The sequence below is a fragment of the Eptesicus fuscus genome, chromosome 7, assembly GCF_027574615.1.
Source record: "Eptesicus fuscus isolate TK198812 chromosome 7, DD_ASM_mEF_20220401, whole genome shotgun sequence".
NCBI lineage: Eukaryota > Metazoa > Chordata > Mammalia > Chiroptera > Vespertilionidae > Eptesicus > Eptesicus fuscus.
In genome coordinates, this window is record NC_072479.1 from 80,792,224 (window position 1) to 80,936,402 (window position 144,179).

Below are 144,179 nucleotides of genomic sequence, written 5' to 3' on the forward strand. Positions count from 1 at the left end.
GGCTGACATTTATACCAAAAAGAAACACAATTTGGCCCTCCCAACGTTCTAAGTTGAGAACAGGGATGATGTTGCAGTCAGCTTTATACCACCCCATGGCCTGGAAGAGTTCCTTGTATAGATTAAATGTCCAAGCAGCATTGCTTGAATTGAGAGCAGAGAGAAAATGTAATAGTTTTCCATGAAAATTCTGCTGTAAAGCAGACAGGTTGTTTGTGGTTTTTGGTTTTTTATTTCTGAGTGCTTTCCTATCCAGGTCAGGAAACACTGAGAAATTGAATTTAAATTTGAACGATGCTTGGTAAATATGGAATCAGAGAAATGAAAATTGCATGGCCTAAAGAGATGATATTTTCATCAAGCTATAAAGCCAATGAGTCATTCCTCTCCACTGAAGAACTGTGTTTGACAATTTAATCATATATATATATATATATATATATATATATATATATATATGTGTGTGTGTGTGTGTGTGTGTGTGTGTGTGTGTGTGTGTGTGTGTTTCCTACTCAACTTACCCTCTTTCTTTTGAGTGCATTTTCCCCTGGAAAAACATTCATTCTTACCCTACTTTTTTTCCTGGGTTCCATAAGAACCCAGCTGTTTGCATTTATTATCACCAAGCTCACCATTTTTATCTAATCATCATTGCTTTCTGATCATCTCTGGGACATTCCCCCAACTAACTTGTTGATTTTTGAACATCAACTTTAATATCTTTCTTCCCTCGCCTATCTGCTGACATTTCCAGGAACTTCAATATCTGATTCAATTTGATACATGATCACCACAGGTAAGGCAATGGGCTAAGCGCTGGGTGAACATAAGCATGGGTAATATATGGTTCTGGATTTCATTAGCATCAGTGTCACATGGAGGAGCCTGGTAGGCTGCATTAGAGCCACAGCGTGGGGTGGTCATGTTTGTGGGCTCATGCCCTGCCCTGACATTTCCTAACTGTGTGATCTCGAGCATCACATCTCCTCACCTATGGAATAAGAATGTTAGTAACAGCTGCTACTTGGTGGGGCTATCGTGAGAGTTAAATGAGTTAATATGGCTACATTTCTTGGAACACTCTCTGGCAAGTAAACTAATAAAAACAATGTGCTTTCGTCTCTCTTGTTGCTTCCTTCTCTGGGTGCTGGTCTGGAGGCTGCAAGGGGATTTTTTTCCAGACATTCCACAGGTCCCTTCTCCCAGTCCTTATACTCCTGCCTGGCTTGCTAATCTGTTGCCAGGGAAATCAGTGGGCGCAATTTCCCCGACATTAGTGGAAGTGGGGTTCTTGGGACACCACTGGAATGAGCCCTTCTGGGGGCCCCTACGGGAGAATGAATGTTTTTTATTGGCATGGATTAATATTTCTCGGGTTGCAAAGTCCCATGCCCCTTAACCCAGTCCTGAAAAAGATGCAGCTGGGGTCCCAGTGGAGCCAAAACTAGGGTCAGTGTCCAAAGTGTCCATTCCATGATGGAGCTGAGTCTGGCAGAGCATCTGGCTAGATTTAGTCCATCAGTCCAGTGTGTGGTCCCACATGGCTGTGAGCCACATGACTGAATGCAGGGGAGCATATGCCCTGCAACAGGAGAGCCAGGAGCCTGGCACCAAGAGAGAAAGCCAAGAGCGAGCACTCCTTTGTCCAGGAGTTTAAACATTCAGGTTTTACACCTTTGCCGTGGCCATGCCTATTCTGGCCATTGACTTGTTCTCAGTTGTGACTGACAGATAAGCACCTTCCCATGTGACCCAGACCTTACTGGGCATGCATCTATCGTTCATTCCCTTCCCCCAGCTATCTGCAGGGAATAGACCTGGAGAATGTTAACTGCAGCTTCTTGGCAAAGCTGTATCAATGGCATGTCTATATTATTTAGTCTTCCCTTTACTCCTTTCCTGTTAAATAATAACCAGATTATTACAATGGTAACAACATCATGTACTGCTTTCTCAACTGTTTAATTCTCCATATTTACTTTACCTATAGGCACACAGATACCTTGTATATCATCGTCATGTGGGTGGCCTTCTTTGTTACCTCATTTTCTGATGTCAAAGAGATATGGATGGGCAATAATACCTCCTTATGTGCATTCACTAAACAAATATTTATTGAGTGCCTACTCCAAGCCAGGCTCTTTTAACATTGAAGATACAAAGATAAATAATGTAAGAATAAGGTATCTGGCCTCATGAAGGTCTTATAGAATAGAGAGGCTTGTGCAGATGAAATAATAAAGAAACAAGATAATTACCAAAAAAAATGTGATATAAGAGCTATGAACCCTGGCCAGTTTGGCTCAGTGGATAGAGCGTCGGCCTGCAGATTGAAGGGTCCCAGGTTCGATTCCAGTCAAAGTTACATGCCTGGCTTGATCCGCAGTAGGGGGCATGCAGGAGGCAGCCAATCAATGATTCTCTCTCACCAGTGATGTTTCTATCTCTCTCTCCCTCTCTCTCCCTCTCTGAAATCAATAAAAATATTTTTTTAAAAAGAGCTATGAAGAAAATGAAAGGCATGTTGTGATGGCAAATTACAGTAGGGAGATCACTTATGAACATAAATTTCTGACACATCATTAGCTGGAAGAGAGCATTCCAGGCCAATGAGAGTAATAAAAAGGCCCCTGAAAGAAAACAACCAAAAAAGAAGCAAAAGGCTTGATGTTTTGAGAAAGAGGATGAAGTCTTGTGGCTGTTGTAAAGTGAGGTTGAAGACTGCCAAGAATCTACTAATGGGAGGCTTTGGATGCCATGGTTAGAAGTTTTAATTTCACTCTAATCAAAACAGAAATAAAAAGAATGGTTCTAAATATGGTGTCTGTGTTGAAAAGAGAAAATTTTAGGGGGGAAAAATGAAACTTGGAGTCCCATTGTCAAGATCATGTCACTGTCAAGAGGTGGGCAATTTAAGGTGTTTTAGAGATATGGCGGACAGTACACCTTCCAAGAGTGAGCACCATAACACTGAGAGGCTGCTTTCTCAGTGAGCCAAGAAGTGAGGCGAGTAGATGAGATTTCCACAGAAGTGAAGGAGTGGGACAATTGGTACCAACCTGTTTATTTCAATTATGAAGTAAATAAATTGAGAGAGAAAAATTAGATCCCACATCTAAATTTACTTGCAAATGACTATACATTATCGAGAATGCCTTTTCCAGGCAGAATTATAAGGGAGGTAATGTTTGTGTTTGGCATCACAATCCACACTTTAAAAACACTATTAAAAATTTTTGAGTGCTTACATAAACCAAGTGTTCTTTATTTTCTCATTTAATTCAAATAACAGCTCTATCAGCATTTACTATGATTGTGCTTATTTTTACACATGCAGTGAAATCGAATCTCAGTGAGGTAACTTTCCCAAGGTGAGAGAACCAGAGAACAGGTAGCTAGGATCAAACACAGGTGCCTGACACGAGAGCATGAGTTCTTAACTACTAAATAGAACCACCGTGTTCCTCCATTGATGGCACTTCCCAAATCTCTCTCTTCTCTCTTCCTCTCTCTTCTCTCTTCCTCTCTCTCTCTCTCTCTCTCTCTCTCTCTTTCTCTCTCTCTCTCTCTCAATAAAAATAAAAACCTTCTGTCAGGGAGAATCTATTACCTTGTCTCTCCAAACCCACTAATGACTTACACAATTTTGATAAATTACACCTTTCATTTCAATAGTAGAACCACTAATTGTGAAAATCAAGCTTGAGCAAGGCAGTAGAAGAGATACTTCCTGAGACAGAGCTGCTTTAGTGGCACCTCTGGTAGCACATCAGATCCAGCCCTGTGGATAAATGAGACCTTAGCCAAGAAAGGATAAATGATAGATGATTTGGACGAAGTAAATGACAGTAGTGTAAAAATGTTTTAGGACAAGGGACATTCAAATAAATGCTATTGGATGATTTATTTTCCAAAAGGTGTTATATTCACTGCTGAAACACACCTACATGTCTGCTAGAAATGTGGCCATAAAAAAAAAAATCTATGTGTATAAAAAATTTACACTGTAGCAAGCTGACCTCAACCTTTTATTTACTAAAGCCACCATCTTAGCGCCAAGAACACATTTCCAACTTCCTCTGACTTCAACACCTGGATGTCCCTCAGCTACCTTAAGTAAAATGTATTCAAAATTCAGCTCATTACCTTCTCTCTAAACTTTTAATATTTTAAATCTCAGTGAATGCATCATTTCAGCAGTTGCCAATGCTATAAACTTCCACGTTTCCATAATTGCTTTCCTTACCCTCAGCTCTCCAATTCTAATCCAAGGCAATAGCAAATACATACATTTCTTCCCTTAATTATATCACACATCTCCCACTCTTTTTTTTTTCTTTTTAATCCTCACCAGAGGATATTTTTTCCATTGATTTTTAAGGAGGGTGGAAGAGAGAGGGAAAGACAGAGAAAAACATCAATGTGAGAGAAGCACATCAATTGGTTGCCTCCTACATGAGCCCTGACCAGGGCCTGGGCCAAAAAGGATCCTGGAACCTTGCAAGGTATGTGCCCTTGACCAGAATCGAACCTGGAACCCTTTGGTCCGTAGGCCAACTCTCTATCCACTGAGCAGAACCAGCTAGGGCTCCACCACACTTTACCATCTGCAATGTGGCTCATGTAGTTCAGGTCTTCAACATGCCATAAGTGTATTATCTTAGCCCAGGTTCTCTAAAAATCAGAGTTAAAGCAAAGCAAGAGTGAGGGGAAAGGAAAAGTGGGGCAGACAAGAAGAAACATGCAGGCAGAAGAAGTCAGTTCCTCTTCTGTGTTTCCCAATAACCTTGCACAAAAAACCTAGACCTTGAAAGACCCAAGTCAACGTGACATCTATTCAGAAAATGCAGCTGTGATATAATGGAAAGAACACAGTATCAGAGTGTTTCAGTTGGAATCTGTATTAGTTTGCCAGGGCTGCAATAATGTAGTGCCATCAAATGGGTGGCTTGAAAGACATAAATTTACTGTCTCACAATTCTGGAAGCTAGAAGTCCAAAATCAAGATGTTGGTTCCTTCTCAATACTGTGATGTAGAATATATGCCATACCTCTCCCCTCGCTTCTGGGGGTGGGGGGGGGTTTGCTATAATCTTTGGAATTTTATAGTTTACTAGAGGTCCAGTGCACAAAATCCATGCATGGGGGCAGGGGGGGGGAGGAAGGGGTTGTCCCTCAGCCCGGCCTGCACCCTCTCACAATCTGGGACTGCTGGCTCCTAACTGCTCAACTGTCTGTCTGCCTGATTGCCCTTAACGGCTTCTGCCTGCCAGCCTGATTGATGCCTAACTGCTCCCCTGCCAGCCTGATCATCCCCAACTGCCCTCCCCTGCAGGCCTGGTCACCCCCAACTGCCCTCCCCTACTAGCCTGGTCACCCCCAAGTGCCCTCTCCTGCCAGCCTGATTTCACCTCCAAAAGACCTCCCCTGCCAGCCTGATCTCACCCCAACTGCCCTCCCTGCATGCCTGGTCACCCCCAACTGCCCTCCCCTGCCAACCTGGTCACTCCCAAATGCTGCAGGCCTGGTCCCCCCCAACTGCCCTCCCCTGCAGGCCTGGTCGCACCCAACTGCCTTCCTTGCTGGCCTGATGGCCTCCACTGCTCTCCCCTGCCAGCCATCTTATGGTGGCCATCTTGTGGTGGCCATCTTGTGATGATGTCACATGTGACGCCACCTAGGCTTTTATTATATAAGATAGAAATATCACCCTGAACTCTACTTTTATCTTCACATGGCATTTTCCATGTATGGGTGTCTGTCTCCCAATTCCCTATTTTAATAAGAATGCCAGTCATATTGGATTATGAGCCCATCAATTTAGCTCATCTCAACTCATGACATCTGCAATGACCTTATAATTCCAAATAAGGTCATTGCATCTATTGTCCATTCCCTTCTGAAGTTGCTGAAAGTTAGGACTAATGGCCATGAATTTGCTGTGGGAGTGGAGGTACATTTCAACCCATAATCCCAAAATCCCAGTGACTTTGGGAATGTCTCATAAATTTTCTGGGCCCCATTCTTCTTATCAGGAAAACAGTAATAATGATACAGATATAGGCCTAGTTTAACTGAAGATCAATAGTAACATTGTAAAGCTTTTAGATGAAATAGCAGAGAAAGACAAGAGATCAAAACAAAAGGAATTTTGTCTATTAGATAAGATAATCTGCATCTGAACAACTCACTATTTTAGAGTAGGATTTGGGGTTATAAGGTCGGCCAGCAAATAGAATAGAGCAAGAGTATGAAATATATGAAGAGTATAGAGTAATTAGCTTTTAATTCCCAAGGTGTTTTTCTTTAATTAGTGAAGGGAGAAAGAGCAAAAGTTAGAGCACAAAGGATAGAAAAAGCTAGAGCAAAATCTAGAGCATATTACATGATATTTTTAGGACTCTATTTCCACATTGGAAAAGATGCTCACTCTCCTACTTATAGGTATGAGAAAAGCACCCTGAGCAGAAACATGTTAGCAAAGGTAGATTAGCACCACTTAGAATGTATGGGCTGTGTGTTTCAAACTCATGTTGCCTTTCACTTTTTTCATACTTATTTTTCCTTTTACAAGTACTGAATTCAAATTTTCTACCTATATCCATAGATATTCTGCTCCATTCCTAAATACATTTCTTGTATTCATCCATCGAAACTGTTGGAAAAATTGTACATTGGAATCCCCAACAAAGGCACTTTGCATTATTCACAAGGTTTTAAATAGGTTGTCCTATATAACAAAAGCCCAGTGACCAAATGGTAAAATGACCAGAACAACCAGTCAACCAGTCGCTATGACGTGCACTGACCACCAGGGGGCAGACACTCAATGCAGGAGCTTCCCCCTGGTGGTCAGTGTGCTCCCACAGTGTGCTCCTGCAGCGAGAGCAGCTGCTCAGGGGGCAGGTCCACAACTGCTCAGCTGACCAGAATGAGTGGCACTCCCACAGCGGGCTGATCCCTCCAGGCCATGCCCCCCAGCAGTGCACAAATCCATGCACCGGGCCTCTCATTATACCACAATTAAGGAGGATATAATGATTTTGCATAGGTACAGCTATTAATGCTTTTAACAGAGACTTCCTAATCTTAATACCTTCAAACACAACACACCACACACACACATACAGAAACACATACACACACACAACAGAAAAAGAAAGAGGAAGATTCTTCAATCAGTCCTGCAGCAGGGAAAAACCCAACATCTCTCCTACATTTCACTTCTGCCTTGGATTTTCAAGTTTCTCACTATCAACTCCATCAAGCATTTAATTTTGGTTTTGATCACTGTTATTTATGGTCTTACATTACGCTAGTTGCTGTAAGAGTAGTGGAGGGGGACAAAAGTTGAATAAAATAAGAATCCCTTATAACTAAGAAGGTTAAAAACATATATATACATAAATAATTATAAGACATATATGTACATAAATAGTTATGACATGTATGTATATAAATAATTATAAGACATGTATGTACACAAGTAATTATAAGACACTATAGAGAGAAATAAGTGACAGTGTGTACTGAGGTGAGAAAGGAATCCTACCGTGGATGGGGGTAAAAGAGAACCAGGAAGAGCCTCCTAGAGGAGCAATATTAGAAAAGGGCTTTTAACAACGAGCAGCATTTTTTCCAAAAGACACAGTAACAATAAAGGAATCAAGCTTGACTAAACTTGATTATATTTGTGGAGCAGGGAAACGAAGTTACATGGTTAAAACATACCAAAATGCTATTTTTGTAGGTTGAAATTGTATGTTGGAGCCAACTTGTAGTAGATCTCAAATGTCAAAATAAGAAATCTGCGTAGATGCAGATAACAGACTGATGATTGCCAGATGGGAGGGGGCTGGAGGCTGGGTGAAAGAGGTGAAGGTATTGAACAGTACAAATTCATAGGTACAAAATAGTCGTGGGGATGTAAAGTACATCATAGGGAATGTAATCAATGATATTGTGATTGCTATGTATGGTACCAGGTGGGTGCTGGAAATATCAGGGGGATCACTTTGTAAAATACATGAGTCTAACCACTATGCTGAACACCTGACACTAATACAAATTATATTGAATGTCAACTGCAATTGAAAAATAAAATTAAAAAAGGAATAATGCAAAAATAAAATAAGGAGTCTGAGACACCTTTGAGAGGAGCGCACAAATGTGCTATATTTTGAAGAAGATTTACTTAATAATTATGAGTCCAGGCTGGAAACAGAAAGAGCCATTGGGAAGCTCTTGAAAAACTGGATCCCAACCAAGTCCCCAAAGCTCCACTAGACTTCAGGCCATTCAATAAATATATCCTCCGTCCTGCTTCCTACCTCCTGTATGTTTCTATTTATTCAACATCCTTGACCAGTTCCTTTGATCTCACCTGATAACCCTGTCTGGTCATAGGATTCTTGCTTCCCCATCTGGATAGGCAAAGCCCAGCTCAGCAGGGCAATGAGGTCAGTCAGGCTAACCTTGTAAGAACAGCTTTAGGGTGCTTACTCCATTTTACTGTAATAATTGTTAGCATGTCTCCCTCTGTCCCATCTGACCGCGCCTTCTGAAAGGCAGTCAGAATGCTTTGTCTATGTGCCTCGGGCATCGCAGGACACCTGGCACTCCCTAGTGCTTCATAAATATTAGTTCAGTGAGTAAAATTCTCACCATATCAACTCAGGGGGAAAAAGCAACAGAACAACAACAAAACATTGGTTGTTGTGTAAAAACTTTCCCTGACCTCCTACTCCACATTCGGAACAGCATGCAGTTACTGAGCCTATGGCCCATGTTTTGTGGAAAACTCCCAATCTAAGATAGTTTATACTTATCTCAAATACATTTAAAAATCCAGTCCATATGATACTATTTCATAGAGCCATATTTAATGCATTTTAAAAATTTTCTATGTGGCTTGCCATGCACAATTCTGGTCACATGTAGGTGCTCAATAAATATGTTTATTGATTTTTAGATAAGCATTTCAGAAATACTAATTACCAGTCACTCAGAACCACTTTACAATATGAATGCAACATGTCGTCATTGGACATCTACTATGTGTGATACTCTATTAGGTACCAAGAAAGCCTTGGAGGTCTGCGAAGCTGTCAGAATCCCAAAAGAAGTTCCAATTGCTGCAGCCTACTCACACCACCAGCCAAATAAAACTTGAAAATTGACCTGATGAGGTGATCTAAAAGTCTCTTTAGGCTCATAATTTTACAAGGCTCATTATACAATTTCACATTAGAGTTTTCAGCTCTTTACATCAAAAATTAATAGACCAAAAACAAACTAAGAATATAAGCAATATTTAGACCACTGTTGGAAGACTCATCCTCCTCTCAGCTAACTGACTGAACCAGAAAGTCTAATTAGTGCTACAATCACTTCATACTGGAAAGCATTCACTGTACTTTTAAAACAATCTAATGTTAATCAACATTGTACATTAAACCTAGCTCATGTCCATTAGCAAGGAAATCATTTTTAATAGAAGGAATTCAGTTTTAATGTTTTGTAATGGGCCATTTATTAGTATACAAGAGGGTCAGAAGAACTAATTAGAGACTATTTGAGCAAGTGTAAGTAATATGGTTTTCCCAGGTTGCCAATTGGGATTCCAAATCCCAGAACAGAATACTTAGATGCAGATATAGTATCAGCTTTTATATGCCTGTGGGATTACTTGAGTGCCCCAAAGCTTAATTTAAATGCCAGGTTGTGAAAATTTGCTTCAGTAAAGCAAGTTTAAGTCACATTCGTCCTTTTGATTTTTATGAGATCTGAACAGGTAAAAGCCTGCTTAGTTTTTTTAAAAATTAGCTCCATGGCATTCTTTTTTCATTTTATGTACTTCAGTGTAAACATTAAAAAGAAAAACCTTTTCTCTTTCTCACATGGTCCAGCATTCATGACAGTAATTATCTGAATTGCTTACTTCCTGCTATCTTCCTGCCTGCGTATAAGACACTTTACCAAAACTTCCCCAATGTGAGACCTTCCTAACGGTTTCTTTTTTCAGCAGTTGTGAGGAAAGCTGTCGGAGGAGAGGGAGTAATTTTGGAATTTGATAGCAAGGCCCCTGAGGATATGAAAACTCACTCAAAATGCATTGTACAACTGCCTTAGGCAAGTAAGGTATACCCAAGCTATGAACATCTGGCTTGCAACTACTATTTACATAATGAACTCATTCTTTTCCACCCTCAGTATTTACCTCAGAATCCTCTGCTCTCTCCCTCGGGGAGTGCTCCAGAATTCAGTTAGCCATCCTGAGCCAATGGCGGCCAGCTGGTAGCCAATGGGGCCTTCACTGCCTTGCTTTGCTCTTCAAGATCAGGCACATGCCTTGCTCCTCATGTTTATTTTATGACTTGTACTTTCATTGTTTCCACCTAAGAGTGTTTTTGTCTTTTTCTGAATGTGATCTTTATTCTTTAATCAACAACAAAACTTTTTTTCTTCTTTCTAAAAATAATTATTTACCAGTTACCCCTTTACCGCATCTTTAATTTTGACCTGAAATTATAACCCATATAAAGTACAAAGGTATCCATGGGGTGGGAGACTCCGCGCTTGCTGACCTCTGAGTCCGTCAAGAATCTCAACGCCCCGGAAGCGGCCAGGTGCGCATCCTCGGCGACCGGCCACCGATGCAGACCCAAGGGCCGACGCAGCGACGCCAGACTGGCCCACCGCCATGCACCGGGTGCACCGGAGCTTCGCCGAGCCGCCGCCCGACGAGTTCTGCAGCAGCCATACTGGAGCTCCGGAAGGATGGCCAGGGGAATTGCTGAGGGGGGATTGACCGGCAGGAATTGGGATCGGGAAGACGGGGCCCCGCTGAGACCCGGGTGCGGGCGGGGTTGCGCGCCTCTGGGCTCGGGTGTGGTCACACGCCTCTAGGTATAAGTGAGGCCTCACGTCCCTGGGTCTAGCTGAGGCCACATGCCCCTGGGTCCAGGTGAGGCCGGACTCCGGGTCCGGGTGAGGCCAAGTGCCCCTGGACCCGGATGACGCTGGATCCCGTACCCGGGCGAGGCCAAGCACCCATGGGTCTGGGAGAGCCCACACACCCCTGGGTCCAGGCGAGACCATGTGTCCCTGGATCCGGGTGAGGCCGCGTGCACCTAGGCCCGGGTGAGCCCAAGTGGCCCTGGGCCTGGGAGAGGCCAAGCGTCCCTGGGTCCGGGTGAGACCATGTGTCCCTGGATCCGGGTGAGGCCTCGGGCACCTAGGCCCGGGTGAGCCCACGTGGCCCTGGGTCTGGGAGAGGCCAAGCGTCCCTGGGTCCGGGTGAGACCATGTGTCCCTGGATCCGGGAGAGGCCTTGTGCACCTAGGCCCGGGTGAGCCCAAGTGGCCCTGGATCTGGGAGAGGCCAAGCATCCCTGGGTCCGGGTGAGACAATGTGTCCCAGGATCCGGGTGAGGCCTCGTGCACCTAGGCCCGGGTGAGCCCAAGTGGCCCTGGGTCTGGGAGAGGCCAAGCGTCCCTGGGTCCGGGTGAGACCATGCGTCCCTGGATCTGGGTGAGGCCTCGTGCACCTAGGCCCGGGTGAGCCCAAGTGGCCCTGGGTCTGGGAGTGGCCAAACGTTCCTGGGTCTGGGTGAGACCATGTGTCCCTGGATCCAGGTGAGGCCTCGTGCACCTAGGCCCGGGTGAGCCCAAGTGGCCCTGGGTCGGGGAGAGGCCAAGCGTCCCTGGGTCCGGGTGAGACCATGTGTCCCTGGATCCGGGTGAGGCCTCGTGCACCTAGGCCCGGGTGAGCCCAAGTGGCCCTGGGTCTGGGAGAGGCCAAGCGTCCCTGGGTCCGGGTGAGACCATGTGTCCCTGGATCCGGGTGAGGCCTCGTGCACCTAGGCCCGGGTGAGCCCAAGTGGCCCTGGGTCTGGGAGAGGCCAAGCATCCCTGGGTCCGGGTGAGACCATGTGTCCCAGGATCCGGGTGAGGCCTCGTGCACCTAGGCCCGGGTGAGCCCAAGTGGCCCTGGGTCTGGGAGAGGCCAAGCGTCCCTGGGTCCGGGTGAGACCATGCGTCCCTGGATCCGGATGAGGCCTCGTGCACCTAGGCCCGGGTGAGCCCAAGTGGCCCTGGGTCTGGGAGAGGCCAAGCGTCCCTGGGTCCGGGTGAGACCATGCGTCCCTGGATCCGGATGAGGCCTCGTGCACCTAGGCCCGGGTGAGCCCAAGTGGCCCTGGGTCTGGGAGTGGCCAAACGTTCCTGGGTCTGGGTGAGACCATGTGTCCCTGGATCCGGGTGAGGCCTCGTGAACCTAGGCCCGGGTGAGGCCACGTGCCCCTGGGTCTGGGAGAAGCCAAGCGTCCCTGGGTCCGGGTGAGACCATGCGTCCCTGGATCCGGATGAGGCCTCGTGCACCTAGGCCCGGGTGAGCCCAAGTGGCCCTGGGTCTGGGAGAGGCCAAGCGTCCCTGGGTCCGGGAGAGACCATGTGTCCCTGGATCCAGGTGAGGCCTTGTGCAACTAAGCCCGGGTGAGGCCACGTGCCCCTGGGTCTGGGAGAGGCCAAGCGTCCCTGGGTACGGGTGAAGCCAGATCCTGGGTCCGGGTGAGGCCGTGCGCCCCTGGATCCATCCGGGTGAGGCTGGGTCCCAGGCCCGGGTGAGACCACGCGCCCCTTGGGTATGGGTGAGGCCACGTGCCCCTTAGTCCAGGTGACGCCGTGCCCCTGGGTTCGGCCGAGACCAAACCAGAGGGAGTCGGACCTCCATTACCACCATTTGTCCACCATCCAGAGCTGAGGGGTCAGTGCTGACATGTACACATAAGGAACTACTGGACATCGAAATTGGGTCTCAAAAGAACTGTTGGTCCAGGGGGAAGCTCGCTACAGATTGATTCATTTGCCTGTCAGCATAAATATTATTGCTCGTCTCACATTCAGTTCTTATTAGTATATATCTAGTGACATTTGATCTCGTTCATCTAGAGGAAATGATGAACAACATAGACTGAGGAACAAGAACAGAACCAGAAGCAAGGAGGCATCGATCGGACTATCGGGCCTCAGAGGGAGGATAGGGGAGGGGAGGGGGAGGGTGGGGGGAGGGGGAGAGTTCAACCAAAGGACCTGTATGCATGCATATAAGCCTATCCAACGGTTAAGTTCAACTGGGGATTGGGGCTGGGGTGGGGTGTGGGGTGGTATGGGAATGGGGGGATGAGGACAAATATGTGACACCTTAATCAATAAAGAAATTTAAAAAAAAAATAAATAAATAAAAAAAAATAAAGCACAAAAGTATCAAAGTCAGGCTTATGATAAACTAATACACACACAAAAAAAAATGTGTTTAAGTAAATGTAAAAAAATAAATAAAACAAATGAACTAGATCCCAAAATTTCCCCTAGATTAATCCATAAAAAAACAATGACATCTACAAATATAATATAACAACATAGTGATCTCATTCTGAAGGTGAGATGGAATAGCAAAGAAAGACTACCCAAGGTAATCTTCCATAAGAACAAGGGAGGATAGGACATTAGTCCTATCTGACACTGACATTTTTATTAATGCTATAATAGGACAATGTGGCATTCACATGGGGTTATATAAACAGAGTAATGGAAAAGATATGATCCTAAAATAATCTCACACTAATAGTATGGACTAGGAATTAGAGATCAGTTAGGTGAGAAGAGGGGAGATAATAGTTATACAATCAGTGGTACTGGGAGAATTGGTTATCTATAAGGTAATCAATTAAGTTAGTTTATAACCCACAAAATATTAAAAAATCAGTTACTACTATAGATTTAAGACATTTGGAAAAGGTAAAAATATAGAAATTATAAAATAAAATACAGAGTATCTTTGCAACCTGAGAGAGCAGAGAATTTCTTAAACGATAAAACCTGCACTCCATAAAGTAAAAGATGGGTATATCACCATATTAAAACTAAAATCTTGCATTCATCAAAAGACATAAGGATTTAAAAAGACAAATCACAGAGTGGGAGGTTTTTGTTATACATGTTTTTATATGCAGAATCAATACGAAAAAGACAATGCGATAGAAAAATGAGAAAAATGTGAATGGGCATTTCACAACAAAAGCAACACTAGCCCTAAGCATGTGAAAAGATGCCTACCCTCACTGGTAATCAGAAAAATGTAAATTAAAACCACAGTGAGAAATAAATAATTAATTATTGAAAATTTAAATTATTAAAAAATTCAATCAAAAGCAAGGTAAGAGTGTCTAACACACTGCTGGTAATGATTTAAATTGTTACAGCCATTTGCAAAAAAGTTTATCCTGACAATGCTGAGGAAAACTAAGCATAAACACATCCTATGATTCAGCAGTTCCATTCCTAACCACATATGCTATAATCTAAATGTTGTATCCCCCCAAATTTATATGTTGAAACCTAAACCCCATGATATTAGGAAATGGGGCCTTTATGAGGTAATTAGATCAGGAGGGTAGAGTGATTAGTGCCTTTTATCTAAAAGCAGAATCTTAAAAAAATCTTTATTTAAAAATGGAATCTAACAAAAAAAACCTGAACAAAACAAAACACTCATAGATACAAAGCACAAATGAATGGTTGCCAGACAGGAGGGGGTTGGAGGGACAGGTAAAAAAGGCAAAGAGAAATAAAGAGGTACAAACTTCAAGTTATGAAATAAATAAGCCATGGGGATGTAATGTACAGCACAAGAAATATAGTCAATATTGTAATAGCTCTGTATGGTGACAGATGGTTACTAGACATTATGGTGATCACATCATAAGGTATAAAAATGTCGAATCATTATGTTGTCCATGGACATGGACAACAGTATGGTGGTCGTGGAAGAGGGGAGGTAAAAGAGGGCATAGAGGGGATAAATGGTGATGAAAAAATAAATAAAATAGGATATATGCAACTTAAATGCTAGGACAACAAAAAAACTTCGGGAAAAACAAATTAGAGAGTAAAAAAAGTTTGGATTATTTTCACTAAATCATAAGTTAGCTTGAAACAATCTAGAAATTTTGTTACCACTAGCTTTTTTACAACTAATCTACTCAATACTATACTCCACATAGCAGTTCATCCTCTCCTGGGTTTCCTATAGGATTTTGACCAAGTCGGTTTCCTGTAGGCTTAGGTAAGACTAGCAAGAAATCCATCCTGTGGTGAGAGGCTGGAATCCTCTTGCTTGATCCCCATACCACACCCACATCCTAAATCCAAGGATTCCATTGATCTTATTAATTAGGCAATAAAGGAGGATATACAGTAAAACAAAACAAAATACAAAAACTTTGACCTAAAAAATTAGGCTGGAGGATCATAAAAGCTTGGGAGACAGGATCAAGTCAAAGGGCATAATGCTTCTTTCACTTTTTGCTCAATATTCTTTCTCACCCTCAACACACACACACACGCGCACACAAACACACACACACACACACACACACATTTTGCTTGCTCTAAGAACTTAAGGAATATTATTAAACAATTCATTGTAAATGACAGGGGAAAACATCTTCCAGAATGTATGAAATAACTTTTTATGAAACATTTACATGCTGTTGACACAAACAAGCAAGACTGAGATGCCCCAAATAATATTCCAGGATAGAAAGATACACTGAAAAAAAGTTTAAAGGGCTTTATAGATCAAGAGGGAGTTATTAAGGGGATGTGACTGATCACTAAGTGGATAATAATATTAGCAATGGCAGTAAAATCTTGAATTAAATGAAACCTTCTATTTAATGTCAGTTGTAATGATTTATTAATAATTAAATATAAAGTGTACCTTGATTTCCTATCTCTATAAAATGCATGTTAAATTCATCCCAGATGTTCATCTACATTTTCCAATACACCCTCACTGATTCGTGTGGTAGAAAAGTCTTCTTAGCAAAAGGGACAGGAGAAAGAAATAAAAAATTTTATTGAGTGCCTGCCATGTCCCAAGGCATATTACATTCATTATTTCATTTAATCCCCACAACAATCATGTAAGTATTACACTATTAATCCTAATTTATAAATCAAAATTAGGTATTTAGAAAAGCAAATAACTTTTTTAATGTTTCACAGGTAGAACATGAGAGAATCAGTATTTGAATATAAGTCCATCTGGCTTTAAATACCAGCAAGCTTTCTTTCCCTTGTGTTAAATTCCTCCCTAATAAATGTAGTTTGTAACTGTGAAGCGTTAGCAGGGGGGAAATTTCCTGTATGTCCATAATCTAATTTCCAGTATTATCTTAATGGAGAAAATGGACATCAAGCCTCATAGCAAAGCCTGCTATTAGTGAAAGCCTTCCTTGGAATACCATTCCCTTTAGTTAGTTAGGCAACATGGCTTTGCCTCCTACTACTAGGTCATGCACAGCCTAAACCTTTCAGTAAAATGCTGCTGATTGCAAGTGACTTCCGAATCCAAACAAGCGTTTTAGGTCTATTTAATAGATCAATACAATAATTCACTCGGGGGGCCCCTGAAATCATTTGTTTGGACCTGATGTCTATGTAGTCAGATTGAGATATATACTTTAGCATGTGCAGGGAATTAACACAAGTAAATTGCATGGAAAGATGTTAGACCAATTTAGATTGTGTGAAGGAGGTAGTATTTAACTCATTTCCAAGTGACTGGGATTAAATAGGTCACTATAAAGGCAATGCCTTCAAGGAGTATCACAAAGGAAAATAAACCAAAAGTCCAAAGGATAGACTATGTCAAGTGTAGATGCTTCAAAATTCAACTGAGCAGAGGCTAGAATATACACCGATGATGAACTTATTGATGGGAGGGGGTGGAGCAAACAAAGAAAACTTGATATAAATTAAAGGTTTTTTTTCTTCTTTTGTTTTAATCACTTGTATTTGACAGTGAAAACTCTCCCAAGGGAAATGTTGCTTGATTCACTTAAACTCAGTGGACACAACAGCAGAGGGGAACAATTTTGCCTTAACTCCCCAGAAGAACAGGGTATATGTGGTAGTAATAATAAGTTCCCATCTCTAATTTTGATGACATGAAAACCAGTGTTTATATGCTTATTTGATCTAGTGTTGGATTGGATTCTAGCAGCAACATTTCAGACCAACTGAGGTCTGTTGATTATGTGTGCTGGGACATCACCAAAAAACCATTACAATAGTCTGAAGGGAGTAAAATAAACGTTTTTAACATGGATCCTTCCATCAAGAACAGAGAAATGGCTATAGGAGGAAAATTTCATTACAACTGAGGTGTGACTCATTTGTCAGGTATGGAGTAAAAGATGATTCTCCATAAGAGAAACTTTTAAAAAGAGATTTGAAGTCCTTTGCTGACCAATGAATGACTTGAATGTGCCCATCAATGTATGCTGATAACAGTAAAGTCATATAACCATTCATTAACTCAGTCATTTAACAAAACAGTTGTTTTATAACCAAGCACTTTGCCAGATGTTGTCAATGTGAAGAAAAATAAGACTCCACCCACATGTGCAGGATTGAAGGACAAACTGGGGGAAAGAGATGTAAGTAGACAATTATATTTAACTAGAGGCCCATTAAAGGAAGATTCCTGCAAGAATAGGGCTTCCTGAGGCGGTCTCCGCTGCCCCGCCTGCTTCCCTCCCTTCTCCGCTGCCCCGTTTGCTTGCTTTTCCACAGCTTTGCTCCCTTCTGCAGCGCTTGGCTTCCTTCTACACTGTCTTCAGTCTTCGCTCTGTGCCTGGATATGCAAATTAACCACCATCTTGGTTGGGTTAATTTGCATACTCGCTCCTGATTGGCTGGTGGGCGTGGTTGGTGGGCATAGCAGAGGTATGGTCAATTTGCATGTTTCTCTTTTATTAGATAGGATTCCTTGAAGCACGGTGTTATAGAAGCATGGACAAAGAACACATCACTGGCCATGGACTAAAGCCTGGAGACATCTTCCTACAGGATAGGAAACCCGAAATAAATCTTGAAATATGAGTAAAACTTAGCCAGCTAGAAATGATGGTATTCATGAAATAAGAGGCAGCACAGGCCAAAGGAAAAAACCTAAGGCCAGAATTGTGTTAAGAACCACAAGTAGTTCAGTGCTAAAGCGGAGGAGTACTGAAGAATGAAAAACAGAGGCCAGATTAGGGGAGCAATGGGAGTCTCCTCAAGGAGCAAGGGCTTCATTCTGAAGAGTGACATGGCAAACAGAGGACTATGGCAGATGAATAGAGAAGCAATTGGAATGTCACCAAAGTGGAGACTGGGTAATCAGTAGGAAATCTCTTACAATAATTATGGCAAGGGATAATGAGGGACTGAATAAGGAACACAAAGGATAGAAAGGAGAAGACAATCTGAAAAATATCTGAAGATAAAAATGGAACAGCCTGATAAATGATTGGATGTGGAGGATATTGAGAGAGAAGGAAAATCCAAAACCTCCCAAGTTTAAATGGAAATGGGGAAGGGGGGTAATGAAAGATAATAACACTGACCCATGGGTCTAGGAAATAAGCTAAAAGAAACCATGTTAAAGACATGTAGAGAGACAGAGAGACTATCTGAGTAATCCTGGTAAATCACACCATTTCCTGAACAAATGTCCTCATTTTTACTTGGAGTACTTGGTATGAGGCCATCTAATATCATACCCATGTCTATTATATTTGTTTTCTGGGGGGTGTTGGGTTTTTTTGTTTTGTTTTGTTTTGTTTTGTTTTGTTTTACTGTATAATATGTATCTGTATGCTACATATAAAAGTGCCTAAGCAGTTTTGATTGATTGAATTTGAATCTAAATCTGCTTGTGTTTACTGTGCTATGCCTTCTTTATGTCAGATGCCAAGCTGGTTTTATAATGCTCTTCTAGGCACAGCATTTCCTTCTCTTCTCTTTATTTTTCTATCAGTGTCTCCAATGGACTGAGGCACAACTGAAAGTTTCCATTCAATCTGATATTCCTGCAGCACAATTCTGATATGAATCAGCATTTTCATTACATAAATCTCAATTTTCAGCTCAAGCTACAAGTATATAAGGCATTATATTTCCTGCCATTTCGAATCTCTGACTCATTCAGAGTTGACCTGTAAGTATGGGTTAGGAAATGATAAAAATCAAAACATAATTTTGGTAGCTATTTGGACAGATGGAACATCAACATGGCCTTTCTATTCTGATTTTTACTACTCTGCCAGGACATGTACATTTTTTTATTCATTTAGCAAGTATTCATTGGACACTATTTTGAAGCCTTTAAATGTTTCTGTGGGAAGAAAAAAACAGTAAGAATTTCTGCTATTATGGAATTTAATTCAACTACAGAGCAATGTTCAATTAAATGTGTGTATGGAAAGGGGTTTATATGTGTAAATGGATAGATAGCTGATGATAGATAGATAGATAGATAGATAGATAGATAGATAGATAGATAGATTATAGATTGATGATAGGCAATGAACTTGGCCAGAGTTAGGGATACTGGACTGAGAAGTTTCGTGGCATGTAGCACTTACAGGATTAAAACCAGGAAACTCTTATGAAAAACAGGGCAAGTTGGTCAGTCTAGAGCAGGGGTCCTCAAACTTTTTAAACAGGGGGCCAGTTCACTGTCCCTCAGACCGTTGGAGGGCTGGACTATAGTTTAAAAAAAACTATGAACAAATTCCTATGCACACTGCACGTATCTTATTTTGAAGTAAAAAAACAAAACGGCAAAAACACCCACATGTGGCCTATGGGCCGTAGTTTGAGGACGCCTGGTCTAGAGTATGAAGCAGGAATACAGTAAACAATTTTAAAGAGGAAGCTCAGTAACCTAATTGAGAAGATGGTGTCTAAGTAGAATCTTAAAGGAGGTGAAGAAGTTGGACATGAGTATATCAGGGGAAAGCATTTGAGACAGAGGAAAGAGCGTAGGAAATGGCTCTATAATAGGGGCATGTTTGGTGTGTATATGGACATAGTGAAAATATATATTAGTCAGACTGCCTATAAGGCAGCAAAATTAAAAGAGTAAGGTTTAAATCAGAAGAGCTGTATTTAAATCCAGGATCTCCTACTTCTTAATACTCTGATATTGGACCTCTCTAAACTCTCTAGGGGAATAATTATACATTATTAGAAATATAAAAATAGTAGTTTTAAATAGTGAATGGATAAAATTATATTTGTGCTGAATCAACAAACCCAAAGAACTTGGACCCAAAATTCATTGTAGCTGTTCTTTAATATCCTTTGAGTGATTTAGACTTTGCCAATATAAATAAACCCATCATGAAACCAATCAATGTAATTTTTCTTCTGCATATTTCTGTCTTTTGCCTTAACAATAAAATATGGGTGTGGGAATCCTAATACATTCAATAAATATTTGGTATGACCATAATAACCCCAATCTTTATCTGTACCAAGACTAAGTAAACATTTCTCTCTCTCTCTCTCTCTCTCTCTCTCTCTCTCTCTCTCTCTCTCTCTCTCACACACACACACACACACACACACACAGAAAGAAAAGAAAAACAAAACCAGAAACTTCCATTTTCTTATCATTTTACTTATTGTTGACAGTTTATCTGGATAATTCAGTGAAAAGATTCTAGCAGAGAAGGTTTTTATATAAATTAATTAGAACTATTGTTTCAGCAAACCATGCAATTAAATTTCATATTCATTCTGCACATCGTGAAAAGTTTTTACCTGTTCAGCTAGAGTGAATACTTCAATAAAAACAGACTTACAGAGCTCCAAATCTTTTCTCCCTGGTCATTTTCTGCTCAAGGATATATTTTGGCCTAACATGCACCAAATCACAACAGAAGTCCCTTTCTTTTCATTTTCACTACTTCCTAAGCAATTCCTCCAAGGACTTCCTCAGAGTTATCTGCAGATGGGAAAGGCAATTCACAATGCAATAAAATTTATAGCTCATAAAATTATGAATAAGCCAAACGTTAAAAAAGAAAAGTTAAACTAGGTTTAAAATGATTTTTATAATATCAACCACATGAATTGACACAGAAAATGAATTGCAAATGTAAGGGAATGCAACAACTAAATGCTCTGTGCTCTCTGGGTGTTAAATGGAGACTGTCAGCACAGCACAAAAAGATGAAGGAAATAATCATCGATTTCTCTCAGTAGAGGTGGCCGACATAAGGCACAAAGTAGACTTTTTTTAAAGCAGATTAACTGGGTTTGATTATAAGGACAAAAGCCAAAATAAAAGGAGGTGTTTGGAAATTAGATGATGCAACGAAGTGAGTGGTAATTAGCTAGTTTATTAATATCAATAACAGAAAGAGAGCAAAGGGGAGGCTAGAAAGTATAAGCATGGTCATCTGGGCAGCTTCACACTCCCCAGGGAACCACCAGTCCACTCCCTGCAGATCCCTCAGGAAAGGGATCAAACCAAGGAGGAGAGAAGCATGTATGCAGTGAAGTTGGGGAGGGGGTGGCCCAGGAATGGTGTTTACCTGTCAGTCTAGCCTGGGGAACAATAGATTGGCCAGGGAATGAACCCCAATGCAGAACCATGAAATCTTGGAGAGTTAAAATCCCCAAGAGCCCCCTCTCTCTTGCTTGCCCTTGCTCATTTGCTTTCTCTTGCTCTGTGACCCGCCGTCACCCATGTATTCACATGTTCTCCCTTCATAGCTACGTGGCTTTAAGCAGCCACAGGGCCCAAGGCTGTGAGGACCCCACGTACAATGGACTGCAGCTGGGAACACAAGCTAAGCTAGCCAGATGCTGGACTGGACTGCACTTTAATATGGAACAGAAATTCTGGGCATTAGCCTTAAATCTGCTCCTGCTGAAGACATGGTTGGACTTTTCCCACGGCAGGAAGGACAGAGATGGGACCTTGGAGGGGAACCCCCTTAATTTTATATCATTAATAAAGCTTCCCACAAAACCCCATCCTCTTGTGGGCGCCTCAGGAAATTTTTTTCCTTAAGGCACTGCAAGACCTCCGCTTCCACCGATAACAAACCCAAATCATTAGTGTGATTATTTTGTTAAAAAGAATAAAAATACAAGACAATAATAATTAAACAATCCAAACATTACTTTCTCTCAGTAGTAATTCTTTCTCAAAAGAAATAATAGAAGTCTTAGCAATATTAGAATAATCTCCATTTTCCATTTCATTTACCTAATTACCATGGACAACTTAGTGACAACTTCAGAATTGATGGAAACAGACATTACAAATATCCAATTCAGAATTGCTGAATCCCCACAGATTTGTGTCCTTGGTGATCTTTTCTTACCATACACACTTTTCCTAGATGACCTCATCTATTCTACTTGCTCTAATGATTATACACTGATGATCCCCAAATCAATATTATAATGGCTCATATTCTTGTGCCCCTGCCCAAATTCTATCAATGTTTGTATGTGTCCTGGTAACTTTAACTATATGCCTAAATTCAAGCTAAATACCTGACTCCATCTTAGTTAAAGGCCACTCAAATGTGTGTAAGGACCTGGGGAAGGAGGGATTAGGTCACCTTTTATACATCCCCCTGAGGCCAGTATCCCTGCACTATTCCAATCAGCATATATAGGTATCAATACCTATGACATGTCTATGGAGTTTATATTTTTCTGTCCATTTCAAGTATCACTTCTTTCAAGTCCATTCCCAGCCTTCCACCTACTTTGCTCTATATTACTGAAAGCCGACCTCTGAAAAATTGTCTCTAAAACTCCCTTGCCAATTGGCTTTTACTTAAATTTGATCAACGAGCGATGGGGGAGAAGGGGAGGACATGTGGGAAACTGGAGGCCAAGAAGGGGGAAGGTCAGGCTATTCCCAGTCACACAGGGACCCCAAAACTCCATGTTTTTCAAGCTGCCAGGTTTTGTTCAAAATGTTTATTAATATCTTGTTTGTTTATTATCAAATCACAAAGGTACATTTTATTTCTTACATAACTTGACATTTGACTAGTCAGTTCTTCCTGTATCTCCCAGGAAATCCTACCCTCGCTGTCACTCCCATTTTCTTTCCACATTTCCACATACACAATCTTTTTTATTTTTTGTCTTAAATATTGAAATCCTCCCAGATGCCTTGTTTTTCCTTTGTTTTATTCTCCCTACATCCTTGAATGGCTTCAACAACTCTTTCATCTCGCATCAGTAAACAAATGAGTTCATCTATAGCTCTGGTCCAGGTTGGTCTCCTCAACTTCAGATATGAATATTCTGAGCATTTCTTTGTGTATGTTCCACAGGCTGCTCAAAATCAAAACTTACTTCATTATCTCCTTCACCCCTATCTAGTCTCCAACGGCAAACCCCCTCCACCAACCTGTGTCTCAAGGAACTGTGAAATTTCTCCAGCTAGAAATCTGGCATCAAGATAGATTTCTTCTACCCCATCACAAATATTTAGATCAGTCAGAAACTTTTGTAAATGTTCCCTCTTGAATGCCTCACTAATCTGTACCCTGTTTCCTATTCCCATTAAAACACCTGTAAACAGACTCTCATCACCTTATTCCTAGCCAGTTTCTATGGCCCCCTGTCCATTCTTCCCATTGCTTCTAGAAAAATGGTTCTCATTGCTCTTCGAATTCTTTTTTTTATTTTGTTTATTTTGAATATAATTCTTCCTTCATCAATCCATGGAATACTTTTGCTGACTTTCTACTGAGTTCAGAATAAAATCTAAACTTTTTATCTTAACACAAGACTCTCCACAATTTCGCCCCATTTAACTCCTCTCACCACTCTTTCTCTTTATATTCGTTCTAGTACTAACAAAATATCTGCAGTTCTCAAGCTCTCTTCACTTTCACATATCACTGCCTGTGGTTCACTTATCCCTCTTCCCAGAATGCACCTCCATTCCTTCTTGGCCTGGAAAACCCTTTGCTCCTCATCAAGTTTTCACTCAGCCATTACCTCCTCCAGAAAGTCTTTTCTGTACCATCTCATTAAGGTGCACTTCATCTCTCATTAAGGTGCACTTCATCTGTTGGCCCAGAGTGGCCTGTGGGTACTTCTATGAGAACTGTCACTGTTCTCTAATTATATTTTTATTTTGGTCTCTACTATCACACTGAGTTCCTTGAAATCTTAGGTCCTTCTTACTTATTACAATTTTCTAGCACAGAACAAATAAATATTTCTTGAATGAAAGAGGTAATCTCATCATAGTTATATGTATAAATATGGCATATCTAAAATACGTAATATACTTATTGGAGAAAAAGGAAAGTTAAAGATCAGATCTTATTCACCATTGAATCCTGAGCATCTGTGTCTGGCATACAAAAGGTGTTCAATAAATGTTGAATTTTTATTGTTCCTAAGTTGGATTAAGTTTATTTGGTGCATGAGTTCATTGGAAAATCATGCCAATCCTCTGTTCTCTTGTCCTATGCCAAACCTTTAAGTAAATTAGTCTCTGTTATTTAAGAACATATATTGGGCAGAATACTATGAAAAGCTTAAAGAGTCTGGTCTTTGTTCTCTTGAAATTTTATAATCTAAATATATACTTAGATACATACGTACGTTTAATATCAGAGTCCATCATATGGATGAGACAGGCGGGGTCTTACTAGGCTTATAAAATAGTTTACCACTTGCCCTACCTGCCATGAATTCAGAGATAACATTGTTCCCATTAGATAATGCTGTTTTACAATACAAAAACTTTTCTAAAATCCAAGTCAAGAGCTAGGAAATGAGTCAGAAAGAGACATCTCATCCTGAGATAACTCACTCTAATTTCCTCATTAGTGAAAACGACATCATCATAAAGAATATCTGCCAACAATCTGATATAAAAATGTACATGCATCATGAAAAATAATTGCTGTTCAATTACTACTGAATTACAAAGCCGTCGTACAGGTGCAATAATGCAAGAACCTTGAAAGTATGAAAAACTGCTTAGCTTAGGTAATTACATGTGTTTGAATAACGTCCCCAGAATAAAATTTGCAGAGTTTGAAGAAACAATGAAATCAGAACCAATGTGCTATTTATAACCATATTTTAAATTTTTTTTTTATTTTTCCTCCTGCATAAATTTTTAAAGACCAGGGATAATTTTTTAACTCAGGGGTCCAGGCAGGGAGAATAATACAGTAGCTCTCCCTCTGTTTTCTACCTTTTCCAGATCCACAGGGACAGTACTACACAGATAGAAATCTAACTATAAACATGGTAATTGCAACTTTTAAAATACTTACATCTTACTTGTGCCCTCTACATAGTTTATATATACGAAAAGCAAAACATATAGGAAGACAATTCTATTACTACTGTGAAAATGATATATTTCTTGTAAATTTCCAGGTCTTTAGAAAGGAAAATTAGAATCAGAAAACTAGAAAGGGCCTTAAACATCGCTTAACCAAAATACGTATTCACTGCATAAGATGGCTGAGGTCCTAATGAGTTAAGTTCATTGTACAAATTTGTGGCAATAGTAGAAGACCTGAGTCTAAAAGCATTTTCTGAAATATTTGGATTTGATTAAGCATAAGTTCTATTGGTCCTTTCTAATTTTCAATATCTAATTTTCAAGATACTCAAACTTAAAAGCTCTAAGGCAGATTTTTCCTCAACTACAATGCTATAGAAATAAAATTGGACGGCAGCAAAGGGGCATAAATTTTATTGTAAGACAAGCTATTAGCTAAGTTAGCTTAGACCCAGTCACCTCAACTCTCAGATCTTCCATTGTAAACAGGGTTTGTATAAAATGCCTTCTTTCAGATCTAAGATTGTATCATTTTGAAATTAAGGGACAGGTGCCTTCTACTTCTGTATCCATCATATCCAGCCCTCTCTTCCCCTACAGAAAGATGCCTTTCTTAAGGAAGCCACTATTCCTTGTCCCTAAACTGGTCAAGATCATATTCTAAGGAAATGATTGGTTTAAAAATGTGGGCTTCAATATTCATCAATGTTTTAAGTTTTAAGACCATTACTATAGAGGTTAATTACTTATTCCTACATATCTTCTCTAAAATTGGTGCAGGCAAACACCAAATATTAAATGAATGACAAGGAAATAATTTTACCTTCACATTAACATAACATATGGTCCAAATGCTTACATTTTTCTTTTCTGGAAATATAATCTAGTGTTAAAGTCACAGCCAAATTGTTTAGTTTACTCTACGAAATATAAAAAGGAAGTGACTTGAAGTTCAAAATGGAATCAGGTTAGTATTTAGTAATTAATTTCAAAACAACTAAAACAGTTATTTTCTTGTTTTAATGAAAACTAACTTTTTCTCCAAAATGTCTACTATTGTCCTATCGTGTATGTTTAGCATTGGCTGTAGTCTCCTATAGCCTTTTCTGGGTGCTTTGCATAGGAATGGCATAGTGTCCCCATAATTTCTCATGAAATTCTAATGGTATTCAGTAGAAGTTATTAAATAGTAATGTTCTAAAGCTGCTTTTGCCTTGAAAATGTTTAACATTGTCACACAAAGTGTCATTGGAGGTTATGCTTCACCTCCACTCAAAGCAAGAAGTAACTCTTCCCACACACACAAGAAAGGGAATTTGATTCCTCTCTTTCATCACCTATGGGATATGTCACAGGTGTCTCAAACTCAATCTGTCAAACAGTAGAGTCATCTTACTTTACCCCAAATCTGTCCCTTTGTACGTAATATCACCACTGTCCACTGTGATGTCTATGCTAGAAACATCATCCTTGATGTCCTCTTCCTCATGCCACACATCCATTTAGTCCTAAAAATCCTGCCTCCAATTTTCTTCCAAATCTTGGTACTTCCTTTTTTAAATTCCTTTTTGTGTAGTTTGCTACGCTAGGTGATGGTGGTAGTAAAACAAGTAGCTAATGATTATTGTCTTGTCAATACCTCTTAGCTGTTGCTCATACTTCTGATCTTGAGTAGGAAAAAAAAATGATTTGTTATGAAAGACTTTAATCCTCTATACCCTGCCTTTTTGTAGAATTCAATTTAGTTAGACAGGTCAGGTTATAAAAAGAGGAATGACTTCAACAACCAATCAAAATTCTGTCTTATGGAGCCATTTGTGATCTGGCTTTTTCTTTGCTTTTCAGCTTCCTCACTAATTTCTTCTCATATCCCTGAAGCCCCCTGGTGCAGGCCTTCTGAATCTGCTACCTTGAACTAGTAAAAACAACTTCTTTACGTCCTCCAAGAGTAACATGTTCTGTATTTTAGAGAGCATGCTCTCAAGTGGAGTCTCTGTGTCCAAAAACAATATGAACTTTTCAATTTAAAAAAAAAGTCTGAAATTTATATTGTAATTTGACATTACGTTTTAAGACACCTAAAACCCTTCCCACACTTTAACCCAGTAAAATTGTTTCTGATAAACTAGCCTAAAAGATATAGTGTGGGAATAGGAGTAGCTTTATGTACATATATTCATCCCAGTATTGTTGATAAAGGTGCTTTTTCTTTGAAATGTGGGTTCATGGTCAAAAGTTAAAGAAAGACTGATTATAACTGATCTGAGACAAATGCTACCAAAAGTGGAAGAATAGTTAAGTGAATGATGTATCTATTAATGCAACCATAAAAATTCATGTTTACAAAGAGATCATAATGGCATGTTAAAGTGCTTACAACATAACCTACAAGAGCAGTGGAAAATGTATTATACACCAATTGTATAAAATTATATAATTTAAAACCTACTAAGAAAAAAAGGGAAAAGCATGAAAACAAATGCTCCAAGCCCTGGCCAGTGTTGTTCAGTGGTTACAGCATTGGCCAGACCACCAAGGGTCTCTGATTTGATTCCCAGTCAAGGGTATGTCCCTGGGTTGCAGGATCGATTCCTGGCCCATGTCATGGCATGTGCAGGAGGCAACCGATCGATGTATCTCTCTCACATTGACATTTCTCTCCCTTCCTCTCTCTCTCTTCCCCCACCATCCCTGCTTTCCACTCTTTCTAAAATCAATAGGAAAATATCCTTGGGTGAGGATTAACACACACACACACACACACACACACACACACACACACACACACACAAATGCTCCAAAATGTTCACTATTTGTTTTTTTCTTTTATATCTATCTTTAGATATTTTCCAAATTGCATCTTATGTACATACGTTGCTTCTAAAATGGAAGAAAAACATCACTTTATTCAGGGAGGTCAGGGGGGTGGAGGAGAGGAACAGAAAATAAGCCTGGGGGTGGGGAGAGTTGCAGAAAACTGAAGGATGCTAAGTCCCCACTCAAGGTCTCAAGCTTCCTGATAAAGATGATGACATTCAAGATTCTGCCAAGTGCTCTCAAGTGGAGTTGGTATTTGTCCTTTAATCTCACTCTGAGCTTGGTATTGAGAAAAAAAACAATAAAAAACTGGTGTTTCCCTATCGCTTCAACTCTACTCCGCAAATGCTGTTTCTCTCCCTAACTTGACCACCCCAAAACCACAGATTCCCACCACCTGTGGCCTGTTCTTGGGCAAGGCTACACAGAGGAGCCAAAGAATTCACACATAACCATCACTGGGCCCTGGGAGGGGCAGCACAATCTAGATTGTGAAATAACATTCCAGGAATCCCTTGTCAGCTGCTGGCTAAACATAGCCAGTGGCTGCAGTAAAACCGTCTCTTGCACCTGGGGCAACATAAACTATCACTTAGGGTTCCTTGTAAGCCACAGAAACCAAATGTGGCTAACTTAATCAAATCCAAGTTGATTGGAAATTGAGTCCTTTAGAGGAGGAAAAACGAATCCTGCCTCTTGGAGAGTAAGAACCAAGGCGCACTGCATTCTCCCCCAGAGCCTCATGGGCAAATCCCTTCCTGGGTGCTGCCATCGAATGACTCAGCTTCCACCAGGGCCCGTATTAAGTGCTCCACTCATGATTAAAATTCCTGGGGAGAAAAAGTGAAAGGATTGCTTTAACCATGTGCTAATCTCCTTGGCTAGAAGAAAAGAGATGCCCCAATTAACAGTAATTCGGGATCTCATGTAATAGATGGAAATCAGTCCCAAAGGTAGGATGACCACATGTTGGGATTTGCCCTAGACAGTCCCAATTTATAAATGTTTTTCAGGAATAACTATAAATAGTCTCCTTTTTACTCGCAAACGTGTCCAAGTTTGGGTAATAAATTGCATTATCACTCTACACAAAGGAAAAAAGAGGGCATTGTTACCAAAGACGGGGAAGTGATGCTGAGCAGATGAAAATAGCTACCATTACAATGAGACTATTAGCAGGGGTCAAAACAAAGTGTTTTGCTCCCAATCTCTCAGGTCAAAAGATAAGAATCAGAGTCAAAAGCCCTTACCAGTCTTTTGCTTTTGACTCCCACGTGAAAATAACATTTCCAGCCTCACTCCCTATGTGTTGAATTATTATGACTTTGACCCAATAGTTGCATTGCCTTGTCTTTGTATGTCCTTGCAGCTAAACCCCTGAATGTTAAAAGTGTTCTCTCTTACCGCTGCTTTTTTAGCTTAATTGGTGCCCTCCTGCTTTCCAAAATAGAATGCTAACATCCATTCACCCAGCTGGAGGGTCAGGGTGATCCCAGATCCAATATTCCCCAAAGCATGTACAGGATGGTTGCTGCCCCCCTGCTGCTGACGAGTAATAGGGAGTCAAATAGCGCCTTTTGATTCTGATTTCCTCCGAGAAGCTGCTCTACAAGCATGGGGTCAACTTAAAGGAAGAGGGATTTTGTGTAATATTTTCTCCTTTCATTCGTGCACTTAAATTACTTTCTTGCAAACTCTGCTTGTTACCTAAATGTACTAGCACTTCTGTTACCTAATTAGCTTTCTTATCAGAACCCCAACCAAAAATAACAAGAAATGTAATAACGATAAGGTATCCTGCCCCCTCAAAACAGATTTCCTTGCGCGCTTTATCTCTCAGTACTGTTCTGGCTTGTTTAATTAAAGTATCAGAAATTATTAGACTGAAATTATTTCTTGATCTAGTGCTCAAATTCTCCTGGAAAAAAAAAAATCGGCTTCTTCTGCTTCGGTATTTAAACCTTTATCAGTGTGAGGCAGATGAGTTTCCCACACACGCAACCAGATTCAGGCAATTCGATATAATTTGGGAGGAAGAGCCTAATTTAGCCTCTGAGTAATTAAACAAACACATTTGATTGGGGTACCATAGGCCACCATGAACATCAGAGACTCACGGTTCCTCTCCTTTGTGCCTGGGTCATCAAAATGAACAACATTCGCGTGCAAAAAGTCCTATGAAACCTTAGCATGGAGTTGTGACATTCAAAGCCAAGATCTTATTTATTTTTTCATTAGCGAGGTAGGGGTAAAAAAAATATCCAAGTTCAAGCCACTAACATTAGTCGTATGCAAGGAGGGTAGTCATGTCTGTTGTATACTTTAAAATGACTGAGGAGAAAGTACTCTTAAACCATAGCATTGAGAAGGAGAAAAATATAAGACAGATTGGTTACTCCTCTTCATCACACTGTGTGGGGAAAATTCGGGTTGGAATCTGTTGGCTCCTGGTGGAGCTGTGCGAGAGGTTCACGTTCTTCGAAGTCGTCTGCAACATGATCCCTTTCTGCACTGTCAAGCTTGGCTACCGCAGTCACCAGGCAGCCATTCTGAACTTGTGTTTTGTCGGAGCTTCAATCCTTAGCCCTGTGTTTGCGGGGTGGTTTGCTGATGTCTGTCTAGGAAGAAACAAACTGGTCTATGTTTGCTTATTTCTACATTTTCTAGGTGAGTGTCCTCTTTCTGACTGGGTTGTTTTGCAACTTAATTGCGTGGATTGTCATTAGAATTTATAGTTTATATTATTTCTGCCTTGCTCTTAGGGTAAAATGTGATCAGGGAAGTAAGAATGTTGTTTCGATTTATTTCATTTTCGGTATTATTTGAGGTATGCTAGTAAGTGTGTGTGTGTTGGAGGATGTTTTGATACCTATATCATTGCACTGGTTATGCCTTATAACAATTATCTCTTTACATTTCTGTCTTTTGTGCTCCTTAGAATGCCTCCTTTCCCCTGTCCTATCCCAAATCCAAATTCATGACAAATGCTATGTGAAACATGTAGTTCATTTACTCCACAACTAAAATAAAATGTGCTATAAAGGTTTCTGAAGTTCATGTAGAGTAATTGAGAAATGTTTTCATCAAGTGGTGGTCTTTTAATTAGTCACACAGTAATTAAGATTGCATATGAAGATGTTTTTTTCTATATATGGCTGTATGCTAAAAAAAAATGAATGAATTCAAACACTACCCTGTGCCTCTTTACACAGAGAGAAATAAATATATCTGAAGTTTGGGAGTAAGGTGATTGTGAGAAATGTTTGGGAAATATCCAGATTGTTTGAGGTCTAGAGAGCAAGTTGATAGTGTAGAATTTTAGGCTGAAAAGTTCAAGTTGTCCTTCTAGACAACAAAGACTCACTGATGATATGATGAAAACATTGGGGAAATGCTTTTCTTCAATAAGAGGTAGGCACAACCACAATGAGAGGTTAAATAGAGAGATAGAGGGAGACCAGAAAAATCTCAGGATGATGGTGTAAGAAATAGAGATGTATTAATTCAGGAGAGAACATGAAAAAAAACACACATAAAAACTAGGCAACTAAATTATGACATAAATATGATGGAGGAATACAAATCAGCTCCAAGTTTCTGAGCTGAGGAACTTAGAACATGTATGCTGTTCACCAATATGAAGAAGTGCAGCAGAAATGCAGATTTGGGGCACAGTGGGTGAGATGAATGAGGAAGGGATGGGTATCAGACAAGCAACATATCACACAATTTCAGGCAGGTGGTAAATGATCACTCACTGAATCAATTAGAGTGTGATACAAACATATAAGCTTATTTTTTTTAAGTATTTTTAATTGATTTCAGAGAGGAAGGGAGAGGAAGAGATAGAAACATCAATGATGAGAATCATTGATCAACTGCCTCCTGCATGCTCCCCAGTGGGGATCGAGCCCACAACCCGGGCATGTGCCCTTGACTGGAATCAAACCTGGGACCCTTCAGTCCATAGGGCGATGCTCTATCCACTGAGCCAAACTGTCTAGGGCCATATAAGTTTCTTTACTGTTTCCGTCTGTGAAATCAAAACTAAGCCACTGCATGGCAAATATTCATTCAACATTCAACAAATATTTCTCACTATCATCAATACTCTGTCCCAGGCACTGTTCTAGAATCTACAAATGCAACAGAGAAGAAAGCCCAAGTTGACTTTCTGGTGCAGGAAGTGAGAAAACAAGTAAACTTAAACTATGACAGGTGTTAATGAGTGTCATGATGAAAACTATGCCAGGTAAGGGGACAGGATGGACTAGACAGTCACAACGTTCGCTGTTCTGTATCAGGGAATGTTTTCTGATAAGGAGACATTTAAGCAAGGGCCTGAATGATTTGCTCTTAACCTGGTAACAGGCCATAGCAGTAGCACTTGGTAACTACCTAACATGGTAATTTCTATTAGTCTAAATTCCTGTGCAAATCATCAGACTAGGACTGAGCTTCAAGCTTTGTAATTTGGCAAACAAAACACTTAAATCAAACTCCATGTCCATTCATTTTACTAAAAAGTATTTCCTTTTTTAAAAATTAAATCTTTTGTTGAAAGTATTACATATGACCTCTTTTTTCCCCCATTGACCCCTTCTAGCCCGCCCCCAGGCCTTCACCACCCTATTGCCTGTGTCCATGTGGCATACAGATATGCATGTAAGTTCTTTGTTTGTGTCCCCCACTCACGGCTGCCATCAATTTCCAACCCGTCAATGAGTATCAGAGGTTCTATTAAAAATGTGTCTTCGGTCTGAATTGCTAAAACCTGAGCTCAGAAAGGCAGCTTTCTCTTACTTCACCATCACTTCTCACCTCTCTGTGCAGCAGTGAGTCCCCCTCCCTCCCTCCCCCCACACTGCATGAGGAATGAGAGAAAGAAGGGCATTAAAAGGAAAAATAGAAGCAGAAAAGGAAAAGAGGCTATGCGCTCCTCTAACTACAGTGTTATTCTTAAAATGCTTTACTTAGCAGGCTTCTGAGATGTCTGAGATCACCACTTCTTTTATCACTCTATTGATTAAGAACAAATAAACCTTGGTAGCAGTGGGTTTTTTTCTGGGGGTGAGATTACAGGCATCTTTAATTTCTTACAGGATATATTCCTGAATTACTTTGATTTTGTTAAAATGGGCATGATTTGCTTATACATTCTGAGAAAAACAATAGTTCAAGTTTAAGGGGGGAAAACGAGGACTCTAAGACTAGTTAAAATACATATTGAAGGACAGTTTCACATTTAGAAAAATCCTGCTGTCTCCAAAATGGCAATGGTTAACAGATATCTTAATACTTTCAGAGGAAAAACCTTACTTATGATGTGATTTGGTGGTTCAGTTGGTTTATGACATATTTATTCTCCTTTCCGCCCCATCCACAGGCACTGCTTTGTTGTCTGTGGTCGCCTTTCCTTTGGAAGATTTCTATGTAGGTGGTCACCATATGACCAACCACATACCAAAACAGGAGCAGAGCAGGCTCTTTTACATCGCTCTGCTGGCCCTCTGCCTCGGCTCGGGAGGAGTAAGAGCCATCGTTTGTCCACTGGGCGCTTGCAGCCTCCAGGAGCCTGGATCACAGGAACGAGTGTCTTTTTGTAACTGGTAGGTAGCACTGGTTGGGAGGGAAACAAGGTTTATGGCATTCCTCTCTCTTTTGGGATTTCTCGTTGTTTGTTCTCTGGTGCCCTTCTGAGGGTAGTAGCCCAGTCTTCATCATTGATTGGGCTAGGGCAGTGGTCAGCAAACTCATTAGTCCACAGAGCCAAATATCAACAGTACAACGATTGAAATTTCTTTTGAGAGCCAAATTTTTTAAACTTAAACTTCTTCTAACTCCACTTCTTCAAAATAGACTCGCCCAGGCCGTGGTATTTTGTGGAAGAGCCACACTCAAGGGGCCAAAGAGACGCATGTGGCTCGTGAGCCGCAGTTTGCCGACCACGGCTCTAGGGGATTCACAATGTGACGATACCCCTGACAATGATTCAGGCTCTAACGACAGGAACATATGAGTCGGGTACAGAGCAACACAACTTCCCAGCACCTTCTGGAAGCACATTGATACATTTACCCTCAAGTAAGCAAGTGTGAAATGGCTTGCCACAGTGCAGAGAATGTGGCTTTGGAGCCAAGCAGGCCTAGAGGGAAGTCTCACCTCTGTTTGACACAACTGCCTGACCTCAGTCAAGTCATTTATTCTTTATTAACTTCAGTGTAATCATTCCTAAAGAGATATAATAATGCCTCTTCTTGGCTTTTATTAGAGGTAATAATGTATATACTGCCGGCAGAGAACCTGGCACATAGTAGGTGATGAATAAGCAGTAGCTATTATTATGACTTACTAGAGGCCTGGTGCATGAAAATTCATGAACTGGAGGGGTGTCCCTCAACTCAGCCTGCCCCCTCAGGGGTGGGAGGCGACCTGGTGATCAGGGGAAGGCGATGCCCCCATCACACCTCTGCTGCTGCCACTGCTGGCAGCACGAGCCTTGGCTGGCCTTGGGCAGCTGGGCAGCTACCATCTGAGGCTTGCCTACACCTTGGGCTGGCCCTGGGCGGCTGGGGGGCTGAGGGCGGGTCCAACCGCACCACGCACCTGCCACCCCCCGAGCGGGAAACTCCGGTGGGGCTGAGGGGACTCCACCATCTTGTGGCTATGGGCGCCACCATTTCTGTCATGGTATGATGGTCAATTTGCATATTCCCTCTTTATTAGATAGGATTACATTAGATTGGACTAATCTAGCAAGGATTATACATTCAGAGGGCAAAACAGAGAGAATATGAAAAGGATAGAAGTATTGAACAATATTTATTTATTTATTTATTTATTTATTTATTTATTTATTAAGGGAGAGGGAGAGAGAGAGAAACATGGATGAGAAACATCAATTGGTTGCCCCCTGCACATCCCTATCGGGAATCCCAGCAACCTTTTGGTGCACAGGAGGATACCCAACCGAGCTACACTGGCCAGGGCTTGTATAATTTTTTAAAACATCAACCAGTATCTCTGCTTTGCATCCACTTCACCCCCATTATCTGAAAGAGTTTGTATTCCTTGACAACGAAACCATGTTTCTGTGGGTCTTGGCCTCTTTCAATGAGTTCTTATACAGTTTTATGTGGTTTTGAGGAACAAATTTTTATTATCAAATATTAATTCAAAAAAATGGAAATTTTTATCTTAAGGTAGATTATTTCAGCATTTCATAGAGAATTTTGTTGTATTTTTTATTATTCGTCAGTGGATATCAAACAGATCTGAGTTACATTAAGTCTTTTGTTCACACTTTTCTGTGAAATGGGTTGCCAACATTTTTCTAAAATGGTCTGTCTTTCCAACGTTAACAATGAATAATGTTAGCAATAGATAAAGCAATGCCCAGAGAGCATCAGACAAAATATTTTCAGGAAATTTATATTAAAATCATTAAATGAAAAAATGTTAGCTAGGTACATGTAGTTATCCAAGGTAGTTTGTGTTCGTTCTCTCTCTCTCTCTCTCTCTCTCTCTCTCTCTCTCTCTCTCTCTCTCTCCCTTCTCAATTATATTAATATTACAAAGCACTCAGGCTTATTTTGGATTAAGTCCAAATGTCAGAGAATGATGAAGTTTCACCCAAGGTGGAAGGAACTCTTCACTTCTTTATAGCAAATTCTGCCTCCTTGACCTGCCCAAAGGTGAAAGAAAAATCTTTTTTTTTTTAATTCTATTCAGAAGTTTTAATCCTTAATTAGCAACATCATTTTGATTAAATAAGACTCTGGAGGATGAAGACTGGCAAGCAATCGGTTGTTCTGGAAGATAGCTCTGGAGAATATATTGTGCTGTGGTCTTAGTCATTGAGTTGTGTTTAATCAAAGTGACATTTCCCCGTGTTGATTACAAAGGAGACATTATATGAATGAAATATTTCCTCTGGGAGCTGGAGGGGACTCCCAGTAGGTTTGTGCTTTAGGACTTTGCAAAGGGGGATGCGGAATTGGGTAAAAATGAATTTCTGCAGCTGTGAGGAGCAGGCCAAATTTAGGATGAAGTCACTTTGATTTGGTTACCTATTATTTCCTAATTTCATTAAAATCATTAAAAGAGCCATTAGGTATTTTTAAAACCTAAGTTAAAGCACCTAAAAATGTGTATAAAGAATCAGGGTGTAATTCATTAATGTGTAAAAGAATTATTTGAATAATAAGCTCCTTAAAGGCTAAATCTGGTTGCTTTAAAAAAAATTCTTTTTCAGTTTAAACACTAACTAAAGAAATTTTTAGGAACAGCTGCTTGTTGCAGTTTATAGAAATGAATGTTAACTGTTCCTGTACATACTGCAGGGACTGGTGACAAAACCGACAGAGACCCCCATTGAGCAGCCACACAGCTGGCATGATCCTGGCTAGGTCACTTTGGAGTTTTCATGGTTTTCAGCAAGTTCCTTACCCTCTCAGAGACCCAGGTCTCTCATCCACAAAATGGGAATACCTTGGAGGGCCATTTATATATTTACAGCTTATATATAAAGTTTCCTAGCACATTATAGGTATTCAAATCAGGACATCTATTACTATTATTACTAAATGACAAGTAAGTTATCGGCTAAAATCATTGTCTAAATTTTGAAAAAGAGGGAACCCATTTAAGAGGAAGCTATCTTTCAAATGGGCAGCCCATTCACTTATAATCTATTTCTCCAAGTGAAAAAATGCCTCCAGAAATTAAAAGTCTGGTTAATATAACGAATGTCAGTAGTCTTTAAAAAACAACATACCTTGCCGAAACCGGTTTGGCTCAATGGATAGAGCGTCGGTCTGCGGACTGAAAGGTCCCAGGTTCGATTCCGGTCAAGGGCATGTACATTGGCTGCGGGCACATCCCTGGTAGGGGGTGTGCAGGAGGCAGCTGGTCGATGATTCTCTCTCATCGATGTTTCTAGCTCTCTATTTCTCTCCCTTCCTCTCTGTGAAAAATCAATAAAATATATTTAAAAAAATAAAAATAAAAATAAAAAACAACATACCGCTGGAATCTATAACTACTTGAAGGCCACATCCAGTTCTGTTTTCAGCACAGATGTCAGATGTTCATAGTTACAAGACCTTTAATGAGATGTGTTATTGTATCTGCACCACCTAAAGCTTCCCAATGATCATGTTAAGTGGTGCAGACTGGAAGTTTCAGGCGTTGAAAGTACCGCTTCCAAGTAGAGCTGCCAAATGTAGGTGAGTAAAACCACTCCCAGCCAACATTACCATCTGGTACTAGATCTTCCTCAACTGTGTACCTCATTGAAAGAATGAAACAAACCTCCATAAAGTCAAGAAGCATAATGATCTGCCAACATCCTTGCACCATTATCCAGAGCAGAACTTGGCTCTTTCAGCATTTTCCAAAATCTGAGGTGTACAATTAAGAGTCACCACACGGAGACCACCTAGGTAAATACACTTGCACAGAATCCTTTTTTTTAATTGAATCTATTGGGGTGACATTGGTTGATAAAATTATATAGGTTTCAGGTGTACAATTGTATGATACATCATCTGTATGTTGTATTGTGTGTTCACCGCCCCAAGTCAAGTCTCCTTCCATCACCATTTATCCCTTTTGCCCTCTCCTACCTCCTACCACCCCCTTTCCCTCTGGTAATCACTATAGTGTACTGTTATCTGTCTAGGAGGGTTTTTTGTTTGCTTGTTTGTTTGTTTGTTTGTTGCTTAATCCCGTCACCCTTTTCACCCATCCCCCAACTCCCTCCCCTCTGGAAGCTGTCAGTTTGTTCTCTGTGTCTATGAGTCTGTTTTTATTTTGTTTGGCAGAATCTTTTCTAGAAACAAAAGAAGGTGGATAATTAAGTCTGTTCATGACCATCATTTTTTTTAATTAAATCTTTACTGTTGAAAGTATTATATATGTCACCTTTTCCCCCTCATTGACCCCTTCTAGCTGGCCCCCATCCCCTGCCCCAGGCTTTTTTGTCTATGTCCATGGGTTATGCATATATGCATACAAGTTCTTTTGTTGATCTCTTCCCACCCACCTCCACCTTCCGAGAGTCCACAGTCTGTTTCGTGCTTCTATGTCTCTGGGCATGATCATTATTTTTTAATTCTACTACAATTAACCTCAAACGTTACCTCCCCATTTCTCTACTTACTTTACCTGATAACTTACATCACGTCTGCGTAACATAGTCTATTGGTAACATAGTCTAGTTACCAGAGTGAATTATATATGATTTAAAGGGCCAAATAGATTATTGATAAAGTTCTTGAAAAAGTCCAGAAAGTTTGAATACTAGTGCTCAAATTGACCCTACATGATATCTGTCTCCTATTAAAATGTTCTGATTTTAAATACTTACTTACTCAAATGTAATATATTTTATCTTAGGAAAACACTAGAGGCAAAATTTTATTATCCACAGCATTTTTCCAGAAGCTGTGTTAATATTCACTTGAATGTTGTTTGACAGCCTCACCCACAACCTCATAAATCAGAATTTTTGGGGAGCATCGCTAAGGAATGTACATTTTCAGCAAGTGCTTTAGGATTTTGAAAATAGTTCCAGAGACATAAGGAACTGGGACTCCAAAAGTAGTCTAGTAATACCTTTAAAAAGAAATGGAACTAAGCCATGATTGAACATACCTAATGTGTGCCAGACTTCTTTGTAAATTTTGACAATTCATAGTTATTTTTCACATTTCAAAATCTGCCTGATTGAGAAATTCTACATAATCCTTGAGGAAAAAAAACCCACAAAAATATGAATCTGCATACATTTTGCAATAGTAAGTTATTATTTATAATGTACACTTCAGCCAACAAAATCAAAGAAGTTCATGGAATAATCCTGCAGACTCATTAATACTTAGAATATCCTCTGAGTTGCATAATGAGGAGTAACCTATAAATAGCTTTAAAAAATTACTAGACCTTCCAAAAGTCTATTTGCGTGGGCTCTAGCCAAGTTTAACAAATGCTTCTCACTCACCCTAATAACAAAAGGCACCTCCTTCTTTACCTCTACCAACATTGTAAGCTCTCAGGAAAAACACCCAGAATTTCTCTCCAACATTTAACTGTGGAAACCAAAGAATATTGACGGGGGGAGGATTACAATTCCTTATATTTCTTATTGCTCCTGCTGCCTCCTGCTTTTCTTAAGCTCTGCTTGGTAGCTTTTAAGTTTGGTAGATGCATGAGTAGGGACTTATGTTCATCAGAAAACATGAGGTGGCTCAACGGTCTTGAACTAAGAAATGAGAAAATGATATATATAAACAACTGTTAACATGAGTATGTTGGCATCCTATCCTATGTTCATTGTAGCATTATTTACAATAGCCAAGATCTGGAAACAGCGCAAGTGGCCACTGGAAGATGAGTGTATAAAAAAAACTGTGGTACATTTACACAATGGACTACTTGCTCAGCTGTTTAAAAAAAAAAAAAAGAAAGAAAGAAAGAAAGGAAATCAGCTGTTCCAACAGCATGGATGGACCTGCAGATTATTATGCTAAGTGAAATAAGCCAGACAGAGAAAGATAAATACCATATGATCTTACTGAAATGTGGAATCTAATGAAAAAAAATAGAACCAGAGGCATGGATACATGGAACAGACTGGCAGCTATCAGAGAGGAGGAGGGTTGTGGGGCTGGATGAAAGAAGGTAAAGGGATTAAGCAAAAAATCATACATGCATAGCCCATGGATACAGACAATAGTGTGGTTTTAGCCGGAGGGGAAGAGGGTGGGAGGATAAAGTGGAAGTGGGCAAAGGGGGCAAAAAGGGGACAGAAAGAGACTTTGCCTGGGGCTATAGGGGTACAATGCAGTGTGCAGATGATGTTTTGTTGCATTGTACACGTGAAACCTATATGGTTTTGTGAACAAATGTCACCCCAATAAATTTAATTTTTAAAAATTCAAAAGAAAATAGTACAATAAATAATAATGCAAGAATTTAAAAAGAGAGAGAGAATGAGAGCATTAAAAGAGTAAGAGAGGCAGTGAGAGCAGGAGGAAGAGAATGTAGCATTCCCTCAAATTTCTTAATTAGAAATACATATTTTACTTTAATCTTGCTGTGTATTCACCAAAATCAATGATCTTCCTGTATTAAACTGCCATTTCTTTAACAGCATTGTTGAAACAATGTATAGATAAAAAGTAAGAACTGTACAATTTCCATTTTATCCTTCTTTCTCCAAACTCATGGCTGCCAGAGTATTCTTTGAAACATTTCAATGGGCCAATGGTTATGCTAAAAGAAGCAATGATTGACAACAGCCATTCGCCATGAAATCAGCACCCAAGTGTTTCACTGACTCTTCTAAACAGTTCAACTTGATCCCTTTGAAGAGCTGTAAATCCCCTGATGAATTATCTAAATACTCTTCACTGCAGAATAAAATATTCACTCTGAACTCTTTACATTGTCCACTAACGCTATAACAATCTGAATGTTTGATACTTCTCAGGTTAGGAAAGAACATTTTAAACCATTTCTCCTAAAATCACTTAAAGTCAGTCTAAAGCACATCAAAATTGTTCAGCCTAAGAACAATTGAGTGAGTTTTAAAAATTATTACTAAACAAATTCAGGTAAATATTTAAAATAAAGAATCTCAAAATATTTTTGCTACTTTTACATTAACAATGTTTTTCCCCTTATTTGTATTCAACACCATAAAATCACGAAGACAAAAAAAAAAATTACCACTTATATATACTCTGAGTTATTTGCAGTTTCCAGTCTGTATTTAAAAGTAGACTAAAGAAACATATTTTTACTGCTGCTTTCAATTTTCCTTAATCACTGGTATTTGTTTTGCTTTAGTGCTTTGCTCTCTGGCTTTCTGTGTGAAAGGTGCTTTATATATTCAATTTGCTAGTGAACTATGAGATGAAAGGAGTCTTAATGGTGAATTTGAAAACTGTGGATTTTTATTTCTTTACAATTGATATATATACAATTTCAGCCTTAATTATCTATGGCTTGTCCTGTTCATGGATCAACAAAGGCATATATAAAACATGCCTATACTAGGTAATTCTTTCAGAATATTATACAATCAAATAGGTTGGGTGGCATTTGTTCAAACACATTTAGTACTTTATGTGAAATCTCTTTCTATACATAGATATTCAGCCTATAATTCTTTGGTTTCTGACTACCTTTCACAAGATTTAAGTCTTGCAATAATTGTAATTTTCCTTGACCCTCTTTAGAGAATTCAGCTTACATCACCATGTGGTGTACTGAAGAGACACACAGTGTCCTCTTGGATTTTCTCAGCAATACTTAACATTAAAAAAAAAGAATTTTGTAAAGATTGAAAGAAATATAGCATTGCTTTCAGCTCCAGCTTCTCTCCGTTGCTACAGTCACAACTCAAATGTGCAGCTTGCAACAGCATGAAAGGATGACCCGAGGCTGAGCCTAGGGACTCTATCCAGTTGTCCTAGAAAATTCTCACTTTGTACCTCACTTACATTGTGATGTTTCTATTAGTGAATTACAGCAAGTCAGTTTCCTCAGCATGGCCATGTTTGATATGTAATTACTTTCCTAGATCAATTATTAAAGATTTGGATTTGTTAATGTTGTCATTTGTTTGAATTTTTATCAGAGATGCCATGTTATTCACCAATTAGTTATTTATTATCCATTTATTGTGGAACTAGCCCTGTGCTGGGTCCCAGGAAGACATGGATATAAAGAATAAGGTGTTGCTGTCAGGATGCTCACTGATCTAGAAGTGAGAACACCAAAGTGAAAAGTGGACAGTGCATGTTTGCTTTAGAACGTCAGAAAAAAAGAAGTAGAATATTCACGAGAAAAATGAATGAAGAAAAGGACATTTGATATGGGACTTTGAAAGTGAGACAGGGCAAGTAAAAGAACATGAAAAGTCACAGGGATGGAAATGAGCAAGCATGTTTATAGGATAGGGAGGAGACTAGCCTAATTGGACACATCCTTCCAAATAGATATCACATATCTACCTACTCTCCCTTTCCTTTGCTACCACTCTGGTCCAGTTCACACTTAGCTCTCATCCAGATGATTACAATAGCTACAATTGGTCTCCTTACCAAGCCCTATCTGCAATTCAGCTGACACAATAATCCTTTTTTTTTCATCTGAAATCAGATCATTTCAGCCCCCTGCTAAATTCCCTTCAAATGGATCCCCAATGCACTAGAAATAAAATCCAAACATCTTACCACAAACTTCAAGGACCTAAAAGGTGTGGACCACAGTTAACTTCTTCGTCTTCTTTTCTAACTCTGTTCCTGTCACTATGCTCTAAATTAACTGCTCTTTTTATTCCTGAAATCAAGATTGGAGAAAATGAACAGCAACTACATTTGCTTTATACTTATACAGCTACTGTCTGTGTTCTTCATTGAATCTTCACAAAAATTCTGTGCATAAGGTATAATCCCTATATTTTAAAGAGAAAGACCCAGAATTCTAGAGAGACTCAGATCACAGATAATGTGATTGTCAGAGTTGTAATTCAAACTCAAGTCTACTGACAACCATTCCAAAGAGAAAGGACAATATTTATAATTAATGCTATATAAAACATGTTAAGAGTCATGAGTGAAAGGTAATTTGAATGTTAAACCCTGGATTAATGAGGAAATGGTGGTGTCACAAAATCTGTAACTTGAAAGACCTGGAAAGAAGTATAAGAAAGACCGAGCCCAGGTAGCCTCTCCTTAGAGGCTACATAGAAGAGGTGGCTTCTACTCATGGCTCTGCAATAACGCAGCTGTGAGAATTGGGATGAATCAGTCTCCAATGCTCAGATTTCTTCTCTGAAGAAGAGGGGCCTTGAGTTAAGCAAGGATTTCCTAGACACAACACCAAAAGCATGATCTGTAAGAGAATTTGACTTGATTAAAATTAAGAATTTGTCCTCTTCAAAGACACTGTTAAGAAAATAAAAAGACAAAATACAGGCTGAAAGAAATACTTGTAAACCACATGTTTGATAAAGGACATATCCAGGTTGTATGAAGAACTCTCAAAACTCAGTAAGTTGCCATCGCTGCCGCAGCTGCAGGAGGGGGCATGTCCACGAGTCCAGCCAAGAAAGTGAAGATGGCCACCAAATGGTGCCCGAGTGTGACCACCAGGTTCCTGTTGCCTGTGAATCATGTCCCTGTGGTTACATATTTATTAGCAGAAAACTTTTAAATGCAAAGCACCCAGAGAAATCACCACCTTCCACAGAAAACAAGCTTGAGGCCAAGAGGAGGCCTCGCACAGAGAGCTCAGAGAGAGAAGATGCATCCAACAGGAAATAAGGACTTAGAAAAAAGAAAGAGGTCTCAGAGTAACAGCCATTTGTTGTATCGTAAATCAGTGAGTTAGATATGAGACACCTTAATGAGCCAATTAATTAGGAGTCTTTATTCTTGCGGGCACAGAGGCAGGTGTTTCCCAAATCTCTGAGCAAACACATACAGGAAGTTTCCCGTATTTATACCTACCAAGCTTCTTTGTCTGCAGATTTCACAAAGAGCTCTGTGTAGGTTATTGTTACAGACAGTTTGTAACCTTGAATACATAATGAGTCAACACTTGTCATAAGAATATTGGAATTATTATCAGTATTAGTATTAGCCTGTTACATTAGATGGCTAGCTTACAAGATCAGACAGCTAAGTTTTTATCTTTTTCAATTATTCAAACTAAGATAGTTATCCTATATAATAAAGAGGTAATATGCAAATTGACCATCACTCCAACACACAAGATGGCCGCCCCCATATGGTCAAAAATGGCCACCCCCTCCATCCGGGTGAGGCTGGGTCCCAGGCCCGGGTGAGACCACGCGCCCCTTGGGTATGGGTGAGGCCACGTGCCCTTTAGTCCGGGTGACGCCGTGCCCCTGGGTTCGGCCGAGACCAAACCTGAGGGAGTCGGACCTCCATTACCACCATTTGTCCACCATCCAGAGCTGAGGGGTCAGTGCTGACATGTACACATAAGGAACTACTGGACATTGAAATTGGGTCTCAAAAGAACTGTTGGTCCAGGGGGAAGCTCGCTACAGATTGATTCATTTGCCTGTCAGCATAACTATTATTGCTCGTCTCACATTCAGTTCTTATTAGTATATATCTAGTGACATATGATCTCGCTCATCTAGGGGAAATGATGAACAACATAGACTGAGGAACAAGAACAGAACCAGAAGCAAGGAGGCATCGATCGGACTATCGGGCCTCAGAGGGAGGATAGGGGAGGGGAGGGGGAGGGTGGGGGGAGGGGGAGAGTTCAACCAAAGGACCTGTATGCATGCATATAAGCCTATCCAACGGTTAAGTTCAACAGGGGATTGGGGCATGCGTGGGGAGAGGGGTGGGATGGGAATGGGGGGATGAGGACAAATATGTGACACCTTAATCAATAAAGAAATTAAAAAAAAAAAAAAAGTGGCCACCCCCATGTGGACACATGATGGCTGCCACAAGATGGCCAGCAGGGGAGGGCAGTTGTGGGCTATCAGGCCAGCAGGGGAGGGTAGTTGGGAGGGACCAGGCCTTCAGGGGGAGGAAGTTGGGGGGGACCAGGCCTACAGGGGAGAGCAGTTAGGGGCAACCAGGCCAGCAGGGGAGGGCAGTTAGGGGCAACCAGGCCTGCAGGGCAGGGCAGTTGGGAGAGACCAGGATGGCAGGGGAGGGCAGTTGTGGGGACCAAGCCTGCAGGGGAGGGCAGTTGGGGTTGACCAGGCCTGCAGGGGAGGGAAGTTGGGGGCAAATAGGCCAGCAGGGTAGGGCAGTTAGGGGTGACCAGGCAAGCAGGGGAGGGCAGTTGGGGGTGACCAGGTTGGCAGGGGAGGGCAGTTAGGGGTGACCAGGCTGGCAAGGGAGGGCAGTTAGGGGTGACCAGGCCAGCTGGGAAGGGCAGTTAGGGGCAATCAGGCCGGCAGGGAAGCAGTTAGGTGTCAATCAGGCTGGCAGGAAGAAGCAGTTAGGGGCTATCAGGCAGGCAGGCAGGCAGGCAGGCGAGCGGTTGGGAGCCAGCAGTCCTAGATTGTGAGAGGGATGTCCAACTGCCTGTTTAGGCCCGATCCCGGAGGGGTCTTAGATTGGAGAGGGTGTTGGCTGGGCTGAGGGACACCCCACTCCAGTGCATGAATTTCGTGCACTGGGCCTCTAGTTTTACAGAATAAGAGACTATCTTAAAATAATAGAGTAGTTCAAACAGCAGTTTCAAACAGCAGTTTTCCAAAGGAGGAATTACTATGCTTCACATTCAGATCATAGCAGGCGAGGAAGAGGAAGACCTAGAAGTGCATCTGCCAGAAAACACGAGGAAGAAAGAGAATGTGTAGACACTTTCTTTGGGATTGCATCAGCAAGGTCTCAAACAGCTGTGGACTCTCGGGAGCATTCTGAGGCATCAGGAAGGGCTGGTGATGGCTTCCTCTGTCACTGCACCTGTGCCATGCTTGGGAGCAAAGCTGTGGGCTGGGGCTGTTCTGGGGTTTCCTTGGTTCCCAAGGAGTATTGTCAGTGTTTTGTGTTTGGGGTATAATAAGTGTATTTACAAAAAAAAAAAGAAAGAAAAAAGCTGGATGACTGTTCAAAGTTAAAGGGGTAGGGACAGGAGCAAAAGTATGAAAAATAGGGAAATAAAATGCTTGATAATTTTCAGGTTTGCCACCAGAGGTGCAATATTTTAAATACTTTGAGAAAGAATGACTTTTAAAAATATATATTTCAGATTTTCATCACTAATGGATTGCATATATATAGTTCATTTACTTTTAACAATTGGCAGTTGGTATTTTATTGAATGGGGAATTAATATAAATTGTAAATTTTGTCTTAAATTTATTTTTTTCTTGGCCTTTATTTTTATGACTTAAGGTATGAGTTATATTTTGGGAGATACTTTCAAGACAGTTTGGAAGTTTGGGTGCTATATTAAGAAAAACATTTAAGGCTATCTGATACTTCAGATATAAACACCTTGTTTTCCTGAATGTAATTTATTTATTGGTTATAAAAAAAACCCACTTTTCTGCTCTTGAGATGGTGCTTGTTAACCTAAACATTAAATATATTTATTACATGAAAAAAACAACTCAATAATAAGAAAATAACCCATTTTTTAAAATGGACAAATTATTTGAATGAAAACTTTACCAAAGAAGATATACAGATGGCCAATTAACACATAAAAAGATGCTCAATATCACCAGTTATTAGGGAAATAAAACCACTCATCTATTAAAATAACTAAAATAAAGATTGACCATATCATGTGTTGCCCAATATATGGAGGTATTAGAACTCTGATATATTGGTGGTGGTGATATAAATATGTTACAGCTACTTGAAAATCATTTGGAAATTTTTTAAATATTAAATATACATCTAGCATTATCACCCTGCTATTCCACTCTTATATTTTACCCAAGAGAAATGATGGTCCATGTCTATACAGACACTTGTACATGAATGTTCAAAACATCATTATTTGTAATTAGCCATGAGCCAGGGAAAGTGTCTATCAACAGATAAATGGATAACTAAAATGTGGTATATTTATATAAAGGAATACTCCTTGGGAATAAAAAGGAACCAACTACTGATAAACATAACAACATAGAAGAATCTCCAAATAATTATGCCAAGTGAAAGGATCCAGATACAGAATATCTATTTGATCATTCCACTTACAAAAAAAAAAAAAATCTATCAATTGAAAACAAATCTGTAGCAACAGAAGAAAAGATCAGTAGTTCCTAGACTCGGGGGGAGAGTGGTAGTAGGTAAGGATTACAAAGGAACATAAGGAAATTTTGGGGAGTGATAGATATGTTCATTCTCTTGAATGTAGTGATCATTTCATGGGTGCATACATTTTCAAAACTTATCAAATTGTACACTTTAAACACATGCAGTCTATTGTATGTCAGTTATATCAATAAAGTCATTTTTAAAAAACAAGTAAGTAGAAAGCAACGGTAATAAAGACAATATAGTATTGGCATAAGGATAGATTAGTGGAACAGAATTGAGAATCAGAACATAGCATCATATTTATGTGGTCAATTGATTTTCAACAAAGGTGACAAAAAATTCAATGGGAAAAGATCATCTTTTCAATAAATTGTATTAGAATAATTATATATCATATACAAAAAAATTACCCATAACACCCTACTGAAAAATTAATTCAAAGTGTTTTACTGATCTTACATAAGTTCTAAAACCACAAAACTACTAAAGAAAGAAAGAAAAGAAAATCTTGTTGACAATACCTGCCCTATTTCAGCTGAGCACTATGGAAAAACTGCCCTCTCACCTCCGCTGGCCCCATAGTATCAACAGAAAACAGGAATCTGATATTTCTCTCTCTCTCTCTCTCTCTCTCTCTCTCTCTCTCTCTCTCTCTCTCTCTCTCTTTCACACACACACACACACACACACACACACACGCACATGCACACGAGCAGAAGCAGGCAGGGGCACTCTGATTCCCAGCCTGGGGGTGTTAGAGAGGCTTTGAGAGGAACTGATCTTCTATCCCCTGCCCAGCAGAAATTGGCAGTGCTCCAATTCATCCTCCTGGGTAGTGCCAGCTGGGCACAGCAGGGAGCCAAGCCTCCATCCTAAGCCAGCTAGAGAAATGAGGTAGGATAAGGAGTCTGGTCTTTAATTAATTAACAACCTCGTTCGGCATCCTCATTTCCTCTCTCCTTCAATTAGATGTAAGAATGCCATAGGATGACTCCCAATGGGTCATACTCTTGACAGACCCATCCCTCTGAATGGGGGAATAACCTGTAATCTGACTCCACTCAATAGAATATGACAATGACCAGATAACACCCTATGATTACGTTATGTTATACTAGAGACCCGGTACATGAAATTTATGCACTGGAGGGTTCCCTCAGCCAGACCTGTGCACCCTCGCAGTCCGGGACCCCTCAGGGGATGTCCACCTGCTGGGAATCGGGCCTAAGCCAACAGTCGGACATCCCTCACGCAGTCCGGGATCCCTCACTCCTTACCGCCTGCTTGCTCGCTGCTCCTTAGTGCTTAGCTCGCTGCGTCTGCCCCCTGGCGGGGAGGGACCACGGCAGGGCTCCAGGGCATGTCCAGCCCATCTCACTCAGTCCCAATCGGCAGGACCCCAGCAGCAAGCTAACCTACCAGTCGGAGCGTCTGCCCCTTGGTGGTCAGTGCACGTCATAGCGAGAGGTTTAGCGGCCTTAGCATATCATTAGCATATTACGCTTTGATTGGTTGAACAGATGACCAGATGACCAAACACTTAGCATATTAGGCTTTTATTATATAGGATGGCAAAGTGAAGGGATTTTGCAATGAAATTAAGGTCTACTCAGTTACTTTTGAGATTATCAATGGGGAGATAGTCTTGGTACCTCAGTGGACCTGGTCTAATCAGGTAAGCCCTTTAAATTTTAGTGATAATGTAAGTGCTCTAAAACTTAGGTATATTAGTGTTTGGACAACTAAAACATTTATAATAGCTCATCAAACTATATATATAAATAGGTAAATTTTATTATATTTAATTTTACCTTAATAATTTTTAAGTTAATATTAAGGGCCCCTCTGCAATGAGATTCTAAGGGCAGGATTTAGACCCAATGAAAGGTTGAGAGATAGATGATTTCCCCAAACTTGCAAATCCTATTCGCAAGGAGGAGACACTAAAAGTTTTATTCAAATGACACACATTCCTTTGATTTAATGCATGGTACGAACATAACCTGAAGATTCCTGTGTTATCCCAGGAATAAATAAGAAGATTCAACTCTTTAACCATGTAACTTTCCAGGTTCATTGGGTGTATGCAGGTGTCTACGGCTTCTTTAGCTCCACAACACAGTTGAGAAGTTGCTGCAGAGACCATATGACCCTCAACGCCTAAGCTATTTATGTCAGGCCCTGTACTGAAAATACCTGTCAACTTCTAATTAGATAAAAGAGAATACACTTTCTACACATCTTCTAAATAGAAATGAAACAAAGATAATGAAACTATAAGACAGCTGATAACTATAAATTTATTTAGAAATCCAATAATATTTGGAAAATGTACTTGAGCTAACATGCCACAATTTTATAGCTTACATTTATATAAAAGCATTAAAATAAGCAGTTGTTATCTGAAGTAACTCAATGGCATTTTTATTTTTGTCTGTCTGTGTACCTCAGGTTTTATTGGATCATGAACCTAAATGCGACTGTTGTCTTTCTGGGAATATCTTACATTCAGTACTCAGGGGCTTGGGTCCTGGTTTTACTTATTCCCTTTATGTCTACACTTATGGCTCTGATAACTCTTCATATTATGCATTGTAACCTGATTTATCAGCCAGAAAAATGTAAGTAAATCACATTTTACATTAACTTTCTGGTTTTTATGGTTTTCTTGACATATCTCCTTCCTCCTTGATTCCCTGTAACTTCTCTTTCAATAGAATTTGTAGATTCCGCTAGATATTACACTTGGGAGCAACAGAGTCTGCAACAATATCAATAATCTCTATCTTCATTTAGTTTTCCCTTGTTAAATGGTTTTAATAATGGAATGTTTTAAACATAAACAAAAGTAGAAAAAATAATATATGAATCCCATCTATCCAGTTTTGAGCTTTAGCAATTACCAACTTATCTTTACTCACGTTTTTCTCATCCCTCCTGGCAATTTTCAAGCAAAAAAATATATATATCACAACAACAACAACAACAAATATATATATATATATATATATATACATATATATATATATTATAGAATTTAACTTATGTATGAGTGTATATAACGTACATGTTATATATTTTATTTTTAAAAAATAATCAAAATGTCATTATCACACACGATAAAAAAATTTCTAATATTTATTTAATTGAGCATTTATTAATGACACTAGTGGCCTGATGCACAAAATTCGTGCACGGAGGGGGGTTCCCTCAGCCCAGCCTGCACCCTCTAGAATCGGACATCCCTCTCGCAATCTGGGACCTCTGGCTCCTAACCACTCACCTGCCTGCCTGCCTGATCACCCCTAACATCTCTGCCTGCCTGCCTGATCGCCCCTAACTACCCTCCCCTGCCGGCCTGATCTTGCCCCCAACTGCTCTCCGCAGCCGGACTGATCTCGCCCCCAACTGCCTCTGCCTGCCTGATCACCCCTAACTGCCCTCCCTTGCTGGCCTGGTTGCCCCCAACTACCCTCATCTGCCGGCTTGCTATCACCCCCAACGGCCCTCCCCTGCCAGCCTGATCTTACCCCCAATGGCCCTCCCCTGCCGACCTGATCTCGACCCCCAACTGCCCTTCCCTGCCAGCCTGATCGCCCCTAACTGCCTCTGCCTGCCTGGTCTTGCCCCCAACTGCCCTCCTCGGCTAGCAAATTTGGTTCTGATTGGTCGGTTTCTATGCCAGTCAGCATCAAAAGCTCTGCCTCCTAGGCAGCCATTGGCTCCCCACAATTGACCCAGATTTGGTTCTGATTGGTCAGTTTCTATGCCAGTCAGCGTCTCTGGGCCTATCAATGGGGCCTGATCAGATAGGCACGGCTGATCAGCAGCCTCGGTGGATGTCTGGAGAAAAATGGAGGCATAGCTGCTGGCCCAGCCTGGAAAGAAAGAGAGAGGCAAGTGCTGATCAATAGCTGCCATACAGGCTATGGATCAGACCCTGCTTCTCTCTTCAGGCCTCTCTCCAGGCCTGATTTGCAGCCCCCTCAGCTGTCAGTTCTGGGTCACTGTGCCTGAAGCTGCAGCAGTCAGTGCTGGGTCGCCATGGCAACCCAGCGCTGACTGCATGACTGACTTCCAGTTGGTCAAGCCTCCAGTCATGACGGACCCAGGGTTTTTATATATTAGGATGAAATGCCTGGTCACTGTAAAGTGTCCTTAATTGTTCCCATTTTAAAATTTGTTTTGTTTTATACTTTATTCAAATCAAATGCAAATAAGGCTCAGATAGCCTAAATGGTAGATATGTCTCTTCAACCACATATATTCCCCCAAAGCATGGGACTACTTACTAGTACAACCAACCCTACCACATCTTCGCCCCTGTCTTTTCAAAAAAAATTGTTTAAGAAATCTGAACATTTAATACAGTATTTCCCTTAGTCTAGATTTTGCTGATTACATTCAACAGGTTTTTCTCCTCCTCATTTCCCATAAGTTATCTGATAGACCTAGACACTTAATCAGATTCAGATATTTCTTTTGGCAAAATTCCTTCATAGATGGTGTTATGATTGAACTCCAATCAAGAGGCAGAATGTCTGATTATCTCTGTTTTCTCAGGACCAGCACCTATTGGTGATTTTTACCCAAATCAACCACTGCATAGGGAGTTGCAAGGTGGTGATATTTTATATTTCTTTGCTTTTATTACCTGAAACTAGAGGCCTGGTGCACGAAATTCATGCATGGGGGGTGTGTCCCTCAGCCCAGCCTGGACCCTATCCAATCTGGGACCACTCGAAGGATGTCCGACTGCCCGTTTAGGCCATGGCAACCCAGCACTGACTGCTGCGGCTGCAGGTGCAGTGACCCAGTAGGATCGGGCCTAAACAGGCAGTCAGACATTCCTCTCACAATCCAGGACTGCTGACTCCCAACTGCTCGCCTGCCTGCCTTCCTGATCGCCCCTAACCACTTCTGCCTGCCAGCCTGATCACCCCATAACCACTCCCCTGCCAGCCTGGTTAATGACTAACTACTCCCCTGCCAGCCCAACTGCCCCCAACTGCCCTCCCCTGCTAGCCTAGTCACCCCTAACTGCCCTCCCCTGCCAGCCTCATCACCCCTAACTGCTCTCCCCTGCTCATCTGGTCCCCCGCAACTGCCCTCCCCTGTAGGCTTGATTGCCCACAACTGCCCTCCCTTGCAGGCCTGGTATCTCCCAACTGCCCTCCCCTGCTGGCCATCTTGTGGCAGCCATCTTGTGTCCACATGGGGGCCGCCATCTTTGACCACATGGGGGAAGCCATCTTGTGTGTTGTAGTGACAGTCAATTTGCATATTACTCTTTTATTAGATAGGATAATGTTTCAACAACTACTTACTTATACAGATATACAGTTTATATAAGAAAAAGAGACATCTATTTCCTTCCCTCTGTTTTTAGATTTTCAAGTTCATGAGTTGATCTTCAATATTTTCCAAAGGTAACCTATTAGTTGCCTTTTAAAAAATATATTATTGTTCATTCATGGGCATAAAATTTTTAATGTTTTTCAATCTACTACAATTATTGATGGTCAAATTGTTCCATAGTTAGGCAGTGAGGTCCCCTTCATGTTGGTGCCTGAGTCCTTCAGACAAACCTCAGGTGTTTTTTGTTTTTGTTTTTTCATATGTTTTTATTGATTTGAGAGAGAGAGAGAGGAAGGAAGGGAGAGGGAGAGAGAGAAAACATCAATCAGCTGCCTCCTGCAAGCCCCCTACTGGGATCAAGCCCACAACCCGGGCATGTGCACCAACTAGGGATTTAACTTGCAACCTCTCGGTGCATGAACTGAGCCACACTGGCCAAGGCAAGCCCCTGTTGTCTTTGACTGCTCCCATGCTTCCTTGTGTAAGATAGAATAGGATCATCATTTCCTTCCCTGAACTTTAAATCTACTCTTTCTCCAAAAAAAACCCTGTGTTTCTTTTCCTATATAATGCTATCTAGAGACTACAGTCTTGGCAATAGGGATGCTCATTGCTACTTAGTCTGTCACAGTTTCTAGGTCTTTCAGTGCACAAAGCTAGAAAATGTTCTTTTTTCCCATTTCTTTCTAAGAGAATAACCATTTGGATTATACTAATGCCCTAGTCAAAAGCAGTGCTATGGGATTATTACCTAACCTTATCAAACTTAGATCTTTTTCTACTTCTTCTCATGCCCTAATCCCAGTTCTCAATAACAGCAATATATTTGCATCTTGGCTTTATCTCAAAAGACACATTCAACAGTCTTAGACTAACACTACCACCAGCAACATGATTGTTTGAAAAGAGTTTCAAGATTTTTCTTGCAGGTTTTATTTCTTTATGGTATAACCCATAAGAATGTTCACTAAAATGATTATGTTTTAAAGTCATTTGGTATAGTTCCTTTCTATCTTGTTAAACCACTAACTTTATATACAATTAAGTGCATTTGTTCCATTTTTCTTTATACTTTTAGGTGTGTGTTTTTTATTTTAATTTTGTTTCTAATTATGTAAAATTTATGTCCGAAACAAGGTCTATATATTTCTATATTCTCTCCTATTGCTTTAGGTGTCAATTTACATATTTTTAAAGCATTATCATTCCTTTTTTAATGAAAGAAAACACTAAAATGTTATATGTGTGTATATGTGTCTCTATGTATATGTATTGCCTCCTTCTTATATAAGCAGTAGCACATTATTCACCCTTTTTCTCACCTTCATTTTTCATTTAATATAACCTAGGGGTTGCTTTATAACTATATATAAAAATATTCCCCATTTGTTTGTATCGCTGCATAGTATTCCATTGTGTGGTAAACCATTGCCTATTTTACCAGTCTTATATTGATACACATTTGGGTTGTTTCTCTACTTTTGCTGCTAAGTAGGTTCTAAGGAATAACTTGAAGTATACCTCCCTTTGCATGTTTCCCAGATGTCTTTAGGATAGATTCCTACAAATAGGATTACTAAATCAAAAAGTAAACCCATAGGTGACTTTGCTGTATATTGCCGAATTCCCTTCTAAAAACATACCATGCTGTATGTTTTCACCAAAATGTATGAGAATGCCTGTTTCCCCATAGTCTTTCCAACATGGTACACTGTCACTTTTCATTTTTGCCAATTTGAGGGTGGGAAATGGTATTTCACTGAAGTATCATTTCTTATCTTCTTTTAGTTTTCCCTCGTTAAATAGTTGACATCTCTCTTATTATGAGAAAAGTTGAACATCTTTTCATTGCTGTAGAGTAATTTGAATTTTTTTTACTGAACTATATATCTAGTACCATTTTTACTTCACATATCTAGTGCCGTTTTCCTATGGGGTTGTGGAATTTTTCATTTAATTTTTAGAAAACTTTTATATATTAAAAATGTTAACCCCCTGTATACAATAGTCGCAAATATTATATTCCATTTGTCATAAATCTTTTAACTTTGCTTCTTCTGTTATCATCCATAGAAAAGACTTATTAAGTTTGTTTATTTGCTTTGCTTTTGAGGGGCATTCATGTTTATAATTAAACTAGAGGCCCAGTGCACAAATTTGTGCACTGGTGGGGTCCCTCGGGCTGGCCAGCGATCAAGGCCTATCAGGGGGCTGGCCAGCTGGGGGGAGAAACCCCGAGAGATTGGCCGGCCACCCCCCCAATCAGGGCTTATGGGGGGCCAACCGGGAGGGGGGAAGGACTGTGGGAGGTTGGCCAGCCAGTCGGGGGGCGGTGCCGTGGGAGGTTGGCTGGCTGTGGAAGGTTGGCTGTGAGAGCACACTGACCACCAGGGGCCAGCTTCTGCATTGAGCATCTGCCCCCCCAGTGGTCAGTGCACATCATAGCAACTGGTCAACCAGTCGTTCCAATCATTTGGTTGCAAGGTTCGCTTAGGCTTTTATATATATATAGATTTATCAATCTTCTCCTTCATTGCTTCTAGAGTTTGAACCATGGTGAAAAGTTTTCCTCACTCCCAGATGATAAAGGAATTCATTCACATTTTCTTGTGGTGCTCATATTATTTTTTTAACTTCTACAACTCTGACGCATTTGGAAATTATATTAGAACTAGAGGCCCGATGCACAAAGATTCGTGCAAGAATAGGCCTTCCTTCCCCTGGCTGCCAGCACTGCCTTTGCTCCGGCCCAGAGCCGCCTTTCCGCCTTCGCTCCAGCCCAGAGCCACCTTCCACCTCTCACCTTGTCGCGTCAATTTGCGTATTCCCTCCTTATTGGCTGTGGGTGCTGCCACCATCTTTGTCACGAAGTTATGGTCAATTTGCATATTCCATCTTTATTATATAGGATAGGTTTTAAGTGAATTTATCTTTTTTCCATATGACTATAAATTTATCAAACTGATTTACTAAAAGTCTATATTTTCCCCACTCATTTGAGATATCACCTTCACTGTATACTGCCATTTACATTTCTAGAGTTTCTATTCTGTTCCCTTCCTTGATCTATTTATCTATCTTGTTTAACAATGACCTTAATTAAACATATTTTACTTTTGGTAGTACTTTTACTACTACCACTGTCTCTATTACTGATCTACACAATACCACTAGTAACAAGGCATTCATTTGTATTTTTAAAAATTAAGTGCCTTCATCAATGTCACTTCATTTTCACTATATACCTGTGAGGTAGGTAGGAAGAGCAGTCTATCTTTTTACAGGTGAAACTTTATATAATTTGCCTCTGCTACTGTAGCACCTACATATCTTTATCATATCACATTATACTGAAATGACCTATTTATGAATACAATTAGAAATTCCTATGTCTTACATGCTTAGAATATGGTAAATGCTCAATCAGTGCTTGTTATTGTTAAACTGAGTGTAGAGACAGATGCATAATTTATTAAATGATTTACCCAAGGCCTCCCAAAATGGCTAAAAGGGAACCAAAACCCAGGCCTTACTTTTGCTATATATTGCACTCATTTTATTACAGCACATACTGAAGCATGAAGCATAGAAAACAGCATCCACAGAAGCCTCTGACCCTGTCTCTCAGAGGTCCATGGTCTGTGGATCACAGCTAAGCAGTACATGCCCTCCTGGTAGTCTGTGCAATGGGTTCAACAAGCCAAAAGGTGTCTGAGAGATCTTCTCTGTCAGCCCCAAATAACAGAAAAGAGGAAAATTAAAGTGTGAGCTTTTATCGAAAAACCACTCTGACATTTGCTGGAGTATATAATCTATACTAATAAAAGGGTAATATGCTAATTAGACCGGGAGACCTTCTGGATGTCCTTCCAGACAAAGCCATGGTGGCGGGGCCGAGGCAGAGGCAGTTAGGGGCAATCAGGCCAGGAGGGGAGGGCAGTTGGGGGTGATCAGGCTGGTGGGGGGGGGCAGTTGGGGGCAAGCAGGCCGGCAGGGGGGGTCAGTTGGGGGCGAGCAGGCCGGCAAGGGGGGGCAGTTGGGGATGAGCAGGCCAGCATGCATAGTGGTTAGGGGTGATCAGGCAGGCTGGCAGGTGAGCCGTTAGGAGCCAGTGGTCCCAGATTGTGACAGACATCCCCCAAGGGGTCCCAGATTGGAGAGAGTACAGGCTGGGCTGAGGGACATCCCCCTCACGTGCATGAATTTCGTGTACCGGGCCACTAGTTATCAAATAATTCTCTTTGTGTTTGTGTGTGTGTGCATGCTATATATGTATATAATGTGTAGATTCAAAATTTCTAAGTAACTATTTAGTATACATCCATTTGCTTTTCAATCTCATGTTTGAAAAAATATTCATCTAAATAAAGAAATAAAATTATTCAAGTTATACAGATATATGTCATTAATTGCCAGCCTATTGTGATTCACATGTTAAATTTTTTAACATGCAATAAAGTAAGCTTGCTTTGGACATTGACCAAAAAATTTATTAGCTGCTAATAAAAGTGTAACAGGAAATGTTTGTCACTGGTTTACTATACACAATACTCTATAAAGTGAATATTTTGTAGTTTTTTTCATTTTGTTTTGTGTTGCCAAGTTATAAGATCACCCAACTCTGATGAAGTAAAACTCTTCCCTCTCGCAAAGTATATAATCTTTATTTTGGCTTCTTCCTCTCTGATGACTAAATTGGAAATTCCTCAAAGCTGTAATTCAAAGCCATAGGTGACCTTAAAGAAATGATTTTTTATATGCTACCTTTTATTTTAAGGTAACTTTTCAAATGTGGACCATGCATTCCATTATGTTTAGCTGTCAAGCACGGCCTTCATTTGCATTTCTTCCCACTGCTATAATTTTGAGAACTGGCAGGTGACCAAAGAAGAAAAAATGTGCATCTACCATCTAGAGTGCAATGTAGGCTTTTTTATTATAATTAAGTAGCATAGATATTCATGATTAGATGAAGGTCAGAGGAGCAGAACATCAGAGCCAAGGACTTGAAGGTACAAAGAATAGAAAAATTGCTTTCTAAAGTTTTTTTTTTTAATAGTAATGGTGACAATCTTTAAGTTTTGCAATAAAACACTTTAAATAGCTCATCTGTTTTATTTTAAAATGTGCACGGCTGGTGTGCTTGCACATTTAAACTGGAGCTTGAAGTCTCAGTTGCATTTTCATTCCTTTTTTTTTTTCACCTTCCCATTTCTGCTCCTGGTGCAGAAAAGCAATTTGGGAATTATAATGACAATGGATTTTTTTTAAAGGCTGAGTCTACATGACACCCAAAATTATTTGTACTGAGGCATGAGTTTTCTATTAAGTCTAATGGATTAATCCAAGGAGGCAGTGTGATGTGTAGATGGAGATGTTTTCAACTCCTAATTTTCAGTGGTAACTCTGCGATTTGATAAGACAGGAAGATTACTGTACAGTTTCTTTGCTTTCCCACTCTAGCTTATTGGCTCTCTTTCAGTCCAGCTGTACAATTTAGGTTTATTACTTCTCCAGCCCTCTGACTTACAATGCACATTGTTTACTCTTCCTCCACCTCCTTGGCTAAGTTTTCTCCTCCTAATTGATGCAGAGCCCCAGGATTCATTCCAGGGACCCTGGCTCTTCTCTTCCCACCCTCTTTCCTTAAGTAACCTCTAGTCCCATAGTTTTTAATGCCAACTATACACCAAGCGCTCAGTTTCATATAGGCCTCTCTTCTTACCTTGAAACTCATGTACCTGACTTCCTATTCAACTTTTTTTTTTTTAATCCTCACCCAAGGATATTTTTTCCATTGATTTTTAGAGAGAGTGGGAGGGGGAGGGAGACACAGAGAGAAACACTATGTGAAAGAGACACATCGATTGGTTGCCTCCGGTATGCCCCGGACCAAGGCCAAGAGTCTGCAACCAAGGTATGTGCCCTTGACTTGAATCAAACCTAGGACCCTTCAGTCCACAGGCCAATGCTCTGTCCACTGAGCCAAACCAGCTAGGGCCCTATTCAACATTTTGACTTGGTTATCTAAATCTCAAAGTTAACCTGACCAAAACTCAACTCTTGATTCTTCTAACTTCAAATTTACTCCTTTCTTATCTTTTCCATCTCAGTGTAAGTCACCAACACCCAGTTGTTCAGGATAAAAAAAGTAGCCATCCTCAATTTTCTCATTTCTTCAACTGCTTTTCACATCAGAAAATGCTACTGATTGTTCAAAAGCACTTCTTATCCTGTTCGCTTCTCTTCATTGCAACTACTATGTCCAAGTTATCATTACCTTTTGTCTATCTCCTAGCTTCCTCTCTGATTCCTAAAATCCATTATCCAACCAGAGTTTCAGAGTAAATTTTTAAAAAATATACATCTTTACTCTGCATAAAACATCTTAATGGTCTCCCATAACACTAAGGATAAAATCCAAGCTCCTTGCCCTGACCCCTGACCAACTATTGGACCGCATCTCCTCCTAATCTTTTTCTCACTAACTGAGCTACTGCCTCATTGGTCTTAACTGTTCCTGAACTTCTCCCAGGTCATGACATGCCTGGTATATGCTTTCTGCAAGGGTCTTCACTTACTTCCCATCTATTCCATCCTCAGTTCAAATTTCAACTTTTAAAGTCTCCTCTACACCAAACCCTACAATGGGTCTCTAACTTATCTATTTTCTTTTTATCATTGGGTTTGTCTAATATTTTCTTGCTTGCTTACTGTCACCCCCAGTAAAACTTAGATCTTGCTTACTGCTATATTTTTAAGGCCTAGAAAAGTCCCTGGCACACAGTAGGTACTTAATAAGCATATTAAATGAATAAATAAGTGCATTCACATTTGTTTGGCATCAATTATGAGCACTCACAGTGCTGGCTCAAATTTTAGACCTCATTCATGCTTAATCATTTCTTGTTCTTAACCATTTTGTTTTTTATTGCTTCATATCACCACATCAGATATAATTTTACTTATTTAAATAAATTCCTTTTTCAAAGTGTGTATTCAGTTGAAGACAGTGCTACTCAAAGCCTGATCCATGGAGCAGTGCTGATCAATAAACTGTTTATTGCAACAAAATAAATACAGACAATGAAAGAAAAGATGTAGAAGTATTTATGAGAAGTTGCATTTTATGTCTGCTGAATCTAATAATAAAAATATAAGGACTTATATTTGGAATGTCTTTGCTTCTTATTTTATTCTTTTGGTAGTTCACTTTTATTGTATTTCACAGATGCATTGACCATAATAGTTAAGAATTTTTTTTTAAATCTTAGCTTTTAACACAGCTAGTTTAAGATGTACTATTCTAAGCTATCTCTCTTTATAAATAATATATAGCAATATTTAACTGTTTAATACAATTATAGGTATCAATTTATCTTGCATAAGAGCAGATCCAAATTTACTTTGCAACAGATATATTTGTTTATACATAAAAAATGAAGAGTTTAAAACAAATATTTGATAAAGTCCTTAAATTTGAAATATAGAAAGAAAAATATCTTCAGAAATAGTCTTTCATTCTGCAAATAGTTATCATTTAATAATAAAGCCTGTTTGAAAGTATAGAGTAAGTTGAATTGATGCCAGTAATAACCCTGGCATGAATTCTATCTATCTACCCAGCCCTGTTTTGCAAGAGTTGAGCAGAGAACAGGTTGATAAGAAATGAAGACAAAATCATAAGGAAATGTCAGGAAGGTAAGCCTCCTAGCCCAGACCTGTTCAAATTTGGTGTCTAGTCTGCTCATCAAGACATTCTCAGTTCTCATCCTACTAAAATCTTAAGTAAACTAATTGAAGTAGCTAGGAAAGTCTCATAAGAGAGCAATTCTTCCTGCAGTAATAAAGAGATATCCCTATTACTTTTTTCCTAAGAGATACAAACCTTGGCCACTTATAGGTGCTTCTGTCCCTTTGACCTTCTCAGTCCCTGGGCCTTTTATTTGTGTCTGGAAATAGTGACTAAAAAGAGATAATAGTGACTGCACATATGAGCCCATCTCGCATCAGCAATTACCCAACATACTTCCACTTGACCTCTCAACACACTTCACAGAGGCCACCAAAGAGCCACTGCTGTAATAATTCTTGGTCACTAATAATTTGGACTGGATTTGATTCAGTGACTAAGAGGTAAAAGGCTCCATATTCAATTACCAGGCCCCAGCTTCCACAATTAATCAAAGGCTGACATAATAGATCTATTACAACTCTGAAAGAAAAGACCAGGTCAAATCAATATAATCATTCTAACCATAAAAAGAAATATTAATATTCTTTATTCAAATATAAAATTCAAAACTCTATGGTATTTAAATGAACTTGGTTAGAATGCATTTCATCGAGAATTTTATTCTAGGAAACTTGAACATAATCAAAATGACAACCACACTCTACTTTGAGTTTTTATAGCAGCCTTCTTTGGAGAAACTCAGACATTTTCACATCTACTTTACCATTTACCCTGAAACTAAGGTTTGGTGTCTAATGTAATTTGTGGAAGGATATATCTGGTCAAAGGGGTTCTGTAAAAAAATTGTAATGATCATCATAACACAACTGAATAGCAGTGGTCTTTTATCTGTCCTGTATCAAGAAATCCTAAGAGAGTCAAAGAAAAGGTGGAATATGAATCATAAAAGAAGCAACAATGCTGTTGCAAATCATTAGCAGTAAGGGACTGCAAACATCTAAAGCATTACAATGCTTCTACTACTAAAGCGACAGACATATAAACTCAGAGGAAACTACTGGAAAAGTCAAAAACCCACTAATCCAATCTGAACTTTTAGTGACACTATCAACATGTAATAAAGTCATCTGAAGAGTTCAAAGTTTAACCTTATGTCTGAAATTTAAGGATAAAGTCAAAGCAGAGAACACATTTCCCTTCATCTCCATGTCAAAATAAGAAACCACCTTCTACATGACAAGTAATGTGAAGATTATTTATATAACACTTTGTATTAAAAAATTGTACCAGTTCTTTGTGTTAAGACTGTAAAAGAAAGTTCAGGTTGTCTTATCCATTAATGAGTTAGAGACTTCTGAGAGATTCTAAAAATTTTACTTTGGTGTTTTTTTGTTCTCCTTTCTTCCCCTTTTCAATATGTTCCCATTGATCTTACCTTTTTCATGTTTTACATCAGCTGTCAAGTACCACCTTGGGCCGGTCACCAAAATGCCAGAACCCTTGTCAGAGCTTGTTTCTTTGAATTCAACCCCTTGGGTGCTAAAGCCTTCTCAATCACTTTACTGTCCTTCATCCATACAATTGTCATCTTTCTGATTGACATCTTGGGAAATGAAAGAACAATTCCTTTACTAATACATACTGTCTCCAATTATGTGCAGGTTGCTCCCTCCTGACAACCTTTGGGGTGTTTGTTAATGCACTGAAAACATGCTGTCTGCGATATTGCCATCTTCGTGGAAATTTGACGAGCTGGTTAGAACATGCTAAGGAAAAGAATGGTGGCAGCTACAGTGAGCTCCACGTGGAAGAGACAAAATGTTTCCTCAACCTTCTCCCTCTCATCATTTTTCAGCTTCTTTACAAAATGTGCATTATGCAGGTAAGGAAGGGTAATTAGTACTACCCACAAGAACAATAAAATAATGGCATATTAACAAATAAACACTTGTTTTCATCCCAGCAAACATTTCCCATACATTTCATCAGGCAGTTAAACTGTAAATGCTTCTAATTATTACAGGCTCTAATTTCAAGAGCTAAGTGGGGGCAGGTAGAGGCATACCTGAGGAGAATCTTGTTATGTTTCTACCATAGAACTATAATCATCTGGTGGTAGGTGCAGACAATACTTCAGAGTGCATAAGAGCAGCAAATAAAAATATGAGCCCTATGAGCAATTACCCAACCTCCCTTTAGCCAAAGGTTTTGCCTTCCTCCCTCATTAAGCCTTTAAAAACTGCTACAACAAGTAGCTAAATTGACTGATTTGAGTACCACCCCCACTGTACTCTTAAGTGTAAGTACTAATAAGCAAGTGATTCTCTCCCTACCCACTCGCAGTACCTGATGAATTAGTCAGTCCCTATGCTGTGGAGCAATCAGAGGAAAAACACTAAATCCAAAGTATCTTTTATAAATGTATGCTATTTAAACAATTTTTGATGTAATAATGCTCAAAGGTTAACACACTTGTGAAGAAATATTATGATTTCTTAATATAGTCTCATATATCAAATGATTACAAAAATCCTTGAAGAAATTTGGGACTGTCTTTGTTGCTAACTCCCAACTTGGAATTTAGATGGCTACTGAGTGAGTTGTATTGATATATCATAGAGCTGAGAAGAAATTTAGAGATTAACTTACTCAACCACTTCATTTGTTGAAAAGGAAACTGAGGCTCAGAAAAATTGATTTTGGAGGGACACAGCCATTCTTGGAACACAGCCATTCTTGTTTGTTTGTTATACTGTGTTCTACTTATAAAAACAGCACAATTGAGTAATTGAAATCGAATCCGTATGTGGATATAATTTCTATCTGATCCTTTACAGACACGTTTGGTGACCCTTACTCTAAACACGCATGAAAGCCAGGCTGACTGAGTAGATTCAAACTTCCTCCTGACTCCACAATAGTAGTTGGCACAAAAAACCAATAATATTATCCATATATATGATAATCAATAGCATTAAAACAATTTAGAATGAAAAAAATTAATGAGCACAAAATCACTAAGTGATTTATAGCTGGCCTTGACTTTTCTATACAAGTAACACAAATTACTGATTCTTTATCTTCATAATGTAGTGACACCTGATATTTCTTTTGACTGAGCCTTCTCTGAAAAATGTCATATATTTTTTAATTTGACACAAATTACAATAAATTCTGATAAACTAATTTGTAAGCATCTCACCAAATCTAGGGGCCCATTTTATTGCAAAGAACCAAAATGAATACTTATTGACAACCTATGTGTCATAGCTTCTTAAAGATGACTTCACAGTATCTAATTTAATCCCCACAGCAAGCCTACATAGCTCATACTGTCATCCTAAATCTGAGGCTCAAGAGACATTAAATGACTTGTAACTTGCTCGAGGTCACCATACTAGTATGTGGCATAGCGCCCATTCCAACACAGAGCTGATATCAACTCCCACACTCTGCTATTACCCACAATGCCTTTCTTGCAGCTGGGTTAAAAATACAGACTATATAGGTTCCACATTATATACAGTAATGTTTGTCAGAAACTTCAAAGAAAATAGTTAGAAAGTACTCAAGAGACGCAAAGCAAACTTCCATTGGGATAGGCTGGAATTAGATTTTTGCTTCCAGAAGAAATAATCACCAGTATAAAGATCATCAAAGAACCAAGAATAAAACATCATAGAATTTCACATTTTAAATTTAGTAGCCATTATTAACCTTCAGTTCCAAGACATACATTAAAAAATATGTTGATATGAAGGCCAATAATGTTGCCATTTGACATTCCTTGGCCATTCAAAGGTGAAAATAAATCTCTATTGATAGCAATTATTTCTGAATACTTGGAGGCTTGTCTGAAGTAAAAGTATTTAAAATTTTAAAAGGGGATGATTTCAGAACTTGAGGCAGAAGCAAAATGATTTCAAGCTTTTAAGACACTGGAGCCTTTTCTTAGATTAGGCAATATATTAATATTGCTTCACTAAAGATTAATAGTACATTTGCCACATTATTAAGTTAACAGGTTTCTATGTCTGTGATTCATGCTGATAATAACTTTATTCCTATTAACAATAATTCTCACTTGAAATCAGTAACAGAAACTTCCAGGTTGTGCTGGGAGCCTTTCAGTCTTATAGTGGTTCTGCTGCCAGCACGTTTTAAAAAATATATACATCATTCATTTCCCTCTGATTGAGCAATATGTGCCTAATAAGTTTATTGAACTAGCTAATGTTCCCTTCACCTTTGCTATCTGTACCCAAGCAAAACAATCCTTGTTTACAACCCCATGGGTCAAATTAAAGATTGGAAGATAAATTATCACCAGGACAGCCCTAACTGGTTTGGCTCAGTGGATAGAGCAACAGCCTGAAGACTGAAGGGTCCCAGGTTCGGTTCCGGTCAAGGGCATGTACCTTGGTTGCGGGCACATCCCCAGTAGGGGGTGTGCAAGAGGCGGCTGATCGATGTTTCTTTCTCATTGATGTTTCTAACTCTCTATCCCTCTCCCCTCCTCTCTGTAAAACATCAATATAAAATATTTTTTAAAATAAATAAATAAATTATCACCAGGACATATTTTATATATAAAAAAAAAATCTCATTGAAAATGTGGTCCATTCCTACATAGTAATAGGCTCATTGTACAATTGGTGGGTTAACAGCTGTACTGACTTATGACTGATTCTATACCCTCTCAAATTGCACAATTAATGATAGAGAAAAAGCTAGTGAAGGTTTCAAATGGGAAGTTATCTTCTGGATGTTTGAGCAAGGCTGCCCTCCCTGGATGGTGGAGAGACAGGAATCTTGAGGTAGTTCCCACACTATTAAGAAAAATTGGAGAATCCACTCCTCAAGAGCAAGACTCGTATTGACTTTTCCTCCAAGCCACTTAGTAGCTTTGTGTGCTACTGAGAATTAAAGAAATTCTCTGCTCCTAATGATAATGATAAAGATTTGATTATTTCAACAAAGCTCATAAACTAGAAAAATGTAGAGGGGCCCCCTTTTCCATGACAATGTGCTTTAGTTCTGATGTTATAGCCTAACAACAGGTTTGGAATATGAGAGGTTCCAAGTTAGGCTTAGAGTTTTAGTTAGTATTTGAGTTATTTTAAAAATGAAGACATTCTAACTCAACTTTGAGGACTTGGAGTGAGGCAGAGCATTTCTTTTTTCTTTCTTTCTTTCTTTTTTTTCCCCTTATCCACTGCTTTTTCATGTAGTTCCCTTTCTGGTTCTCTAGTGCCACATATTGATTTAAAAGGAGAGGAGAGCCCTAGCCCATTTGGCTCAGTGGATAGAGTGTTGGCCTATGGACTGAAGGGTCCTGGGTTTGATTCTGGTCAAGGGAAGGTATCTCTGTTGCAAGCTCTATCACCGGCCCTGGTTGGGGCATGTGCAGGAGGCAACCAATCGATGTGTCTCTCCCTATTCCATCCCCGTTCCTTGCACTCTCTCCAAAAATCAATGGGAAAATATCCTCAGGTGAGGACTAAAAAAAGAAACAAAGAAAGGAAGAAATGTTCTGGAACTCACCAAGAGAAATATATATATTAGAGGCCCAGTGCATGAAATTCATGCACTGGAGGGGGGTGTCCCTCAGCCCACCCTGCACCCTCTCCAATCTGGGACCCCTCAGGGGATGTCTGACTGCCAGTTTAGGCCCAATCCCACAGGACCTAAACTGGCAGTCAGACATCCCTCTCACAATCTGGGACTGCTGGCTCCCAACCAGTCACCTGCTTGCCTGCCTGATTGACCCTAACTGCTTCTGCCTGCCAGCCTGATCACACCCTAACCACTCCCCTTCCAGCCTGATCAACACCTAACTGCTCCCCTGCCAGCCCAATTGCCCCCAATTGCCCTCCCCTCTGGCCTGGTCACCCCCAATTGCCCTCCCCTGCTGGCCTGGTCCCCCCCCAACTGCCCTCCCCTGCAGGCCTGGTCGCCGCCAACTGCCCTCCTGTGCCAGCCCAGTTGCCCCTAACTTCCCTCCCCTGCAGGCCCAGTCACCCCCAACTGCCCTCCCCTGCCCTCCTGGTCACCCCCAACTGCGCTCCCCTGCAGGCCTCGTCCCCCCCAACTGCCCTCCCCTGCAGGCCTGGTCCCCCCCAACTGCCCTCCCCTGCTGGCCTAGTTGCCCCTAACTGCCCTCCCCTGCTGGCCTGATCACCCCTAACTGCCCTCCCCTGCCAGCCATCTTGTGGTGGCCATCTTGTGACCACATGGGGGAGGCCATCTTTGACCACATGGGGGTGACCATTTTTGTGCGAGGATGTGATAGTCAATTTGCATATTACCTCTTTATTATATAGGATATATATAACTAAGAGAACCAAATAAAAAAGGAATTTAAAAAATTTTTAAAGGAGAGTAGAGCCACAAGTATGTCTTCTTTTTCTCATTTTGCTTGGCTCATGTTAGAAATGAGGCCAATCCACAAACACAGCCTCTAACAAGTTATGTGGTTCACCATGGGCCCTTCTTCTTGAGAAAAAGGTCATTCTACTAAACTGCTATTAAAGGGTCTATTCTAACCCCAAGCTTTTCTCATCAGAGTGAAAACAAAACACTTAATACTTTCTACTGGTTTTTGCTTTATTGTTCAAAGAAAAGCTATATGTAAAACTGAAGTTATTTGATTTCTTGTATCATCCTAAACACAAAAGTGGGGCCATTTTTACTTTTCATAGGAAAATTAAGAAGATAGACTAGATGACAAAAGATTCCTTCATAAAGAATCAGTAGTATTGTCAGTAGACTACACGGAGCTCTTACTGCCCTTTGGTGGCTCATAATTGGGACCGTGAAGACCTAGGGAACATTCAGATCATCTGTCACAGACAAGGCACCTGCTGCAGGATTCTTTCTCCAAAGTTAAACCACTGTGTTAATGCTTGACTCCTTTGCCCTCTCAACTATAGATTCCTTCAGGATATTATCTGCAGACCATGAATTCCAACCTGAATTTGGATGGATTTCTTCTGCCAATTGCAATCATGAATGTCACCAGCATCCTGCCACTATTAATTCTGGCTCCTTGTATGGAATATTTCGGCACCTGCCTATTTCCCTCTAAGAGAGATGGGCCATTTCTGTTGGCATGCATTTGTAAGTACAATTTACAAGTAAATTATTTGCAACTTTTTAAAATAAAAATACACTCTGCTGAGATCTAAGCTGGAGATACGCTCTACAAGGAAAGTCTGATTTTGACAAATTGGGTAGAAGGTGAATTTGAGAGTGATAGCAGGTAATCTCTATGCAGACATCAGTGTCTGCCCCATTTTCCTCTCATTCTTTTATGCCTTCTCAGTAGACACACCTGATAGAAAGACATGGTAAAACTTCCAGTACCACCAAATGGCCTATCCTTCTTCAAGTAAAGTAGTCCTCACTCCTAAGTCAATGTTGAGTATGTTCTTAAAAATTAACTTAAGTAATGAACCTAAAGAGTTAACTTCTGAACCAGTAGCAAAATTTATGAAATATTAGTACATTAATTCACAGCTTCAGTATAGTACTTTTTCAAATAGTAAGGTATATAGCAATAATTTTCCAACATCAACATTTTTTCTGGCTTTATTGAGATATAACTGACATATAATATTGTGTAAGTCTAAGGTGTATGATGTGATGATTTGGTACACATATTTCAAAATGTTTACCCACAGTAGGGTTAGTTAACACATCCTTTGCCTCATATAATTACCATTTTGTTGCGTTATGATGCTTAAGAACATTAAAACTCTACTTGTGTTTTTTTAAGTAAAAAAAAAAACATTTAGGACACCCTAGCTGGTTTGGCTCAGTGGATAGAGTGTCAGCCTGTGGACTGAAGGGTCCTGGGTTTGATTTCGGTCAAGGGCACTTACCTCGGTTGCAGGTTCCTCCCCAGCCTGGGCCCTGATCGGGACTCATGCAGAAGGCAATCAATCAATCAATGTGTTTCTCTTACATCAGTATTTCTTTCTGTCTTTCCCTCTCTCTTCCACTCTCTCTAAAAATCAATGGAAAAATACCCTCATAAAAGGATTAAAAAAACATTTGGGATGTTATACTTAGGACACAATCAGTGGACCATAAGACATATTTTTTTCTGATTGAAATAGGAGAGAAGATCCTGAAGCCCATTCTGATCACACTCTCTTCTCCCTCGCTGTGTTCCCTGGGCACTGACATGGGCAAGAAGACAGGTCCTGGTACAGTAAAACCAGGATCAATCTAAGAATCAGAGATCTGGATCTCAGCCCTTGCTCTGTCTGTTACTGGGTGACTTTGAAAAGCCACCTAACCTTTTTTGTCTTCTGATTCACTTATTATTGGCAATGAGGGGCACACCCTAGATAAACCCTCTATTCTGTAAGACTTTTGAAATCACTCAGGATGACATCAGTGCCTGGAACACAGTCCTGACACATTGTGAAAACGCTACAAATGTTAGCTAGTATTGAGTCATCATTTGCAATTGTTTGGTAGGCATAAACAGAAAGCAAAGGGATGTGGAAACTCTTAAGAAATATCATATAATGGTAATCTAATGTCTTATTGTCTACTTGAGAAATAATTCCCTTGAAATAGTTAGGGCCAGGAGTTTTAAGGGCTCCTTTCTCTTTGTTAATCTGTTCTTATTCTTAATTCCTCCTTTTCAGAGATCTGTGGAGACTATGCAATCTTCTAGTAACCCATTTTTATATTTTTTGCTGGTTCTCTGTTTATAGAAGTTACATTTTAGTGTGCTTCCTGTTACTTAACAATACCAACAAGATTACTCCAGATCACATCACAGAGTAGATATATTTTTGGAAAGAACTCAAAGTGACTAACCTCACCTTAGTTTATCTTATTTTGTTGTCTTCAGTTATAGAAGCCTTTAGTACATAACCTTTTCTGAATTATTTCCTAAGCCAAACCCTGGCATTATCTGTTGTAACAGGAATAGGCAAACTATAAATATTAATAGGTTTTGGCAAACCTTAAATCTTAAAAAGTGTTTTTTGTGTGTATGACAATGTAGAAATCCCCAAACCTGTATTTAGTGAATGCCCAGCATTATTTGAAGATACAAAAGAAAAGTAAGATATTGTACATACCCTCAGCAAGCACGCTATTAAAAAAGAATGAATGCAGGACAACATGGAGGTAAATGCATATTGCAAAATGGCAAAGCGTTTGCAGTCTTATACAGTACCATGAAAATCCAGTCTGAACTTCTAATTTTGCTTAATTACAAAAGAAGAGTATTATGCTGAGCAAAATAAGCCAGTCAGAGAAAAATAAGTATCACATGATCTCACTCATATGTGGAATTGAATGAACCAAATAAACTGATGATTAAACATAGACCCAGAATCATAGAAGCATGAACAGACTATTGAACCTCAGAGGGAAGAGGGGAGGGTAGTTGGGAAGAGATCAACCAATGAACTTATATGCATATATGCACAACCCGTGGACATAGACAATGGGGTGGTGAGGGCCTGGGGGCGGGGGGGGGGGCGGTTTGGAGGGAGAGGGAGAACTGAGCGGGCTGGAAGTGGTTAATGGGGGAAAAGGAGGACCTATGTAATACTTTCAACAATAAAGATATAAAAAATAAACAAAAACAAAAAAAGAATATCTTAAATTGGGCTACTTTAGGAAAAATATGCTTCACAACATGGCTGAAAGAACTACATTAAAAATCCTTCCTGAGAATAAGAAATCTGAAATTCACTTTAAACATAAGCAACTTTCTCTTGGACAATTCTCCAGTCTTACATAGTGGAAATCATGTTTGTTCTCAAAGAAAGATAGAATATTTTTCTAGATAGAGGGAATATGATATCTGACAGAGTTACCTGATATACTGTTTGATGTTAATGAATTAACATTGCCCTTCAAGATTGGTAACAGAGTTGTTGGGCAGTAAAAAGAAATAACTCGACTCATTTGAAAAACCTGAGCCAAGTTCCACTAAGTACAGAATACTGAATTCTGTTGTTTCTGAACCGGACTTCATTCATTTGTTCACTTACATGCTTATTCATTTCTTTGCATAATATTTTGCTATGGGAATATAAAAAAGTATGATGATATTTGTCTTTAAACCAGGTGTTTAAGTTTTCCATATTCTGCTTATGATTATGATTATAAAAGCTGATGCTTCATCAGGACAAATAAGCACAAACCTATGGCACTTTATGATCATAATTTACGTAACTGAATTATTCTAATATTAAAATTTCTTGTCAGTTTGAAGTCAAGTACCTTAAAAATGTGAGTGATATATGTGTATAAATTATGAATAAACAAATATTTATTAGTTCTTAATTTGAAACTAGACACTTTCATATATGGATCCCACTTAAACTCATGATAAACCAGCATGTGATAGGTCAAGGATCTCAAAGATAATGTGTCATTTGAATTCACTTATTCTAATTCTCAAGCCATTGCCTCATCATCATCATCATCATTATTATTATTATTATTATTATTATTATTATTATTATTATTCCAATTCCTAGTTATGCATAGCTGTTAGGTTATACAAGTTAAATTATCAGTGTTAATTTTGCATCCTTACTGTTATTTTCAAATAAGGCTCTTAAGTGAATGAAAAAATTATTTTGTTACCACAAAGGAAAGTTACTCGTTAGACCCCCATTCCCTTCCACATTCAGTCATTCTCTTCCCAGGACTGTCATGTGTAATAAGGCAGATGGTGCAGACAATGCCAATGCCTAGTGTTTGATGTGGATAATCACAGCCCAGGACAAGAGTGAGGAATGGGGAAATCTCAGTCAGTTGGTCAAACTAAAAATTTAATAAGGAAAAAAATAAACTTACCTTTGTAAAGTCTATCTTATAAGCAATGCAATGAAAGAGGGGTTTCTGACTCAATATATGACATTCATGAGTTTATCACTTAAAGAAATCAAGAAGGATATCACAGTACTAACTATTTAAAAAAATCTCCAAAACTTCCAGAACTGTGAAAGACAAAGGCTTGATATGCTCAGAGTGTTTCATCAAGACTATTTTTCCTAACATTACATACAAGGGGATTTATCTATTTAAAAGTCAACCGTAATTTGCCAAAAATTTAGAACCAGTGATATCATTGTGATTTATCTGTATGTTAATTGGACATACTTCATTTAGCCTTTTTTAGTTCAAAAATGTTTGCATCATGAGTATTTCCTTTGTTTAGCATTAATTAAAATCCTGCAGTATGTGGCATTTAGTAGTTAGTGCTGACACACACAAGTATTAATCTGACTAAAATTAGCCTAATTAAGATTGTTATTAAGCCTTACAAAAAGCAGAAGTGTACAGCACAGTGGGTAGCAATTATCTTGGCTTTTAAATGACATTTAGATTGAAATGTGGATGAAGTACATTGAAATATCTGCCAGACCTTCCTCTTTAAAATAAAAACTTGAAAATTTAAATTCTAACTCAAAGTCTGTATGATGTAGGCAGAGCCAAGGTGTTGGTCGGTTTTTACATAACGGTAACTTCTACCAGTTCTAATAATTGGTTGAGTTACAAAATCTTGTGGGGGGAGGTTTGGTTGGAACCAAGGTGCTTGATAAATTAAAAATCGAGTCAGGGATCCAATCACCTTCACCAAAAATAGGATTACTTCGCCAAAACTACTTTTCCTCTACTATAATTTCAGAACTGATCGTTTTTCCCCAGAAATACCATAGTGTATACCCATTGCAAATATCTGATAGAAGGAAATTTGTGAACACTAAAAAAAAAGGAATGTGTAAATATCTAGTCTGAATAACTCATTTGCTTAATAAAAACATATTAATGTTCTTATTTTTAAAGTTGACAGCAAGATTGGAATTATATTTGAGGTGAAGTAGACCATCTAGTATACCATCTGAGGCAATAATTAATGGCTTTATAGGTGCATGTATGTATCTAATGAGTTACCGGTTCCTTTCTCAGAAATTAAAACACAAACTGCAGTTGAATCTCCTGAAATGAGTTCCAGTAATCTAAAGAGAAACAAAAGACAGAACACAGATAGCTTAATTCAAACAAAGAAATACATCACTAATCGGAGAAACAACAAAAGTAAAAAATACATGCCAACCTAACGGTGAGAAATGTCTTCCACAAAGGTGTCTCTATGAGAGTAGTTTTTGGATTACCAGTATGTTTTCAGATGAGCAAATTTCCCATTCTGGGAACTTGCCAAAATCATGGATCTAAGGACAATTTCTCAAGAACTCAATAGAATTTCACACTTACAGTTATGTTACGTATCAGAGACTCATGCATCAGACTACCCATAAAACACCCATAGTTTTCTCAGTGAGTAAATTTAGCCAATAACTGAAGAATCTTAACATTTCTATTTTTCAGTGTGGGATTTTGCTTCAGAACAAAATGGTAAGTGCAACCTTAATGTTTGAATAAATTCTGACTTTCTTTTATTTCATTGTGGTCTAATTTGACAAATTATTACATGGTGGGGTAATAGAATAAACTTTAAGAGCTTCAATACTCTTATGGATTTGTCTACAATCACGTAGCCAATATTAAAATATACATTATTTATCTGAGTATAATATCTCCTTTGGAACCATGTGCTTTATCTTGTAAATACAGGCCCGCTAGAGGTTTAAAATGTGTACATTCTGATAAACTGCACTCTGCTTTGGACGAGTTATGATCTCATAGAAGTTAAGAATAAAAATGGAGTGGATTAAATTTAGGTTGGAATCAAACTTTGTTTTGAATTTCAAAAAAAGTCATTTTTCACTGGCACCAGAGTGCAGTAGCAAATAAAAAGCAAATGTAGTTATCTAGATCCTTCAGGTAAAATATGCTTTGCCTGAAAACGTCTGGATAAATAAGTTAAATATTTGTGCTTCACTTGAAATTGTCTGGAGAACTATCTTTCATTGGATTTTGCTAGATCAGTTCTCAGAGTGCTCCATGCTGGAGTAGTACTTCTCAGACTGTAATGTGTATAGGAATCTCCTAGGGATTTTGTTTAAATGCAGATCTGATTCAGTCCTCCTCGGGTGCAGCTTGAAAGTCTGCATAGCTAACAAGCTCCCAGGTGATCCTTATGCTACTGGTCAGGGACTATCCTTTGTATCAAAGACAGTAGAGAGAAGCCAAAAGATTGTTCTCTCACATTTCATACCCATGTAAAGGCAGCCATGACCCAGGTAAAAATGCCACAATTTCTCATGAGGTCGGAGCTAAAATTCAGGAGTAGGCAGCAAAAGCTGATGACTTAACCTCTGCACTCATGGGCCAAATCTGGCCCACCACTTGCTTTTGTACTGCCTGCAAGCTAAGAATTGTTTTAACAGATGAACAATTGCAATTGATTTGACAATAAGAAAAAATAACTTTGAGCACCAATTAAATAAAATTACATCACTCCCTAAAAGAATTATTTTGAATTCCATTTTTTAAAAATGTAGAAATGTATTCTATTTCTTGTCACGTAAGTATCTACATAGCTTTAAAATTTGCCTTTGTCCCACAGAAACTAAAATGTTTATTACTGGCCTTTTACAGCAAATAATAGCTGATCTCTTGTCTAAACTATTGCTTCTAATGCTACATAGAACATGTGATAACAAAACAAAAAAAAAGTGGGGGAGAGGGGTAAGTACACATGATGTTTGTTTTTGTTTTTAAATATATTTTATTGATTTCAGAGAGGAGGGGAGAGGGAGAGAAGACAGAAACATCAATGATGAGAAAAAACATTGATTGGCTGAGATCAAGCCCTCAACCCAGGCATGTGCCCTAACCAGGAATCAAACCATGACCTCCTGGTTCATAGGTCAACACTCAACCACTGAGCCACGCCACTCAGGCTAGACATGATGTTTTTTATCTAGATTACCCTAAATTAGTTAGAATAAGGGGTATTATAGCAGATTCTCATAGAATTCAAATTCTAAAATAAAAAAGCAAAGAAAGTTTGAAAAGTTATTGCTAAGCAGCTCAATGCTTTCTTCAAAGTTCATATGATTATCATGGACAATATGATTTGTTGTAATTTGAGCAACTTAATTTTTATGTAATACCAAAACATACCTGTATTACCGTATTTTCCAGCGTATAAGACGACTTTTTAACCCAGGAAAATCTTCTATACGCCCAGTCATCTTATACACCGGAAAATACGGTAGTCTTCTAGGGCTGCCATAATAAGATACCATAAATTAGGTGGCTTAAACAACAGAAATGTATTTCTCACAATTCTGGATGGTAAAAGTCCAAGATCAAGGTATAGGCAGGTTTGCTTTTCCCTGAGGGAGGCCTCTCTTCCTTGACTTGCAGGTGGCCACCTTCTTATTGTGTTCTTCATGTGGCCTTTCCTCTGTGCATGCACAGACCTTGTGTCTTTTCTTATTCTTTTAAGGATACCAGTCATACTAAAGTTGGGCCCCATTCCTGTGACCTCATTTAACCTTAATTATCTCTTTAAAGGACCCATCTCCAAAGTCACCTTGGAGATCAGCATTTCAACATATGAATTTTGAGGGAATACAATTGGGTCCAAAGAAGCATACATATGTATAAAATCACCTGTAATATTGGGTTACATATTATAATGGATTGGCAGCATTTTTCCCCCTCACTGATATATAAAAACATGTTTCTTCTGTTAGTTGGATACATCTTAGATTGAGGGAAACATGGTAGCTTAGAAAACAAATAATGCTGAAAGCTTTCTAACAAGAAGTAACAGTCTCCAGCCCCAGCTTTCTCCACCACCCATAGTTGCTGTTAGCAAATCATTTTTAAATATTTAGGTGTTGTTTGTCTAAGTTAAGAAATAATATAATTATAAGTATATTTTTATTTAAGTCAGTAATTAGTTATATACATATAACTTATGGCAAAACCAAAGAATGTGATTTGCTTTTCTCATATAAAATTTTATTTTCTGTACTTAAAAAGTATCTGAGTTTTCATTTTTTATTTATTTAAAAATTGTTTTCCTTAAATGTTCAAACTGCTTCACCAGTTGTATCATACCATCACTAGCTTTTCCCCAGTGCTAACACAAATAGGGTAATGTCCCAAGGCTCCTTTTTCTCTGGAGATCTTCTTGCAGACTCCCATGCCTTTGTTCTCTGCATGGTGTTCTCTGTCTCAACTACAGCCCTCTAATCAGGTGTATGATGCTCTCCTATTAGATCTCTAATTTACCCCTCCTTCTCTATTATAATTTACTAGAGGCCTGGTGCATAAAAATTCATGCACTGGAGGAGGGGGTTCCCTCAGCCCAGCCTGCCCTCTCTCACAGTCTGGGAGCCCTCAGGGGTGGGAGGCGACCGGGCGATCAGGGGAAGGTGATGCCCCCATCACACCTCTGCTGCTGCCACTGCCAGCAGTGCAAGCCTCAGCCGGCCCTAGTTACCTGAGCCTCAGGCAGCCCTGGGCAGCTGGGCAGCCGCCATCTGAGGCTTGCCTGTGCCTTGGGCCGGCCTTGGGCGGCTGGGGGGCTGAGGGGACTGGGTGCCGCCATCATGTGGCTGTGGGCGCTGCCATCTTTGAGGGCAGGGCAGTCAATTAGCATATTCTCTCCTTATTGGCTGTGGGCCCCACAATCTTTGTGGTGGAGTGAGGGTCAATTAGCATATTCTCACCTTATTAGATAGGATATTTTAGCAACTTCCTAAGGAAGAGTACACAGGAAGTATATTTTCCAAGAACTTGTATGATTGAAAAGTCTTCTTTTCATCCTTGCACTTAATTAATTGGGGTACATAGAATTCTAGGTTGAAAGTCATTTTTCTTCGGAATTTTAAAATTATTGCTCTAATGTCATCCAGGAACTTGAGGAGCCCAATGCCCTTCTGATGCTCATTCCTGTGTTTATGACCTCTTTTCCTAACTGGAGCCCTCTTCTCTCTATGATGCTCTAAATGTCATGTTATTGTGCCATGGTGAAGGATTAGGTACCAGGAACAGTAGCAGAGAAGAGAAAGTAGCAAGTAATTAGAGTAAAGTAAAAAGAGCTGGCAAGATCATACAGGTCATGTTAAGGATTTTGGATTTCATCCTAACTGTATGGAAACCCTTAGGAAAAATTTAAGCAGAAGAGTAATATTGAATTTGTATTTACATAAGATCACCCTGACTGTTAGGTGTGTAACAGGTTGTAGATGGGCAAGAGTGGAAACAGGAAGACCAGAATTTAATATGTTGTTGCAGATAGTATTGTTTAAAAAATATGATTCGGATTAGAATGATGGCAATAGCTATGGAGAGAAGCAAGTTAATTTACAATAAATTTTGGAAATAAAATCTAGAAAATTTAATAATATATTTGAAGATAGGGCAAAAGAAAGGGAACCCCAGATTTCTGCCTTGAGTACCTAAAGGTACTGGAGGAGGTGATGCAGAAGAGTGAAGGAGAAAAAGTAGGGGAAAAGATCCATTTGTGTATACTCCTCTTTGAAACCTTCCCTTAGACATTCTCTATCTGTAATTTTACTTCTTTTTTTTTCTTGCCGCCACATGCAAATATTTTTTAAAATATATTTTTATTACTTTCAGAAAGGAAGGGAGAGAGAGAGAAAACATCAATGATGAGAGATAATCATTGATTGGCTGCCTCCTGCATGCCCCCCAGTGGAGATCAAGCCCACATCTAGGAATGTGTCCTGACTGGGTATTGAACAGTGACCTCCTGGTTTATAAGTCAACACTAACCACTAAGCACAGTCGGGCTAAATGCAAATATTTTTTAAGGCATTGCTTAGGTGTTCTTTTCTCTCCTTCCTCAATCATTTTTCAGCTTCACCTGACCCTAAATTCCAACTTTATGTAGATGATTCATTTATCTTTCTCTCTTGACTCAACCAATCTTCTGACCTATGATTCACATTTTCAATTGTTTTCTGAGCACTGCTCTCTAGATTACCCTTTTGTAGCTCTAACTCAACTTTAAACCAAATTCATTTTCTCCATGTCTACTGTGGGTCTTATTTGTATTGTTGTCACTTCCATCTTCCCAAACACCTGGACTTATAGTCAACATTGATATCTGCTGCTTCCTTGTTCCTTGCTTCAGATGCTATGGTTTTATCAGTGGAATCTTGTGTTTGTACTCTCTATATTTTCTGGAAGTAAATGTCCTGATTGTAATTCAAGCCCCCATTGTACTTTACCAAGATTATTTTTAACATCCTAACTATCTTTCAAACTCCAGTATCTTTCCCATCCTATCAACCAGCACATGGCCTTTAGAGTAATAATTTCAAATGACAATTTTAATCTTTTCACTTGTGTCTAATATCTTCAATGATTCCATCATCAAAGTAATTTCAAAATTCCTAAAAAGTATATTAAATGCCTCTTATGATCTGACCCTAAATTATGTTCTCCTCTGATTCCCAACAACTTGAGTTTCTCACTATTTTGAAAATTTGATATTCACAACTTTTGCTTGTGCGATTTGTGCTGCCTTCACCTCTTCCTATTGAAACTCTTCTTCCTTTAAAGCATAAAATGATTCCTCTCACTTTTCCATGTAGAAATGACTTCTTCCTCTTATATTCCCTAACAGAACAAAAGTCTGCAATGACTGAAAATAGATATTGCTCATCTTATATCCCCCAACTGTACCTAATGTAATGCCTTGCATATAGCAACAACAGAGCAAATATTAAATTGAATTGACCTATTAGCTCTCTTTCTGATGAGTCTGTAATGTGCCAAGTAATCTAGAAAAATGCAATTATGTGATGAAGTTGGGCTTAAAGGTAGATCATATTGAAATTCATGTTTTTTATATGAGCTATTTACAAAACCAAAATCTCTACTTCATTATGAATGGGCCTTTATGAAACAATTTAAAATAATAATAAATAAATAATCCCTCAAATTTTCTAACTTATTCATATTTCCTCCCTTTTTTATGCCTTCTATTGCTTGGGAACTCAGTAAAGAACAGACTATTATTGATACATTTAAATGCTGAGACATAATAAAAAAAAATTACCTACCAGTTTCTCTATCAAGCAAAACAAACACTAGGGTTGATTTTTCTGAATTGAGAATTTTGTCTTATCTGAAATTTTATGCAAGTTAGCAAGATGTGACTATCTCTAAATTTAAACGAAATTCTATTGAGCTAAATTTTGCCTATGCTTTAATAATGGGATTAAGTCCAGTTATATGAATGATAAATTGAGAAATGGAATGGTTGCAATAGACATAAACTGTAACAAAACTATAACAAAATCTCTACTCATTTTCAATCAAAATTTCCTAGACAATTCCTTAAAAGTAAAAGAGAAAACTGTTTCCATTTATACACTTTACCTAGTTAATTCACCTTTAATATTTTTTCCCTAATCAGAAGTTTCTAGTCTTTAATTCTCTAATAGCTGCTTTACTTTCTCTGCAGATTAGAGAAATATCAGAAAACTGAAGACTGATAATGCTTACAGATTATTTCAAAACCATTTTAAAAATAACTCTTAAAAAGTTATGAGATCATTTTATTTTAAATGCACCCCAAATCACTTTTTATTTCTATATAGCTAAAATAGCTATCAAAAGTGACATCTCTTACCTGAGGATAAAAGTTTAAAACTATTGCTTTAGCTTTAATAATAATTGCTACTAATTGCTACCAGGAACTATTATAATAATACCAGTACATTATCTATTATCTTATTTAAATAGCCCAGTTGCTGAGTTGGTTAGAGCATCATCCCAATACACCAAGGTTCCCAGTTCCATCCCCAGTCAGAGTACATACAAGAAACAAACAATGGATGCATAAATAAATGGAACAACAAATCTCTCTCTCTCTCTCTCTCTCTCTCTCTCTCTCTCTCTCTCTCTCTCTCTTCCTCTCCCTCCCTCCCTCCCCCTTCCTCTCTCTCTAAAAATCAATAAATAGAATATATATATATATATATATATATATATGGCTAATATGCAAGTTGTCCCCTCGGGAGTTTGACCGGGAGACCGGTAGTTCGATCACCACTATGACATGCGCTGACCACCAGGGGACCAGGAGGGTGGTGCAGAATGAAGGAAGGCCCCAGCTGGCAGCCAGAAGGCCCAGATTAACCCTGATCGCCGGCCAGGCCTAGGGACCCTACCCGTGCACAAATTTTGTTCACTGGGCCTCTAGTTTAATAAATAAATAAATCTCATAGCCTCCCTATAAGTAATCATCATTAACCCTATCTTAGAGCTGAAGAAAGTGATAATGAGGTTAAATAACTTTCCTGAGGCCATATGACCAGTAAGTCAGGAAATAGGGAGGCAATGCAGCCACAGCCTACTGGAGCCTCAGCAACGGACAGTCAGACAGCACAGTTAGCCGGCACCTGAATGTTTTCAGGAGAAAAAAAAAATGTTGAGGAAATATTCCCCAGAGTTAATGTGTGAGAAATGCTATGGCCACTTACTAGTACACGGGCTCTTTCTTTAATATTTTTTTCTTTTGCATTCCTCTCCTTCAGTGGCTGGACAGCTTTCTGCTGCATTGTCTGTGATGGTAGCTGGCTTCTTTGAAATACACAGGAAACGCTTCCCTCCAGTGGAGCAGCTTCGTTCAGGCAAAATCCTCGCTGTTTCCTCCATGCCCTGTTTCCACCTGGTTCTTCAGTACGTTTTACTTGGAGTGGCTGAAACACTGGTCAACCCAGCCTGTGAGTAACAAGTTTATCATGTCATGTTAGGATACACTGAGTTTCTACACAGAACACATCACTCAAGTAGCTGGCAATCTAGTCACTGCCTGGAAATTTCCCATGTTTCAGAAGAAGCTTATTTATCCCCCTCTTTTTTTAATGTTTAATTTCTCTTCCTTCATCTATCACACACAGAACAATTATTAATTCTATCTGAATGTAAATGAAATGAAAGACTTTTCTAAACTCATTCAAAGCAGTAACCATTTGGTCAGATGCGTGAAAGTAGAAAAAAACTTTGCTAAAACTTAGAAGAAAATCCCAATGCACTCAGATGAAAACTCTTCTACCTTCCCTCTTCTCATCTCCCTCCCTCTCACTCAGAGATAAATTCACATGTATACTCCCTCCAAAAATGACATTTACAATGTAGTTTGAGAGCCTATGCAAATGAAATGAAAATTAGGCAATTTTCCAGATAACTCAATGTCTTTAAACTAAATTGTAATCACTAGCATTTCATAAGACAGGTTCAAAATAACCTTATTAAATATCCAGGTTTTCTGGATTGTCTAGATTGCTGTTATTAACTAAACTAGTCACTTTAAATTCATTAAAATATTTCAGTGACTTCTTAAAATACAGTAGTGTGTGTGTGTCTGTGTACATTTATCAGTGTAATCTATTGTCTTATGTTCTATCTTCCTTATACTGCCTTGAAGTGGGAACTCTGTAACTCAAGCCCAATTATACTTCACCAAGCTTATTTTTATAACTTCCTATATTTCTCATTTTAATATCTCTCACATTCTATCTACTCAATACACAACCTTTAGAGTAATCATCCTAAATGGCAATTCTAATCATTTCATTGTATCTAAAATTTCAATTACTCTATTATCTTCAGAATTATTTTTAAACTAGAGGCCCAGTGCACAAAATTCGTGCATGGTGGGGGGGTCCCTCAGCCCGGCCTGCACCCTCTCCAATCCAGGACCCCTTGGGGAATGTCCAACTACCGGACATCCTTCTCGCAATCCAGGACCACTGGCTCCTAACCACTCTACCTGCCTGCCTGATGTCCCTAACTGCTCCCCTGCCTGCCTGATTGCTTCTAACTGCCTCTGCCTGCCTGACTTACTGCCCCTAACCGCCTCTGCCTGCCTGCCTGATCACCCCTGACCACCTCTGCCTGCCTGCCTGATCACCCCTGACCACCTCTGCCTGCCTGCCTGATTGCTCCTAACCGCCTCTGCCTGCCTGCCTGATATCCCTAACTGCTCCCCCCTGCCAACCTGATTGCCCCTAATCGCCACCGTGGCTTTGTCCTGAAGGACGTCCGGAAGGACATCCAGAAGACATCCGGTCTATCCAGTCTAATTAGCACATTACCCTTTTATTAGTATAGATTTCTTAACTATATATGTTTAATAAAGATATTTATAATAATAAAAGCATAATATGCTAATTAGACCAGATGACCTACCAGATGAAGCCGGGGCTGTGAGGGAAGCCTGGGTCCTGGGTGCCAGAGGGACGCCGGTGCCAGTCGCAGGAGAAAGAAAGGTCTACTCTTGCATGAATTTCGTGCATCGGGCCTCATATATATATATATATACTCTCTCACATGTCGGGCTGAGGGACACCCCCCCATGCACGAATTTTGTGTACATACATATATATACACCAAAGCATTTCATTGCAAAAAGTCAAAATAAAATCAAGTTTGTATAATTATAGTCATATTTTTGTGTGAGACTTCTTTTACTATATAATTTTAAAATTATCTCATTGTATATATTTTGCATGAATAAATTATTTTATGAGATTCTAAGATTTTGATATCATTGGACACTATGAGGAATACAAAAAAAAAAGTATAAAGAAGCCACCACACAAGTGTTTGTGACTTCCCTGATGTTGTTTACAGAAAACTGTTGGAACTAGTCAGCCTAAATTTTTCAGTCTAGATAGGAAGAAAGGTAATGAATAAAGGTGATGACTGAATACAGTCAGGAAATTTTCCGATAATGCAGCAACACCAGTTCAAAACACAAAGGTAGATTATGTGGTATAAATCACTTAGCTCACCCTCCCTGATTTACCTGTCAGGAAACTAAAGTCCAACTAATTCAATTGACTTATCCACTATAGAGGTAACGGGGTAGGGACCACAAGACTTTGTTTGGCCTGGCCGGTGTGGCGCAGCAGTTGAGCATTGACCTATGAGCAAAAGGTCAAGGTTCAATTCTGGGTCAGGGCACCAGGTTTCAGACTCAATCCCCAGTGGGGGGCATGAAGGAGGCAGCCAATCAATGATTCTCTCTCATCATAGATGTTTCTATCTCTCTCTCCCACTCCCTTCCTCTCTGAATTAAGTAAATATATATGTATATTTTTTAAAAGACTTTATTTGGATTTCCAGTTTTGTCATTTATTACAAGTGTGACCTTGAGAATTAATTTAACCTTTAAGTTTCACCTTTCTGATTTTTAAAATGGAAATAATTATAATTCTTCTTTATATCACAGCATCAGTGTAACAATCAATGGGAATGTAGACTACTCCTTGAGTTAAATTCCAAAGTGTTGAAAGGTGTTTTGAAATGTAAAATCAAGAATTACTCTTGCAGTACAACATAAGGTTAATACCGTATTTTCCGGCGTATAAGATGACTTTTTAAGCCAGGAAAATTTTCTATACGCCCAGTCGTCTTATACATCGGAAAATACGGTATCTATGGTCTTAAAGTAAGACAGATCTGAATTAAAACCCAGTTTTGCCACTGAGTAGTTGAGTGACCTTGGCAAAATTATTCTGTATTTATGAGTCTTTCTCATCATCTGTAAAATAGGGAATGTTGTTGTAAGGACTAAATGAAATATTTTATGTAAAGGAAAAAGCAGTATGTCTGGTTTGTAGATGGCATTCAATAATAATCAGCTATAATATGTGCTGTTATTATTATCATTGCTATTATCATCATTTTATCATCTTTTACATAAATTTAGAGTCCCAGACTCAGCTCATAGCTCTTTCTACCACAACCACCATAACTCAAATACCAGGAAACGTGGTAGTATGAGCAGATTTGTGTCTTTCTCAAACAAGTCATTCTAGATCCCATTTGTTCAGTGATGTAGGGTGCAGAATTATAAAATTATTCTCTAGGACAATGGGAGAGTGAACAAACTAGAGAGATATAGAATGTTTGTCAGGAAGTATTAGGAGACCATTTGAGTTTTATGGGCAGGAATTTAAAGTGACTTGAACAACATGGTTACAGGTTTTTCTTCAGCCACATTAGGCTGCATGGATGTAAGAGCAGAAATGGCAGACAGTGAATTGTTTTGCCAATCAAGTTCTAGAAAGCACGAGGTAGGCAAGGGAAGGAGACTATGAGAAGGAATATGGTTATAACAATTGACCATGAAAGTTAACTTGGATAAAAAGAGTAGTGAAGACATGAGGTGAAAATAATAAAAGGAGCAATGGAGTAAAGTTTTTGGAGGTGTACAAATATTTGTATGGTTGAGTAGTAAAGATCAAGCTGAGAAGATGGAAGGTGGTAATCAAAGAAGCATACACAAAGTTGAAATTATGGAGTGGTTACAATTATTGGTCTAAGACATGGGTTGATAAACTTTTAGTATAAAGTGTCAGATAGCAAATAGGTTTTGTATACCAGTCTGGTACAACTACTCAACTCGGTCATATACAATCAGTCATAAGAATGGATGTGGCTGTGTTCCAATAAAACTTTATTTATAAACTAGAGGCCCGATGCATAAGACTCGTGCACTTGGGGCGGGGGGTCCCACAACACAGCCTGCACCCTCTCGCAGTCTGGGACCCCTTGGGGGATGTTTGCCTACTGGCTTAGACCCGGGGATTGGGATCGGGCCTAAACTGGCAGTCAGACATCCCTCTCACAGTCTGGGGCTCTCGCAGTCCAGGACCCCTCGCTCCTTACTGCCCGCCTGCAGCAGAAGCAGGAGAGGCTCCCGCCACCTCTGCTAAAATCACCAGCTGTGAGTCCAGCTTCTGGCTGAGCGGCACTCCCCCTGTGGGAGCACACTGACCACCAGGGGGCAGCTCCTGTGTTAAGCATCTGCCCCCTGGTGGTCAGTGCACATCATAGCGACTGGTCGTTCAGCCGTTCAGTCGATTTGCATATTATCCTTTTATTTTATAGGATAGGTGTCAAGTTGGACCTTACCTGACCATAGTTCACCAACCCTGGTCTGGGGTACAAGAGTCAGTGAATGGCTAAAGTAGAGTGGAGGACAATGATATTGAAAAGGAAGGAGTACAAGGGATGAAAAACCAAGATTTGGCAAAATGGAAGGTTGGAAGGATAATCTATATGTATGTCAAAACTGCAGGAGTAGAACTGGAGGGTGTGATGATGATAAAGGAACTGATAACTGAATAATAGGGGGAAATGGCCTAAAAATTGGCAGATGATAGCACATAAGTTCTCTTAGGTCATATAATTGGATAATATGAGATTCAAATATGAAGCTTTTTAGATATGAGAAAGCAATAATGACCTGAAAGTGGTAATTAGATAAAGTTCAATTTTCTGGACATTGGCAGTTCTCCACATGGTCAAAATAACTTCTTACCAAACACAATAAACACATTTTAACTGTTTACAAACAATTGGTGTAAAGGTAATTTCCAGCAATGAGTCCCCAGTACGGGGTGCCTCGAGAAGGTGGTTATGGCCCATAATTTGTAGCTTCTGCATGCTCTGTGATGGGACATTTTTACAAACACTAACCAGCCTCTACCTGGAGGCACATTTCAGCTCTCATTGGCAAGAAAACCAGCTTTTACATACACTTTGAATAGTTTTTACTGTGTCTTCATAGTAAATGAGAATTTGAGAGCAGTGACAGATTTGTTGATAATACCCATAGCATAGTGTACTAAAAGGAGTACCATGGAGCCCAAAAAATCAAGCTGATGATTACTAAAGTTGAAAAAGATCAGAACATGAAGAAGATGCCTGAATATAGAGACCCGAGGACTTGTAAAGCTAAGTCCCATAAAAGCAAACTGGAGGCTTTAAAAATGCCTAAAATGACACCAAAGAGAGATTAACCAGCAGGCAGAGGCTGGCAAAGTGTGTTCATGAATTATATACCACACCAGAAGTTCTAGCAAGAGAAAAGCATAGGATTAATAATTAACTAGCAGAGTAATAATGGGATTGTACGTTCTGCTTTTTCTCAGTGAAAGAAATCACCCAACTTAGTCTTTCTGCCCACTGTTTGTCTCTTCATATTTATAGAGAGGAAAGTTCATAAGCCAAATCTTTTTTATAACTGTGAGTCCTTTCTTCCCAATGCCTCTTCAACATTTCTCTCATACTGTCCTTTGGATCTTCCTGAAAAAAAAAAAAAAAACTTGCAGCATGTCCTTAGGCTCCTGCTGGTGATTTTGCACTGCACAAGAAAGCTGGGGTACCCACAGTCCCTTGCCACCAATATTGGCGTCCTTCTCCACAGTATTCTATTTATCACCATCATTATCTTCATCTCCAATAAGTATGTGTGGTATTAAGTGCCTGTTTAGCACTGCCCTTAGTATCTCTGCTCTCTGCCCTCTCAGAGTTTAAAATCCAGGGAAGAAATGCCCATGCCTTTTCCTACCCTCAGCTACAGTACTCAGCACATTTCCTAGGGCACAGATAGGGATGCCTTTCAATGTTTATTGGATGATAAATGAAAACATGTGGAGGACATGCAGAAAACAAAAGAGAAATGCTAACGGAATGCAGGAATAACCATTTGACATTTATATTATGTACTAGAGGCCCAGTGCACAAAAATTTTTGCACTCGAGGGGTCCCTCAGCCCGGCCTGTGCCCTCTCACAGTCCGGGACCCCTCAAGGATGTCCACCTGCCAGCTTAGGCCTGCTGCCGGGGGGAACAGGCCTAAGCTGGAAGTCATATATTACTCTGGCAGCCCAGGTGCCCTCAGGGGATGTCCGACTGACGGCTTAGGCCCTCAGGGAGCGGGCCTAAGCCATCAGTCGGACATCCTTAGCACTGCCAAAGAGGCTGGAGAGGCTCCCACCACCGCCACTGCACTCACAGCCATCAGCCTGGCTTGTGGCTGAGCAGAGCTCCCCCTGTGAGAATGCACTGACCACCAGGGGGAAGCTCCTGCATTGAGCATCTGCCCCCTGGTGGTCAGTGTGCATCATAGTGACTGGTCATGCCCGGTCGTTCCGCCATTAGGGTCAATTTGCATGTAACCCTTTTACTATATAGGATTAGTAAGTTGGTTTAAAAGAGCTGGACAGCCCAGCTGGTATGGCTCATTGGTTGAGTGCCAACCTATGAACCAGGAGATCATGGTTCAATTCCTGGTCAAGGCATATGCCTGGGTTGTGGGCTCAATCCCCAGTGTAGGGCATGCAGGAGACAGCCAATCAATGATTGTCTCTCATCATTGATGTTTTTATCTCTCTCTCTCTCTCTTCCTCTCTCTTCCTCTCTGAAATCAATAAAAATATATATTTTTTAAAAATAATGAAAAAAGTAAAAGAGCTGGACAAGTACATTTACTGGGGTAAAAAGCAGCTGCTAAACCAGGAGTGAAATTTTCCAGAGAAGAAAGTTCTTTTTCTTTTTATAGAGAAGGAAACTAAAAGTTTAATGTTCACAATATGTTGATTTATCACCACTTTTCTTTTTGTTTTAATATAAATATATTTTTGGATTGATTTCAGAGAGGAAGGAGACAGAGAAACATCAATGGTGAGAGAGAATCATTGATTGGCTGCCTCCTGCACACTGCCTATTGGGGATCGAGCCCACAACCTGGGCATATGCTCTTGACCAGAATCGAACCCGGGACCCTTCAGTTTGCAGGCCAATGCTCTATCCACTGAACCAAACAAGCTAGGGCACCACCTTTCTTTTTTAAATGAGCTTTAATGTTTACTTATGATCTCTCATTGTAATAAAATTTGCCAAGTACAAAAAAGAAAGGAGAAGACAAAGTAAAAATCCAATAATTCAACCACTCAAAGTTAAAACTGTTCCTGTTATTCAATCTATTTTCTTACAATTTTTTTCGCCATGCATGTACAAAGAGAGAGATTAGTGTAATAAATTCCTCTGTACCCATGTTCCAGCTTCAACAATTTTTAACTCACAGCCAAACTTGTTTTATCTCTACCCTCACTTGCATACTAAGTTCCTTCTTGTTGTATAATGTTGAATTACATCCCAGATATAATATATATCATAAATATTTCAGCATATATGCCTTAGATTTTCATACATATTTTAGTAGTTATGTTAATATGGTATGTTCAAAATTATACATACTTATTTTCATCTATTTATAGTATCAAAAATTATTTTAATTAACTTTTTCTTTTTTTATTGAGGTATAATTGATATATAACATTATGACCTAATGAATAGATATTTGAATACACTGCAAAATGATCAACACAGTAAGTCTAGTTACCATAGGTCACCATGAAAAATTATTAATTTTGATGGGTTTATTTGTATGTATGTATGATGAGAACTTACAAGATTTACTGTCTTAGTAACTTTTAAACATGCACTATAAAATTACTGACTATAATCATCATGCTGTACATTACATCCCCATCAGCTACTTATTATATAACTGAAAGTTTGTACCTCTTCATACCCTTCACCAATTTTACCTACCGCCTGTCACCCCTCCCCTCTGGCAGCCACCATTCTATTCTCTGTATCTATGAGTTTTGTTTTGTTTAGATTCCACATTTAAGTGAAATCATAGGGTATTAGTCTTTCTCCATCTCACTTATTTCACTTAGCATAATACCCTCAAGGCCATGCAGATTGTAACACAAGGCAAATTTTCATGCTTTTTTATGGCTACGTAGTATATTGGCACACCCAACCACTAACTGATCAAATTTTTCTTGTAGCTGTACAAGGACATATTTAGCCATATTTTATTCCTTGTAGACATCTATAAATTTTAAGACCAAAATATATCTTACTGTAGTAATTTTAATTCTATCAGTAACCTTTCTTTGAGATATAATCAACACTAATTTGAACAGTATCTGTGAAAGTATGTTAAAGAGGCTGTTCTAATTCTGACCTCTTTTTCTCTTAGTCACTGTAATATCATACAGATTTGTTCCAAGTACCATCAGAAGAACCTTGATGAATTTTTTGACCCTGTTCAATGGATTTGGTTGTTTCATGGGGGCACTGCTGGTGGAGTTGGTATATCTCATCTCAGAAGGTAAAAATAGGTCTATGGTATGTTTATATCTACATTGACTTGATGACTAGAAAACTGGAAGACAAAAACCTTAAGAAGAGGGGTTTTGCCAGTGTAGTTTCTTTAATTGCTCCACTTTTGCAATTAAAATAGGAAAGGACTCTTGCTGTATTCATTAATTTCTGAGAATTGTCTTTCTTTTGATAGGAAGAGGTAATTACAGAATGTAATTTCTCATGAGACCGCCCCCCCCTGCTGTCTTTCTTTAGTGTATTTTAAAACAAACTGGTCATTATATTCTTATTAGGTCTTTCCATGAGGCCAAATTTAATAATGCATCATAGCTCGCATAGATAATCTTCAGAAAAGGTAAATCCTGTGTAAATAGGGGTATCTGGATGGTCCTTTATTCCTTGTAATTCACCAGAAATCATGTTTATGCAACCAAAGAGAAATTGTGCATTGATTAACCAATAATCTTGGAAAATTTTCCCCATAGAGACTTTGATCAGAAAAGCAGCCAAACTGAGTCTGCCTATCTGTTGAGAATTATGTTCCACAGAAAAAAGTCTAATTTTCTGTCCACATAGCAACTCTTCACACATCTGATCAACATTCAAAGAAATAATGTGAAACAGGGTTAAGAAAGTAGCTTCTGGAGTTGAATCCAGATAGTCTAGCTATGTGTCCTTCTCAGTTTCCATGCTAATAATGACAATAAATAATGCATCATGTTTTTCTGAGGATTAAGTAATTAATACATATGGTAAATGCTCAATAAAGAGCTGTTATGATCCTCTTCTATTTTATAGACAAACTACCCCAGTTTTCTCACATTGCATGATTACCTGATTTTTCACTATAAAAACCCCTCCATCAATTAAACAAGCAACAATTTGTCAGTATCTTTCTTAAAATATGGTTTCCAGAATCAAACACAATACTCAAGATGATGGATATGTCATGTTGATTAACCTTCTCTCTCTCTCTCTCTCTCTCTCTCTCTCTCTCTCTCTCTCTCTCTCTCTCTCTCTCTCTCTCTCTCTCTCTTTCTCTCTCTCTCTCTGAATTCCAACAGGGATTGTGTTGACTTTTTCAGTAGTGCATCATGCTTATGGTCAGTTAAAACCTAAAGTATTTTCTATTTTTAGCAGCTTCTCCCCATTCAGTTTCACTCATCTTATCACAATTTTTTTCTAATTAAACACATGAATTTATATTTATCCTTAATAAATGTCAGCTCATCATCCTAAATAACACATTTTAAAAACTTAATTCTGTCATCCATTGAATTACTAACATTCACTTCTTTATTAGCTTTGCATCATGTGCCAATTTAGAAACAAGTAACTAGACTCTTCCAGGTAATTGATAAATTGTTGAATTGGACAGAACCAAAAATAGAGCCTATGGGAAATTCCTAAAGACCTCACTGCAAGTTAATGACAATCAACTAACCCTTCCCTTTGGGATTTAATCAGCTCCCACTTCATTTAATTACTATATTTAGCCTCCACACTTCTCCATCATTCCCTGAATGACATCACAAGACACACTGTCATATGTTTTTCTCAGAATAGTATATGGCTTTGTTTATGACAGTCCCTTTAGCATTTATCAAGAAAAAAAAAGTGAAGTTCATTTACATGATTTGGATCTAGTGACCCCATACTGACTTATAGTGACTAATCAGAGCCCTTAAAAGAGAGGGGTCCTTTGACCTTATGCCTGACTTTGGGTAAGTCATCATCTGTCTTATTTCCTCTTATTTAAAAAAGGAAATGCTGTACTTCACTTTTCTCAGAGATGATAAGAAGATAAAATTAAATAAGGCATTTGAAAATTTCAATGTCAGAGATTATTTTAAATATAAAAATAAGTCATATATTATAGTGGCCCATTTGGTTACAAACAAAATCAGTTTAGTCAAACAACCAGACCAATTTTTTGACAGAGCTGACCATAATAAAACCAACACTATCACAATATGTTTAGGCACCCCACATGCCTCCACATTCCATTTAGCACATAGGATATTTTAAACATTTACGGATTCATGTCAGCTGAGCATGTGTGCATATGAGAGTGTGTGAGTGTTAGTGCATGATTGGAAAAGATAATCAGCTATCACAGTCTCCCAGTCTCCAAGCTACATTAGTCATTTTTAGCACCATGATGGAGAATGGTGTGAATGCGGTAAATTCAAAAGATTTCTCAAAACTTGACTGTGCAGACAGATAGCTGTTAGAGTGACATTTTCAGTACAAGTGAGAAAACTGATCCTTCTGGGATCTCTAACTCTGAGTGCTTTAAAGGAGAAGATACAAGACTAAACCCATCCTCCTACACTAATCATTTCAGGAATAGTTTATCTAAAAGTAGCAATGCTAATATAAAGGAGTGAAGAAGTCAGTCAAACTGCTTATTTCAACTATATCCCATTAGCAACCAGATCAATTTTCTCACACATGAGTTCGAGCTTACCTTTTGACAAAAAATAACAAAATAGCATTCAGTGGAAAATGACATCTTTGTTATGGACGTGCAGGTGATTGAAAGATCCAAAGCAAAATGTCTAAGAGAAAGGGGATAATTGGACAGAATCAAGAGGTCAAGGTATACATCTTTTTGTCCCTGCTAGTCCTTCTTCCTCAGAATTCAGGAAAGGAACAAAGAATTTAGCTGTTTAATTCCCATCAAGATCATTTAAATTTAAAAAAAATATATGATCTTTTAAAATTCTCATTTAAATACCTATGATTATTGAGGCCCCTGACAGCCATGTCAGCATGAATCACCTAGTCACTCTTGAAAGAGGAGTTTGCAGTTGCAGTAAACTTGAAAGAAGAAAATATTTATTATGCATCTGGAAAGGTGCTCATCTGGGTTTCACAGGCCCATGCTTATTTTTCCAGAGATGTGTTTCTTCAAATTCAGATGAAAGCCTTGGGTCCAACTTCACATGGGTTTTGAGATGACAGGTTTTTAAAGCCAGAGGGGAAAAGAAGTGGCCTGCTTCCCCATAATCTATCTTTAGTCGGCCAAACTCTACTGCCTGTCAACTGGCTTACTGCCCGAGTTCCTGTGGCTAACTAGGCAGGACCCCAACAGTTCCCATGGGCAAACCCTGCTTATGTTCCTCAGTCGGAATTACATGCAGAGCCCTCCTTGTACAATGGGGTTATTCATTTCAGAAACAATTTATTCTACACCCTTAACCTTCGCCTCTACAGAAACCCTTGGAGCTGCTCAGAGGCCTTAGGGTTCATAACAGTATCAGGGCAGAGCCCAAATTACCCTCCAGACTATGGAAAGCAACTGTTCATGGCTATTGGCTCACAAGTGGTAGAAAGGGCACAACTATGAGTCAGATAAACCTGAATTTAAACTTAAAAAAAAAAAGTTGTGAGATCTTAAGCACGTTATTTAACTTTCTGAGACTCAGTTTCTCCTTCTCTTACATGGTGTCACTAATATCTTCCAAGAATTCTATGAGGAGAAGAGAAACTAAATATAAAGAACCAGATAAATCAAAGCACAAAAAAATGATTTTGTTGTTGCTGTTGCAATTTGAGTGAGATTTCAACATTTTCAGAGTGAGCTAGGATTGTCATGGATATGATATTCTGGTATGGCATTTTAATAATTATTCAAAAAAAGTGTATTCCATAAATGCAGAGCTCAATCATCCTATTCAACTTCAATTCCAAGTCTAGATTGGGATGAGCTAAAATAAAGCAGTGCTCTGAGATTCTTCTTGGCCTCATGTACCCATGTCATTAGTGGAGGTCCCTTTGCATGGCAAACTTAGAAATCTAGATAGTTAGAATCACATCCATGTCTACACAAGAGTACCTGGAAATGTGATTAAAATCGACACTAGAAGGATGGGTTGTATTTGGCTTGGTAAGCATAGGAGTGAAGTATTTCCGGTAGGGAGCACATATACCAAAGCTTGGAAGTAGAGAATCAAGACGTACATCAGAGGAACTCAAAGAAGGTCAGTAACCTAAAAATATTCAGTAAATATTCAGAGAATATGAGGAGAGAATCACATAAAGTTAGAAACAAAATCATGCAGGGTCCTTGGCTTACAGGGATTTATTTAATTTGAAGGTAATAAGAATTCATAGAGGCATCAGGTGAGTGGCATGACCTATTTGGCTTTAAGATCATTGTGGATGCAATATAATTTGGAAGAGAAAAAGAATGGTTTGGGAAGTAGTAAGAAGGGTGCAACTGAAGTCACCCAGGCAAATCTAGATAGTGATGGATTAATGAGGAAGTAAGCAGATGGAGAGAAATTAATGGATATAAGCTTGATTTTTAAAGTAGAATCAATAGTCCTTAGTGATAGTTTTCTTAGAGTCAGGGGGCAGTAGGGTACAAAAAGGAGAGGTATCAAGAAGGCATTCCAAATTCTGCCAAGAGAAACTGGGTAGGCAAAGCTTCTATTTTCTAAAATGGAGAACACTAAAAGATGAATAGATTTAAAAACTTGTCACCCATTCATTTTTTTAACACATTAAGTTTGACATACTTGTTTGACATCCATATAGAAATATCTGGAGCTCAGAAAAAAGATCTGGGTCAGATATATAAATATGAGAATCTTTAGCACAAAAATAGCATTTGAACCCAGAGAAGTGAATGAAATTGCCTAGTGTGAGTATTAAGAATGAGGAGAAAAAGGAGCCCGGGACCTAGACCTGAAAATCCTCAATATTAGAGGTTAGATGGAGGAGAGATGGCCTGCCAAGGAAAGAAAATTAGCAGCCAGAGATGTGGGAGGAAAAATGCAGATCTATACACATATGTGTGTGTGTATATATATATTCATATACATACATATGTGTGTATGCATATTTCACTGAAGACAAGAGAGAGGGTTATTTCAAGCAGGAATTAGTAAATTGTATTAAATGCTACTCTGAGATCAAGTAGAATGAAGACTGAAAAGTATTCATAGATTTAACAAAATTATGATCACTAATAACTTTAGTAAGAGTCACTTCAGTGGTGACAGGGGAATGAGGACCTGGTCGTAGTAGTAGGGTAAAGAAATACCTAGTAAGGGAACAAATAAAGGTATTGCATTAAACACCTTTTTTGAAGAAGTTGGCACTGAAGATTTAAATAAAATGGTGGCTGGATAAAGATGTAAAAGGATTTGCCAGATTTAGCAAATAAAAATATAGGAGACCCAGTTACATTGAATTTCAGGTGCACAGTGAATAATTTTTAGTATAAATATGTCTGATGAAATATTGTGGGTATACTATAAACAAAAAAATTATTTGTACAATATTCAGGGCATGCTTATCCTATAAAATAATGTACTGTTGTTCTAAAATTCAAATTTAACTATGAGCCCTATATTTTATCTGGGAAACTTGGATGTGGGTTCAAGATACTTTCTTATTTGAGAAATCTTGAGCATATTTAACAGATAAATATATCTGGAGAAGTTAAAAATGCAAGTGAAAGAAGGGAGATTGATGCCAAAACCGGTTTGGCTCAGTGGATAGAGCGTCGGCCTGCGGACTGAAGGGTCCCAGGTTCGATTCCGGTCAAGGGCATGTACCTTGGTTGCAGGCACATCCCCAGTTGGGGCGGGGGGGGGGGGGGGCGGGTGTGCAGGAGGCAACTGATCGATGTTTCTAGCTCTCTATCCCTCTCCCTTTCTCTCTGTAAAAAATCAATAAAATACATTTAAAAAAAAAAAAAGGGAGATTGACCTATCAAAGAATGGATACTTCTTCCCTGCACTGAAACAAAGAGAAAAGAGAGGATGGTGCTGGTGCAAGTGGGTGAAGCTCTGGTTTTGGAAAGATGCTGGAGCCTTCCTTTCGAGGCTCCCAATTTTCTTTATAAAGCAGCAAGTCAATCATGAGAGCAAAAGGGGATTAGGATGAGAATGAATATGGAGAACAAGGGAATATGAACTCATTGCAAGAGTAAGTAAAGCTGATTTAGAAGATAAATGTTAAGATGCTGGTGATAATGGATGAAGTGGGAGGGTGGGGGGGGTCTTTTTCCTCAATAAATTTTCTGAGACTTGCATGAGAAGATGAGTGATTTTTATTTGTATGGAATTCCATCCCTGGGTTTCCAGGGTCCGTTTCTCTTAGTCCAGTCATAGAAGAAGTGTAGCTAGGGTTTCAGTACAGCTAGAAGCAAAACCAGCATCAGGAGTTTCCTTTCCATATTGGAGCCGGGTCCAGTACAGCATTAGGCTAGATGAAGTCCATTGTGTGTGTGTGTGTGTGTGTGTGTGTGTGTGTGTGTGTGTGTGTGTGTGTGTGTAGGGGTGGTCCACATGGCCCACAGCAAATGCAGGAGAGCACACCCCAAGCAGCAAGAGTTCCAATGGTCCCAAAAGCACAAGAGCAACAAGAGGGCAAATTGCTTTGTTCAGAGGATTAAATATCCCAAATTTTCATGCACTTGCAGTGGCCACACCCATTCTGGCCAACCATCTCTGTTCCCAAGTGTGACTGACAATAAGCACCTTTGCTAGTCCCCTCAACTTCACTGGGCATGCATCCATCTCCCCTTTGTTGGACCCCTGGGGAGTGTAAAGTTGTAGTTTCCTGGTGAAGCTGCCTAAATGACATGCCTATAGTATCTGGCTTTCCCTTTGTTCCTTTCCTATTAATAACTAAGTTAATTACAACGGTATCATTGGCAGTGTTGAAGGCCCAGCTAATATTGGTGATGATAAAGAATGATAATGATAACCAAAGTACCTGAAGCATTATTTTGCCCAGTGACATTCAAGTGCTCAAGGCAGGTATGAAGCTACCCAGTAGATTTTTAAATGGTGTAAAGACTACAAGATACAGGAAGAAAGGCACTAACTCTACTCTTGAATTAAAGTAATTTGGGGTAAATCTTACAGGCTATTTCTTTCCAAATGTGCAAAAAAATTGAGAAAAGCTTTCTTCTCAAATTCTGAAATTAATAAGTCTACACCATTAGCTAACTGGAGTTGCAAATAAGAGAACAGACTTTACAAATAAGCAAATATTGGGCAAAGTCAGTTCCTGGTATATCCATAAAATGATTTAAATTAAACATTTTACTATTTTAAGTAGCTCCACTTAGAGATTGACTTATTAATTCAGTTCACAAATACATACTGGGTTCCTACTATGTGTAAGTACTCAATTAATAATACCAAGTCCGATATTTAATTAACAAGAAGAGCCTTATAGAAATAGTTGACACTGAAATTAATATCAGATATATTCATTTGACTAATGCTATTACAATTACAGTTCATGCCTAATGACATTATCGGGCTATTATCACAAAGCATTACCTCTCTTCTAAAACTCATTTCCATGATAATTCATTGAAATCATCATGAGAACACACTATTTTGATGGGTTTTTACCTCCCAGTGCTCTTCAAGAGGAGAAACTCACAGTATAAGAAAGCTTGTTATCCCAAATATCACCCATGCAGTTCTCTGTGCAGATCAGGTGAACAATGCACTGTGAATTCTCTACAATTTTGAAAGGCACAGTATCTCCAAAAACAGCAAACTGACTTCATTTTAATCCACAATTCCCAAGAAGTGGAAATGCAAATTAAAGTGTCCATGCAGACAATGTTATGAGAGCAAACTACTGAGCTCTTGCAGATTTGGGACCCCATCTCAGCTCACCCATTTTATCCAATGCATTTGTTCTATCTCCTTTAAAGGACTTTTGAAATACAGCTCAGACCCCCTGTGCCTCTGTTTCCTCATCTGTGAAATAAAGGTGATCGTCTGAGTACTTACTAGACAAATATGAAAAAATGACAGAAAAGTCAAAGTAGAATATAGTTGTTAGGTATTATTTCCTTCAGGTATCATGAAAATTAATGTGTTTTAAAAATTAACTCAGGTAGGAGAGCTATGAATCTCAAATGAAGCATTTAAATCAGGTTACTGAAAGGAGGAAGGAAAGAAATTAACATTTATTAAGTGTCAGTTACATGCAGACCTTGCTATATGCATTTCACAAAGATATTATTTCATTAAATCTTTACAACAATCCTTTGGTGGTAGGTATGTGTAGCCCCATCATATATAAGAAGAAAATGAGCTCAGAGGGTTATATAAGTTGCCTAAATCACATAGCAATGGTGGCTTCCAGATACCAAAGCTCTTTTCACTGTACAGGGTTTATTTCCCGCGGCACCTCAGCACATCCCCCCTGGAGAAAGACTGCTACATCTTTTTAATTGCATACTTCTTCGCTCCCAAGCAAAAAGCATAGATGTGTCTAAAATAAACTGAGGTATAAAATCCATTTCAGTTTTGTCTCAACAATTTTGGATTATTGATAGATACTAGCATTAGAAAAACTAACGTTAAAAAAAAGAAAACTAACCAAGTCTGAGAGAAATAATTGCTTACTGTGCTCAACTATTATTTGAAAGATTCCAAAAGGCACATTTTCAGATTTGAAAACTTCCATTATGTTCAAAATTAAACAGTAATTAGTAAAAAAGAGGAAATATTGTGTTTTTTCCTCTAAAAAATGATGGCGGAAATCTGCCTTGAATAGAAAGCAATATGATGTAGCACTGAAAATAATACCATGTGTGCTTGAGGTGAATGAATCTTAGGGTTCAGAGTAGACTACTATCGTTACTTAGAGTATGAGGATTTCCAAAACAATGTCTTAGGACAGTTTCATAAATAGCATGACTTCCTAGTTATAGTGTTGAGGTTGTTATCCAGGTCTTCAATTGCTGAAGAAAAGTTGGTTGTGATGAAAAACCCTCCCTTTTTGTTGTTTTATAAGAAATCAGAAATGCAAGTCTCAGAAAATTCTTTATCTTAAGATATTGCAAGCACCCCACTCCCACTAGCATCACAGGAATTTCACCCATGCCATATGCTGCCAACAGTTTCAGCTATCTCTTGATTTAGTATCATCTTCTTTGTAATTATTACAATTTGGTGATTAAAATTACATATCAGATATTACTGATCATACTTCTCCTTATGGTTTATTCTGCAGTAATAAAAATAATAATATTTCCTATGGTTTATATTTCCAGATGAATTTCAGAATCATTTTATCAGTTTTCCCCAAATTCTATTTTTAATAAGTAAAACTTGGTAAGTTAATTTTAGAAAAAATATAAAGCCTTTATAATATTTCATATCCCATCAACACCTACAGCATAACTTTTTTATTTATTCAATGTTTAAAAATTCAGTTTAGCAAAATTTTCTTCTTTCCTTATATATCCTGAACATTTCTTGTCAGAGTTATTGTAGGAATTTTATGCTCATTTTCTTTTTGCTGTTATGAACTGAATCATTTCCCCTCATTACAACTCACTGAGATAATCACTATTACATAAGATTATTAATGTTTGTCTTCATCTTGCACTGAACTTCTTTTAAAAATATATTTTTATTGATTTCAGAGAGGAGGGGAGAGGGAGAGAGATAAAAACATCAATGGGTGAGAATCATTGATCAGCTGCTTCCTGCATGCCCCCACTGGGGATTGAGCCCACAATGGGCATATGACCTGACTGGGAATCGAACCATGACCTCTGGTTCATAGGTTGATGCTCAACCACTGAGCACACCAGCCAGAACTTGCACTGAACTTTTTAAATTTATGAGAGAATTTTAGTTGATCTTTTAGGTTTAAATCAAAATTATCTAATCTTAAATATAATTTTTTAAAATTTTTATTTATTTGAGAGAGGGAGAGAGAGAGAGAGATTGACTTGCTCTTCCACTTATTTATGTATTCACTAGTTGATTCTTGTATGTGCCCTGACGGGATTGAACCCATAGCCTTGGCATATCAGGACAATGCTCTAACCAACGAGCTATCCAACCAGGGCTTTAATATAATTTTTATCCATATTTCCAACATTAGCTCTTATATTTTATGTCTTTATCAGGACACAGAACTTCAGGGTAATGTTAATACCAGAAGAGAATCACATTTTATCTTGCTTATGATTAATATTAATCTCTCTTATTTTTCTAATAAGCATATTTGTAGATTTATAAAGATAATTTTAAAGGTATTCTTTAGTACAAGAAAATTTCTATTTCTTGTTTTCTGATATTTAAACAAATCAGGTTACATTTTATTGAATGATTCTTAAGCAGCTCTTGAGATCGCCTTTTGATTTTCTTACTGCTCCTGCCATTATATAGTATATTTAATTAATAGATTTTTAAATTTTAAATCACCTTTACTTACAAGAAATAAATAATACTTGATAGCATCAATACTTGATGATCTTTTTGCTACACTCTGGAAAGATCTAAAGGAAAGATTCATTTCTTCCATAAAAATTGAAAGGTGCATTCAGGACCTAATGTCTGTTTTGCAGATAATTCTTTGTAACTTTCCCCTACTATTTCTTGCTATTATGTTTTTCATTTCTTATTGGTTCAATTTTGGCAATTAATATTTTCCTAGGTAATTATCCCATTTCTATGAGATTTTTTACATTAATATAGAACACTCATCACTAAACATTGTTGTCTTCTCTGATTTTTTTTTGTTATATATTCTGAATAGATTTGTCAAGGGCTCTTGTTGTTACTTTTTTTTTTTGAGTAATGAATCAGCTCTTAGAACTATTAAATCTACTATGGGTACTTTAATATATTGATTTTCTTCTCTCGTCTTTATTTCCTTTCATTTTACTTCCCTTAGACTTGTTTTGTAATTTTCTTATGTTTAATATTTACTTCATTTATTTTCAATCTGTTAACAAACAAAACTCAACTGAGTAAATTTGAAGATCTAATTGGCTTGATTTGTGAATCAGGCAGCATCCCATCTAGCAGATAAAAAGGTGCTCTGAGCCCGGTTGGTATGGCTCAGTGGTTGAGCATCGACCTATGTATCAAGAGGTCAGGGGGATTCCCAGTCAGGGAACTGGGCTCAATCCACAATAAAAGGTGTGCAGGAAGCACAATAAAGGACGTGCATGGAGATGATTCTTTCTCATCCTTGATGTTTCTATCTCTTTCTTCCTCTCTCTTCCTCTCTGAAATCAATTTATATATATACTAGAGGCCCAGTGCACAAAATTCGTGCACTCAGGGGGTTCCCTCAGCCCAGCCTGAGCCCTCTCACAGTCTGGGAGCCCTCAGGGGATGTCCAACTGACGGCTTAGCCCGGCCCCCCCAAGTGCATGAATTAGTTTATTTTGTTCACTAGATTCCACACATAAGCAAAATCATATACTTGTCTTTCTCTGACTAGCTTATTTCACTTAGCATAATATTCTCCAGGTCCATCAATGCTGTTGCAAAAGGTAAGATTTCCTTCTCTTTTTTTTATGGATGAGTAGTATTCCATTGTATACATGTACCACAACTTTTATATCCACTCATCAACCGATGGGCACTTGGGCTGCTTCCAAATCTTGGCTATACTAAATAACGCTGCAGTGAACATAGAGGTGCATATATTCTTTTGAATTAGTTTTTGGGGGTTCTTTTAAAATTAACAAATAACTCTAACTGAACAAGAAATATTTGGGGGATTTCTGAACAAATATTTTGTGTGTGGTATTATCTCAGTGATCTAAACTCATTACTAACTAGCTGCTTATAACATTAAAATGTTTAACTGGGGTTCACTGTGAGCATTAACAAATGTCACTTACTGTTCCCCAGACTCTTTATAGGGCACGTTTTTTCTCATGTTGTTAATCTTCCTATCCAACCAACCTAAGATTTGAAGAAGTTTAGTTAGTCCCATTCTAGACCTAAAGTGTTCTCTTTATCTCCTTTTGCAAGGATACTCCTGATTTCAATCAGCTACTAGAAATGGCAGATGAAAAATGGCACAAATGTGAATTATGACAATAAAAGTTTATAAGCTACTAAAATAAAATTATAGTACCTAAGAGCTGAGTCAACTGACAGTGTTAAATGGAACATTTTACAACCAGTCCTGGGATAATGATAAAAAGAAAAAAGTGTAGCACACAGAACATGAAGAAATATCTGACAGGAAATGGGCCCAAGATCAAGCTCAGGCTACCTGCTTTTGGATGAGCTATCTTAAAAGTCAGGATGGGGAGGAGATAATCTAATGTTTATGGACTGCCTCCTCTGTGTTCAACTGTTGACATCTATTATCTCTTTTACTTCCCATAACAACTCAGTGAGAGAGCTATTATTGTCATTTTAGAAAAAAGAAATCGAGACTAAAGTGGTCGAGTTGGGCAAATGCCCAACAACAAAACCGTTAAATAATAGACAATATTGACATCCAAAGACTCTCTGACTCCAAAGCCCATGCTCTTTCTATAGCTTTTTTATACCCAAATGTTACCTCTTTGTATAGATAGATAATCTCTATATAAATAAAGCAACTTTTAGGTTTTATAAAGAATCTCTCTTTCCAATTTGATGCTAATGTTTGTTCCACACTATCAATTCAGGTGATGGTTCCCTTTACCTTGAAGCTCAACATGTAAATTAGCTACACAGAGAATGTTAAATTATAGCTAAGTAAGGCAAAAATATAGGGCTAGCGTGAAGATCAGCATTAGGAAGAAAGCTGAACTCTGAAAATGATATTTAAGGAGGAATATAAGAGTGTTATCAGGAGTTTGGGTCGGTGATAGGGCAATCTTTCATATTATTTTTAAATAACTCCACTCACAGTTTATTTTGTGTTACTCAAAAATTTCCACTGCCTTTCTCTAGCCTTTCTAGTAAGACATTCTTCTGTCACCCCAAATGCCCATAATACCAAGTCACAGTGCTTCTCATCTGTGGCCACCTCAGTATCCCCAGTGACAGACAAAAGCACACTGGCATGTCCCAGGGTCTGGTGCTGTCTCCTAATAAACCAGTATTTGCTCTAATTACACAATTTTAGAAATATTGTTTTATCTTTAAAGATCTTACAGAATTTATATTCTTTTCATTCATCTGACTTCATTATAATGTAAAGATAGACTTTTCAATTACTTACTATGGACCAAAATTCATGCTCCAAGAAAAATTAATGTCATGTTAATTCTGAGGCATCGCATACTCTGTGCAAACTCCTTTTACTCTAGCCAGAGAAACACAGTGATCAAATGATATAATCGAATGACATGCAAAGTGCTGATGTGAAATGAAAAGGGCAGAAATATGATTGGGATATTAATTCAAGAGAAATAAGAAAATAGGACTGTTCAAATAGGCTTAACAGGATGGATTAGTTCTTTCTGGAAATATGTGTGATGTTATCTCAACATGGACTTCCACTCCAACTCCTCCCATTTAAGTACAACCTAATGCTGAGTTTCTACAAACACACACACACACACACACACACACACACACACACACACACATTAAGAGGACTACAAAATATTCAATGGCCAGACATTGAGAGAAACATCAGTGAAACTGCTCCTAAATATCAGATAAAGGCATCATGTCAATATAGCAATAAAACCATAAATTTCTATTGTAATGGAACACAAATTAATAAAATGGGAAAGTAGAACTTACAAAATAGCTTTAAACTCAATACCACATTTCATTTATAGGTCCAAGACTATAACGGACAAAAGCTAATTTTCATGGCTGATCCATAATAATAGTCATTGAGAAGTTAAATGACAGAGGAGAAACAGCTTTAAATGGGAAGTGGCACAATTAATCACAACTGTCATACTTATGCACTTGCTGACTATCAACCTTGAACAGAGCATTTAATTCAAATCCCATTTAAAAGTATGCACTGTCAAGGGAGAGGCCAAGAACCATTTTCTAGTTCAGGAAGCAACCCACAATCCATGTGCCAATGATGGCACTGAAAATCAAGTCTATTGGCATATAGACTGATTGCTCTGATCCTACACCCTCTTCACAACCCATTGTAGGAGCTGCTCCTATTAAAAAAATAATAATAAAATGCCAGAAACCTTGACATCTGACTTTTCAAAGATGATCAATTTCTGTTCTCATTATTTGAAAAAATATTCTGCACATGCAGAACCCCAATTGAACTGAAGCTCTCTCTTTTGAACACCCTTTTAAACATTCTGAAATACTATATATCTGCAATGTATTTGTTAATACTAGGATCCCATTGCTGTTTTAAAGGCATTACATAGAATAACGATTGCATATATAATATAATACAGTATATTTCATACAATGTATTAAATAATATCTCAGACTCACTGAAGAAAAACTGTGTAGAGAATGAGATGATGCACAGATAGAGATATTAATATAGATGTAAACAGATTATACATGTATAGCTAAAGATAGAGATAATGGAGATAGAAAGATAAAGATAGAAGAATAGAGAGAGAGAGAGAGATTTGGATATGGAATGAGAGACAGAGTTATAGCAAAGATCCAAAGCAAAAGTCAAAATTTAGGAGCAAAATAAAAACAATTACCTTGAATCCTAAATAATTTCATATTTACTTATTTAATAGTTTCATATATACCAGTTTGGTCAGAGTAATTATAATAAGATAACACTAGATTTATCTAAGTTGTCAAAATAATGTAATATCTGACATCTATACATATTATCTTGATAACCTTACAATTAGCATATGCAACAGACTACCTGGTCATGGCAAATATTTTTCATTCATTTAATGTATATTTACTAAACAATCCCTACATGCCAGCCACTGTTCTACATACTAGACAGGAATAAGACAAATGTGGTTCCTGCGAATTAATAGGATAATCAGGGTTACTTTTACAGCCCAGTTCTTCTGGCACTTACACTGTGTTATGTAAATTAAGTTTTTCTGACCTTGGGTGCTTTGCTTGTCATTTTACTGTTATTTACAGAATTAAATAAATTTTGACAATGAGTTTCAGATGAGCTTTTTTGCTTTGTAGGTATTACTGAAGCGAATAAAGCTCTATGAATCGTGGAATGATAAAATATTCACAGAAACTTACAACTCTGCTGTTGAATAACAATTACACTTATTCCAAACAGGCAATTGGTTTCCAAACGCATTAAACAAAGGCAATTTAGAGAGCTTCTTCTTCTTCTTGGCATCATTAACATTGTTGAACGTCCTGGGATTCTGGAGTATTTCACAAAGGTAAGTATGTGTGTGGTAAGATTTCTGAGTTCATGAAATATTGACCTGGGAACCATCACTGAGCCAGAGGGAATCCTGTATGCCATGACTGGACAAATTAGCATATTAGAGAAATCTAACAGATTAGTCAGAGCCAGAAATGTCCCATTTAGAATTCACTTTTTCCATCAGTCCTTATAATAAAAACAGTTATTTAGTTGATTCTACAAGATGTTCTAAAGCAAAACTTTTTCCCTCCATTATGTAGTACTACTTTAGAATTAGAAATAACTATATTGGTAATAAAAGAGAATGAATCATTAAAAGCAAGTATCATTAAATAAATAGCTAGAAATCTAATGATGCTTAAGATTCCGATTCCATTCAGGCCTTTGAATCAGCAGTGACCATTTCAAGGTCAATAACAAACTGGGAAAAATCATTTAGCCAGTCACCTGAGACCCTTCAGTGGCTTAATATGTTTCATCTACCATTCATCCATCCATTGCCAGTGCGCGCCTCTCTCTTTCTCTCTCTCTCTCTCTCTCTCTCTCTCTCTCTCTCTCTCTCTCTCTCTCTCTCGTCTATACACATGTAAAAATAAAGACAATAATAATGACCTCTTATGGGCTTTAGGGACATAAAGTCTTATAAAGTTTCTAACATAATACCTGCCACATAGTGGGAACAAAACAGATCTTTGTTTTCCTCACTTCCCTCCATCCACTTATCCATTTAATCATGTTTAGCCCATCCATTATCACTTCTCCCTTGCCTAAATCATCCTTTTACCCATCTAGTAACTTTCCTTTGTAAGATCAGTCAGTGATAGGTACTGTGGTCAACTAGAAGGATACAAAGTCAGTGAGTCAATAATGCAGAGTGCCACCTATGATCCTGCTCTCATGGAGCATTTGGTCCAGTATATGAGAGAGGCGAGATTAATGGTCAAATCATACAGAGGATGTATCATAGAATTGTACACTTGAAACATATAATTTTCTTAACCTATGTCACCCCAATATATTTAATAAAAATAAAATAAAGAGGCAAAAATCAAATGAAAAACATATGAATGACTACGTGAGTTTCATCATTTCTTTCCTTCCACGGTGTATGTTATCAAATTGACCCTCCACAATGTATGATTTCCCTAAATTGCCTATTTCATTCTGAAATTAAAAATAAAATAAGAAAATCAGTCTTGCAGAAGGATTCAGCAAGAATGTCCTCAGCTTTGTAATAAAAATAGACTCAGCAACAAAAACTGAAGCTGAAGCAAGGCCTCTTTCCCCTCCATCCATTGGCTCCAAACACATAACTGATGCCCATCTGCCAGTTCTCACAAGCCTGTACTATTTCTCAATTTTTGCTTTTTCTCCCACTGTAAGAGTTGACCCTTGTCTGTTTTGGAGTAGTTTAATAGGCAATCTCTAAGGTCAGCCCAGTTGAATTCAGTCCCACAACTTAGCTATACTAACTTCAGCGAGCTGTTTAACCTTGCTAAACCTCAGTTTTTTCTTTTGTAAAATGGAAACAACAAGAATAGAAACTGTAAAGTTGTAAGGATGAGTAAGTGCTCAGAAAGTTAGTAAATATTAATAATAATGGCCTCATACTCTGCTCTATGCTCCCCTTTTTCTCCTTTTTATTCTTCTAGACTCATGCTGAGGTGTGGCCAAGATGACCATGATTATGAGCTGAGTTCAGGTAGAACTAGCCCTGGAAACAGAGACTATTAGCTCAGGGAGCTACTCACTTATTCATTCATCCATTCATTCAACCAACATACTAAGCACTGTTCCAGGAACTAGAAAAATAGAATTGAAAAAAGCAAAGCACCAGTCTACATGAAGCTAACATCTAGTGCTCAAATTAAAATATGTAAGTGTGATTCTTTCTCTGTGGTTGTCAAGCAAATGAGTTACCATAAAGAAGTGGGATGCAGAGGAGGCAAAACTAAAAATATACAAAGCACCAGAGATTAGAGGAACCGAGGGTGAGAATGAACTAAATGATAATATAGGGTTTATTTAGAAAGAATCTGATTCTTACTAAATCTTCTTCATCTCTTTTCTCTTTTAATGCATACTTTTTAAGGGAAGGGGGGGAAAAAGAGAGAGAGGATAAAACAAGCAGGAAGGGGGAAAAAATAATTTTCCATGTGTTGAGCATTCCTGTGTCTTAGTCAGCATGCTAGATACACAGAGATAACCTCATTTTATATCTACCACCTCCCTGATACACTGTACTTAAAAAACTAAAGTAAGAGCCCTGGCCAGGTAACTTGGTTGGTTACAGCGTCATCTCAACATGCCAAGGTTGCAGGTTCAATCCCCTAACAGGGCACATCCAAGAGTCAACCAATGAATAAGTGGAACAACAAATTCATTCTCTCTCTCTCTCTCTCTCTCTCTCCCTCTCTCTCTCTCTCTCTCGCTCTCTCGCTCTCTCCTCTCTCTCTCCCTCCCTCCCTCCCTGTTTCCCTCCCTCTCCCTCTCTCTCTTTCTGACAACCCCTTCACTCTGGTAGGTAGGTAGGAAACCAGTTCCTTCCATTAAAGTGACTATAACCACCATCATCTGTTAATCAGCCACTCCAAAGGGAAAGAATGAGTGTCACATATTAGAAGAAGAGAGAGTCTGGAAAATTTGCCTACAGATATTAAATAGCTAGAACCAACTATTAGAGCAAAGGCACATATTGCCTTGAGTATGTGTTGCCCATTGGGATAAAATGGACCAACTCAGAAGAAGTAGGCAAGAAACTTTATGGAAATTAAGGTGGGAATATCAGTGACCTCAGGGAGAAGTGTGTGATTCTGATTTATTTCTATACTGATATTTATTGTCAAATGCTAATGAACAACAAGTATGCAAAGAAACAGGAGAAAACACAGGTGTCTCAGGGATAGTATTGTGGAAACATTATGTATGAGTCAGATAGTGTTTGATCACAATACACATCCAATCACAATTCAATTTTTACCAAACCCAAAGGTGTTCAGAGCCAGATGACAGCAATGGCACATCTATCAAGAACAGGACAGTCCCGACCTATTATTTCCCCCCAAGATTGTGAGGACAGTGGATTAATTATGAAACAGCACCCTCATCAATATACAGGTGTCATTAGGTCTGTGTTAGCACCAGAGGGCACCCCCCCACCACCAAGTTTATATTAGTGTGATGCCATCCTGATTAAGTCCGAAATCCATCCTAATCTTGTCAGGTCACTAAGATATCACCTGAGTACAGTTATGATTTACCCATGAATGTCAGGCCAAACTTACCTTTAATTTGTACAAAAAAAAAAACAACAAAAGCAAAAAACAATAATCAACAAAAAACAAGAGCTTCCTGACTTTGTCTGTATAGAGTCTCCTCAAATAAATATGAAATAGAGAAATAGTGACATGTCATACCTGAGGCTCTCCAGGTTGTGGGTGAAATAAGTAGACAGAAAAAAAAATATCTCCTTCTTGCTGAAAAGTATTAGATAAACATCTCTATAGTACTTAATATCAATACCTATCCCTCATTGGATGCTAACATTAACAGGTATTATAGATGTTTCCAGGGAAGGTGGCAAAAGGGTGTTTGTTTTATAATCAACTAGAGGACTGGTCCATGAAATTCGTGCACTCAGGGGGGCGGGGTCCCTCAGCCTGGCCTGTACCCTCTCGCAGTCTGGGAGCCCTCAGGGGATGTCCAACTGACAGCTTGGGCCCAGCTTCTGGCTGAGGGGTGCTCCCCTTATGGGAGTGCACTGATCACAGGGGGCAGCTCCTGCTTTCAGCATCTGCCCCCTGGTGGTCAGTGTGCATTATAGCGACCAGTCATTCTGCCATTCAGTTGATTTGCATATTGTCCTTTTATTATATAGGATGTTGTAAAACACATCAAGTTTATATCTATCATTGCACTTATTTTGTCAATTATGCCAGTAATCTTTTGTGTATAACCTATAACAATTGAAAGTGACGTAAGTCAGATATAAATGACCATGAATATTCTTCTCTTACAGTTATTTTTAGCAACATATTAGGAAGGAAAAGAAGGTGAAATCAGCTTTGGAAACCTTCACAAGTCAAAATAGATGTCTTATCCCAGAAATTGATATGTTCTTGATAAAATTGGACTTACAATCCATATTCACTTATTCATTCAATAAATACATATCGGACATTTGCTATGTACCAGGCACTGGTCGAGGCACTAGGAAAAAGCAGTGAATAAAGCATTTAGATTCCTATCCTCCTGAGGCTTACGTGTTTAAGAAAATTGTTTGTCTTTAGAGGCAGCATGACATAGAAAGGAAAAGGCCAGAACTCCAAGTAGAAATGAGTTCTGATTCCAAATCCAGACTCTGCCAACTACTATTCATATGGACCCTAAGCAAGTTATCTCACCTTTTAGAACCTCAGTTTTCATACCTGTGAAATGGGATGATTCCATCTTTCCAGGGCTGTTGGGAGAATTCAGTAAGTTGGGGTGAGTATAGTTAGTACCCTAGCATGGTACATGGCACTTTGAAGACACTCAAGAAAGCCAGGTCTTTCTTGGGTCAAGGTAGAAGGCACACATTCTAGAAATATATTCATGGATTTCTTCTTCAACAATGATGTTTTCCACATAGTCTCAGCATCAACTTTACAAATCCCCACTGCATCTGATGAACCTTTCTCGTGAACCCCGGCTGCCTCCAAATCTGTGAAGGTGTCAGGGTTTCACACTTCACTTTCTCACTGTCAGACTCACAGCATGTTGTGAAAGAGCACCACCTAAAGGTCCTTATGAGACACCTTCATATGCACTAAACCTCCTTTCGTTGGTTATAAAAGACTTTTTGGTGAGCAGTGCTCTTAAATAATCATCACTGTTGTGCCAGTATCTATGGCCCCATAATAAAAGGTACACAAGCCCAGGGGGAAAGCAAATGATTTATCAAGTCATCTACATCTGGTCCTAAAAAAAGCCTTCTTTCTTTATTTTTTAGATATTGTAATCTAAATCATTTTAATGCCCAGAACATCAGTGGAAGTCATCTTGAAGAAACACTTCTCCTCCATGAAAAGTCTCCGAAATTTTATGGCAGTACACGGGAATTTTCTTCCAGTATTGATCTCTGGGAGACAGCCCTATGAAACTATATTTGACTCCACCTGTCTTATGAGCAAAGTATTCATTGTTTTTCTCAGTGAACACTTTATGCATTTTAGTTTGAGCTGATACGTATGGAGTGCCTTTATGAATACTATTTGTGTACATTTACAAAGACTAATTATGATTCTAATAAATTAGTATGATTTTGCATTAATATGCTATACATTAGAATTAATACAGTAATTTCAAAGTCTAAGTGAATACAACAAAATGACAGTTTCCTATACATCACAATATTTCAGAACTTATTACAATGGTTCAGCCATTAAAAGCAACATATGTGGTATTTTTTGGAGTTTAAATGTGCCATTAGAATAAAAATAACAGTATATAACAGTTATATTCTTCCTTTTAATATATTTATTGAGCATTTATTATATGCCAGGCATTGTGATCATATACTATGTCTGAGCAAATACTAAATCTACAGATAATTTGACTATAGTGGATCTTGAGGTTACACTATCTATATGTGAACTAAGGAAATTTTCTCAGAATTGAAAAGCAATGTTACTAAAATAAAGGATCTTAACAACGAGCAGAGACCCACATGCTGAAGAAGTTGTAAAATAAATGTAAGTGGTGCAAATACTGGGATTAAAGGAAAAAAAAAATTAAGTAAGGTTAAATGAGTGCTGAGAAGTGGGCAACAGGTCAAATCAAATAGAGATGCTTACGGGATCCCCTAACCCAGTGGTTCTCAACCTTTCTAATGCCTCGACCCTTCAATACAGTTCCTCATGTTGTGGTGACCCCCAACCACAAAATTATTTTCGTTGCTACTTCATATCTGTAATTTTGCTACTGTTAATGAATCGTAATGTAAATATATGTGTTTTCCAATGGTCGCAACCCACAGGTTGAGAACCGCTAGCAGGGTCGCCTAAGACCATCGGAAAACACAGATATTTACATTATGATTCATTAACAGTAGCAAAATTACAGTTATGAAGTAGCAACGAAAATAACTTTATGGTTGGGGGTCACCACAACATGAGGAACTGTATTGAAGGGTCGCGGCATTAGAAAGGTTGAGAACCACTGCAACCCAAATGACATCTTTGGGTCACCATTGCTACCAATTCAAACACATTCAGAAAATTGTCTTCCAGAAGAGATTTTTCCTGTATAGGCAAAAATATGTGAAAACTCGTTTTCTAAAAGAGTAAATAAAACTACCACCACATATCTCTGTAGCAGTGCATGTCCAAGTTTGATTGAAGGCCACCTGCTTCGGGAGAACCTTCTAGCCCCTACCACAGACTGCCTTAATGCCAATCTTTTTCCAAGAATCAGTGGTTTAAACAAACAGACCTGAATTATTTGTAAGCTCCCCAAAGTTTGAGCAAGCACCACTGCCTTCCAGGACAGTTCATGTTGGATAGGATAGGCGGGTTTATCGGCCGACTGCAAATGATTCTGCAATTAAGTGCTCTCCCTTGTGTATACCTAAATTGTTTTAGATCTGTAGAATAAAAGATTTATTCATCTTGATTAGGTATGATATGCATTTTTTTATTGCAAAAGAGCAGGTGTAAAGCACCGGGTGTTTTTCTTACTCAAACAATATTTTGTTCATTGGCTTGTTTTAAGGACAAGTGAAAAAGAAAAAAACCAGCTCTTACAGACATCAATACTTGCCCTATAATTTCTTCCAATCGTCTTTTAGCATTTGTTCTCTGACAAAACAGTGAGGCCAACCCGATATGCGGTAGACGCTTTCTTTGCTACAGAGGGTTAAATGCCAAGTTTGCAACTTGAGTTTAACGAACACCCAAAAGATCAAAACAACTTTAAACACCACACCTTAGTACACATGAGAAGATCGAATAGTCTCTCTCATCATTAGAAAAAGGGTCTTATTTTGTTTTTTTTTCCCCAAAAAAATGTGCCTTCCTCTCTTAATTTCTACATCATGGTAGAAAAAAGTGCTCATTCTGCTTTCACTCATCCTTAGAGATAAAAAGAGATCTACAGAATTATAAAGTGGACCCAAAGCAAACGCCCAAAGAGCTTAGAATTCTCACATTGGGGTTGACACTCGTGATTAGCTAAATTGCAGTAACTACACATGCTTCCATTCGGAACGGGATGCATCCACACAGCAGTTTCTTCTCTAGTGCCTAGCAACATTATCATTGAGCACCTGGAATAGTTTAGGCATTAAGTGTAATTGGTTTTGCTTTACATAAATCTGTAGCTTTGTAAATAAGCAGAGCATTTCAGCTTCTCTATAACACCAATTAACTTAAAGGGATGCGTTGTTTGCAGAAGCCTGCTGGGTCTGTACTGTACTTCCCTGGTAATATGATCAGTGGCGGGCAAGGTTCTGTGTCCCTGTAGTGTTCCATTTACTCCCAGGCACTCAGTGCCAAGGGTCTGCACCCAGGCACTCATTTGCTCTATTTTTCACTTGGGAAAGATTGGGGAAATGAAGCCTTCCCTAATAAGCGCCTTCTGTGCTCTATTTCTGTCCATGGTCAAGACCTGAAAGGCAGGGGATATGAGAACGTTTTCTGGGACCTACAGGGCACAGGTCTGACCCCATCTGATCCTGTCCGCAACTGACAGGGACATCTCTTTCCTCTTTTTTTCTTGTAACACTGCAATCCAATGCAGCCAAAAGCCCCTACATTGAGCCTGTATACAAAATTAAGAAAACCATATTCTTATTATATGAAAATGTTTTCACCAGTTAATATTATTATTATTATTATTATTATTATTATTTTGGAAAAGCACTCAGAAATCCACTCCTAGAAATTGGTAAATATGTCCAAGCTCTTGGACATTTCCCCTTGGTATCTCTTTACTTGGCTTAATCCCTTATCTCTCATATCCCCTTCAGGTAATCTTGATTTACAGCATTCATTCCTCCCTGACCAACCTCTAATTCTCTTGGTTTCTGAAAGTGTTTTATTGACTATCAGATTAATGGTATCACAAAAAAAAAAAAAAAAAAAACAGCTCATGATTCCCAAAAGTTTCCTGTTAATATTGTGTGATTCACAAACTGAAGGAAGGAGAATCACCACTTCTGAAAACAGTCAAGTTTCCTTGTTCTGTGAGAACAGAACTTTGGCATTATTACCTGAATCAGTCCACCAATGAGCAGTTTTCAAAGATTATATGGGCACTATGGACACAGTAAATATTTGGACCAAGAGATTGGCTACCAAATCCAGGGGCTAACCCTTTCTACATAATTGCTTCTACTACAGCTATTGTCTACAATATACTTATAATATTCTCAGGGGGATTTGCAGTCTTTTTCTGTCCCAACAAACAAGAATACAACTCCCTCCATCCAGTAACTGCTGGATTGAAAAAATAGTGATTCTTAACACCTCTATGGTGTGCCCTCCCCTTTTGTGGATAATTACTGTCTTCTGCTTAAACTCAAAGGTATGACTCTAAAGGCAGAATTTCTGGTTCTGTGGAAGTGAGTACATCTATCAAGGAATTGTTGTATGGGTACTTTTTTCGTGCTCTTTAAATCACAATGTAAACCATCTTTTCCTCAAATAAAACAGTCATCATTGGATCAAGATGGGAACCTGAGGTCAATTAGGCTCTCCACTTCCTTAGCATCTACACAGGCATCCCCTGGAATTCCTCCAGGCCTGTTCTCAGTGAGTGCAAAATTGTCAAAGATCATCAAGGATTGTGATGACAAAAGACTTGGTCTTTCTGTATCTCTCTGCCTATTCCTCTCTCTGTCTCTCTCTCTCTCTCTCTCTCTCTCTCTCTCTCTCTCTCTCTCTCTCTCTCTCTCTCTTTCTCTTTCTCTCAACACTGTGTGTCCCACTAAGGTTATCTAGAATGAATGCTATTTGACAGCCAAGATCACGTTCCAAGGTGTCCAAGGTGATACACTGTCACTAGTCCACTCAGAGACTGTACTAAGTATTAAATAATGACAGCACCCAAACCCTAATCTATCATCCATCTTAGACAGGTTTGAATCCATTTACTGGCTGGGAATAAGGTTGTTTCTTAAGCCTGCTAAACCACAAGTGACCAAACCTCATATAAATACAGTAATGAGTCAATAGCCTATGACAAGTGCCTATTACCATGGTAGCAGCAAGTCAGGAGCACATTTAATGACATTTATGCAAAGAGTAAGGAACAATTCTGCCAGGCATAAAAGATGGAGGAAAACGGAATCAATGTGAGGATGAAATGTGGCAAAAATCAGGAGGAAGACACTGTAACATCAAAGATATACTAAGAAAACATACATTTTATCATCATGGACCATTTTCATGTTCCCAAAGCAATCTCTTGAAGCAAGATGATAGAGTGGAAAGAATATGCTAAATTTTAAAAATAAGGGAAAGAGCTCTCTATCAGAAATGTGGAAAGAAAGTGTGAGCTTCATAAGCGAGAGCAGTGAGAGGCCATCTGGAAACACTGACTTCCCATTTTGACATACTACATTGCGCACAGTAGGTGCCTCGTTTTATATGAATTGATTATGACCCCATGAGCATGCCAGAATGCATTTTACCATTTCCCAAGCCTCTCTTATAGGAGTTAAACCTTTCTGACCAGTTTCCACAGCGTCTCCAAAAACGCAGACTTCTGTTTCTGGTGCAGCTTGTGTAGTTAGTTCTGCCTTAATTCATTGCAGCCAACCATGCCTGAACGTCAGGAACAAACAAGATGGACAAGTGTGGCTGTGAATGAACCATTTTACTGCAATTAGAAGTTCACGGAGAATAAATTATCCTCTAGTTCAAGCTGTCCAGCAGTAATTTTCATTACTAATAACACTTCAACAACAGTCTGCTTCCCACAACCACAGTGAGTGCTAGAAACTATATTATTACTCTTGAGGCAGGAGCCACATCCCAGACGGCCAGCTCAGATCACCATATGCAGCACACAGAGAGGGCTTACATGACAAAGAAGCTTGAATGCATAACTGTCCATGAAGTTCACTGGCTAGATGAGCAGGTGGAAAAAATTTAAGGGTTTCTCTCCTTCCAGCTTTCCCTTCTAATTTATGCTAAATTACAAATGGTTTTTCACACTAATGAGTAAGTCAATCTTAAAGGATACTTTCCTCTCTAGTTGCCTCATTGAGGACATCTCTTTTACTACAGCATCCTTATTTCCTACACATGACCCACAAGGTTATAGAGGATTTGTGGTCCACAAAATAGAGATTTTTGTGGATCTCTATATCTCCACATATTTGGACTATACATATTTACATATACATGTAACATATACATATATAGCAAGAGAGAGAATTCTGGCCAATAATTGATGCTGACTATTGGCTAAGGACCTCTGTGCCTCTCCATATGGACTTCTTCATGTTGACTCTCTACATGGGCTATTTTGGGCTTCTTTGGAACTTGGTGGCCGTTATCCCAGGGCAAGTATCCTCCAAGTAAGAAAAAAATCCAGGCAGAAACCCTATTGCCTTTTATGACCCAGCCTCAGGGGCTACACAGCATCACTTCTGTATTCTATTTGTTGAGGCGATCAGACAGTCCTGTCTAGACCTAAAGAGGCAGGAAATAGGCGCCATCTCTTCAGGAGAAGGAGCAAGATGCTAGAAATTCACTTGGGACCCGAAATGTTGCTGTGGCATTTTAAGTTTAAAGAGGAACAGATATCTGTTAGACAAACAAAGGGCAGTGGCAAGAGCATTTCAAGTACCTAATGGTAGCATAAGTAATGTAACATTAGCAAAATGGCAAAGTGTGAAAAAACACAGCTTATTCTGAGAAATGCAAGTCATCTGGACCTCTGGAGCAGTTGTTTGGTTCACATAATTCAAGGGCAGAATAATGTGACAGATGTGTTTCAAATACAATACTCACTCAAAACAGTAGAGGATAAATCGGTAGGGACTAGATAAGAGTTAGCACAGGTTGGTGATGATCTGGAAGTGAATATTGGTAAGAGATAATGTGGTCTGAGTTAGGATGACAGTACTGTGAATGCAGAAAAGGGAAAGAATATAAAGAGATTCAAAGGTAGGATAAAAGGAAGAAACCATTTACTGAATTCCCACTGTGCATTTAATCATTTCATATAATTTTCACTAACTCTTATGATCATGAAATTACTACTATCTTCAGAGTCATAAAGCACTTACACTTAAAACAGACTTTAAGGAACATCTAGCCAAATTTTTATTTTATAAATGAGGAAATCTGTGCCCACAGAGGTGAGGTAACTTGTCCAAAGATAAATGCCTATTTAACTGGTGAAGTTTTCAGTACTTCTGACTCTAAATCTAGCTTATTAGAGTTTGGATTCTCCAAAGAATCATTAGGAAAAAGAACAGTGTCCATAGTCAAATGCTGGATTTAACAAACAATTTAGTATGGTTTGTTTAAGACTTCTCAGAAACTTTATTATGTACATTGGGAATCACTAAAAAGTACATTTGTTACTCAGAGTTTTCTAAATTCATTTGGCCATACAATATTTTACTCAGAGAACACTTATCAACACTGGTCTTCTTTGTTGTACATTGGAAATGCTGGTAGGATTGTATGGCCACATGAATATAGATGCAAAAATCCTCAACAAAATACTAGCAAACCTAATCTAGCAGTACATTAAAAGAATCACTAAAACCAAGTGGGATTTATCCCTGGAGTGCAAGGATAGCTCAATATATGAAAACTAGGAGCCCGTTGCACGAAGTTTCGTGCAATAGACTTTTCCTTCACCTGGCTGCCGGCACCAGTTATCCGCTAGCAGCAGTTTTCCTCTGGCCACCCGCCGATCAGAGTGCCTCCCGCCAGCACGATTGGCCACCCCGAGAGGAACTCTGATCAGGAGGTGCTCCGATCGGGCGGGTGGCCAGAGGAAAACTACTGCTGGCGGAAAACTGGTGCCAGCAGTCACGCAATCGGCCACCCCGAGTTCCGCCACCAGCGTCTTCCTTCCGCAGAGCCAGCCTAAGCAGCGCCGGCCTTTTAAGCCGGTGGGAGGAGTGGGGGTGGGGGGACGGGGGGCTCCTACCGCCAGCTAATCGGCCACCCTGAGTCCTGCCCCCCGCGCCTCCAGCTGGCCCAATCATGGGCATAGCGGAGTGATGGTAATTTGCATATTACCATTTTATTAGGTATGATGAATTAATTTGATACACCACATTAACAGAATAAAGGATAAAAGTCACATGGTTATCTCAATGGATGCAGAAAAAAACATATGACAAATTTAACACTCTTCTGTGAAAAAAAATTCTCAACACAATAAAGGCAATATATGAAAGCCCACAATTAATACTAACTCAGTGGTGGAAAACTCAAAGCTTTTTCTCTAAGATCAAGAACAAGGCAAGGGGCCTGGCTGGCATGGCTCAGTGGTTGAGCATGGATGAATAAACCAGGAGGTCATAATTCGATTCCCAGTCAGGCCATATGCCTGGGTTGTGAGCTTGATCCCCATTGTAGGGCATGCAGGAGGCAGCTAAACAATAATTCTCTCTCATCATTGATATTGCTATCTCCCTCTCCCTCTCCCTTCCTCTTTGAAATAAATAAAAATAGATTTTAAAAAAAGAACAAGGCAAGGATGTCACTCTTGCCATTTCTATTCAATGTAGTATTAGAAATCGTACCCAGAGCTAGTAGGCAAGATAAAGAAATAAAAGGCATCCAAATGAGAAAGGAAGAAATAAAATTACCCTTGTTTGCAGATGACAAGATCTTATACATGGAAAATCCCAAAGACTCAATAAAAAACTGTTATAACTAATAAACAAATTTAGTAAATGTTTAGCTTACAAAATTAACAAGTAAAAATTAGTTGCATTTCTATATACTAAAAACAAACTTTCTGAAAATAAAATTAGATAAACAATAGCAACAAAAAGAATAAAATAAGAATAAACTTACTAAGGAGATGAAATATTTGTATACTTAAAACTATAAAACACTGGAGTAAATTTGAACACTGACAATGTTTGGTAATATTAAGAAATTATTGTTAATTTTTAGGTGTAATAATGGAATAGTAATTATGTTGTTTTAAAAGAATTCTTATCCTTTGGCTATTCACATAGAAATACTGATAGATACAATGCTGAGATATCTATTTGCTTCAAAATAATTTAGAGTAATAGACAGTGGTGAGAGTTTATCAATCAAATTTGGCCATGAGTGGATAAATACTGAAGGTGGGATTAAGTCCATCCTCACTATTTTTGTGTATCTTTGAAATATTCCATACCAAACACTTTTGTTTAAGGTGTGCTTGTTATGAAAGCTATCAGTATGTCAGTGACATATTCAATTGGATGTTTAATAGATGATTCTTTTTAAAAAAATCTTTATTGTTGAAAGTGGAAGAAATTTTTAGGGGTAAAATAGGCTGGTTTAGGAAGTTTTAGGAATTAGGGGTCTATGTGGGGAACCACAGGGCTGCAGAGCTGGGAGCTGCCCAAAGGTACACATTAACAGAATAAAGGAAAGGAAGCCACTCATTCAGAGAGGGAAGAGGAAGGCCAGAGGGAATAGAAAAACTATAAAGGAGAAGAAAAGAGAAACCTCATGCAAGGTTTGAGCTCTGAATCTGCTATAGTGACCAATCAGAGGGGATATTAAGACACACAGAACTGCAGCCTTTATAAACCTTAGAAAAAAGGGACTTAGTGGGACTCTCCCTCCCTCCCCATGTGGGAGTCTGTGCTTGTTTATCAATAAACTAGAGGCCCGTTGCACGAAATTCATGCACAGAGAGGGGGGGTGTCCCTCAGCCCAGCCTGCACCCTCTCCAATCTGGGACCCCTCGAGGGATGTCCGACTACCCATTTAAGCCCGATCTTGGTGGGATCGGGCCCAAACGGGCAGTCAGACATCCCACTCACAATCCAGGACTGCTGGCTCCCAACTGCTCGTCTGCCTGCCTTCCTGATTGCCCCTAACCGCTTCTGCCTGCCAGCCTGATCACCCCCTAACAACTCCGCTGCCAGCCTGATTGATGCCTAACTGATCCCCTGCCAGCCTGTTTGCCCCCAACTTCCCTCCCTTGCAGGCCTGGGTCCCTCTCAACTGCCCTCCCTTGCAGGCCTGGTGCCTCCCAACTGCCCTCCCCTGCTGGCCATCTTGTAGTGGCCATCTTGTGTCTACATGGGGGAAGGATCTTTGACCACATGGGGGCATCCATATTGTGTGTTGGAGTGATGGTCAATCTGCATATTACTCTTTTATTAGATAGCATAGAGGCCTGGTGCAGGGGTGGGGGACAGCTGGTTTGCCCTGAAGGGTGTCCCGGATCAGGGTGGGGGTTCCCTTGGGGTGTGGGGCAGCCTGAGCAAGGGGCCTGTGGTGGTTTGCAGGCCAGCCACGCCCCCTGGCAACCCAAGAGGAGGCCCTGGTATCTGGAATTTATTTACCTTCTACAATTGAAACTTTGTAGCCTGGAGCGGAGCCAAGCCTCCTGCTTGCTCCATGGCCGGTAGCCATTTCTGTTAGGGTTAATTCACCTTCTATAATTGAAACTCTGTAGTCTTAAGTGGAAGCCTGGGCCTGGCCAGGGTGTGTGGAAAGCTTTGCTTTCTCCGTTGCCGGGGGCAACCCTGGCCTGGTCTCTCCAGCTCCGTGGCTGCCGCCATTTCTGTTAAGATTTGTTTACCTTCTATAATTGAAACTTTGTAGCTTGAGTGGAGGCTTAGGCCTAGCAAGGGCAGACGGAAAGCTTGGCTTCCTCCGTTGCCTGGGAAACCTTGCTCTCTGCGGCTGTAGCCTTCTTGGTTGGGTTTATTTGCATACTCGCCCTGATTGGCTGGTGGGCGTGGCTTAGGCGTAGCAAAGGTGCAGTCAATTTGCATATTACCCTTTTATTAGGTAGGATTTCCACCTTTTTCTGTACCACCTTTTGTCCGTGGCTTCATTCTTCGAATCCACTTGGACAAGAACCCAGGGAGCCATCATTGCACCCTGCCCAGGGGAACACCACTGGTTCCAGTTCAACTTTTGCATTTCAAAAGTATTATATATGTCCCCTTTTTTCCCCACTGACCCCTTCTATCCTGCCCCCACCCTCTGCCCCATTAATAGATAATTCTTGATAATTCAGGTTTTTTCTTGTTTTTTTTTTTGTTTTTTTTTTTTTTTCATCTAATGTTTGGAAGATCCACTGTCAAAACTAAGGGAAAGGAAATAGGAAATAAAAACCGTATTGAATGTATATTTTTGCCCCAGGAAAGAAGCTCTAGATTTCAAAACTATAGCTAAATAGTATGCCCCAATCTAAAATAAAAGACTAGCATCTTCTAATTCCCATCTTTCCTATTGGCTGTACTGCCACTTTGTGTTGAGCCCAATGTAATAAAGGGCAAATATTGCATGCACATGATGAGTTTTTGTCTTGACTCTGAGAATGTGTAGTAACTCTCTGCCTTTGGTGTCTCTGCCTTTCCACCTGTCCAGAGGAAATCCCAGTCTACTGGTATCTTCCTTGGATTTTATTCTTCATTCCTAAACAGATTTAGCTTCTATGTATAGCTGAATTGATATGGATGAGTTTTAACAAGTAGAAATAAGTACTCTTCTTACCCCCACATGCCAATCATAAATAGAATTACTTTAAATGCACAAATCTTTAAAGACATGGGGGATAGAAGTATAATAAAGTAAAAATAAAGAAAATAAAGAATGAAGGGAGAGAAGGAGGATAACAGGAAAGGAGGAAGAGAAGAAAGAAGAAAAAGTTGACCCTTCTCAGCAGAATGCAGAACATTTCAATTTACTAAGTTTGGTGCAGATGTTCTCATAAACCCATGAAGAGTGGAGCCAAATGCCCATTAAAGATTTACCAGCCATTCCTAATCTTCACTGTGCAAAGTGTCCTTTGGAGATTTCCCTGCACTATTTGGTGAGGATTATTTTTCCTTTCAAAGTCATTTATGGTCACTGAGGAATCTGAACTCTAAGAAATGGATTGTTGGTTATAAAACTAAAAATTTACATATGATTACAGGCTTTGTCAGATCTCCAATTGTCCCAAACCACTCTAATAGGACCTTAAATGTGTGCAAAAAAAAATATTTGGGGGGAGACCAACTATTGGAAAAGTTAAATAAATAACATCCTAAAACCAGATCATCTCCCTTTGTTTGGCCATAAAAGGGACATTTACTTGGGAATAGTATCCTTTCCCTCTTAAGCCGCTATCTTCAGAAATGCAAAGATGTAGCCAGGCCTAAAACAATACTTCCTGTCTTCTGAGATAACTGAACTAGGAAACTCTAGAAAAACCAGTAACCCTCTGAAATGTCAAAATAGCCTGATTCAAATAGTTCAATTATTCACATTCACATTAATTATTTCAAAGATATATACTGACTGCTGACATACCAAGTTCGATACCTAATAATACAAGTGTGATGAAGACAGGGAGGACTTCTCATGGGGCACACAGTCCAAAAAAGAATCAAGGGATAAGTCTCCTCTAAACCCTAAAAGATGGGTATAATTTAACCAAACAAGGTGGGACATTTGGCAGCCTCCTCAAGTGAGCACATTGATACAGGAAGTCCTTGGAGATCTAGAATTATTCTTGCAAGGTCTCTTAGAAGGGGCCTCATCCTCTTCTCTCCACTCCCATTTCCAGGATTAGTTTCAAAGAGAGTGTTTCAAAGAAAGTGGAAAAAAGAATAAAATTCTTGAATAATTTGGGGAATGCAAAAAAAAGAAATGACAACAGACTCCCTTCTGGAACCCTGGGAAACAGCATTTGCATCCATTCAGTCAGCAATCAACAAGATTCATAGGGATCCTTGTATTCCAGGCATATCTTTATAGGCCTTTCTTTTATGCCACTAAAGCAAGGCAGCAGTGGGGCCAAATGGCTTCATGGGATTTCTGGGGCAGAGGTCCTAAGATTTCTTCAAATGATATGCTGGGGACTTGGAGACACTGACCTTTCCCCTCGTTCCTATCTTTTTGCGTTACAGATGTTACCTCTGAAAAGAGAAAGGAGTGAGGGTATGGGGGCAGGGGGAGAGGAGAGAGAGAGAAAGAAAGAGAGAGAACAAGTGCCCCAGTGTGCCTTGCAGTCATCATAAAGGCCACAGAAGCAGGAAGCAGCATGAAGGACCAAATGGGTGAATTGTATATGTATCTCAGGAGAAACCAATGTAGGACAAGCAAAGACCAAGGAGTAGATACTATCTCTTCACTATTGCTGTGAGACTGTGAAAACATTACAGCTTAGAACAGTCCCAGGAAAAGGGAGAAATTATAGCTTAATGGAGTTTAAACCAGAAATAAAGGAAACTCAGAATTGACTTAGATTGTGTTGTTTTTAAGCAGGGAGTAATGGTGTCTTTGAATATATATTTAGTTGAGTTATATGAAATAAAGGTCTTTTTTTATACATCCAAGGCACTTGAAAATACTGCAATCTGTATACATACAAACTCTGTGTGTGTGTGTGTGTGTGTGTGTGTGTGTGTGTGTGTGTGTGTGTGTGTTTACAAACATAACCAAATGTACTTGAATATTGGACCTTTCAGAATAGCCACCTTGGGAAATTCTATTTATGATGTTGTCATTGTTCAAACTCTTTCTTAAGCCTTCAGCATCATTTTATAAACCATACAGGAAAATCAATCCCATTAGTTTATATTGATTCTCTATGTTTGATTATAAATTGTAAAAGAAAGAAGAGAGAGAGAGAAAGAGAGAGAGAATTTATTTGCTTAAATCATGGATTTATTCACCAAACTTGGCACAGGCCAGTTCCAAAACTCAGCAAATAGGTCACATTTATTAGCTCTGTATAATACCCAAAGAATAAAAGCAATCCCAAAGTTGTTTTAAGCAGTGACTACTATTTTGTAATACATGTGTTGTCAAGGTTACTATTTTGAATGAAAACATTCATTTGGTTGAATTAACATATTTGTAAAAAAAACAAGAACTAATCCAAAAAATGGCCACATTTCTTTATAGTGATGGGTATTCAGGGCAGTGACAAACATCTCAGCTTTGACCAAATGGCTATTTCCCTTGAAATCACATGCTCTCTGTCACTGTCTCAATCTCCAGAATGTCTTATATTTCTCCACACTCTGGAAAGAGCTCTTTCAAGGAAGCCACAGCGTAAGTGTTGTCATGCAACAAGAGAGGATAGCTTGAGAGAGTCTGGGTCACATAGCCTACACTGTCTCTCGTACAGGTATCTTTGCATTTTTACAAGCATTACTCTTAATCTCATTTTTCATTCCCATCTTGCAACTTTCTACTTTCCTATTGATCTTAGTTCGGCTGCTTAGAGACACCAATGAGAAATGCTGAGAACATTCAATAAATAAAAAATATCCACCCACCCTGTACGTGATTCCTCGTTAGAAAATTATGCAAGTAAAGTTGTGTTTTTCTGCTCCCTGTTCGTTCTTGAGACCAAAGCCTACATCGTGCATGTGGAATTGACTCCAGGGATGGGTAGAGGGTGTTCTAAAATTCAAATCTCAATCCTGGTTCAGAAGCCCAATATTGCCTTAGAGAAGTTGCCATCTATAATTATTGATTACCCTGCACATACTGTAATTGAAGTCACATCTACAAAGATCTCAGTTTAGATTGTAGCATTTGTGATTTTTCATGAATGAGAAATGCACTTATTTGCATTACTTCTATATTTTCTTTAAAAAGTTGTTTTAAAAAATGAGAAAACACTTCCCTATAGCACATATTTTGCTAGTTTGAATTTAGCTAGGAATCTTGGTATATCGGTGCATAGTTCATTCAAATGATTCTTGTTTTTTAAAAAAATTGCAATCAAAGACTACTGGAGAGGTGTGTTTTTTATCAAACATTTAAGTTAATTCAGGAATCAAAATTATACCCTTCATTTCTATACTATAGACAATTGAGGTAAATGCCATTGAGTAGTGTGGAAAGAATTCTAAGCATCAGGAAAGTGGGTTCGAATATTTGCTTCCCAAGCTATCTGGATTTAATTTGACTTTCCCAAGTTTGCTTTATTTATTTGTTTGTTTGTTTGTTTGTTTGGCTTTATTGGGGTGATTTGGTTAATAAAATTATATAGGTTTTAGGTGTACAATTCTATAATACATCATCTGTATATTGCATTATGTGTTCCCATCCAAGTCAAGTCTCCTTCTATCACAATTTATCACCCCTTTTCCCTCCTCTACCTCCTCTGACCCCCTTCCCTCTGGCAGTCACCATACTGCTGTCTGTGTCATTTGTGAAAATGAAGGGGCTGACACCTGATCTCCACTGCCACTGATATTTCTGGAGCTTCAAGCACAAAGTGTGAAGGTATATTTTCATAAGCAGCTGTTGCACTTCGTGGCAACTTTATTTGTCCCTCTTCCCTCATTTTGAAGTCTCTTAAGAGCATGACAAATATTTGGTGATGGAGAGCAGAGTACTGAGGAGAGAGCTGAGAGGCTGCGCATGGGAAGCAGTCTCAATTAGACCCAAATTCTAAGTGATGAAACCCCCCAAAACAACAACTACAACAAATAAACAAACAGCCTAACTTGATGTGATGAGAAAACAGCTATTTTGAATTGCTGCCTGGGAATTTGACAGTACAACAACACTGCTCACACCACAGTCTACATTTAGATAAGAACCTCAGTTTAGGATTCTACCACAAGTTCCTGCTTTGGTTTTCCCAAGGCACCTGTTGGTTTTGGTTCCATATTCTTTTTTTTTTTTTTTCAATTACAGTTCACATTCAATACTATTCTGCTTCAACTTCAGATGCACAGCAGAGTGGCCAGAGAACCATGCACTTCACAGTGTGGTCCCCTACCTTCTCCACTGATACCTCAAGCACCCACCTGGCCCCACATGTAGCCACCACGACTACTGACTATATTCCCCATGCTGCAACCCACACCTCTGTGACTATTCTGTAACTGCTAATTTGTACTTCTTACTCCCTTCACTTTTTCACCCAGCCCCCCAACCCTCTCTCCCCTCTGACAATAGTCAATCTGTTCTCTTTATCTATGAGTCTGTTTCTATTTTGTTTGTCAGTTTATTTTGTTCATTAGATTCCATATATAAGTGAAATCATATGGTATTTGTCTTTCTCTGACTGACATTTCATTTAGCATAATACCCTCTAGGTCCAGACATGCAAAAGGTAAGATTTCATTCCTCTTTATGGCTGAGTAGTATTCTATTGTATATATGTAGCACAGATTATTTACTCTTTTAAAATAACCACACCCTAGCCAGTTTGGCTCAGTGGATAGAGATTCCAGTCAAGGGCACATGCCCAGGTTGCAGGTTTGATCCCCAGTATGGGGCATGCAGGAGGCAGCCAATCAATGATTCTCTCTCATCATTGATGTTTCTATCTCTCTCTCCCTCTCCCTTCTTCTCTGAAATCAATAAAAATATATTTTAAAAATAAAAATAAAATAACTACTTACAGTTGGGCCCAATAAAAGTTAGTGACTTCTACCCCAACCACCTTATAAGTAATAGATTCTTGCTACCCTGCTTTCTATCACCTGCTCAATCATGACCTAGGATGAAGGACTACCCTTCCCTGGGCACATTGCACCAACCAACCCTGCCCCACCCTGTTTCTGGGATCTCTAATAAATCATGTGACTTTATTTCCTTTAAGTGAGTGTATTGAAACTCTACTTTTAATCAAAATGACCCAAGGGTTTTCACTTCCCCCAAATGAGAGTTTGGATGCTAAAGGAGACACCTACCAACTCCATGTGGGCAGTTTGTAACTCCTCAATCAAGCAGGTCATAATCTGCATATTCTTAATTTAATACACCAGCTGCAGGCCCTCCAACACACTTGACATAAAGAAAAAAGAATGTATTGGCTCATGCCATTGAAAAGTCTAGTTACAAATTGAATTGCATTACCTCAAAATTCATATGTTCAAGGCTTACCCCCAGTATCTCAGGATGTTACTGCATGTGGAGATGGGGACTTTAAAGAGGTGTTTAAGATTAAATCAGGTCCTATGGGTGGACCCTACTCCAATCTAACTGGTATCCTGATAAAAAGAGGGAATTGGGGCACACAAAGAGATACCAGGGGTGCACATGCACAGAGGGAGACCAGGTGGAGAGGCAGCCAGGGGGGACCATCCGTAAGCCAAGGAGAGAGGCCTCAGAGGAAACCAACACTCAAAGCACCTTGATCTTGAACTTTTAGCCTCAAGAAAATAAATGTTCTGTTGCCTAAGTCCCACAGTCTGGCATGTTGTTATAGCAGCCCTAGCAAGGTAATACAAGGCTCTTGCAGGACTGAATATATTACTTGAAGAACCCCATGAAAAATGATAATGTGGCACCCCTGCTTCAAAAAGCAGGAAAAAAAAATTGCCACTATAGACACTATAACATTACGCTTTTATTTCCTTCTTCTCTGGCCTTCCTCTAACTTGTCATGGTAGTTTTGTTGTTTGGGGTTTTTTTGAATGTTTTTGTTTCAGTTTTTGTTATTTAAGTGATTCCAAGAAAAGGAAAATTAAAAAGTTAAATCATGAACCTGAATATTACCTCTATATTACCTCTATATTGCACAATGCCAGTTTTAAATGCAAATGTAAGATCATTTAACTCACATGTAGGATCATCAAAATTGCACAATTATATTCTGTAGCCTGTGGTACATGCATATGTATGTCATTCTCACCAGAACAATGGAAACGCTGCAGAAACTAGCTCAAGTGTTTTCATTTCACTTCTTGATACACACGCATTCTACCAACACTTACTACCCTAGATTTATCAAGGAGTATGGAAGGACTGAAAGGAAAAGGACTGAAAGGTTGTCCTTTCCCTTTTCTTCTGTGTCAGAATTGTCAGCGTAAGGGGTTGACTAACACAGGGAAGTTACACACAAGCAAGAGATGATCTGACAGGGTGCTTTGGTCAGTTGTGTTTCTTAGAATGCCACTGTCTTCCTTCTGCATTCAAAGTAGATTCTGATTCAAAGGGAAAGCATGACCTCTCAGGACTGTCAGCACCCCTGCTTACTCGGTCATAAACATGACAGGCTTGCCTTGTACTTGCTTTGAGTCTCACTGAACCTCTACACACCGGGGCTCACTAGAATTCTGTGCTTCTGGTTCATCGTGAATGCTATATGCAAATGGGGTGCCAAGGAATGGCAGACACGTATTACGTGCACTCCTCTGTTCACATGCATGCTCTATTGTCCCATTGAACTTCACTTACTAACACAAGTTCAAAAATAAATGTATTAAGATATTCAAGATTGCAGCCGCTGAGCAATAAACCAAATGCAGGGTCTGTCTGAGCACAGGGCCCTGTGCACCTGCGATGTGATGTTACGGAAAGCTCATCATAGCTTCAGAACTCAATGTCTCTTTTCCCATTATCTGTCCCTACTCACCTCCATGTTCCAGAATATTCCATTCCAATCCTTCTTTTTGCATTTTCCCTGCACTGTTACCATTATCATCACAAATTTACCATCAAATTACCCAGGACCCCAAACTATCATTTCTATTTCTAACTTTTATGAAAGAATTATTTAAAAACATTGCAGTACCCAGCATTGCAACTGTTTTAGCTCTGTTCTGTTCAGACTTCCCATGAGATGTCACTCTGACAGGGGGTGGCCAGAAAGAGGAAGTTGAGGTGTTAGGTAGTTGGAGGGAGAGTGAAAACAAGGGTGAAAATGAAGTCACATTTCCAGTTATACACCATGTTTGTCCAACTCATCCCTGGACCTCTGATTCTTGGGGCATCTGCAGTACCCTGGGTGGCCTAGTTTCGTCAAATGAAGACGAGGGAGGCAGAAGTGAATGTTTTTTCATGGAAGAGCCTTCTCCACCCATATGGAGTACCAATTATTGTGTCCCACCCCCATCCCAACCCCCCCCCACACACACACACACACATACTCCCTAAAAAGCCACTCAAGAGGATGTCACTGGCAGAGATGCAGCATGTACCCACAGTGAGGCCACCAGATGTTAAGGTCCAGCTTCGCAGTGTGCACAAGACCTCCCCAAGCAAATACCATCACTACCAGATACCCTAGTTGGAGCCTCTAGGTATCTCCACACCTCCTTATAGAGCCTTTAGAGTCTATATTCTGAAGCTTTGAATTTACCAAAGCCACAGTTTTGTGCCCTGCCAAAGAGTTCACCCATTTTGCACTCTGCACTGCCACACAAATACCAAAGCAGAGTAGCCAGGCACTTGTAGGTCTTTTGGTGATGTCTGTGGGAAAATGGTAATAGAAAAAAACAGGTGTTATGTATGTAAAACCCTTTCAACTACCAAGGCTAGTGATTAGACCAAGTTTGGGTGCCTAGAACACTCCAAGAATTTCTTCTCTGGACAGAGCATATGTAGAGTTGAAGGGTCTACTGTGCAAATGGGCTCCTGATGAGTGATCTCACTGGCCTAGTTTTACCAAAAGGAGATGTGTCCAACTGTCTCCAGTGACAGCAGCTTAGACTCAGGGTTGGAACTCACTAGCAGCAATTTAATTCTAATGATGAATTTGGGCAGGAAAAGGTCTGAGCTTGAGATATTGTTCAGAACTGGGAGTTAGAAGAATATAAATTAAAGAAATATTGCTCTATTTCTCATAGAATCTTCTGTCATAAAAGTGTTGAAGTTGGGTTTTATAGAAACGTAGCTCTGAATGAGAACTTAGATGTCATCTGGTATAATGCCTTCTTCTTGGCAGTTAGTGAGAGGCAAATTTGGAACTAAAATTCAGGTAATTCTTTGTTTTTTCTCCTCATGGAAAAATCACAAGAACAGAGCAGAGATTACTGATGCTCTCGTAGCTTTGGCATTAGCCACATTTGTCCTGGAGTATGGAAAACTTGCCCTCATACAATCCACTTCTTACTCTGTATTCTCATGAGAAATATTAGATCACTTCTTACTCTGTACTCTACGAAGAATATTAGAGAGAAGCTGTCAAAATCCTGCAAATTCTGATTGGCACCTACTCCTTAGGTCAATACAACAAAGCCAAAGTCTTACAACTTATTTTCCATAGCAAGTACCCTGGCTCCTCCAGTTTTTCCATTGATTTTTTTTTTTTTCATCTGTGATCTATCTAAAAGAAATGTTCTCGTCTGAATAACTTCCTCACATTTACTCTATTTTCTGAAAACTAAGATATAACTCTAGAAAACTGATGAACTCACATCTCTTTAAATTTCACAGCTCTCTCTGACATTGACCTCACCTCCAAAAGTAGTTCTCCAGAGGTATGGGAGAGTTTTCACAGAGCAGAAAACAATAAAGACTTAGGTCATTTTCATAATGGAGAAACTGAAGAAAAGTTAAGTAGGAGTCAAACAAAGACACTCTACAGACATGACTGAGACATGTGTGATTTTGTTTTCAGGCTACTAAACAGAGCCTATATAGAGGTTGTCCCAAAAAAATGTGTACACATTTTAACAGTTGATAGCTCAATTTTGAAAATGAAATGTATTTTAATAAACACTGACTTTATAATTACCCAAAGTGTGTGCATACATTTTTGGGACACCCTATATTATTTACAGAATAATCTTACTGACCCTCTGCTCTCTGTTTATAATTAGGTAAAGATCAGATTCTCTTGGAGAGGTTTCTGTGTGTGTGTCTGTGTGCATGCATGTGTTTGGATCATGGCATCTAGCCTGAATAAATAGTTTGCCATTTAAAACAAATCTAATGCTTCCTGAAAACTAACTCAATGATCTCATTCAATTCTGCCTCCCTCTTCTTCATTCCAGTGACAAAACTAGGACCCGCAAGACTCGTCCCCTAGGTCACCACCTGAGTGATTTAGTTGTCAGCCTTTTTACTAAAACAGCCTACTTGGATCTCAATTAGTGCTAATTATTATAGGGACTCCATTCCCCCAGTGAGGAAATGTCTCCCCTGATAAAGTCTGTGCTATAAAAAAAAAGAAATTTAAGTTTGCCTGTGTTTATGATTCAAACATCCAGATTTTAAGTGAGTCTAATAACTGACCTCTGAGTAGAGAAATGTTAAGACTCAGCATGACGGAAGTGTAACCCCATACTAGTAGCACCAAGTCATGAAGAGCCAAAGACAGTGTTGGTAGGAGTATCTTTATACATAAAAGATTAGCTGCCATTGGCATCTGGCATAAGCACTACAGTACAGAAAGTCCAGGCTACTGTTAAAGAAGCAGCCCAGAATGAAAGGAGCCATGTCTCCCTTGTCCTCAACTCTGCCACTTCTCACCGAGTGCCAGCTTCACCAGATCTGCTCCCAGTCCCCAGCTGGCCTTCTACTGACATTTCCTCTAAGGCTGGGTTTCTCAACCTCAACACTGTTGATATTTTAGACTGGATAATTATTTAAGTGGCTGTCCTGTGCATTGTAGGGTGTGTTTTTTTTGTAGCTTTCCTGGCCTCTACCTACCAAATTCCAATAGCATCCGCTAGTAGTGACAACTACATCATTTCAAGATGTTACCAAATGCCCCCAGAGAAGGAGGGGGCAAAACTGCCCTTGGTTGAGAACCACTCACATAGGTCATAGAAAGTGAGGTCAGGAAGAGGCCACGGGTAAGCTGGCTCTCAGAGGATGACTGTTAACCTTTATGGTGGCTCAGTACTCTCACAGAATTTGTTTGGAATTTTTTTTTACCTGTTACATACAAATGCACTTAAGTACATAAAGGCCAAATTTTATTTCAGGGACCCCTTCAAGTTCAAGAATTCATTAATGTTCTAGGGCATTCATTCCTCTATGTCAATGTGGTAATTTTTCATACAGGACTTTCCCAAGAAGCAAAGCAGAAGCAAAATAAAAGACAAATACTGAAAATGTAGAAGTTCAAACACAGACAAGTTTACAAGATAGAGGCATCTTAAAATAACTGAAGTCTAATCACAAAATGGCTTGGCACAGTTTAAGAGCTCACACGCTCTACTTTTGTTGTTGTTCTCAATAACCTCATTCCATTGCTTCATTTTCCAGCTCTATCCACATCCCCTTTCCTTCCCCGGAAAGCACTGAATTGGAAAAGTACTAATAGCTAACTTTTATCTAGCACTTACTCCGGGCCAGGCACTGTTCTGAGCACTTTTACTTATATTCCCTCATGTCATCCTCACAATAACTCTATGGGGTAAGTACTATCATTATTCCTATTTTATAGATAGGAAACAGAGGCACTTAGAGATTAAGTATCTTTCCCAAAACCATACAGCTAATAAGTGGCAGAACCAAGAGTTACACCTAGACAGTCTGGTCCTGTGTCCATGTTCTTGGCCCCTCTGCTCTGCAGACTATGTGAGGTCCACAGTCCTAAATAGACAGTGGATAATATTTTCTAACAGTTAGAGAAAGTTTTCATTACATTTCCCAGGACGCATGATTATAGCAGTCAATACCACAGACGTTTAGCCAACTTCATTTCCTCCCTGTCCCCTTCTCTCCCTCAGTTTCCCTGCCCTATGGCTTCTCTTCCCTTAGGAGCAAGGTGCAGCTTTGTTTCCTCATAGCATCCCGATTAGTCTCCAGTGAATTCAAATAATTCAGGCATCATTTTATCATTGTTTCTCAGAGTTTGGGCCAAGAACTACCTGAGGCTATATCACTAGTAATACTTATTAAAATGCAGATTCTTGGGTTCCACCATTGATTCACTGAATTAAAACCTCCGAGGATGATGCCCAAGACTGTTGTCTAAACAATCCCCCTAGATAATTATGATTCACACAAAAACTTTGAGCTCAATTTAGACTTAGTGATCGGTTAGCTCATATAATTAGATCGAATTAAATTATAGTTCAATTCTCAGACAGAAGGGTCAACTTTACTTGGCAGTTCTACTCCTGCCCTTTCCTTATTTATTCACTGGTTTCAAAGTATAGGTAGCTAAACAACATGGGGATGTGGAGAAAGAGTCTGCATAGATAAAGTCAAGCTTATTAGCCAAACTGGGAAACTAATTTCGAGTGCATTATTTCTATTCACAATGGGCAATAAGTTTTCCATTGGCATTTCTTGAATGGGTAAACATACCTAACTTATAATCAAGATACAGTATTAGTTGCCCAAAAAAGTAAACCAACAGTGAAATATATCCCAATTCTTAGTTAACTTATTTCTGTGTCTTAGATCAAAAAATCTTAAGGGTAGCAGAGCTGGTACTGCACGCAGCATCTTGCATGGGTACATTGTGGGTGGAGTCTTTTTTACAAAATATGGTCAACAAAAGCTCTCAATGGGCTAGCCAAAGCCAGTTTACAAGAGTTGTACCCCAGCCATGCACCCTGATTAGTGTGATTTCTTCATCCACCCAATTCCTGAACTTCCTAACATCTTAGCAGTTTAGATTCATCCTCAACCAAGTCAAAGCTAATAACAGCCTTTGAATCTTATTCTGTCAGTCAGCTCAGACAATATCTCTGAATCTGATTTAACTTTTATTTAAGCTGCCAATGCCATAAAGACTATCTGATTTTTTTTCCTAACCTATCCTATCTAATAAAGATGGGATATGCTAATTGACCATCACACCCTTGCAAAGATGGCAGCACCCACAGCCAATAAGGAGGGAATATGCTAATTGACTGCCACATCCTCAAAGATGGCGGTGCCCAGTCCCCTCAGCCCTGCCAGGGTGGCAGGCGTGTGGCATGGCCAGGCCTGCCCCCAGGCGCCTGCCTCCAGAGTCCCCCAGTCCCCTCAGCTCCCCAGCCATCCAGGGCTGGCCCAAGGCACAGGCAAGCCTCAGATGGCAGCTACCCAGCCGCCCAGGACTGGCCTGAGGCTCAGGCAAGCCTCAGATGGTGGATGCCCAGCCTCCCAGGGCTGCCCGAGGCTCAGGTAACCAGGGCTGCCTGAGGCTTGTGCTGCTGGCAGTGGCAGCAGCAGAGGTGTGATGGGGGTGTCGCCTTCCCCTGATCGCTGGGTCACCTCCCGCCCCTGAAGGCTCCCGGAATGTGAGAGGGGGCAGGCCGGGCTGAGGGACCCCCTTCCAGTGCATGAAAATTCATGCACTGGGCCTCTAGTATAGAAATATTGGTGCTATGGTAGAGAATACATAACCCAAAAAAGGGATGGGCTTCCTCCTCTGAGAAATACTAATTAATAGCCTGGTCATCAAGTGCTTCGAAGTGAGCACAAAACTCCCCCAGTTGATGGGCTCCAATGCTGTTTTCCCAGCAGGAACTGCATGCTGGGACTGCTCCTTAGTTACAAGCAAGTTTTATTGTTTTCCCTAAATGAAAATAGAATAGTCTGGTGGTAGAATGGAATTACAGAAACAAGACTTCACTCGGGAGCCTGATCGAAACAGTTTAGAGAGGGAATTTTCTCAGTTTTCCATATTCTCTGTTTCAGACCACGGTTCCAGAACAGACGGCAGGAATGCTGCCTCACTTTGTCCTCACTTTGACTTCTGCATGGCCCTGTGACTGATGGCGCCAAGTCGCTTCTCCTCAACCTTGCACAGCAGTCTGTGCTCCAGCTTCTCATCAGTAAAGAAACTGGTTTCATTTGTACTCTCCTTCCCTCTTTACAAAACCCTAAGAACTAACTAAGTGTAGCACTTTTCTTTTAAGAGGGTTCCATTTTCGAAGGCTTCTTTTTTCTTTTTGAAGTGAAGCATTCAGTAGCTGTGCATAATTCTCCCACCCAGAAAACCTCCCCCCCTCCTTCCTTCCCAATAAAAGGAAGAGCTGATGTGGTTAAATAAATATTCATTAACTCCGAATTGATAATAAAATATACAGTATTGTGATTAAAACGAAATCTTCCTATTTTCCATTTTAACTAGGCCAAAGGTTTTGAAGATTTAAAATGCCGTCTTAACTTTTAATTGCCTCCCAAATTCCTAATATATCGGACATTTATTCTGTAACCACCAAGTCTTAGACTCTTTCATATAAATAACATATCACTTAAGCTTCTTGACAAATCTGGGGACAGCACTATTATCCCTCTTCTACAAACAAGGGCCTGAGGTTCTGGAAAACAAGCAGGCTTGTCCAATGTCACGGAGCAAGTAATAGAAATAAAATTCAAATCCTGGCCTCCTGACTCTAAGCTCGATATTGAGTCAATTATCCTACAGTTATTACCTGGGTAGGTACAACTGCTGAGAATAAATAGGTGATCAAACTTCAGAGCTTCTACCATGCCGAAGAATCCCATAGACTTTTTATCCTTCACTCTCGGGTAGCAGTTTCTCATGTATTTTGCAAGGTTAGCATGCTCCCGTATTCTCCTTCCTCCCAATTCATGTTTGTTTCACCTGCAGATATTATAATATCCATATCCTCAGACTTTCTTCCTTTATAGAGCTTTTTAGAAAAACCAGTCATTGGAGAGGAGTATAGAACTAAATATGCAGTGACACAGGGTGACATGACCCAAAGAATTCCTTCCACTGCATTCAGTCTCTAAGTGGCCCATTTCTAGTCCATCATGCAGTCACCAAGTGCAGGCAGTGCTGCCACGCACACCAGAACTCATACAGAATCTTTCTAAAGGATCCCTGCAAAACGCATTGTTTTTATAACTGCCAGTTAGGTGATGCCTCGGCTGCATTTGAGGAAGAGTGGGGACATCCAGTGGCTGTGAAGGTTGATAACAACTGAAATATCCCTACAGTGATATGTGATGATTTGATACAAACTCTTGTGCTGCAAAGGGTCTCAAAACACTTTTGGTTTTGGTAATTTTTAAATTATAGTAAGTGGGATCCTATGGCAGCCAGCATATTTGTGTTTAAAGTTCAATTGGCAAGTATATCTCCCCTCAAAATTATGTTTTTGAATAACTGGGACATAGTCCACTGCTCAGAGTGAGCTACCATATTAAACCAAAGTACATGATGAGATTAACTTCTTTATTAAAAAAAACCTGAACATAATAAACTGTTCAACTTGGTCCATTTATATAGATGACCTTCTGCCTCAGGGTGTGCAAGGTACACCAATATTGAAAGGAGTCTTCCTTTTGACAGGACAGAGGAAAATGAAAAAGTTTGAGTCAAGAGGTCTCATTGACCAGCTAGTGTAATTTGGGAATTAAAATCATTCAACGAGGAAAGACAACATTGAATATAAAGCTCAGGTAGATAGCTCACCTAATGATTCTTCTAGAATAGATTTCCTTTCTGAGGTCTGCCATCTCTGCTTTGTGGGAACACAATGTTATATTTCAGGATTGCTTTGGAAAGACTGAGGATCAAGAGACCAGTGTTCCCGCTCTGACTCTCCCACTCATTAACCATCTGACCCCACGCTAGTCAGCACACAGTTGAAACTCAGCTTTCTCATCTGTAAAACAAGTCAATGAGATAACCTCTAAGGGTCTGTCATTATAAAACACTCCCTCATCCCATTTCCTTGTTTGTCATGTATCTATTTGTCTAATATTATGGCTGTACTAAAGTCATCTGACACCTTGAGGTATTTTAGAAGACTCCTCCTAAAAGAAAGAACCATAGAAGTTTCATTAGCAGAAAAAAAAAAACACTCTGTATTAGCAAATTATATACTCACATTAAGCTAGATGATATATGGCACAGAAATGCCTTGCATTGTATCCTCCTCTAAACTCCAAAAGTACTTTATTATACCTCCTGTCTTCTGTGAGATGCAGAAGGGAGGATGAAAAGAGAACCCAGGAATCCTGCATTCTCACTCCCTGTTCTAAACAGTAATTATTATGATTTTTTTTTTTTTTTTTGGGGGGGGGGGGTACAGGGAAAAAATGCTTGTGCCATGGTTCTCAACAGTTTGCCAGTTTGCCATAAAGTGCATTTGAAGATCGTTCTCATTTTTATCCCGCCTACACAGGAATAGGAGGCAGATCAGCAATGAGAGATATCACAGGAATTTGCTTTCTCTGTCTTAAGAAGAGCCATTGCATTTCTTGCCTGAAGTTTAACTTGATTATGCATTCATTAAAGACGAGTGATGGCGATGATTAAACAAAAACATCTTTAAAATGCAGAGTTCATTTCAGCCCATTTGGTTTTGTTACACACAAATTGGATTTGCATTGCATCCTGCACAGCAGGTACTCCACTTGAAATCAAAGACAGATGCTTTTATGGGATTAAAAAGAAAACCTAGAGGGAGGGGGAGGGGGAGGGGCTAGAGATTGAGAGATTTTGCATTTCGGTAATAATGGCTCCAAAATGAAATAGTGATCATATTGCCGCTTTATCCATATAAGTGTTTGGGCTATAATTAAAAGGAAACAAGAACCCCTCATCATAACTTGAATCATTGTCAAAGAAGAACATTTAATTTGCAAGGGGGAAAATGACTTTTCCCATAAATGTCTAATAATACCTTAGCATATTTGAAATTTAATCATAAGTGGCTTAGAATTAAACCATTTGAATTTATTGCTGAAACATTTCAAGTGGTGACATTAAATGCTTTGTTTGAAATTAGCCATTAATTCAAAAGTCTTCTTTGGAGCTGCTGTGGGAGTTTAACTCCTTGTCTGTAAACAAAAGTCCCTGGTTCTCACACTATGTAATTAATCTTCATTCCTCTAGAACACTCATATTGCTGGCTATTTACTCTGATCCCTTTGGTTAAATTACTCTGGACACTATAATTTTATAATTGATATCATCTGCTGCTTTTAAATTTACATATACCTATCAGCTTATTGGACATCTGTTGGGAACACTAACTAAAAATAAAGTCAGATTGACAGAGCCCCAGTGTGCCTCACCTTTCCATTACTTCCAAGAAACTTTGTACAGGGAATGTGGTTAATCGCTTATAATGTCTTGCAGAGGGTCTCACTCTGTAACAGGCTTATATTAGCATTTCTCATCTATTTAATGATTGCATCTTATGATAGATTGATTGCACTGATGGCCCCTATTATTGGCCTCCCTGTATCTGTGTTCACTGCAATGTAAACTTGCAGATCTTCTCATGAAGAAGTGGAATCTTATTTCTGCAGCTCTTGAATCTGAGCTAGGCTTGTGATTTGCTTTGGTCAAGAGTTTGGTGAAAAAATGATATGCCAGTTCTAAGTCTAGGCTCTGGAGGCCTTGCGCATTCAGCTCTTTCTCTTTAACCCCTGATTCTGCAGTGAGAACAGACCCAGGCTAGCCTGAGATGTGTGGCCCAGTAACGCTGTAAGTTCTGCCAACATCTAACCTACCCCCATATGCAGAGCTGCCAGGGAAAGCAGTCCTGAGAGGAAGTTTATAGCACTACAGGCCTACCTCAAGGAACATAGTCAATCTATTCTGTTCCATTAATTATTATGCCTATTTCACACTCTACTGATTAAGGTAAGTTTTATAGTAAATCATGAAATCAGGTGGCATTCATTCTTCATCTTCATTTCTCCTTTTCAAAATTGTTTTGTCTATTCCAGATTCTTTGCCTCTCCTTATAATTTTAGAATCAACTTGTCATTTTCTATGAAAATCACATTCACACTAAGATTTTTTTTTATTGGCATTAGATTGATTCTATATATCCATTTATAAAGAATTACTCTTAACTATATTAAATCTTCCAGTCTATGAATATGATATATCCTACCCCGGATTTAGGTTTTCTTTAATTTTCTTTAATGTTCTTTTGTTTCTCACTACACAGGTCTTGTACGTATTTTAGCAAATTTTGTCTAAGTATTTCAGAAAGTATTAACTCCATTTTTTAAGTGAGAGAACAAGATGATCAGGAAGATTATATAGTTCATCCAAGGTCACACAGCTAGCAAGTGGCTGAGCCAAGATTTGAACCCAAAAGTGACTGAACCCAAAGACCGTGTTCTTAACCACTAGGCCAGCAATTGTCAGAGCAAAGATATGAGGAGTTAAACCAACTAGGAAGTTTTTTTCAAATCTTACACACCACCTCACTAGACATTCTGATATCTCATTAAAGAGAGGATTAGTGAGCCTGGATAGCTTGAAAAGCTCCCAAGGTGTTTCTGTTACAGCCTGCTGGTTGAGAACGACCGAGTAAGGCTTTTTGCAGTCATCAGACTCAGAATGGTCAATTTTAGCTCATCACCATTTGTAGCCCTTGCTACCTGGTTTCTAAAAAGATCAGGCCAGGAAAGAGAACTAGCTTGGCATGACAAGAAGAGCCAGACAGAGCCTATGTTAGCAGATATAGCTTTATAAACAACAAAAATGGATTTCGCTCCCACATTCTGGTCGCACCTAAGCTTCTATCCTATGAATAAGCTTATAGTCTAATCATTAAAGATAAGACACAGAAATTAATTTCGAATGCAAGTAATGTTTTAAAGTCTGACATTTATTTAGTTTTTCTTCACCTATTCTACTTTAACCTATTTTGTTTCCCTTCTGTCTCTCCTCCCTTTAATAAGTTGAACATTTAGTTTTGAAGAATGGAGAAGCAAGCAAGAAAAAATGGGATAATATATTGCAGATTAGATGTGCCATGTTTATAGAAAACAGGATCATGGTCATGGGCAACTTGTCAGTACGGAGCCATGCTCAGGAACTTCCTGCCTGCTATGGGACTCGTCATGATGTGCTGGCTGGGGGATACACCATTGAAAAGAAATGGGCTCAGTAGTGAAATCTGTGTATCTGTCACAGAGGAGAAGATGGCTAATATTTCACAAATAAACTATTTGAATGAAAATCAAACTTTTAATAGATATTATTCATTATAAAATTAATAATTGCTAAAATTTATCTAGTCTACTAGGTACAGTTACTGCCTTTGGAGATTCATAGGATAAAAAGGGAGAAAAAAGATCATGTTTACTTCTCTATTTTTGCCTTTCTGTTGTTGTTGTTCTCTTTTTCTACTTTTTTTTTTATATGTTTACTTCTCTCAAGTAATTTTCACTTCATAAGGGAGAAAACAGACATGTGTAAAAGACAATTCAAGGCATCCCCAAGTCCAGTCTGCAGGACGCCCTGACGTCCTGGCACCCTGATATAAATAAGCAGGCATCTTATATGAAATAGCAGGGTACCTGGACATACTAGAGCTGAGTCAATATGGCCTGGATCAGGCGTCCTCAAACTACGGCCCGCGGGCCACATGCGGGTATTTTTGCCGTTTTGTTTTTTTACTTCAAAATAAGATATGTGCAGTGTGCATAGGAATTTGTTCATAGTTGTTTTTTTTTTAAACTATAGTCCGGCCCTCCAACGGTCTGAGGGACAGTGAACTGGCCCCCTGTTTAAAAAGTTTGAGGACCCCTGGCCTAGATAGTTGATGTATCTGAGTGTATGTTTTTATCTATAAAATAGAATGAAAATACATGCTTTACACATTTTTCATGAGTTTTAACAGAGATAATGGAAAATGCTCAGTAAACTGTCAACATTGTTATTGGCGCTGATGGTGGCAGCAGTAGTAGGAATAGAATGATTATCATCTGTCATCCAGCCACTGCCTGTAAGCCTACCTCAGTTAAATTACTTCTGTCTTCACATATTTTTAGCAAAACACATGGTACCCTTTTATCAATAAACTTATTTGGTTCCATACCTCTCATTCAATGGAGTTCCAAACATTGTCAGAATACCAGAACCAAGATTCAGATGCCTGAGTGCTGACTGTGGGACCATTCATGACCTTAGAGCAAGTTTACCTTGTTGTTAATCAGACCTAGAACATTGTTACAACTATTTGGGATCTGCGTTACCCCAAGTCAAAACACCTCCAATCCTCAAAATTTGCCCATCTACATAGAGACCTCTGTCTTGACCTCTGATGTAATCTTTGGTGTAATTTCCCCTAGAGCAAGCATGTCAAACTCATGGCCAATGAAGTATCTGGCATCCTGTCATGATTAGCACTCTTGATTGACCCATTCTGGAAAGACTGTATTGCTTTACAACAGATAGAGCCACTTCTTTTTAAATGTTGAACTATAATAATACAGAACGTTTGAATCTTATTTGTCATAATGACTAACATCTAAATAGCATTTTAGATTAGAATAATAACCTAATTCCCACCCACCTGAATAATAACCTTGAAGGAAAGATATTATTTCATCCCCACAGTGAGGAAATTGAGACTGGAAAAGGTGAAGTAAATTTCCCACTAATATACTAGTATACCCAAGTTAAAATTTAGAACCAGGTCTTCTGACTCTATCACCTATGAGTTTATCATGCCCAAACTTCTATTTGGTCAAATAATCCCTTTTGCCAGCTTAATCAAAACATGCACTTATTTTTTCACTCCAAAAATATTTAGTGAGTAACTTTATGTTACAAATACCTTTGTCCTCGAAAATATTCACATTCTAGCAAGAATACAACGCTGTAAACACAGGAGTGGTGTCGTATTCCACCTGGAATTATCAACTCCTAACACAGTATCTGGCATGAAGCATATTTACTGAATGGATTGATTGATTAATTAATTAATAGTATATGAATGAATATATTAAAAATTAAATTACCTTTTAAGGCAAATGTTAACCATGAGAAATTACTCTGAAAAAGCACAAGTGTTATAAATGTTAAGCAGTATAACTGTATTCAATTTTAGGTGGAATTTTAATTTCAATTAGAATGCCAGAGTGAGTTCTTAGATAATTTTAATAATGTCTTTTTTATCCTATTTAACATTATTTTCTTCATATTCAACATACCATTAGTAGGAAGACTGTTTTAAGTTCCTACTTCAAGTGTTCTTGAATTCTTTGACCTGATTGCAATCACTTCAGCAAATGCACCCACACCCTGATGCTGTCATTGCCAAAATTCCCATATGGAAGGGGAGGAGCTCTCTCAGAGGACTTGGCACAAATCCTTATAATACACTCATCACATTCTATTATGATTATCTGTTGACATGTCATTTTCCCCCTCAAATCAATGCCACTTGATACTTCACCTACCAAAAGTTTTCAAGATTTTAAAACAAAACTCACAACTTTTTAAGTAAAATTTTCTCCTTGAAAAATTAACCCAAAATAAAGTTCCTTTATATTTAGAAAATATTTAACAACACCTCCACTGTTCAGTTCAGTTTCCTTAATACGTCCCTTTCACTAAAGTTGTAAATCAATGCATAAAGTCCTAAAATGAATATTAAATTTCTGAAACACATCTAAGCTAATTTGAGAGGACAGTTTTAAGGTAGAGAGTCCTCTGTCTCCAGTTGATGGCAATGGTACCCAGGTTAACACATTTCATTACAAAAGGTTAGTCTACCCAGGCATTACCAAATTATTAGCTAAAACACAGTACTGTGTGTCTAAGAACTTCATGAGGCACTTTCAAACAGGAGTCATGGACTTGTGCTGATTTTTTATATAAGACAAATTTAAAGTAGCTTCTTTTAGTTTAAGAAAAATATTTAAAGACTAGGTAAACTCACTGTTTTAATAACAGAGGGTCATTGCCTCAAATTCATTTTCTTATGTGTTAAACTTGCTTGTCATTTTATGTGATAGTTGTGTTCAGAGACTCCAATGTCGTTAGAATCTGATCATTACCAATTCCTCAGAGAAGGAGAAGTACTAGCAGTATTTTGGAAGCTCAGTGTCTGAGATAGTTGAACTAGTTCTTGATGTGATCTGTTACTGAGACCCTTAGAAGGCCAAGATTTTCCTACTTAAATATGCCACACACAGGTGTTTGGAGTTTACACTGTATACCAGCACCACCACCACCACACATTTGGATTTGCTTCAGACTTCTGAGAGGGACAAGACCAGAAACAGTATTTGACTCCCAGGACTCTCAGAATTAAGCTAAACAAGAGTAGGTAGTTGATTTTAAGTAAAGCTTGGAACAAAATCTATAATAATAAAAGCATAGTATGCTAATTAGACCAGACAGCCAAACGACCTTCCAAATGAAGCCGGGGTTGCGCAGGCCTAGGTAAGCCACCGCGGCTGCAAGGGCCAAGCCCTTTGCACGAATTTAGTGCATCAAGCCTCTAGTATTTTTTTTTTTTTTTACATCGATCAGTTGCCTCCTGCACACTCCCTACTGGGGATGTGCCCGCAACCAAGGTACATGCCCTTGACCAGAATCGAACCTGGGACCCTTGAGTCCGCAGGCTGACGCTCTATCCACTGAGCCAAACCGGCCAGGGCGTAGCCTCTAGTATTATATAAATGGGATAGTATGTGGCATTCATTGTTTAGCTGTGTATTACCTATATACTATTCTTTATACAAATTCTAAAGCCCATCCTTTCAATTCATTATTCCCCCAAATTATTTTCAAAACATAATTTCAGGCTATGATGGTCAGAAAGTTCATTTTAATGGTGAACACAATAGAAGTAAAAGACTCACAAACAAGTTAAAGAGGAAGTTTGGAGAAGGAATATTCTGTCAGAAGAATTCCAGCCATATTGGCAATAGCTCAGTGACAGTGGTTATTCCTATAGTCTACTGTCGAAGGACTGACACATTTCATCAAAGCTTCCACTCACTGCCTCAGCCAACTGTCGCTGGTAAATGACTTAATCTTTGCTAAACTTTTATGCAGGAAAAGCAGAGTAGTTGAAATACACCCACATATAGACCTAAAACTCTAATGAGATCATTTGACATTCTGATTGATAGGAAATCTACATTATGTTTTGACTTGCCTGCCACCCTTGATATGGTGTATTTCCAGTCTGAAAGGTTCAAACATGATAGTTATTTTACAGTACATCCCAGCTGTAGCTGAGAAAGAAGAAATGTGGAAATGAATGAGTTAATTGCCAGTTATTTGTTACAAGGTAAATTTTTAATCACATTTCATATGTATTATTTTTATTCTTAGTGAAAGTAATTGGTTAGGAGGACAGCGGGACATAAATATTTTATGTAATCTCCTAAAAATAAAGAGTCGTGTGGGTTCTTTCATGAATGTGTATTTATAAACCTTAGGTTGAGGGAATTTACTCGTGAAGGCTGAAATGCAAGACAATACCAGTTACAACATCTGCTTGAGTCCATTGTGGATCGGCCATTGCCATCCTAAGACACCCAAAGCTTTACTAGAATTTTGGATTGATTTGTATTTTATGGTAAACCCACACTTTCCAAAAGTGTTGGTATGGCGTTTTTCTGCTTAATGCTGATCTTTCCTGCAAACCTTTCCTAGTGGAGGCACCCAGAACCACAATGAATTCTGGGTGCCTCCACTATACTGTATCGCTAAGTCAGGTAAGTCCTATTATTACATTTACATATGAGGTGGGCAGAGAGGTCTGGTATCTGCATTCACGTGCATTCCTCCATTCCCACCACTGTTTTATCTGTTTGAAAAAGATAAATTGCTATTACCAGGAGAATTAAGAGGAAAAATGTTTGGCTAATGTCATCCAAAGCTTCTTTACCAGGGGAAATCGGCCTAAGCTTGTTAGTCACCCAACACACTAAGGCTCTGGGATCAAAGGCAACAACCTCCAAATTGCATTCTGACAATCACTGTTTTCCCTTCCACTTCTTAAAAAAATGTCAGTCCATCTGTTCCTGATTCTTTACAATTGAATTTGCACATTGGGTTTCTCTCTCTCTCTCTTTCTCTCTTTTTCCCACTCTCTCCGTCTTTCAGAGTCTTAAGAACTGATTTTCTTTTAACTAGGAAGTTTTATCTTGCCAGCAATCAGAGCTCAGATACAGACATATACAAGTTTCAGTCAAAACTCTTAATACGTAAAATTTTAATTGCTACAAGGTTTGGCAAAATGCCATGCTTTTTCCAAATTCATAAGACAGATGAGACACAAGAGTGAGATAAATGATACTGCCTTGCTATTTCAAATGCCATATTGATATAGTCATTATGTGTGCCAATAAGGCTCACTGTCATCTAATTTTAACCTGTTTCTGTGTTGATTATGCTTAATTTTGGTCTTTTCTCTCTTTTGATATATGTTCTTCATTTAATAGCATCTAAGTTTGTGAAAAACGAAATCTTTCAGACAACTTATTAAGTGCCTGTTACGTGCAAAACACTGTATTTCTTATCTCAGGCAAGAGGTTAGAGATTATAAACACTAAATATTCCTGACACATAATATGGACTCACTAAAATGTGTGAGAAAAAAATGAATAGGAGGAAGAAAAGGATAGCAAGACAGAAGAAAAAGACAGCAAGCATCTAATAATTCATTCTACTTAAGAAAATGTATACTCCATCCCATCATTTGCCATAATTTCTTCATAGCAAATGTTATTACCTAATATTGTCTTGATTACTTGCTGTTTATCATCTTTCTCTTTAGCCCAAAAATAACGACCATGGAAGCAGCAAACTCGTTGGACTGACTCACAATTGTAAAATAAAATAAAAAATAAAAAGTGTTTTTGCCTAGAACCTGGGAAATGCCAAAGAAATGTGAAATCAAAGGAAAATGAATTAATCCCCTGACCTTAGAAGGAAAAAAATACTTTTCCTCTTTCCACATTCACCCGCAATGAGAAGCCTTCCTTCTGGAATCTTTACTCCCACCATGGTGAGGAAACCTGCTCTGAATGTACCTTGCTCATCTAGTAGTCAATTGTTGTGCAGAAAAGAATTAGAATCTGAATTTGTCCACATCAGGTGGAGAATTTTCTAATGGAATCCAGGTTGGAAATTGCTTTTTCTTTTTTAAACAGGTTACATAGATTTTTTTGTCTTTTTTAAAAATTGAGGTAACACCCTAACCAGTGTTGTTAAGTAGTTTGAGTGCCAGCCATGCACAGAAGGGTCATGGGTTTGATTCCCAGTCAACAGCATGTTCCTGGGTTGCAGGTTCGATCCCTGCCCCTAGTAGGGACATGTGCAGGAGGCAACCAATCAATGTGTCTCTCTTACATCAATGTTTCTCTCTTTCTCCCCACCCTCCTTTCCACTATCTTAAAAAAATCAATGAAAAAATTATCCTCAGATGATGATTAACAACAACAACAAAAAGATAAAAATTGAGGTAACATTGTTTTATCATATAAGTTTCAGATGTACAACATTATAATCTGACATCTGTATACACTACAGTGTGCTCACCACCACAGCTGCACTATTTATAATAGCCAAGGTATGGAAACAACCTAAGTGTCCATCAACAGATGAATGGGTAAATAAGATAAAATAGATACATATATACCCACACACAGTGGGATATTACTCAGCCATATAAAAGATGAAATCTTGACATTTTGGGACAACATGAATGGACCTTGAGGGCATTATACTAAGTGAAATAAGTCAAAGACAAATACCATATACTTTAACTCAAGTGGAATTTTAAAAATGAACAAACAAAACAAAAACAAACTCACAGATGTGACCAAAGATTGGTGGTTACCAGAGGGATAGGTGGGGGGAGGAGGGCAAATGGGTAAAGAGGCCAATTGTATAGATGTATGGAAACTAGATCTTTGGTAGTGAGCACTCTAAAGTGTATACAAATGTCGAATTATAAGCTTTTCATTCGACTTTCCCTAGCAGGTTAGAGACACAGTCTCTATACCTCCCTTTTAGTCCTGCTTTCTGCTTCTCAACCTACCCCTTCTTTCCATTTCATGTTTATTTGGTTTTTCTTTCATTTAATTCTTATACATTTAGCCTACAAAAGTTCTTCTACTTCTTCCTGACTCAGGAGTTCTTACAGCTACTTCCTTGAAGTTTTATCTTTCTTATTTCCTATTTTGTTATATAATCTTTTTCTTTATCTTTTTTTTTTTTTCCATACACATCTGATTGACCACAAACATTAAGCTATTTCCTCCTGGGAAAGGTATGGTTGCCTCAGAGAACACACTATTAAAATAATGGAAAGTTCATAGTTGATCATTGTACTGAATGATAGTTCAGATACTCCTGAAAAATTATTTACTCTTCTTTGCAATTAAGTGTAGCAATTAGGAAACTTTGTATATCACTCTCCAGTTATCCTTTAAAAGTCCTCCTGTATTTGATGGTGGTGTAATTGGCTCTTAATTTTATATTGCACTAGAGGCGCAGTGCACAAAATTCATGCACAGGGGTGGGGGTCCCCTCAGCCCAGCCTGCACCCTCTCCAATCTGGGACCACTGGCTCCTAACCACTCACTGGCCTGCCTGATGCCCCTAACCACTCGCCCCTGCTGGCCTGATCACTTCTAACCGCTCTGCCTGCCTGCCTGATTGCCCCTACCTGCCTCTGCCTCAGCCCCTGCCACTGTGGCTTTGTTCGGAAGGACATCCAGAAGACATCTGGTCTATCCGGTCTAATTGGCATATTACCCTTTTATTAGTATAGATAGGTAGGTTAAAAAGAGGCAGCTTACTTTTAAGATATCTGAT

At 39.0% G+C, this 144,179-nt stretch overlaps 1 protein-coding gene across 1 annotated transcript; it reads left to right on the plus strand.

Moving 5' to 3' along the window:
* The first annotated feature begins 30,314 nt into the window (after nucleotides 1-30,314).
* Nucleotides 30,315-107,975, plus strand: SLC15A5 (solute carrier family 15 member 5). Its single transcript, XM_008140455.3, has 9 exons — nucleotides 30,315-30,675; nucleotides 33,395-33,617; nucleotides 49,248-49,417; nucleotides 61,512-61,732; nucleotides 66,783-66,969; nucleotides 79,332-79,520; nucleotides 87,649-87,780; nucleotides 102,735-102,843; nucleotides 107,821-107,975. Exons 1-9 carry the CDS (start codon nucleotides 30,315-30,317, stop codon nucleotides 107,966-107,968), a joined length of 1,740 nt encoding a protein of 579 aa, XP_008138677.2. The 3' UTR covers nucleotides 107,969-107,975.
* Nucleotides 107,976-144,179: the final 36,204 nt, after the last annotated feature.

What these genes read in the sequence shown, in the direction of transcription:
- SLC15A5 (XM_008140455.3), top strand. Translation starts at nt 30,315, where the DNA reads ATGTCTGTTGTATACTTTAAAATGACTGAGGAGAAAGTACTCTTAAAC. An exon ending in CTTATTTCTACATTTTCTAG is followed by an intron (nt 30,676 to 33,394) that starts GTGAGTGTCCTC and finishes CCCCATCCACAG; the next exon opens with GCACTGCTTTGTTGTCTGTG. An exon ending in ATTTCTGTTGGCATGCATTT is followed by an intron (nt 66,970 to 79,331) that starts GTAAGTACAATT and finishes CCTCTCCTTCAG; the next exon opens with TGGCTGGACAGCTTTCTGCT.